Source organism: Grampus griseus (assembly GCF_964374135.1).
Source record: "Grampus griseus genome assembly, chromosome: 1".
NCBI lineage: Eukaryota > Metazoa > Chordata > Mammalia > Artiodactyla > Delphinidae > Grampus > Grampus griseus.
The window spans coordinates 178,610,113-178,728,488 of NC_139017.1; the positions used below are offsets into that span (position 1 = coordinate 178,610,113).

General features: G+C 49.0%; 5 protein-coding genes and 1 pseudogene across 7 annotated transcripts; 2 read left to right on the forward strand and 4 right to left on the reverse strand.

Moving 5' to 3' along the window:
• Positions 1-11,642: 11,642 nt before the first annotated feature.
• Positions 11,643-82,791, forward strand: DNAJC11 (DnaJ heat shock protein family (Hsp40) member C11). Its single transcript, XM_082660724.1, has 16 exons — positions 11,643-11,744; positions 36,273-36,402; positions 38,664-38,737; positions 46,951-47,052; positions 66,622-66,750; positions 67,669-67,791; positions 68,657-68,730; positions 71,648-71,837; positions 72,361-72,446; positions 72,751-72,867; positions 77,813-77,968; positions 79,048-79,117; positions 79,897-79,954; positions 80,085-80,227; positions 80,920-81,049; positions 81,463-82,791. The coding sequence occupies exons 1-16, from the start codon at positions 11,673-11,675 to the stop codon at positions 81,486-81,488; spliced, it is 1,680 nt and encodes a 559-aa protein (XP_082516850.1). The 5' UTR covers positions 11,643-11,672; the 3' UTR covers positions 81,489-82,791.
• LOC309829765 (protein tyrosine phosphatase type IVA 1-like) lies at positions 41,903-42,422 on the reverse strand (annotated as a pseudogene). The gene has a single exon. The product of its transcript is annotated as a protein tyrosine phosphatase type IVA 1-like (transcript).
• On the reverse strand, positions 42,676-43,060 carry LOC309838561 (uncharacterized protein). Its single transcript, XM_082679714.1, has one exon. It carries the CDS (start codon positions 42,905-42,907, stop codon positions 42,773-42,775), a length of 135 nt encoding a protein of 44 aa, XP_082535840.1. The 5' UTR covers positions 42,908-43,060; the 3' UTR covers positions 42,676-42,772.
• A 370-nt stretch (positions 82,792-83,161) lies between the features above and the next one.
• Positions 83,162-89,598, reverse strand: THAP3 (THAP domain containing 3). Of its 2 annotated transcripts, XM_082664672.1 has the most exons (6): positions 89,465-89,597; positions 88,990-89,055; positions 86,719-86,911; positions 84,542-84,604; positions 84,091-84,195; positions 83,162-83,856 (listed from the first exon to the last, which is right to left on the reverse strand). In XM_082664672.1, the coding sequence occupies exons 2-6, from the start codon at positions 89,004-89,006 to the stop codon at positions 83,596-83,598; spliced, it is 639 nt and encodes a 212-aa protein (XP_082520798.1). In that variant the 5' UTR covers positions 89,007-89,055; positions 89,465-89,597; the 3' UTR covers positions 83,162-83,595. The 2 variants fall into 2 exon arrangements, with proteins under 2 accessions (XP_082520798.1, XP_082520797.1); XM_082664671.1 differs by lacking the exon at positions 88,990-89,055 and having other exon boundaries at positions 89,465-89,598.
• A 2,907-nt stretch (positions 89,599-92,505) lies between these two features.
• On the reverse strand, positions 92,506-98,087 carry PHF13 (PHD finger protein 13; the record flags this gene model as incomplete). The annotated part of the gene is made up of 4 exons (XM_082647583.1): positions 92,506-93,184; positions 93,610-94,144; positions 95,556-95,657; positions 98,049-98,087. 4 exons carry the CDS (start codon positions 98,085-98,087, stop codon positions 92,958-92,960), a joined length of 903 nt encoding a protein of 300 aa, XP_082503709.1. The 3' UTR covers positions 92,506-92,957.
• Positions 98,088-104,838: 6,751 nt separating this feature from the next.
• On the forward strand, positions 104,839-117,465 carry KLHL21 (kelch like family member 21). Its single transcript, XM_082654968.1, has 4 exons — positions 104,839-105,911; positions 108,392-108,797; positions 112,133-112,205; positions 114,187-117,465. Exons 1-4 carry the CDS (start codon positions 104,891-104,893, stop codon positions 114,478-114,480), a joined length of 1,794 nt encoding a protein of 597 aa, XP_082511094.1. The 5' UTR covers positions 104,839-104,890; the 3' UTR covers positions 114,481-117,465.
• The last annotated feature ends 911 nt before the right edge of the window (positions 117,466-118,376 follow it).

Sequence of the window (118,376 nt, forward strand, 5' to 3'; positions counted from 1 at the left end):
AACCCCAGAGGTTTTGCTTTGAAGTTGGCACTTCATTTAAAAGGAGCCATTTCTGGGCTTCCCTGGTGGCGCAGCGGTTGAGAGCCCGCCTGCCGATGCAGGGGACACGGGTTCGTGCCCCGGTCCAGGAAGATCCCACATGCCGCGGAGCGGCTGGACCCGTGAGCCATGGCCGCTGAGCCTGCGCGTCCGGAGCCTGTGCTCCACAACGGGAGAGGCCACAGTAGTGAGAGGCCCGCGTACCGCAAAAAACAAAAAGGAGCCATTTCTTCAATCCTGACCTGACCCTGCGGTCAAGGCCGGTGCCCACTTAACCACCCTCGGTGACAAAGCCGCTCTGGCCTGTCTCTTCTTAGGATTCCCACTGGATGGGAAGGGAGATGGACAGCGACCGAATTGCAGAGCCATGCACTTCCTGAGATCAGGGATGCTGGGGAGAGGGCTGGTCTACCCCAACTGAGAGGGACTGAGGGCTTTCCTTGGCATAGTTCTGCTCCCAGGGGTCCTTGGCACTCCCACATGAACTCTGTTCCTCTGCCTCTCAGTGGATGAAAACATCGCTCTGCTTCTCCATCTCCATCACCTTTTGTTTCCAGCTCCTCCACTCCTCCTAGTTTTTTTTGTTTTTTTTGGGGGGTGGGGGTGGTTCACGGGCCTCTCACTGTTGTGGCCTCTTCCGTTGCCGAGCACAGGCTCCGGACGTGCAGGCTCAGCAGCCATGGCTCACTGGCCCAGCCGCTCCGTGGCACGTGGGATCTTCCTGGGCCGGGGCACGAACCTGTCTCCGCTACATCGTCAGGCGGACTCTCAACCACTGCGCCACCAGGGAAGCCCCCACTCCTCCTAGTTTTAGCAAACCTTAAATACATGCATGTGCCTGAAGCACTTTTTTTTTTGCCGTATGCGGGTCTTTCACTGCTGTGGCCTCTCCCGTTGCGGAGCACAGGCTCCAGACGCGCAGGCTCAGCGGCCATGGCTCACGGGCCCAGCCGCTCCGCGGCAGGTGGGATCTTCCTCGACCAGGGCATGAACCCGCGTCCCCTGAATCGTCAGGCGGACTCCCAACCACTGCGCCAGCAGGGAAGCCCCTGAAGCACTCCTTATATGCCAAGCACAGAATCCTGTTGGAGATGCAGACACAAAATACACTTGCCTTGAGGAGCTTAGAGTCTATAGAGGAAATAAATGTGCAAATAATGGAAATTTGTCAGTGGAATATAAGTGGTACACATGGGGAAGTACCATAACATTTTTTCGTACAAGGGGACTTAGATGAAAACTGACAGAACACATATAGAAGTCTGTCTTTGCTCCCTCCAGAAATCCCAGTAAAATGATAATAAAGGAATTTAACAGGTACAAATGCATATGGACAAAATGAATGGGAGAGGGGCTTCCCTGGTGGCGCAGTGGTTGAGAGTCCGCCTGCCGATGCAGGGGACACGGGTTCGTGCCCCGGTCCGGGAAGATCCCACATGCCGCAGAGCGGCTGGGCCTGTGAGCCATGGCCGCTGAGCCTGCGCGTGTGGAGCCTGTGCTCCACAACGGGAGAGGCCGCAACAGTGAGAGGCCAGCGTACAGCAAAAAAAAAAAAAAATGAATGGGAGAGAAGGTGACATCAGACAAAAGATGTCAACAAAATTTTGGAAAATGGAACCTGGAGGGACCCTTGGAAATGACTTCGGCTACAGCTGTCTCCACTCTGCTAAATGCCCATGGGGTATGGGAAGACAACGGGAAAGTGGGCTGGTTTGTGCTGGAAAGGATCCAGAAGTGGTTCAGGAATTGGAGACTGGACGGGGCTGTTGATAGTGTACATAAAGAATAGTTAATAACTCCAGATCCCCCTCCCCAATCTACCCAGCCAGGCAACGACAGCACCCCCACCCCTATTGGAGGTTTATTATCTGGTAAGAAAAGGCTTTGGAGTCTAGATACCGGAGCACAAGTAGACACCAGATTTTATACTAAAAAATGGAAATTTTGTGAATGTCTAGGTATTGAAATGCTATTCCTGGCCCCTTCCTCTGCAGGGCTTTTACTTACCCCAGGTAGGAGAAAGGAGGACTCCTCTCTGGGAAAACCAATCCACCTAAGACAGAAAGCCTACAGATCTGACATCTGGGGGACCTTACCTGACAACTCTCCAATAGGCCCACCAGAAGACTAGCCTTGAACATGTAAATGGAGCTCCCATCAATAGACAAGCAAGGATCATCAGAGCTATGAGGGAAACACCCCCTCCCCACCCCACTCCCCCCAAAAAACAGGAAAAAAATAACTGGGAGGAGATAGAAACAGTGAGGGAATGGAATAAAACTAGGTACATCCTCAGAGATAGGAGGAGACAACTATTGTATCCTATCCATGAAACTATTGTAAAGAAAAAAATCAGAGAACAAGAAAGAACTCTAGAAAATCAAAAAATGTTATTTCAGACATTTTAAAAAAATCAATGAAAGGAATGGTATTATTGAGATCTCCAATAAAGACTAAAAAGGGAAAGAATGGAGATTAGAAAAAGAAAAGTACATTAGGAAATCAGTCCAAGAGGTCCAACATCACAATAAACTGAGTTCCAGTAAGAACAAACCAAGAAAATCAATGGAATTAAGTTATCAAATAATCAAATAAAAATTTCCAGAAGTGATGGATAGACGTTTCCTGGTTAAAACAGCCCACTGAGTGTGTGGCACAACAATTTTTTAAAGACCCAGACAAGGTATATCATCATGGAATTTCAGAAGACCAGGAATAAAAACAATATATCCAAAGGAAAAAAAAGAGAGTTACAAAGCCTCAGGAATTAAAAAGAATCAGTCCTGTTGCTAGCAATACTGGGAACTGAAGATGGTATAACAATGCCTTCAAAATTCTGAGGAAACATTTTTACAACATAGATTTTTATACCCAGCCATGCTATCTGCCTATCAAATTAGCCATCAAATATAAAGGTAGGATAAGGGCATCCAAGTTCTCAAAAAAAAACTGTGGGAGCAAGATTTGCTGCATCAAAACAATGGAATAAAACAAAAATAGGAAAGAGGGCATTGGGAAACAGGGGTACCAACACTGAAGAGAGGAAAAGGGTCTTCCTGCAGTGATAGTATAGGGAAGATATAGGATGATAGCTTCGGAGCAGACTGTATGATTCCACATATAAAATTCTAGAAAATGCAAACTAATCTATAATGATAGATAGTGGATTTGTGTTTGCCTGGAGATAGGAGTAAAGAGAGGGATAGATTATAAAAGGGTATGAGGAAACTTTGGAGGTGATGAAAATATTCAGTATTTTAATTATAGTAATGGATTTATCTGTGTATATATGTGTAAAAACTCATTAAATTATTCATTTTAAATATATGCATTACATCTGCAACAACATGGATGAACCTAGAGATTATCATACTAAGTGAAGTAAGCCAGACAAAGAAAGACAAATATCATATGATATCATTTATATGTGGAATCTAAAAAAAAAAAACACAAAACGTGATACAAATGAACTTACATATGAAACAGAAGTAGACCCAGAGACATAGAAAACAAACTTATGGTTACCAAAGGGGAAAGGAGGGGAAGGGATAAATTAGGAGTTTGGGATTAACAGATACACACTACTATACATAAAATATATAACCAACAAGGACCTACTGTATAGCACAAGGAACTGTACTCAATATTTTGTAATAACCTATAAGGGAAAAGAATCTGAAAAAGAATAGATATATAACTGAATCACTTTGCTGAACACTTGAAACTAACACAACATTGTAAATCAACTATACTTTAATTTAAAAAGAATAAGTATATACATTATACTGGACCTAAACTATACTCAATAAAGTAGTTTTAAAAATTTAGGAAAAAAATTTAAGAAAATGAGAGAATTAGTGAAGTGGAAGATTGGTCAGAGGGAGCTATCCACAAAGAAACCATAGCGATAAAAAGAAGGAAGACAGGGCTTCCCTGGTGGCGCAGCGGTTGAGAGTCCGCCTGCCGATGCAGGGGACACGGGTTCGTGCCCCGGTCCGGGAAGATCCCACATGCCGCGGAGCGGCTGGGCCCGTGAGCCACGGCCACTGAGCCTGTGCGTCCGGAGCCTGTGCTCCGCAATGGGAGAGGCCACAACAGTGAGAGGTCCGCGTAATGCAAAAAAAAAAAAAAAAAAAGGAAGACAGAAAAGAAGGAATACACTGAGACGGTGTGATTGGAGTCCCCAAAAGAGAAAAGAGAAACACTTCACAACAGCACTAGCGAAAGCCTAAAGGAAGTGAAGTGGTATTGCCAAAGTGCTGGAAATCAAAATAACTACCAAACGAAACTCCTCTACCCTGAGAAAATATCCTTCAATATTAATGACGTCAGATAGAGATTTTCAGAAAAACAAACGCCAAGAGAGTTCTCAACAACAAACCCACACTAAAAGCAATTCCGCAGGGACTTCCCTGGTGGCGCAGTGGTTAAGCATCTGCCTGCCAATGCAGGAGACACAGGTTCGAGCCCTGGTCTGGGAGGGTCCCACATGTCGCGGAGCAACTAAGCCTGTGTGCCACAACTACTTAGCCCACGAGCCACAACTACTGAAGCCCACACGCCTAGAGCCCACATGCTCCACAACAAGAGAAGCCACCACAATGAGAAGCCGGCGCACCGCAATGAAGAGTAGCCCCCGCTTGCCACAACTAGAGAAAGCCCGCGTGCAGCAACGAAGACCCAACACAGCCAAAAATAAATTTTAAATAAATAAATAAATTTTAAAATTAAAAAAAAAAAAAAAGCTATTCCACAGGGTGTTTTTTAGACTGAGGGTCATTGACCCTACATGGAAGCTCAGAGATGCAGCAAAAGACAAAGCGCAAAGAAGTTCAATTTTTTTTTTTTTTTTCTGGCTAGAACCAAGGATCCATGAAGGAAAGTCAGGAGGTGAGAGGCTGAAAGATCCATGAACCCAGAACACAAAGGTCCTGAATCCCAGGCGGGAGGAAGAAGGGAGATCAACACAGAAATATGGAAGTTAAGCGAGAGGAAAAGGCAAGCCTTCAAGGACGGATGGAAAAGTTACAACGAAGGAGGTGAGTAACATTGAAATACTAGCTAGAGTCCAGACAGACGGTGATTCAACAAAAGCCATTGGGTTTGGGGTTCAAGAAGCCATAGGAATCTCTGAGAAGAGAATTTTAAGGAAATGATGGGGATGAGAGCCTGACGGCATAAATGAAAGAGTGAGCAGTAAAGGAAGCAGAAACGGCAGGCGCCACTTCCACGGGGAGACCTAACAAAGACCTACTTCTCCAACATAGAACGCCTGGTTACTCCCCTCCCAAGCCTGCCTCTTCCATAGTCTTCCATACATGGCCTTACTACCCAGTAGCTCAAGCCAAAATGCAGGCATAAACGTACACTCCTCTCTTTTCTCCATACCCCAGACCCAACCAATCAGCAATTCCTACTGACTGAAGTCCAACCTGCATTCTATACCTGACCATCCCATTGCTTAGTCCAAGTCCGAGTCTACCGTCCTCTCTTCCCGGAATAACCTTGAACAGGATAGGGGTGAGGGGATGCTTCCATTCCTGCCCCCTCTAACCCAGCCTCCCTGAAGTGACCCTTTGGGAGGAAAAATCAGACCATGTCTCTTCCCTGCTTAAAATCCTTCAATGCCCCCCACTGTGGTCAGAATAAAACTTAAATTCCTGACCACCGCCCTCCCATCAATGAGCCCCCCCCCCAACGCCGCCCGACTGAGCCTCTCCATCTCTTCCAACTGTCCTCCCCCACCTGCACCAGCTTCGTGCTCGCTGGCTCTCTCTCCCATCCCTGGAGCACACCAAACTTGTTCTTGTCTCCAGGCCTTTGCACTGGAAGTTTCTTCCTCTGGATATTGCAAAGCCAGATCCTCCTTGTCATTTGGTTCAAAATTACCTCCCCAGATAAATCTTCCATAACCAGCCCACTTCACATGACCTCCCTCCATCTGAGACGTTCCGGTATCACATCACTGTGTTTTATTTTACTCATAGTACTTAGCATCTGTAGTTATCTTGCTTATTAACTAACTTGTTTATTGTCTGCGCCCCTCCCCCACACATTGGAGTGTTAATTCCACTAGAACAGAAATCACTTCCCTCTTGCAAATTGCTGAAAGGCCAATGCCCATTCCTGCATATTATCTCAAACTTAAAGATAAGCTGAGGGCTTCCCTGGTGGCGCAGGGGTTGAGAGTCTGCCTGCCGATGCAGGGGACACGGGTTCGTGCCCCCGTCCGGGAGGATCCCACATGCCGCAGAGCGGCTGGCCCCGTGAGCCATGGCCGCTGAGCCAGTGCGTCCGGAGCCTGTACTCCGCAACGGGAGAGGCCACAACAGTGAGAGGCCCGTACCGGGGGGGAAAAAAAAAAAAAAAGATAAGCTGAATAGACACTGTGGGGGAATGTACAGGGTATAAGAGACGAGTATAATAGGACTGCCAAGTAACACTGGGGGCCAGTTAAAGTCAGATAATGAAACCGAGCAGGACCCCGCGGGGCTCCTGGGCACGGGAGCCTTTCTGTTCAGCCTCGATGACCTTCCCTGAGTTCCAAAAGGCAAATTGAGACAGTTGCTAATCAGGGAAGGGAGGGGATGCAGAGACAAGGGAGAGGCAGCCAAGAAACAATGGTGCAGCCTTGGGGCAGGTCCTGGTTCCACCTCAAGGGATGCACAAGACAATATCTTTGAACCCTTTTTTTGTTTGTTTGTTTGTTTTTGTGGTACGAGGGCCTCTCACTGTTGTGGCCTCTCCCGTTGCGGAGCACTGGCTCACCGGCCCAGCCGCTCCGCGGCATGTGGGATCTTCCCGGACCAGGGCACGAACCCGTGTCCCCTGCATCAGCAGGCGGACTCTCAACCACTGTGCCACCAGGGAAGCCCTCTTTGAACCCTTTATAGAACTAAAACCCCCAACAAATGGAAGATGTCTGCAATTCTTCATTCCAGAGTAGACCACCTGAGGCCAGATTAAAGGAACCAGAGAAGTTTATCAAGAGATTCCCTGAGGCCAGATTAAAGGAGTACAGGTCCTGCACACACCCTAATCCTTATCAGTAACCCCAGCCTTGAACCATTGCTATAAAACTTCACACCAAGAATGCTTTGAGGTCATTTAGATTGTTTTTAAAACTGCTTGGTCCTTACATGAAAAAAAACGTGTTTTGACTTTGTGGTGCTAAGGATTGATGTTGAAGGTTTATTCGGTCTACAGTCAGGTGATACTAAATTTTATTTTGGGATGTTGGCATTTTAGGAAGATCTAAAGTTGAGGTAAAAATCTTTAGGAGACAAAATAGCAAACCCTCCTTATTCATGTAAAATTGTGAATAGTTGTATCCTCTACTATTTTCTTTAATTATTGGTCAGAGTTAGGCCAGACTATTCCATTCTAAATGAAAATTAAGCACTTTGGCCATTTGTTTTCTTAACAAATGCTAATCAAGTGAAAGAATAAGTATGACTAATACTAGTGTATCTATCAAATGTTTATGCTGTTTTATACATTTTGTGAGAAATTTTTGTTAATACCGCAATTAGGGAAATAAAGATTTAGTAAATTCTTTAAAAAAAAAAAAACTCCTCACCAAATCCTCCCAGGTTGGGACACACAGTTTTGAGAGGCACAAGCCCGCTGTGTCCCCCTTTGCCTGGCAAAGCAATAAAGCTGTTCTTTGCTACTTCACCCAAAACTCTGTCTCCAAGATTTGATTCGACACCGGTGCACAGAGGTCGAGCTTTCGGCATCAATAAGCATCAACTTTGCACCTTCCAAGACTTTCCTCAGCTACTCTCCACAGCCTGGGAGGAGCGTGGAAAGGTAGATAAGAGAGACAAACCAAACTGGGAATGGATGTGATGGACAGAGCCAAAGGCCAAAGGATTATGACATCACTGAACTGCCGAGAAAGCAGATTGGAATGGGACCCCAGCTGGGAGCTGATGGATTAGGATAGATGAACACAGAGGGACCACGGACGTGAAGTTGCAAACAGCAGGGAAAACCAGTAAGTACCACGGGCACAACAGATGGATGACATTGACGTCGTAGGTGGAATGCTGAGCTCCAAAGGCAGAAGGTGTGACCTGAAGATTTTGGAGGCGCATACTTCGACAGAATGGCAAGGTTGAGTCCCGAGGCCTCCAGTCCATCCCTGAACTGCTGCCTGCGCCTCCTGCCACCGCTGCCAAGGCTGCCCTATGTCACTCAAGCAGGTGTGGCTCTTCCTCTGGGTGACTCGACCCTCCTGCAATTATCATCTTGGCTAAAGAGTACGACGACGAGTCACTGAAATGCTAAGGGAAGAGATAACATCAAGAAAATTTAATTCTTGAGTGCCTGCGGATTCTCCTTTCTTTTCTTTAGCTAAGGTTTTTTTTTTTTTTTTCTTAACTCCTCTTAACAGGGTTATCAGAGTTCACGAGGGGAGAGGGAGAGCAAGGCTATGAATGGCTGGCAGGCAAGCATGACAGTCCAATCTAGGCTCAGTGACAAGAGAATAAGAAAAAGATTATAGGTGACTTTTCCTCCTGAATTACAGAGAAGGGGGTGTGGATTCAGGCTGCTCACCTCATCTCTCCGTAGCATCACTCCAGAAAAGGGGAAGGATTGTAGGGTTTCTAGTTGAGGCTGCCAGACGCAGGACATATAAAAATGCAGGACACTCAGTTCAACTTGAACTTCAGATAAACAATGAATTTTTTTTTAGTATATGTGTACGCCCCATGCAATATTACTAGCAATTACTCATTGTTTATCTGGAATTCAAATTTAATGGGCATCCTGTATTTAATCTGGGAACCCTAACCCTACATGCTAGACGGGAGGGCCCAGGGTCGAGTCCTTAAACGAAGGAAACTTCTTGAGTGGCTATGCTGAGAGGCCAGATGTTCTGGGGTCATTCTGAACATGATGACGGTAGAGGTGAACGTCCTTACATTTACTGTTTAACAATGAGAGCATTCAATAACAATTATGAAACTGCACAACTCGGGTTGGGACTTGAAACCCAGGCAAAACTCAGATTTGGGACTTGAACCCACTGTCTTTCAAGTAAGATCACACACCTGGTGTCAGGACTTAATGAAGCTCAGGTTCTTTATGTCTCAGAGCAGAAGGAATTCAGTGAAAGGTAAAGTGGTCGGTAAGAAGTGGATTTATTTAGAGACATCCACATTCCAGAAACAATGCAGTCCATCTCAAAAGGCAAGAGCAGCCCTGAGAGAAACACGCTCTACAGAGTCTGAGCCATCTCAGAAGGCGAGAGTCCCCCAAATATGGGGTAGTTAGTTTTTATGAGCTGGGTAATTTCACAGGCTAATGAGTGGAAGGATTATTCCAACTATTTTGGGGAAGGGGTGGGGATTTCCAGGAATTGGGTATTGCCCACTTTTGGCCTTTTATGGTTGGCCTCGGAACTGTCATGGCACCTGTGGGTGTGTCATTTAGCATATGCTAAGGTATTATAATGAGCAGATAATGAGGCTCCAGGTCCACTGGAAGTTGAATCTTCCGCCATCTTGGACCTAATCGGTTCCAACCAATTTTTGTGATATCCTCAACGACTGTGTTATTCTTTTAAAGGTTGTGGCCTGCCCCCTTCCCTCCTGTTTCAATTATATATACATATATAATACAAACACACGTACATATACTTATATGAATGTATTCCATATTAGGCTTTGCAGCTAAGTGACAAATTGCTTTGCGGCTTTACCCAATAAAAAGAAAACAAAAGTGCAAGGAAGTGAGTGAACGTGGCTGAGTTTTGTCACTTGCTCTGGTGTGAGTAGTTTGTTGGACGTGTGTGTTAACTTCGAAATTTGTACTGCTCCTGGTTTTCATTATCTTGCCCACCATAGATTAGGGTTTTGGAAGGGAGAAACAAGAGAGCCAACCTCCAAAGTAAATATATTCTCAAGCCTGTGGTGTATCTAAGTTTATTTCCCATTTTTCACAACCACTTTCCAAGTAACCATAATACAAAATACTGTGGGCCCAAGAGAGGACAAAAACGCAGAGCATCCCTGAGTCACTATTTATTTTGTTAGAGTGGTGATGAAAACCAGGTCATTCTCAATCATAGCAACACAGACCTGGGCGTTCTGAGACATATGTTACGTTCCGTTCACGTAATTCCTAGAGGCAGTGTTTTCCAAAGCAGAGGGAAGATGGCAAAGGACTTCTCTACCCAGCTGAGCATTATGGCCCAATTAATGTCTACAAACCTGAGGAAAAAAGGAATATCATAACGTTGTAGCTTTCCCCCCAGCCTCTCGGTAAGAAATTCTTAAAAACCAGCAAATGTCAGCGTGCAGTTCAGCCCTCATCACTGCTCTGCAACGGAGAAAAAAGGAAAAACCATAAAAAATTGCTGGAATAGCTGATGGAATATGAGTGTCTGTGAAAGAAAGCTGTTGTGAGGAAACCTCATGCAGTTAAAGAAAAAGCTCTTAATTTACAACCTGGGCTGACAGTCTGTTCCACACTGACTCAACAGTCTTGAATAACCAGTCTCAGCACACCTAAGGGTCTCATGCCAGAAGATTCTTAACAGGGCTGGGCAACTTGGAAGGGACCATACACAGGCCCAGATGGTGCACATCTGGTCAAAAATTAGCAAGAGAAAGAAATCAACTTCTCAAATCCACAGACAGGTGTTTGGGGCTTCCCAGGAGGCCTGCTTAGGAAGGGCAGCAATGGATGGTTCTAAATCGATGGTTTACAAACCTTACTGAGAATTAATGAAGAATCGGTACAGGGCAGCAGGAACCAAACCGGTGACAAGATCATGGGAGCTCTCCTGTCCACCTCCTCTTGATAACTGCATCATGTAACCAAGACATCTTTAACAACGCACCGAGCAGCAGGCACCAGACTGAAACCAATCAGGCTCCGACGCTAAATTATGATACAAATTTCCAAGAGAACAGCTCTGTGATAGGGCCGGTAGGTATACAAGCAGGCCAGAGACAATTATAGCGGGAACCCAATGGCTACTGCCTCCTCATTTAGGCAGCAGAAAAATGGCCAGGTGCCCCTAAATATAGGGCAATAATAAAAAATGAAAATGAGGAGGCCCGTACTCTGGGCAGGGTTGCGGGTGGTCAAAAGAAAAGGCGAAGACCACTGAGGCAGGAACACATGACATTCTGGAAGTTTCCTGTGACAAGTCAGCAAGTGGGGCCTGGAGTAGCCTCCCGCGGGGGGTTGGGGGTCGGTGCTGGCGAAGCGGCCCAGGTGGGGCTATATTTGGGATCCGGATGCGCCCCGCCCTGGTGACCGGCGGGGGATACAGGGGGTGTAGCAGGGGCCTATCTCCCCAGTGCCCAGACAGTGACGACCCCCGGGTGTGACCGCAAAGTCGTCCTCCCCAGCCCGGGCACAGCCCCTGGGCGCCCTGGCTGGGCTTTAGGTCCGCGCGCAGCACGTGGAAGGGCCGGAAGCGCCGCGTCCCGCCCCCGGCCGCGCGGGGGAGCAGGGCGCAGGCGCGCTTCTTCAGGGCTGGGCGGCGGCGGCGCGACTCCGGGCCGCCAGGGGCCGCTGTGGAGCGACCTCACGGGCCCACGCCGTCTGGACCGCGAACGGCCGTCCCTCTTGAGCACGGCCTTGCCGGTTTGGCGGGGTGAAAGGTTGCGAAGATGGCGACGGCCTTGAGCGAGGAGGAGCTGGACAATGAAGACTATTACTCGTTGCTGAACGTGCGCAGGGAGGTGAGGCCTGCGATGGGCCGCTGTCGGGGCTGAGGCTAGGCCGGGGTCGCTCAGGGGGGACCGAGCTGGCGGCGACCGCCCCGTTCCCGCCTCGGGGCCGGAGCCTGGCGGGGAGGCCGCGTGACCCCGGCTGACGTGCGCGATCGCCGGCCGGCCGGACTGTCCCCACCGCCCCGACCCTTGCGCCGGGGATGTCCTGGCTGGCCTCTGCCCCAACTCTCCGCGGCCGGTGCGCCGCGTGCGCTGTGTCAGGGCAAGGCCAGAGGCCCCCGCGCCCCCAGGAGGGAACAGGGCCCCCGAGGTGGAGGTGGAGTGGGGGTCCAAGTCCTCCGGGACCCGGTGGCACGCTCGGCTCACACAGCCGCCCAGGGGCTGTGTCATCGCCCCCAGCCCGCAGGGTGGGAAACCGAGTCTTAGGCACCAAGGTCAAGGCTACCCGGGAACCTCCCCAGGACTCTGTCCGGTCCCTGCGTCTTCTATGGGGACATCCCGCCTCTGAAATGAGTCCAGGCTCAGAGGCAGGTGTCTTGTGTCCTCCTTTTGTGCAGCTGTCCAGAAATTCAAGGAAGAGTCTCCCGGACAAATAGCCTCATTTCGGAGGCCCAGATTAGGAATAAGCTAGGAAACAAGTGATGCCCCAAGCACGTCCTCGACATGTGCGCCCGTTTCCTCACCGGATGAAAGATAACACGAGAGTCTCACACTGTGTCTGGCACTTAGTAGGGGCCCAGTAACTTTCCTTTCTTGTTGATTCTACATTTGAGGTCAGCGTGAAGGTCAGGGAGGCTTCCAAGGTCAGGTCACGAGGTGGATTATTTCTTTCTAAACTGCTGGGTTGGGTCTTCCCAGCCCTGCCAGAGAACCTCTAATTTGGGCTTAGATTTTCCAGTGATCCGAAGTAGCCAAGTCTGGTCTAGTCAAGCTTGTGTTGACTAGACTAGGGCTGGTCAAGTCTGTGTTGTCAGTAGGTCTGCGTGATGTTAATAATAGCTAACGTTTTGTGAGGGCTTACTTTGTGCAGGGGCAGGGTGCTGAATGGACACTTTATGTTTTTGCACTTAATTCTCGTATCAGACCTTAAAGTAGGCATTCAGATAATTCTTGATTTAAAACCGAGGAAATGAAGCATAGAGGGATTAAGTAACTTGCCCAAAGCCACACCACTAGAAATCAAGAGAGTCTGGATTCAGCCCTGGGCAGTCTGATTCTGGAATCCCAGTTCTTGATCTCTGTGCTGTACTGTCACCCTAGCTTAGCAGTTCTCAGACTACAGAGCTGCCGGACTCCTTGGGCACCCCTCATAAGAATCCCTTAAGTGTGTTAGTCACTACTTACTATGGAAACGCCCAAAGAAATATTTTGGGGAATTGCAGATCTTGTTAGGCTGCCATAGGGCCACCTGGAGATTCTTGTAACTAATCAACGGTAACCTTTGGCCTTCATTTTTTCCCCTTTGAATGGAGCTATTGGGCTAGTTATTCTTTTTGTTTTGTGTTTTGTTTTGTTTTGTTTGGCCGTGCCGTGCGGCTTCTGGGATCTTAGTTCCCATACCAGGGATCAAACTCGTGCCCCCTGCGGTGGAAGCACAGAGTCCCAACCACTGGACTGCCAGGGAATCCCCTGGGCTGTTCTCTTTCTCCAGTTCTTAGAAGCAAAGCGGTAAATAAAACCGGCTTTTCTGAAACCAGCCTTTTTTTCCACGCATTTATAGTTAGTCTGGTTATCAGTAATTGAGCAGCCATTTATTCACCTGTTTACCAGGCTTACTGAGTCTTAGGCCGCTGCAAATGATATAAAATAATAGGCTTGGCCAGAGCCCTAGGTAAACATTTGTCAGAGGTATAAAACTACCAGAGTGTTAGGACCCGTCATTGTTATTGGACTGATGGGTGGAAGCCAAAGAAATATTTCTTTAAAAAAAAAAAAATTTTTACTTCTCGAGATGAGTGAAGGCACCTCCACATTTATGACTGTAGGTGAAATCCCTATGAAACACGTCCTCTTGCTCATCATCTTGTGTTGCCGTTGTCAACAAACAGTGTAAAACACCATCCCCTCTGGTGTGGAGATTTCCTCTCTCAGGGTTCCACTAGAAGAGAAGCTCTGAAGGTGATCTCTGGACTTGATATTTACTAGGATTTTTTGTGAAATTAGAAATCAGCCTGAAGTTGAAATACCATGATTTAGCTGAAGAATGAGAGAAAAAATAGAAGTAATCTTTATTTTTACCTGTGTGGTCAAAAGGAGGTAATAACCCCTGTTGATGTGTTCGCATTCGGGTCTGCGGCTTGATGACACTGAAGCGTAACTAGGAGGCGAGGTCCTCTTCCCACCAGCGCTCCAGAGCTCCTTCAGAACTCTCGTGTTAGAAAGTTCAGAGACTTTCCACCAGGAGTCTCAGATGGAAGCAAGCTGACACAAAACCAGGGAACTCTGTTTAAAAGGTTCAGATTTACAGGCATAATACATGATAATAACAATGGAGTGATACAGAAATGTCAAAAATCAGGTTAAGAATCTCCCATGCCCATGTTTCAAACTTTAAAATATCCCCTTAAATTGTATCCCAGGGAGTGAAGCAGGCAGCTAGACAGGAGTTCCATGACCTTTAATAATTCCCTTTCTCTTAAAAGAGAAAAAAAAAAAATTCCCTTTCTCTAGCGTTCTGGATTTCCTGTTTGCGGAATGGAGCCGTTGCCTGCCTGCCACACACTGAGGGGAAGGAATAGTTTATCATTAACTGGGCACATTGAAACCAGATTGGCATCTCTGGTTTAGGTAGTCAGATGCATCATCAGGGGCCTGAAATCTAACTGATTTGAGATTTCTGAGGTGATTTGCCAAAATTTATTTGGAGAAAGGATTCCTGAAGAGTAAGAGTGAAATTTTCGTGATCTCTATGCTCTTTGTAGACATTATGATTGACACATTTTAAACCTGATTTATTCCTAAATACTTGAGTTTAATTCCTACTTAACCATTGTTGTAGTTGAAAGAGTTTCATTTTTATGCATGTCTGCAATGTTTATAACCTGTTTTAAGATCTCCGGTCCCAGTGGATTGAGCCTTAAAGGAGCCAATCTCCTTTTCAGCTTTTAAACACTTTTGAAATAAAACAGTCGTTAAATAAAAAATGAACTTAAGTAAAAATGTATTTTCTTGTAGTCCACATATGGAGGTCAGTGTTCTGGGATCTTTATCCTTCCATGACAGCTGTGAAACTAGAAGCGTAAAATCAAAACCTAAATAAAAAATGCATTTTCATTCCTTCCCTGGTATAGGGTCTGTTGTTCTTTCCACAGTTTTTGGTTGCCTGGGTTTCTCTGGCTGTAGGTTACAGTCACACAGTGGGGCTAAAACTTCAAGTTTGGACTGCAGATGGGAGGAACAGGCTAGAGCACTAGAGGAAGGTCTGCTGGTCACAGCCAGGATTGACCTGGGGGACAGTCACCCAGCCCCCCAACCAGGATGGCGGGGCCATCCGCAGGAACTGAATGTAAAAGCGTTGGCTAAGCCAGGTGCACACTTAGGTGCCTAAGGCAGTGAGGTGCTGTGTGTTTGTTCTTTCGTTGCTATCTAACCTTATGGGCAGGTAATTTAGTCTTAATGAGGGATGTAAAGGTGGGTCTAAGAAGGTCATTCCTTCAATGAGTTTCCCATCTGCTGCATTAGGTTGGATGTTCACAACAGTGACCCTGCTTAAAACGAGGTGCTGGGCAAGTAGTGTGAGCCTTGGTTGTCCCAAAACCTGCCTCGTCCTGTCAGCGAGCATGCCTTAGGAGCAGGACCTCAGGCCGCCCTGCCACCCAGGTGAGCTTGAGCATGTCATTCAGCCTCAGAGTCTCCTGTGCTGACCTGCAGCTAAGTCACGGAGGAGGCTCACTGTGGGGCTCTGCAGCCAGAAGGCCCGTGTTCAAAGCCCAGTTTTACCCCTGGGAGGTTTGTGCCTCTAGGCTAGGAGCTGAACCTTTTTGCTCCCTGTTTCCCTGGATGTTGAAATGTAGGTAACAGGTGAAAATGTATTACGTACTCACTCTGAGCCAAGATGTTGGATAGTGGAGCATGAGGGTATGTATAGAGTACCTGGCGAAAGCAGGTATTCAGTTAATAATATTTATTGTTGCTACTTCTTGGATTTTGATAAACATGAGGTTTCGCTAATTTTAAAAAGACATACATGTACATGGAAGGCTTTGGTATGCCTCATCCTGGCTAAATCTGCTACTGTAATAATAAAAAATCATAGTGCCAGAATTTATGAATTAGGTTATGAATTCCCAAAGCTTTCTTCGTTCTTTCTGTTCAAAATTCTGAGTTTATTCTCTTCAAAAGACGATCTTCCCTCTGAACTCTTCCTGCAGGGTCATGAGTGTGACTTGGGTGGCGGGCGCGGTGGTTCCCGGAAGCTGGGGTTAAGCATGGGAGTGGAGTGCAGAGCCAAGGGATGATCCAGAAAGACAGTGTCTGGAGTAGAGGCAGAGTGGGACCCACAGATAAACTTGTTGTGAGCTATCAGCTTTGAAGAGGCCAGGCAGAGAGGGGAGGACCTGGCAGAGGCAGAGGTTCTGCTCCAGCGACAGCAAGACAGCACTGGCGGTCAGGAGGGTTCCTGGGTGGAGCTCAGAGAGGCTTCTGGGGGTCTCCCTGTGGGTGGGGAGGGGGCCGTCATGGTGTCCCGCTAGTTCCAGTGTCATCTCATAATGGGATTAGCAAACACCAGGAGGTTGAATTTTCAAATTGTTTTCTTCAGTAAACCGTAAGCTAGTTATTACCTTTCTGCTTTGGACGTTTCAAACAATTGCATCTTGAAATTTTAATACTCCAGTTCTGCATTATCTACCAAAATACCTCTTTCTTCTTCTTTTTCTTTCTTTCTTAAAGAGAATTCAATTGAAAGCTTTTATATTTGCTGTGAGTTCAGTAATAAAACCCTGGAGAAGAGAATATGGGATACGCAAGCCACACGTTTTGCTTGGCTGTGGAATTTTAGTGTTCACTTCTATTAAACTTTCATTTTAATTTTACTTATGTGTTTTATTTATACCCTACTTTGTTCAAGAGAGGATTTAAGACAGCTAACAGAGATGAAAAAATAAAATAGCATAAATGTTTAAAAGGGGGCACCAAAAACAAACAAACAAAAAGGCCATTGGGAATATTGCTGCTTTATTGCCACCATCTTGGCCCATGGGTTATACAGATCGCACTCCCTTGGAGAAACTCGTGGCCTGATGGCTGCATCCTGCTTGGCTCTTGGACATTTGGAACCACTTCTGCTTGCAGTGAGTGCACAGTGTTCCCTCCTGGGTTTGCTGGAGCCAGAACATTCTTCAGCAGTAAAATGCCAACAGACATCAAACCACAAGAATCCTGCACGAGTGGGCAGGATGTAACAGATGCAGACGGACGAGAAGGAAAAAATAAGCCAAACTCTGGATGTAAAGAGAGGATCCGAACCATCATTTTTGACCCAGAAAGGAACTTGAGTTCATGTCACTCAGATGCTGGCCTTTTTATTTACTGTCCTGTCTCAAAGGCCCCAAATAAACATGGACATGACTAGGAAGAGAAATGAAAAAGTTGTACAATGGTAGGAAAGTCTTTTCTAAGCCCTTGGAATGACCTCTAATCAGGAATCAGAATTTCTGCTCCTTTGGCCCGTTTGTTCTCGTGTGTTGTTGTCAGCAAGGGGTGTGCCTGGAGGATGGGACTCCCCATCGGCCCCGCAAACCTTAAAGGTGATGTGGGCCCTGCTTTTTTTCTTTTTTAGTATTTATAGAGTTCTGTCCTTACCGATTGCCTAGTCCTTTTTTTTTTTTTTTGGTATTTATTTATTTGGCTGCGCCTGGTCTTAGCTGTGGCATGCGGTATCTTTAGTTGCAGCCTGCAGGATCCAGCACCCTGACCAGGGATCGAACCCAGGCCCCCTGCATTGGGAGCGCAGAGTCCTAACCACTGGACCACCAGGGAAGTCCCACCTAGTTCTTTCTTGAACTTATAATGCCATTTGGGGATAATGCGTTCTATAAATTTTGTAAGTTTTTTTCCTTCTATGTTAAGTAGAACTTAAGTGTTCTAAGGTTATTCCTAGCTGTAGAAACTTGGAATTGTTTGATCAATCTCCTGTTTAGCTTTTCTGACATATTCACGATTTGATTGTTTCTCTCTTAAGCCCACCTTTTCAAAATGAAGAGTCCTAAAGTGGTGGTAGAAGGCCAACCTCCAAAGTCATGAGAAATATAGTGTGTGCATCTGACCTCTATACTTAACACAGGCGGGTTTTCGGGAAGGACAGCTGAGATCACTTAGCCCAGTACCTGGCATTTTGGGCACCTATGAGCGTGTTGATGATGGCGTAAAAAGCCCAAAGATGGAGGTGGAGCTTCAGAAGAGGTCAGTGGCTTAAAGAGCAAAGCCTTTGAAGTCAAGTCCAAGTTTGACTCTCTAGCCCCTGATACGGGGCAAGTTACTTAACCTCTCTGAGACTTTCTTCATTCATAAAATCCAGACAGTAATTTTACTGTCATAGGGCTGTTGGGAGAATTAAGCGAGAATGCACGTAAGTGCTTAGCACAGTAATGGGCATATTATTATGTAAAGTAAATGCCAGTATATTTTTATTAGTATCATGAGCATAAAAGTTAATAAGGAATGCTCTTACTGATTTGTAGGAGTTCTTTATAGAATTTGGGTGAGTCCTTTGTCTGATAGATTAGTATAAATATCCGTCCCCTCTCTGTAGTTTGCCTTTCACTCTCGTAAATGTTCATGAACTGAAGATCGGTTTGAGCCAGGCCACACAAGTTACAATTTCTAGCCAGCTTTTGGGTCAGGGGTACGTAATCAGATAAACTTCTCCATCTCAGACAAGTCATTTAGTTAACCTTTTTGATCTTCACTGTTTTTATCTGTAAAATGGGGGTTCTAATACCAATCTCAAGACATTTTATGAGTCTTCAAGTGTTAAATGAGGAAATATTGGTGAGAGTACTTTATTAGCTTTAAGTCTGTACAGATGCGTTTGTGACACCACGGACAGCCTCGAAATCCCCTTCAGCTTTTGCGATGCTCTCCTTGCCCTCCTTTCTCACGTTGCCAGTTGCTCATTTCCTGTCTTCCTTAGAATTTCCCCAGGTTCAGTCCTCACCAGCTCGGCTGGTTTAAAGTGCTCTGCTTGGGCCCCGCATCTCTGCCTTCTGCCCATTATTGCTTACGTGTTTTACCTGCCTCTCAAGCCTGTCTGCCTCCCAGGTTCTCCTGACCCATGCATCCCAGTCAAAGCCCCGGATGCGCTTTGGCTTTTCTTCGCCGCATAGTATTGAGCCCCTTCTCGACTGTCCTGTAAGCCACTCAGTCCATGAACCCCCTCGACTCCAGCCGACTTTGACCCCTTCATTTCTGTTTCAACTTCTAGGCTGCCAGCCAGCCAAGCAGCCCTCATAAGCTCAGCCTTACATTTCTGCTGTAGTTTTCTTCAGGTCTCTCTGGTTTGCCTTCTGTCAGCTTTAGTCAAGCCGTACAAGTTAATATTAACGCACGGCACTGATCACATTTCTCTAGCCAGAAACCTTTTGGCTTCCTATTGTTTATTGGGTAAGGAAGGGTCAAACTCTTGGCTCCCTTTTTAAAGCCCCTTACAAATTAGATGTTTTCTCTATTTTCTGCCTCCTTTGTGGTGATGTTCTGCTTTCTTCCACTGCAAAGCAAGCTCCATGTGGTCAGGGACCATTGTTGTCTGGTTCGCCATCAGGTCCCTAACAGTGTGGGCACATGACAGGTACTTACCAGATGTTTGCTGCATGAATGAGCAGGTGGGTGGATGTCCACATTGATTTGTTACCTACTTCCTGCCTTCTTCTGGCCTCTACTCTGGCCAGTTTGTCAGTGTTCTGTCTCTCCTGGTTCCTCAGGGCATTCTCTTCCCCTGAAATGCCCCAGCCTGTTGTTGGTACCAAAGCAAATTGAATCCACCTTTTGCATTCCCATTCAGACCCCACTGCCTCCACGAAGTTTTCTCTGCATTCTGACAGCCCTGAACTTATGTCTTTATCATTAATATTAGCATTTTTGTTATATATTGTTTAGTTAAATCCATGTGTCTGGGGTTTTAGGGAACACACACACACACACACACACACACACATACACCTCCCTCTAGTTTATAATCTCCTTGAGGGCTGGGATGACATATTTCTTTTGTACCTCCTGTGGTACTTAGAGTAGGGTTGACATTCTGGCTTGAAATGATGAATATTTGCTAACACCATACTCACCTGGTCCAGGTGCATTTTACTTTGTGGAATACCTGTATTGAGGAACACATTGCACTTTTGGCAATAAATCATTCTAGAGGAATTTACTGAAAGGAGTTTATCAACTATCAGTTTGGTAAATCTAAATTGTCACTTATGAAAATTGTTTAAAGTCAGGTACCAGAAGATGAGAGCAAATTCAGACGCATGCCTGTACGCTCGGGCCCCAGCGTAAGCCAAGGCCCGTGCAGACTAAGTTCCAGGCTGACTACCACGTGAGAAGAGGAAAGAACGCCCTTCCCTTGTCCTTTCTCATCTGGCAGATATTGATTATCTTCCTCTTATGTTTCTTTTTTGCAGTGAGAAAAGCTTACTTGTTTATCATGTTTTATACTAGCACCAATAATATTTGTAAAAGTAAGTAGCTTCAGATGGATTAGATTTATTTTGGTACAGTTCTTTTTCCTTTTGTCAGTTAAATGGAGCTGAATTTTTACAGTTGGCACAGGTTAGTTTCCGTTGAAATCCTGTTCCATTTGTGAAGCACCTTACAAAGATGAGTCAGGCAGAATGATTTAGTACAGTCTGCAGCATACTTGATGTTGAGGGTGAGTCCACACACGTTGTGGGGGTCTGTTATGTTTGTGCATGAACCCCATGTGCAGGAACTTATTTCCACATCCTCCAAAGATTTTTCCACACGTAAATGAAAAGGATAGAAGACTGTGTTGAGCAGGGAAAATGGCATCAGAAGAGGGTAGGGCTGTGTATGAGAGCAGCTTTATTGTCTGAAGCTTCAGACTGTGTAGCAGGAACCTTTACAAAAACTGGTCTCTTAGTATAATCAGTATCTACTCAGTGACACCGAGTAATCTGTGACACCCTTTCTCTTCATGAAGCAGCTCTTGCTCAGCACTAAGTACCCATGCTGTCTTGGTGTTAATTAGCTCTGAAATCTGCTTTTTCCTTTAAATCGTATGAGCACCAAGTATCATAAAAAATTACAGCCTTTTATTAGCTAATGCAGTTTATTTCAATCAGATTGTCGTGGAACATATGGACAGTCATGAATCTTCAATTGTGGTAATTAGGCAAACCCCCCCAAATCCAGTAGAATATAGTTTGTTGAGACTTTGTTGCTGAGATGCACCAATATATAGATACAGCCTGGAAGTTTGAACTTGAAACTTACAGGCTTCAGCAATAAAAAGCCTGTGGCTTTACTTTTCTTAAAGTGAAGGTATGTTATAATTTAGCTGTTATTTGCATACTCTTATTAGATCTTCAAAATACTGAATTAAATATCATTGTAGGGACTTCCCTGGTGGTCCAGTGGCTAAGACTCTGTGCTCCCAATGCAGGGGGCCCAGGTTCGATCCCTGCTCAGGGAACTAGATCCCGCATGCCACAACTAAAGATTCCGCATGCCACAACTAAGACCCCGGCGCAGCCAAATAAATAAATTTTAAATAAATAAATAAATAAATAAATAAATATCATTGTAGTAGTTAGATGTGCTCTACACCAAACATTATTGGCTCTTAACTAGCAAGGGGGCTGCACTTCCTAGTCCCCTAGCGGTTGGGTGGGATCACATGACCCTTTCTAACCAGTGGTGTAAGTGGAAGTGATATGTGTCCTGCTCAGGCTGAGGTACTTCAAGGCCAGGCCAGCCGGAGAGTCTCATGCTCTTCCCTCTGCCTCCATGACTGGCAGGGTTCCAAAGGGTGTCTGTTTAGTCCACCTGGGACCTGAGGACATCTCCAAGCAGAGAACTAGCTGACCTGAGATGGACATGTAATGTGAGGGAGAAGTAAACCTTTGGAATTTTTGGATGGTTTGTTACCACGGTATCACCAACCCAGCAGTTCTCAAACTTTTTGCTGTCAGGGCCTCTTTACATTCTTAAATTATTGAGGTTCCCAAAGAGCTTTTGTTTATGTGGGTTATAACTATCAATATTTAATAATAAGACACAGAGTGTACTTACTTCTTGTATTTCAGTACAGGCACAAGGAAGACTTAAGGATTTCAAAATAACTATGTATTCCACAACAATGAGGTTACGGATACACAGATAGCATAGCAGATATAACGAAAGATAGTAAGTGTGCAGCAAAAGAACTTAAAATCAGTTGAGTTAATCTCTGAAAACTCATGTGTTTATACCATAAAGTTACCACCTTAGAAATTTCTAGAAAACAGGAAAGTATACAAGTACACAATTCATTAACCATCAGAACAATGATATACATCATGTAGCCTCAAGAAAATCCCACTATACTCTCATGAGAGAATGAGAAAAAGGCAAATAAAATCTTAGTATTATTATGAAAATAGTTTTGACCTGTGGACCCCCGAAAGGGTCTCAGGGACTCCCAGGGGGCCCCACACCACACTTAAGAACCATTGACCCAGCCCATCCTGACGATACAGTCATGGTTCAGACATACTGATGTTCCTCACATGCTGTAGCTTACTTTGCTAAACGAAGGTAGAAAATAAAAGCAGAGTGGCTGTATACTCTGAATATGTGCACATTGATTGCAGAGATGGTCTCCATCAACTAGAAATTAAATAAGTGAAAATGTAGCAGTGTCTTCAATTGCCTAATTATCTAAGGGAAGCAAACACAATGAAATTGTCGTCAGGAGACTTTTCTAAGCATGATACCAGAGCAGAAATCAGAGAGAATTGATAGGTTTGATTTTGTAAAAATGAGAAATATCTGTGTTTATTAAAGGAAAATAAAGCCTAAAAACAATTATAAACCCAAAGACTCAAAAGGAATCTAATATATTTGATAAAAATTCATATTTTTAATATATATAAGGAACTCTTGGAATCAAAAAGAAAAAGATTAATACCCTAATAGAAAACAATACAAAGGAAACAAATAGAAGAAATCTAAAATGCAAATAAGGGACTTCCCTGGCGGTCCAGTGGTTAAGACTTCGCCTTCCAATACAGGGGGTGAGGGTTTGATCCCTGGTCAGGGAGCTAAGATCCCACATGCCTCGTGGCCAAAAAACCAAAGCAGAAGCAATATTGTAACAAATTCAATAAAGGCTTTAAAAATGGTCCACATCAGAAAAAAAAAATCTAAAAAAATAAAATGCAAATAAGTGTATGGAAAAAATGTCACCCTCACTAGTAAAACAACAAATGCAAGTTAAAACAAGGCTCTTTTTGTTTGTTTTGTTTTGTTTTTTCTCTACCAGACTGACAAAGTTTTTTTTTTTTCTTTTTAATGATAGTATTGAGCTCTGATAAGATGAAAATCTGTTAGCCAACCCAGCCAGGAGGCAGGAGGATTCTCCTCTGGAGAAGTTGAGCCAGAGGGACTCTGGAGCCTGGACATAGACAGTAAAGGGTGAGAGTGGCACGCTAACAAAGGCAGGGGGGTGCGTTAGTGTTTGCATGGCGAGACTTCTGGCTTTTCTTCCTTTATTCTCTGGTCTCTCCCCTGAAGGAGCTAGCCCATCAGAAAGAAAAGACTGCCAAATGAAACTTCTAGGTTCCCTCCCAGGCATTTCACAGAGAAGCTCATCAGTTGACAAGACCTGTTCACACATACAGAGCTTCCAAATAGCTTCTTATTATCTTACTATGAAGTGTAAGTCAATTGCCAAAGAATGTCAGATGTTTGAGGGAAGGCTCCAACGTGAAACTCTGATATCATGCAGACATCAAGGAGAAACTAGAAGGAAGCAGACAATGCAGGGAGTTTGGAAGCTAGATCATCTTCAGATAGATAAGATACTACATGTAAGAAATAAGAACAAGGTGATATATCAAAGAGCAATACTGTATAAAAAGAGGAGGAGCTCTTGGAAATTAAAAATAAGATAACAGAAATTCTGTGGAAGGGTTGGAAGATAAAGATGAGGAAATATGCACAAAAGTAAAACTTAAAAACTAGAAGATCAGTTCTTAGCCATGAAGTAAAGTAAAATGAGGGGAAGACATTATGAAACAATTAATATGAGAATATTTCTCAAAAGATAGGAGACTATAGGTTAAAAAGGGCCATTCAGATAACTAGCATAGTGGATGGGGGAGAAAAGGACCCCCATACTAAAGGAAATCATAGATTAAAGAGAGAGTCCTAAAAGTTTCCAAACAGGTCACAAACAGAGGGCTGGAATTGGAAAGACATTAGGTATCTCACCAGTAGTACTGTAAACTAGAAGACAGTGGAGCAATGTAATAAAAATCCTGAGGGAAAGTTATTTCCAAGCTAGAATTCTATACCCAGCCAACTATTCATTAAGTATAAAGGCAGATTATAAGAACATTTTGAGATATACAAAGCCTAAAAAATTTTTCCTCCCAACCAGTCTTATACTTCTGTTATCTAATTTTTGATTTCCGAGAGCTCCTCCTTCTTTTGAGAATATCTGTAAAGGAAACTACTGGGGATTGAGCTCCATCAAAATGAAGAAGAAAACCAAGAAAGAGAAAGGCATAGGATACAGAAAAGAGATACCAACCCAGCAAAGATACCCGGGAAGATGGTGACAGGAAATCCTAAGATGAAGTTTGTTTAGCAAGCCCAACAACAAGAACAGGGCAGAGAGCTCTTGGAGGAGTGCCTCTTAGAGGGAAAAAAAATGAAAGTGATGTGCTGTTTGATACTGAGAGGAATATTAGAAGTCTTTACTATAAGAAGTATACTGTGAAGAGTTGGAGAAGAATCGTAATAGAGCCATAGAAAGCTAAAGCAAATGAAAAAGACGAGGCAATTGTTAACTCCAGGAAAAATAAAAAGTAGTTCAAGAAAAGAAATGTAATCATAGTATACTGTTTGATTCAGCTTTGAACTATATTTACAGTCATAATTAAAACTAAACTAATTAAAAAGAAAAACTGCATTGATTTGAACGAAAGTTGTGATAATTACATAGAAAGGAGGGGAAAGATAAGCACAAGGAAGTGGAAAAGAACTAAATTCTCTTAAGTCTAAAATTTTACAATTAAGGATATGAGTATATTTAGAAATAAAATGAGAAAAATGCTAAAAGATTTAAAAGTGCTTGCATCTGAGGAGTGGGAGTGAATGCTGTTTGGGGTTATAAGTCTAGTAGTTTTATTTATAAACTGTTTATGTAGTCCTTGGATAAAATTAAATTTTTAAATTTAAAATAATTAAATGGTAAATACTTTCTGGAGATCAGTTCAGAAGACTAAAATGGAAGTCTTATACCCAACAATTTTAGAAACTTATTTTCAAAAAGATAATCATGCATACACACAAAGTTTTAGCTATAGGGATGTCCACTGCAGCCTTTTTAAAACAAATGAAAGTTATTAATAGAAGATTGTTATATAAACTGTAATAACGGCATTTAAAATGGTGTAGAAAACACTTAATGACCAATAATACCCGAAAAACCAAAACTCCACAAGACCTTTAACTGAAAAAACAAGTTATACAATTATATTGTAGAAGAAATACTTTTTTTTTTTTTTTTGTGGTACGCGGGCCTCTCACTGTTGTGGCCTCTCCCGTTGCGGAGCACAGGCTCCAGACGCGCAGGCTTAGTGGCCATGGCTCACAGGCCCAGCCGCTCTGCGGCATGTGGGATCTTCCCAGACCAGGGCACAAACCCGTGTGCCCTGCATCGGCAGGCGGACTCTCAACCACTGCGCCACCAGGAAAGCCCCAATTTTATTTATTTATTTATTTTTAAAAATTTTTTAAGGGAATTCCTTTATTTTTATTTTTTATTTATTTATTTTTGGCTGTGTTGGGTCTTCGTTTCTGTGCAAGGGCTTTCTCTAGTTGCGGCAAGCGGGGGCCACTCTTCATCGCGGTGCGCGGGCCTCTCACTATCGTGGCCTCTCCTGTTGCAGAGCAACAGGCTCCGGACGCGCAGGCTCAGCGGCCATGGCTCACGGGCCCAGCCGCCCCGCGGCATGTGGGATCCTCCCGGACCGGGGCACGAACCCGTGTCCCCTGCAACGGCAGGCGGACTCTCAAGCACTGCGCCACCAGGGAAGCCCCTGATGCCATTTTTATAATCTATGCTTACGACAAAGTTGCTCTTCATATTTTTGAAAATGAAGTTTATTTTTGCTCCACATCCTCACCCACACTTAATATTCTCAGTCTTTTTCATTTTAGTCATTCTAGTGGTTGTTAAGTGTTTTTAATTTGCATTTCCCTAATGACTAACAATGTTGAATGTCTTTTCGTGTACTTGTGCACCATTCCTGTATCATCTTTTGTTGACGTTTCTGTTTACATCTTTTAGTCGTTATCTTATCAGGTTGTTTATCTTCTTCAGTTGTGAGAGCTCATTGTATATTCCAAATACAAATCTATGAGACAGATATTTTGCAAATATTTTTCTTTTATTATCCTATATAGGAAATCTTTAACTCGAAGTTACAAAGATTATCTCCTGTGTTGTCTTTTAGAAGCTTTACGGTTTTAGCTTTCACATTTGTATCTTTTTTTCCATTCTCAGGTTTTGTTGGGTTTTTGGTTTTTTCAAATTTTTAACTTGTAAGATACATATAACATAAAATTTGCCATCTTAGCCATTTTAAAGTATACCGTTCAGTGATATTAAATGCTGCTTACATATTGTTGTGCCTCTGCCACCACCATTTATATCTCCTGAACTCGTTTCATTTTGTAAAACCCAAACTCTATACCTGTTAAACAGTGTATACCTGTTAAACAGTAAGTAAAATTATACGGTATTTCTCTTTTTATGACTGGCTTGTTTCACTTAATATAATGTTCTCAAGGCTCATCCATGTTGCAGCACATGTCAGAATTCCCTGCCTTTTTAAGACTGAATAATATTCATTTGTATTTATATACCATATTTTGCTTATCCATTCATCTGTTGATGGGTACTCGGGCTGCTTCCACATTTTAGCTGTTGTGAATAATGCTGCTCTGAATATGAGTGTACAAATATCTGTTCAAAACCCTGCTTTCAATTCTTTTGGGTATTTACCCAGAAGTGGAATTGCTGGATTGTATGGTAAATCTGTTTTTAATTTTTTTGAGGAACTGCCATACTATTTCCCATAAAAGCTCTACCATTTTACATTCCTACCAACAATGCACATGAGTTCCTCCACATCTTTGCCAACACTTGCTTGTTTTTTTGTTTATAGTAGCCAGCCTAATGGGTGTGGAGTGGTATCTCACTGTGGCTTTGACTTGTATTTCCCTAATGGTTAGTGATATGGAGCATCTTTCCATGTGCTTTTGGCCATTCGTATATGTTCTTTGATATATGAATGTCTGTTTAAGTCCTTTGCCATATTTGAATCAGATTGTTTTTGTTGAGTTTTAGGAATTCTTTATATATTCTAGATATTAATCTCTTGTCAGATATACTCTTTGCAAATATCTTCTCCCATTCTGTAGGTTGTTTTTTCACGTTCTTGATGGTATCCTTTGATTCATAAAAGTTCTTGATTTTGGTGAAGTCCAATTTGTCCATTTTTTCTTTTGTTGTATGTGCCTTTGGTGGTGTATCCAAGAAATCATTGCCAAATCCAATGTCATAAAGCTTTTGCTCTATATTTTCTTCTAAGAGTTTTATAGTTTTAGCTCTTATGTTTAGGTCTTTGATCCATTTTGGGTGGATAAACTAATAAACGGATTCAGCAAAAGTTGCAGGATACAAAGTCAACACACAAAAATCAGTCGCATTACTTTTTGTATATGGTGTTAGGTAAGGGTCTTCATTCTTTTCATGGGGATATTCAGTTATCCCAGTACCATTTGTTGAAAAGACTATCCCTTCCCTATTGAATAGTCTTGGCATGCTTGTCAAAAATAATTTAACAGTTTGTGTGAGGGTTTAATTCTGGGCTCTCTATTCTATTCCATTGGTCTATATGTCTGTATGCCGATATCAATCTGTTTTGATTACTGTAGCTTTGTTGTAAATTTTAAAATACAGAAGTGTGAGTCCCCCATCTTTGTCCTTTTTCAAGATTGTTTTGGCTTTTGGGATCCCTTGAGATTCCATGTGAATTTTAGAAGGGACTTTTCTATTTCTGTGAAAAATGTCATTGGGATTTTAATAGGGATTGAATTGATTCTGTTAGTTGCTTTGCATAGTAGTGACATTTTAATAATATTAAATCTTCCAATCCATTGATATAAAGTATCTTTCTGTTTATTTTTGTCATCTTAATTTCTTTATGTTAGTCTTTTAAGTTTAAGTTAATTCTTAAGTTTTTTGTTTCTTTGTTTTTGATGCTATTGGAAATGGAACTGTTTTCTTCATTTCCTTTTCAGATTGTTTATTGTTCATGTATAGAAATGCAGCTAATTTTTGTGTGTTGACTTTGTATCTTGCAACTTTGCTGAACTCATTTGTTAGTCCTAACAAGGTTTTGTGTACGTGTGGAATTTTTATAGAGTTTTCTACATATAAGATAGTATCATCTGCAAACAGAGATAATTTTATTTCTTTTCCAGTTTGGATACCTTTTATTTCTTTTTTTACCTAATTGCTCTGGCTAGGACTTCCAGTGCTATGTTGAATAGAAGTGGTGAGAACAGACATTCTTGCCTTGTTCCTGATCTTAGAGGAGAAGCTTTCAGTCTTTCACCCCTGAGTATGATGTTTGCTCTGAATTTGTCTTCTTCAGTTGTAAGAGCTCTTTATGGCTTTTAGTTTCTTTTAGTCTCCTTCTGTTGCTAGTTTGCTGAGTGTTTTTATGATGAAAGTGTGTTGAACTTTGTCAGTGCTTTTTCTGCAACAGTTGAGATGATCATGGTTTCTATGAACATGGTATATTATATTGATCAATTTTCATACATGGAACTATCGTTGCATTCCAAGAATAAATCCCGCTTGGTCGTAATGTGTATCCTTTTAATATGCTTCTGAACTCTGCTGATATTTTGTTGAGGATTTTTGCATCCATGTTCATAAGGGATATTGGTCTATAGTTTTCTTTTTTGTGTGGTGTCTTTGTCTGGCTTTGGCATCAGGGTAATAGTGGTCTCATAGGATGAGTTTGGAAATGTTCCCTCTTCAATATTTTGGAGAAGTTTGAGGATTGATATTAGTTCTTCTTTAAATGTCTGGAAGAATTCACCAGTGAATCTATCAGGTCCAGGGCATTTCTTTGTCAAGAGGTTTTTGATTACTAATTCAATCTCTTTACTAGTTATAGGTCTATTCAGATTTCCTATTAGATCATGATTCAGTCTTGGTAGATTTTGTCTTTCTAGTAATTTGTCCATTTCATCTAAGTTTTCCAATTTTTTATTTCTGTAGAATCAGTAGTAATATCTCCACTTCCATTTCTTTTTTTTTTTTTTTTTTTTTGCGGTACGCGGGCCTCTCACTGTTGTGGCCTCTCCCATTGCGGAGCACAGGCTCCGGATGCACAGGCTCAGCGGCCATGGCTCACGGACGCAGCCGCTCCGCGGCATGTGGGATCTTCCTGGACCAGGGTACGAACCCATGTCCCCTGCATCGGCAGGCAGACTCTCAACCACTGTGCCACCAGGGAAGCCCTTATTTCTGATTTTAGTAATTTGAGTCTTCTTTCTTTTTTTTCCATAGTTAGTCTAGCCAAAGGTTTGTCGATTGTGTTGTCTTTTTGAAGAGTCAACCTTTTTTTCAATAATTCCTTCTATTGTTTATCTGTTCTCTATTTATCTCTGCTCTAATCTTTATGATTTCCTTCTCCTGCCAGCTTCGAGTTTAGTTTTTCTTCTTTTTCTAGTTTCTTTTTTTTTCTTTTATTTATTTTTAAACTAATTTTTATTATAGTTGATTTACAATGTTGGATTAGTTTCTGCTGTACAGCAAAGTGAATCAGTCATGCATTTACATATATCCACACTTTTGTAGATTCTATTCTCATATAACTCATTACAGAATATTGAAGAGTTCCCTGTGATATACAGTAGGTTCTTGTTGACTATCTATTTTATATATAGTAGTGTGTATATGTCAATCCCAATCTCCCAATTTATCCCTCCCCCTCACCCCTTTGCCTCTTGGTAACCATAATTTTGTTCTCTACATCCGTGGCTCTATTTCTGTTTTGTAAATAGGTTCATTTGTACCATTTTTTTTAGATTCCACATATAAACAAAATATATTTGTCTTTCTCTGTCTGACTTACTTCACTCGGTATGACAATCTCTAGGTCCATCCATGTCGCTGCAAATGACATTATTTCGTTCTTTTCTAGTTTCTTAAAAGTTGTAAAGTTAGGGACTTCCCTGGTGGTGCAGTGGTTAAGAATCCACCTGCCAGTTCAGGGGATACGGGTTCAAGCCCTGGTCCAGAAAGATCCCACATGCCACAGAGCAGCTAAGCCCCTGCACCACAGCTACTGAGCCTGCGTTCTAGAGCCCGCGAGCCACAACTGCTGAGCCCACGTGCCACAACTACTGAAGCCTGTGCACCTAGAGCCCATGCTTCGCAACAAGAGAAGCCACCACAATGAAGAGTAGCCTCCGCTCGCCACAACTAGCGAAAGCCCGCACGCAGCAACAAAGACCCAACGTGGCAAAAAAAAAAAAAAAGTTGGAAAGTTAGTTGTTGATTTGTTATCTCCTTTTTCCATGCCACGCAGCTTGTGGGATTTTAGTTCCCCGACCAGGGGTTGAAACCGGGCCCTTGGCAGTGAGAGTGTAGAGTCCTAACCACTGGACTGCCAGGGAATTGAGATTTCCCATTTTTTAATGTAAACGTTTATAGCTATAAATTTCCCCCTTAGCACTGCATCCCATAAGTTTTGGTATGTTGTGTTTCGTTTTCATTCATCTCTAAGTATTTTCTAATTTCCCTTGTGATTTTTTTCTTTGATCTATTGGTCGTTTAAGAGTGTATTGTTTGTCACAAATTTGTGTCTTTTCCAGTTTTCCTTATGTAATTGATTTCTAATCTCATCCCTTTGTGGTTGGAGAGGATACTTCATATGATATCTTTTTTTTAAAATAAATTTATTTATTTTATTTATTTATATTTGGCTGCGTTGGGTCTTCGTTGCTGCACGCAGGCTTTCTCTAGTTGCGGTAAGCGGGGGCTACTCTTCGTTGCGGTGCGCGGGCTTCTCATTGCACTGGCTTCTCTTGTTGTGGAGCACGGGCTCTAGGCATGCGGGCTTCAGTAGTTGTGGCACACGGGCTCTAGAGCGGAGGCTCAGTAGTTGTGGCACACAGGCTTAGTTGCTCCGTGGCATGTGGGATCTTCCCGGACCAGGGCTCAAACCTGTGTCCCCTGCATTGGCAGGCGAATTCTTAACCACTGTGCCACCAGGGAAGCCCCTTTGTATGATATCTATCTTAAATTCTATTGAGACTTAAATTGTGGCCTACCAAATGGTCAGTCCTGGAAAATGTCCCATGTACACTTGAGAAGAATGTGTTTCTGTTGTTGTGTAGAATATTCTGTATGTGTCTGTTAGATCTAGTTGGTTCATTGTGTTGTTCAAGTCCTCTATTGCCTTACGTATCTTTTGTCTGGTTATTCATAGGATGTTGAAGTCTCCACCTATTACTGTGAAACTATTTCTCCCCCTTCAGTTCTGTCAATTTTTGCTTTATGTATTTGATGGTCTGTCATTAGGTATATAAGTTTATAGTTATTCTATCTTCTTGCTGTATGAACCTTTTATTAATATGTAATGTCTTTCTTTGTGTCTTATAACCTTTTTAAAATTTATTTATTTATTTTGGCTGCATTGGGTCTTTGTTGCTGCACTCAGGCTTTCTCTAGTTGCAGCGAGCAGGAGCTAGTCTTCGTTGCAGTGCGTGGGCTTCTCATTGTAGTGGCTTCTCTGTTGAGGAGCACGGGCTCTTCGCATGTGGGCTTCAGTACTTGTGGCACGCGGGCTCAGTAGTTGTGACTTGTGGGCTCTAGAGCACAGGCTCAGTAGTTGTGGTGCACGGGCTTAGTTGCTCTGCAGCATGTGGGATCTTCCTGGACCAGGACTCAAAGCCCTGTCCCTTGCATTGGCAGGCAAATTCTTAACCACTGCACCACCAGGGAGGCCCCCGTATGATAAATCTTAAAGTCCAGTAATGTGAGTCCTCCAGTTCTTTGAAGTTATTTTGGTTAGTAAAATAACTAAGAAAGTAAAATTTATTTTTGCTCCATATCATTTTTCCATATAAATTTTAGAATTAGCTTGTCAGTTTCTACCAAAAAAAAAACTAGGATTTTCACTGGATTGCATTGAATCTGAGGGTGCTTTGGGGCAATCTGACATCTGAACAATACTGAGTCTGCTGATGCCTGAAGGCAGCTTCTCTGTCCATTATTTTTGGTCTTCTTTAATTTCTTTCAGCAGTGCATTGTAGTTTTCAGTGTATGGGTCTTGCAGTTGTTAAATTCATCCCTAAGTAGTTCATGTTTGTTAATGATAGTTTAAATGGTATTGTCGTTTTAAGTTTCAGTTTTTAGTATATAGAAATAAATTGATGTTTGCCTGTTGATCCTGTATCCCATGACCTTGCTAAAATCACTTAGTACGTTTTTTTTGTAGATTCTTTATGATTTTCTACATAGACAACATCTGCATATACAGATATTTTTATTTTTTAAAATGTTTGCGTTGAATTTCTTTTTTGTGCTTTATTGTACTTTTGTATTGTATAGCATCTAATCCAACAGCTGTAACAGACCACTAAACTCTATAGGTCTCTAGGGACCTTTTCACTATGAATCTTATGATACATAAAGGTTGAATTTATAATAGATTTACTTGCCATTGAAATTATAACCAGATGATTGAGATGATGAAACTTTTCACACTTAAAGCACAATACATCTCTTAATTTTATAATGAATTTTAGAAATAAATACGTAACTTTAGGCATTGTTTTTAATGATATCACCTATTTTGAAATGATACCAGTGTTTTTACGATAGTGAAAGAGTTTATCATTTATGAAATATCGAACCAGTGACCTTAGCTATTCAGTTACGATAAAAGGCCCAATCTGACCTTTTATTGAATGTGATATTTATTAAAAATGAAACTTCTTGTTTCTGTTACTTAATCAGTAGCACGTTAAGCCATTTATTAATATGATTAAAGAAGGTATTGCAGACTAGGCACTGTACTCCCTTGTCATCTGGTTTACTTTTAACAACCAGGAAATAGCAGTCTAACCTAAAGTCAGTCAAGTCTATCTAATCCTTCACTTGTAATTTTTATGAGATGCTGGAAAGAGCAATTAAAATTTGCAGAAAGGGAATAATTTGTAATGGCTACTCAGGAAGGAACAACCCCCTTTTACATGGTTACATAAGTAAACCTATCTGGAGAAGACACATTTAATTTGCCATTAGTTAACTATTCTTTATTTGCTTAAACCAATGGGGTTTGGCACAGGCTGCATATTGGTAAGTGTGGCAGGGAATGCGTTGCATAATTGACGTGGACGTGGGACGAAGCCTGCGGTAGGAGAAGGAAAAGGGAACCACAGAGACCACAGAGATGGGAACGTTCGGTCTCGTGTTTTTATTGAAATAGCATACATGTATAGAAAAGTGCACGTCATAAGCATGCAGGTCAGTGAATTTTCACAAATGTGGGCCCCTGCATGAATGAATGTTCCTGTCATCCTCACACCAGGCCTGTGCCTTCTCTCTGAATTGTCCCAGTTTCAGTATTCATGCTGCCAGAAGGATATCAAAATTGAATTGTGACAGTAATGATAGCTACAGTGATTAAATTCCTCATGTGTGCAAGGCATTGTTAAGCGATTGTATGCGTATTAGCTCATTTACTCCTCAAAGTAAGTGTGATAGGGGTACTGTTGTCTACAGTTTCAAGATGAGAAAACAAAGAAAAGGTTTTAGAAGAGCAACAATGAGTAGGTTTTTGCTGTGTGCTGGGCGCTGTATGAAGCACTGTGTGGTCACTGTCTCATTTCATTTCTACGCCGCCCCTGAGCATACTTGTCATCCCCTTTAACAGCTGAGAAAGCTGAGGGTCAGAAAGCTCGTTAGCCCGAAGCCTGCGTTCTTCACCCCTGGAAGGCTGGTGTGTGACCCCAGAGGAAATCCCACGGACGGCAGAGGCAGAGAAAGGGGGAGGACGGCCATCTACAAATCGTTCAGGAGTGTGATTCCCAAAGGCTACACCAAAGAGGAGATGGAGAAAGAGAATAGTGCTGGCACGGGGCAGACGTCTGCCTAATCCTTGGAGGCAAAAGGATGCTCAGTCAGCAAGGTCCTTGACCATTTTCCAGTGAAGTAGTTAATGGAAACCGTCAAGAAGCTGCTGATTAAAAACACTGATGTGCCTGTGCCTATAGTCGAATAGTGAGGGTCCTGTCTGCATTAAAGGACAGCTGAGTGGCCCGGGTCTAGCAGAGCTTTTCTCATGACAGAACCACGTCCAGTTAGAGCTGGGATGGCCCACAGAGGTCATCCACCCAACCACCCACTCCTCGGACGGAGAAAGTGGCCCAAGAGTGGCACCTGGGTCCTCACAGCCTGTCCTCCCGGGCATGTGGGACTGACACGCGTACCGTTCCAGTAACGGTTATTGTCTTCCTGTCGGGAGTTCTGCAGAATTCCTTGTTTGAGATCTCTGGTAAACGTGCACAGATTTCCTGGCATCAGAATAACTTAGCCCTATAGAAAATATCTAAATTTCAAACCAAAAATTGTCACTGAAGTAAGGTTTTGCCTTTTTTCATTGGTAAAAGCATTCATTACTCCTGGAATTGGAAGATACTGAAAAACTGTGGACATTACAGAAAAATACAGTTTAACGTCTTCCCTCGTAACCTTGATGTCTTGAGTAATCGTGTCCCTGTGACCGCTCTCCTGTGTACCCGTGTTCCCGGACCTGATCCCAGAGCACCATCCATCCTCAGCTTCCTCAGTGGGGACCTGGTCCCATTCCTCTACCCAGGGAGCTGGCTTTTCAGGCCCCTCTAGCATGTTGTCAGTGACCCAGAATTTGCTTCTGTTGTCAAAACGGTGGGGTTGCCTCAGAAAATAAAATGTTATTTACTTGACAGATCATCTGGACAGAGCTGTCCATTTGGCATCACCTCTGACAGACCAAAATGGTCCCTGGGGTTGGTATAATATCAGACATAGTACTTCCCCAAAACACACCTGAGGGCCCTGCCAGAGAGATGGCACAGTGTTCCTAGAGCCTCTGACGAAGTCTGCTTCTGAGAACTTGGCCACTGAGAGGCAGGCAAAGTAGAAAGTGGATTTCTGTCATCCCTCTTCCTTCCTCCCTTCTGTGCAGTTAAAACACACCCAGAGCCCATTTCACTCTTTGTGTCATCTGTGCTCTTCTTATGGTGCATTTTCCCCTCAAATTGATTACTTACAAGAATTGGAGAGGTGTATGTGTTGGGTAGTGACCCTTTGGGTGCTGGGGGTGGGAAGGCTTTTTACTGTAGGATAGTAAAGCATTTTTGCCTCTTTATGTGCTACCTTTTAGTATTAGAGGTTGAATAGAAATGTGTGTTGATTTGACAATTTTATGTCTTTGATTTTTTTTTTTTTAAGAAGATGTTGGGGGTAGGAGTTTATTTATTTATTTTTGCTGTGTTGGGTCTTCGTTTCTGTGCGAGGGCTTTCTCTAGTTGTGGCAAGCGGGGGCCACTCTTCATCGCGGTGCGCAGGCCTCTCACTATCGTGGCCTCTCTTGTTGCGGAGCACAGGCTCCAGGCGCGCAGGCTCAGTAGTTGTGGCTCATGGGCCTAGTTGCTCCGCGGCATGTGGGATCCTCCCAGACCAGGGCTCGAACCCGTGTCCCCTGCATTAGCAGGCAGATTCTCAACCACTGCGCCACCAAGGAAGCCCATGTCTTTGATTTTTTAAGGGTGAATATTCATTGAGTTTCCTTTGTCAGAAAATGGATTAAATGCATGGCATTTCTGTCTAATGGTATATAGCTTTTTTCCTTTCTGAACAAATTCTGTGTTGAGAGTACCTTGGCAGGATTGACTTTAAATAACTCAGTTTAAAGAGCAAGCAGGTCTCTGTGACGTTTCTCATTTCCGCTCAGAGCACAGAGAACCAGGGTAGGGACACAAGCTTTCATTTCATCTGATAGCAGCATTTCCCAGCAAAACACAGTTGCTATCGATGTACATAATTGATCACTTTATTAACTGTGGAAAAAAGGGGCCTTATTGAAGTAATAAAGCATAACTTCATTATGTCCTATATGTAGAGAGCAAGCATGTTGGAAAGTGGCTGACAGCTTCCCATTTCAAGGCTGATTCTGATCATGATAATATTTAAGTAGCATTGATTGCTCTCTAATTGGATTTTTGCTTCTGTAGGCCTCTTCCGAAGAGCTGAAAGCGGCCTACCGCAGGCTGTGTATGCTTTACCATCCTGACAAGCACAGAGACCCGGAGCTCAAATTGCAGGCGGAGCGACTGTTTAACCTCGTTCACCAGGCTTATGAAGGTCAGAGCGGGGCTTGGCTCTATAGAAACACCCTGGTAGCAGACACTCAATTTTTAAGAGGCTTGATTTGTAGAGGATAGAAAAAGAGAGTCCTTAGAGGTGTATAAAAGAGGTGGTTAGTTTAGTGCTTTTTACTGACGGGGACCTTTGAAAGAGTAGTATTTTGCTTTGGAAATCAATACGTGTCCAGTAAGTAGAAAATGAGGCTGCAGGTGAAGTAATAGCCCATAGTCTGAATTGCAAGGGAATACTCCAGCTTTAAATCATTTACTAGTTTTCTTCTAAAGGGAACTCTTAGAGGTAAAAGGCTGATCACTACAGACAAGCTCTCTTTGTTCTCTTTTTTTTGTGAGAAGATGCAAAGAACATTTTTTCCATCTGAAAGTGATTTTATTGGTTCTGTAGCATTCAGTTAAGGAAAGGTACTAACAAAAGCAAGAAGATGGTGTTAAGGAGCCTAACAGGAAATAGAATCAAGTAATTCAGATTTTTATATTTATATCTTATGTATTTCAGAAAAAGTTTTGTAATATATTTGTTTATAAAATACTAAAATCACTAATAGGTACAGTTTCTGTTTGAGATGATGCAAAAGTTCTAGAAATAGATTGTGATGGTTACACAACATTGCAAATTTATTTAACACCACTGAATTGTACACTTAAACATGGTTAAAATGATCAATTTTATGTTGTGTGTATTATACCATGATTTTTAAAATTAAAATTAAAATTAAAAAAATATGAAATCACTCTTAGGATCTATGCCAAGTAAAGTAAGTTGTTCATTCCAGAGCCATTTGGTGATTTGCTCCTTAATTAGATTTTCTTTACAAAATAAAGACTTCTCATTGTGGACATAAAAGCGTATTGCTGTATTCACTATAGTTTTACCAGAAAGTTAGATTTCAAATGACCAGTAAAACTGAGACTGTGGCACATATGTGTATACGGTCAGCCTGTGTCTTCACCAAATGTAACTTTTCAGGCTACTTACCTGGTCTGAATAAAGCTTGACCAAAAACTCGTTCCTTTTATTGTATTTGGTTGTTTGAATTACCCACATACTGGATTGTATTGTTTTGGAGATTAGGGGAAGAGTTAACAGAAAATCCCTACCAGTGCTTGTGAAAATGCTGTAGCAGCAGACCTGGCCCCAGTGTTTGGCCTAAAGGGAGACTGAGATGGTGAATAAATAATTCCTTATTAAATCCTAGAGATCAGCTCAAGAAGTTTGGCTCCCAAGTTTTCCGGTGGTCCGCATTTCTTTCTTCCTCATTAGATTTGAGTATGGATAGAGTCATTTACATCATTTTTTAATTAGACCTAAAAATATATGGGAAATCTCAGGTGGGGAAAGATTCAAAGGTCTTGAACAGAAGTTGGCCCAGCAGGGGAGGGAGATAACGACTGTTTGCTGTACGGATGTTCAGGTTCGGTTTGGAGGTCCTTTGAACAGCTCTCACCCTCACTGAACAGTCTTTTTCTGATGTACTTTAGGTGCCATGGCCGACACCATAGTGAGAGGTGTTTGTGTCTTTTAAAAATGATTTACAAATAAAGAAGAGAGGCATCCAAAAGCAAAGAAACAAACCCCAACATAATAATAAGTCAGATTTTTCTGGTCAGAGCCTGTCCCTAGTTTTACATTAGGCTCTGTTAGAAACTGGAATTCACTCTCTCAAGCCAAAATACTTTATAGATTGTGGCAGAAGCTCACTAGGTGCTTTTAAAAAACAACTGTCCTTGGGCTTCCCTGGTGGCGCAGTGGTTGGGAGTCCGCCTGCCGATGCAGGGGACACGGGTTCGTGCCCTGGTCCGGGAAGATCCCACGTGCCGCGGAGCGTCTGGGCCCGTGAGCCATGGCCGCTGAGCCTGTGCGTCCGGAGCCTGTGCTCCGCAACGGGAAAGGCCACAGCAGTGAGAGGCCCGCGTACCGCAAAAAGAAAATAAAAACAAAAACAAAACAAAACAAAAAAATTGTCCTTTAGAGATGCAGGGTCAGTGCACCTCACAACGAAGCGAAGAGTAGCTTGGACATGAAAAATCCAGTGTTTCTCGTTGTAGCCACCTTTAAACATGTCCTCGCTTGGATCTAGGGAGCAATTAGGAGGAAAGACACATTGGGAATGATGGGGTCTCTGGGAAGATTGTGGCTGGAAAGAGAAGAACAAAAAGAGGTGGCCTTGCCTGGTGGTATTGTGGTCAGGACTGAAAGGTGAATTTTGTGCTTTGTAAACATGTTTGCTTTTTAACTTGCAGTGCTCAGTGACCCCCAAACCAGGGCCATCTACGATATCTATGGCAAGAGAGGACTGGAAATGGAAGGATGGGAGGTAAGAGAAGCTTTGTGTCTGGTGTCCCAGGAACGTCACTCAACAGCTACAGAACAACAACCCCCAAATCCCGCACCCTGACCCTGCAGTGATGCCTTTGAGAATATATGAAGACTTCAGAGTCCTCTTCTCGCCTTTATATCTTGGTTTAAGGAATTGGGTTCTACACTTGGCTTTGCCACTTTGTAACTCTGTGAACTTGGGACAGTTAGTCATCCAACTTGTCCTCTGTTTCCTAACCCCTCAGGTGAATAGTAAGAGGGATGGTCTAGGCCAGTAAGTTTTAACCCAGGGGAGGGAGCAGGCCGCTCAGGGGGTGATGGTAGATGGTTTCTGAAAGGGCACAGTTCCTACACTTACCCTCCTTTCACACATATACTTCCTTCCACCCTCCACGGCCCTGAGCCCCTCTTTCTACCCGAGGTTACAACTGAATCTAGGAAGTGTTTGTTGGTGCTGTGTTGTGCGTGTGAACAAAACGGAAGCATGGAAAAGTTGAGAACTACTGGATTAAATTGTCTATAATGACCCTTCCAGCTCTAATGGGCTGTACTATTAGAATGTTACAAATATAGTGAGTAAAACAAAATAAATAGCAAGTATCTATGAAATAGGTTACCTGGACAGCCATACCATGTGGGAACTATCACTAAAATTGGGAACGTTCCGTTTTCTTTCACTCTGCCACTGAGTAGTCTTAGAGCCTTGGGCAAGTCGTTTGACTGCTTTGTACTTCCGTGTTATAACCTAAAAAATAGTGATATGCGGATCAAGTAGAAAAATTAATATGAAAATTTGTTGTAAACTTCTGTATTGCTGTAAGAACATATAGGTGTTATTACTTAATTTCATTACAGAAACTCGGTTCTGATGCCCAAGAAATTCTGGTAGGCTGTTAACGTTAAATTAACTATCATTGAGTTATTTTTTCATCGTCATGTAAGCTTTCCCTTGAAGTTCTTTTGGTATTTGCTCTCACGCGTGCATGACTGTCTATTCTAATTTTAGGGTGAAAACCTTCTAAAGGCCTTTGGATACGGACTGGAAGAGAAGTGAAATGGGATTCTGTTGCCGTTTTCACCACTGCTTGATATTGGTGACTTATGGGCCATTTCCAACCTATAGCCATGTTCTGGTTGCCCACACAGTGAATTGTAGTTGCTGACATTTGAAACTTAGGAGGCTTTGCAGGAAAATCCAGTCTCTTATCTTCTTTGGAAAAATCAGAAGACCTGGTAACGCTGTGCCTAAATTCCCCTCTGAGGCAACAGTCACCCAGGTCTGAGGAGCCCCTGCTGTGGGACTGGACCGTGCTGCCCAGTTTGCCCCAGCCCCTGCCGCTCCCTCCACCCGTCCCACGCCCCGCCTGGCTCCCAGCGGGCGTTTGGCTTCTGGCCTTTGGCTCAGTGGAAATAGCAGTGCGTCATGTCACATTAGTTCATGGTAGCAAAGTGTTGGGTCTAGTGGCTTAGAATTTTTTTCATTAAAAAAAGAAAGTAGAATCCTGTTGAATTTACTAAGTTTCTCCTCATGCCCCAGGTTAAAGCGCCCTTGTGTTTTGAAGCCGTGGGTTGGTTGCAGTTCTTCACGGCAGCAGTCAGGGCCACTGAAAAGCTGCAGGCCTCTCTTGTGTATCTCCTCCTCAGAGTCTAGGGTTCATTCCCAGCAGCATTATTCCCACTCAGTGGAGCAGTGGGGTGACGTCTTCCTGGCAGAATATCGCGTGGTTTCCTATCACCAAACCAAATTATCTCCCCATTAGAAACAGAGAAAAACCATACACACTGTCGTGATTATAAAAGTATGCAGGCAGTCATAGACAGTGACTGGATACGCTTTTATATTCATATGTTTTAGTAGATAACTTTAAGGGAATCAAGTTCTCATCGATCAGAATTGGCTTTTTTTTTTTTTTGCCTCAATACTAAGCCTTCACTGATGATAAAAATGCCTTGAAGGAAAACTACAGGAAGGTACCTCCTCAGATACTTACTGAGAAGAGATGTATGGGTGCCTAACGTATAGTAGGAAAACTGAGCCCACTGTTCATACTGTGAAGGAAGAGTCTCGCTGAACTCGAGCGCTTTATGGAGCTGGCGTCACCGTTCCCTTGAGGAATTCTGCAGCTGGTGGCTTTCTCAGTATGAGGGTTCTCCCATTTCAGTCACAGCCTCCACCCCAGGGAGGAGGCTGTGTTCCCTTCACGCTGTTGCTAGTATTTTTAGACTACTGACCGGTGTCCGTCTGCCATGTGTCTGTCAGTCTAAACCCACGGGTAGTCAGGGAGGGATGGAGGACACGGGCAAAGCCCGTAGTGTTTGGGACGCCTTTAAGCCCAAAATGCCAAAGCAGCCACAGATGTGGCAGTCACTCCTGTCCCAGCTCTGGCATCATCCGCTTTCTGCTGGTGGAGGCTGGGGATGAAATTGAGCGTTTATAGGTTGCATCAAATGTTTACCCTGTTTTCAGGCACTAGGTAGGTTTTTAGTCTTTGTCTATTCTCTTTTTTTTAACCTTCAAGGGACTTCGTCATGCTGTGGCAGGATTCCAAAGGAGTGAGATGCAACCATTCCCAGCTCGTAACACCAGCCATTTTGAGTTCTTAAAGTCGCAGTGTTTGTGCAGATACCCATATTTCAAATGAAGTTGGCCTCTTCAGAATGGCAAAAATCCAGCTTTGAGTTGTGAATGTTCAGACAGTATTGAGTCTGGTAACAGCTGGCAAGTGGAGTGGAAAACCATACAAGTCGGAGGGGCCTTGCAGACGGCAGATTACATTTAGAGGAGCAGCCTTTGGCCCGGATCATCCACACTTTAGTTTTTGTCTGCAGTCCTTTACCTTTATCCATATCTCACTTTTCCCTGCCTCTTTGACATCATTCTTTTTTTTTTTTTTTCCCCCAGGAAAGGTCAGTCGGTACAAACGATAAGCACATTTTAAATGCTGCACAGCAAGAATCCTTTGCTAAGTGTCCAAGTAGGTTGATCATAACCCAAACATAGAGGTTGCAATTCTGCCAGCTTTGTGGCCTGGTAAAACTGCTTTTCATCACTCCTGTGGAAGCTTCATCAGACTTCACCAAGCCAACGTGCTGGCTGACATGTACAACAAATTCTGTCCTGTCTAGGTTCCACTTCCAAGCGCTGGCATCAGGCACCCCAGTTTTACAGAATGCAACAGCTGTTTCTATGACCATTGGAATCTTTAGAGTGCAGCCGCATTTTAGGACAATACTTCTCCAAATACAAAAGCTTGCTGTTAAAAGCTCTATGCCGCTTTTGTCTTATGAACTGTACTGCATCTTCATATTTTATTCCGCCTTCAATTAACGCTAGGGCGATAAGCACTGCAGGTCTCCCAAGGCCTGCAACACAATGAACAGCAATTGCAACAAGCAGGGTCTTCACAAAACTTAATTTTCACAAGACTTAACCAATCATCAACAATCTGGTTAGATGGTGGTGCGCCGTCATCAAAAGGCCAGTCGAGAACATGGATGCCTTCTTTCTCCACAAGAGTAGTGTCATAAGTTGCTTCACATACTCTTACTATTGTGATAACTCCATACTTCTTAAGTTCCTCTATAAATTTGTTTAAGGTCGCATTAGTTGGATTGTGTGTCATAAGAAATCTCATGTTCTCGTAAGTGATTTCCACAGGAGCTGGGCGGTTCATTTGATCCATGTTAATTTAGTTAAAAAACACTCAGTAGGGTTATGAAAGAATTTTTAAAATTGAATACAGAAATGGTGCAAAGAAACTGAGTCTACTTCAATATACTCCACTTGAAATTCTCAGTGGTTTTGAATATGAAGTTGGGAGTAATGGGAAATGAAATGAACCTCCTGACAAGAAGCAGCAATTCTTCAGTGCAGTAATACTGAGGCAAGAGAAAGGAAGTGCACTGAGGTTTACCCCATCCAGGTCAGAACTCTTGTAAAAAATGCTCAGTGGATTTCAATTCAACACTTCTGTGTCCAAGTTCACCACTCTTATGGGGGCTTCTTGGTGGAGTAGTAATGAAGTTCTACAGTTCACTTGTCTGCATAGAGGTCGTGCTGTGCCTGGCAGTAATCTCCACCGCCCTTCAGAAACTCCATAAATGTATGACCAAGAACACCACAGAACTGAGGAATATGTCTGCTCATTGAAGATTGTGGCCTAATCATACAGCCGGTCCCAAGGCGGCGGTGACATGGGCAGCGGCGGCAGGGCAGGGGCGGCAACTTTGCGGGCCGCGGCGGGGGAACCGGACTCTATCTGCCTGACATCATTCTTATAGTGTCTAGGAAAGTCACCCTGCATTAAGAGCTGTAATATGGTCAAGGTCGTGAAAACGAAGACAGAAACTCCCACAGCTGGGAGGAGACTAACAAGACATGTGACTAAATACAATCCTGGGTCCTGGGTCCTGGATCAGCTCCTAGGGCATAACAGCGACGTTCGCGGAAAGACTCGTGGAATCCCAGAAGTCTGGGTTTAGTTAGTGGTAATGTACTAATCTTGGTTTACTAGATTTGACGGATGTTTGTTCCATGGTTCTGTTAGACGTTAACATTTGAGGGAGGCTTGGTGAAGGGTAGTCGAGAACTTTCTGTACTATCTTTGTAACTTCTCTAAAGTTCTAAATAATTTTCTAAAATTATTCCAAAATAAAAAATTGACTCACTAGAATCATAGAATTTTCAAACCAGACAGCACCTCAGGAATCGTGTAGTTTTAATCCCCCTCATTTATAGGAGGAAACTGAAGCTTAGAGAGTGAAGTGACTCACCTGAGGTCTCCCAGGAGTTTCAGGTGGTATTGGAGAGCCTAGGTCTCTGTCCTCTTCCCACTGTGCCACCTGGTTTTACAGGTCTCTCTACAGAGGCCTCATCTACAGAATAAGTCACCCTGACTAGCACAGGGTAGACCTAGTTGGTAAATGATCAAGGTGCACAGTACAGGTATATGGATACATGGGTGGCATATGATACACTCTGTTGACGGAAAACATTGAAAATGTCTATGGTCAACTAATCTATGACAAAGGAGGCAAGGATATACAATGGAGAAAAGACGGTCTCTTCAATAAGTGGTGCTGGGAAAACTGGACAGCTACATGTAAAAGAATGAAATGAAAACACTCCCTAACACCATACACAAAAATAAACTCAAAGTGGATTAGAGACCTAAATGTAAGACCAGGCACTATAAAACTCTTAGAGGGAAACATAGGAAGAACACTCTTTGACATAAATCACAGCAAGATATTTTTTGATCCATCTCCTAGAGTAATGGAAATAAAAACAAACAAATGGGACCTCATGAAACTTAAAAGCTTTTGCACAGCAAAGGAAACCATAAACAAGACGAAAAGACAACCCTCAGAATGGGAGAAAATATTTGCAAACGAAGCAACGGACAAAGGATTAATGTCCAAAATATATAAACATCTCATGCAACTCAATATTAAGAAAACAAACAACCCAATCCAAAAATGGGCAGAAGACCTAAATAGACATTTCTCCAAAGAAGACATACAGATGGCCAAGAGGCACATGAAAAGCTGCTCAACATCACTAATTATTAGAGAAATGCAAATCAAAACTACAATGAGGTATCCCCTCACACCAGTTAGAATGGGCATCATCAGAAAATCTACAAACAATAAATGCTGGAGAGGGTGTGGAGAAAAGGGAACCCTCTTGCACTGTTGGTGGGAATGTAAATTGATACAGCCACAATGGAGAACAGTATGGAGGTTACTTAAAAAACTAAAAATAGAATTAACATATGACCCAGCAATCCCACTACTGGGCATATACCCAGAGAAAACCATAATTCAAAAAGACACATGCACCCCAATGTTCACTGCAGCACTATTTACAATAGCCAGGTCATAGAAGACACCTAAATGCCCATCAGCAGATGAATGGATAAAGAAGTTGTGGTGCATATATACAATGGAATATTACTCAGCCATAAAAAGGAATGAAATTGGGTCATTTGTAGAGACGTGGATGAATCTAGAGACTGTCATACAGAGTGAAGTAAGTCAGAAAGAGAAAAATAAATATCGTATATTAACGCATATATGTGGAACCTAGAAAATGGTACAGATGAACCGGTGTGCAGAGCAGAAATTGAGACACAGAAGTAGAGAAAAAACATATGGACACCAAGGGGGGAAAGCGGCAGGGGGATGGGGGTGGGGGTGTGATGAATTGGGAGATTGGGATTGACATACATACACTGATGTGTATAAAATGGATAACTAATAAGAACCTACTGTATAAAAAAATTAAATTAAAAAAAAAGAAAATGTCTAGTACTTTCCAACTGTAATGATGCAGTTTTGGGGTGCAAATGTCTGAGGGTTACCGAAGGGAGAAAAAGTGACTTGCAGCTGGCTTAGCTTTCTTCCATTCTCCACCGTGATGTACCCTGTGTAAAGGAAGTATAAATAGTAAAGGCCATCAGGGCCTGTGGGAGCTAGAATGAGATGCCTGGCCAAGTTCTTCACGGCTTCAGAGGGACCAGCCATTTTGACTTTACAGTTAGCTCTGATTATGTACCAGCTGTTTGCAGAACTTCTGTAAAATACGACTAGAAATGGGATGACTTAGCACCTTTGGAATATTTGCCTCTTCGTCTGTCACAGAGCGCGGCAGAGAGAAAGTCATTTGCAAAGGTCCAACAGCTAGAATTCCTGAAAGCAAATCTTGTTCTGCTCTGGGCCCCATGGAGGAAGCACGCCATCAGCCCAAGATGGGGTAACTTTGGGGAAGCGAAATAAGAACTAGGAGAGTGAGCGTGCCACATTGGTTAAATATAACTGAGAATGTTTTTGTGAGGTCACAGAGCAATCATTGTCGTGCCATTTGGATTTTCAGTTTGTTCTTGGATTATTTTGTGTTTTTATTTTAAAACTTCCTTTAAAAGAAACACCTCCCCCTTTTTGGTAATTAACAATTTATATGGGAGAGGAGAAAATGTTTTTGTTATTTTTTTCTGCGGACTTGCTAAAAGTGATAGTGAACAAATTTCTCAGTTCTTTTGGGTAGGCCAGTTCTTGTATTTATTTTTCTGTACTGCTGAATAATAAAATCAAGTTGCACAAAACCCCATTTATTGTAATATATATACATACATACATATGCTTTTAGGAAGACACATAAAAAATTAAATGTTAGCCTGTGAGGAGGAGGAGTGTGGGTGAGGGGGAATTGTACTTTTTGCTTCATATCTTTCTGTACTATTTTGACTTTTTGCTATAAGCATGCTTTTTTTTTGAATAATTTTTAAAACTTCTGATTTCCAAGATAGCTTTTTCTCACCTCACCTACCTTTGTAGGTGTTCTCTGAGCAGCCTCAGGACTCCGCGGTATTTCTGCCACTAATACAGGGTCAGTGCTGTTGGGCCTTTTCCCCCCGTCATGCGTCCAGTGACTTTGGTCATGTCTGTCCCGCTCCCGCTCTCTGTTTCTCACAGGCCATAGCGTTCGGGACCCTTGGAAATGACGTGGTCTGCTTTCCTCTCTCACGGGCATGGTACCCGAGGCCCCCGTGGCGCTTCCCTGCCTGTTTGAAACCTCAGCTGGGCTGTCTTGCTTTCGTGATGAGCTCAGAAAGGCTGATGTGGGATGCCTTACCTCCTCACAGATCTGACATCCCTGTGCATCCCCGAGGGCTAGCATGGTCTGCCGATTTGCACCTGAGTACTGGAAGAGTCCCCTGATTCTGAAACACCCAGACCTCATGGCTTAAGGTCCCTTGGTCCAGGATGCTCAAGGGGCACCTCTGGTGGTGGCCCCAGCACATGAGGGAGACGTGCCAGTGCCGTTGTGGATGGCCTTGCCTCCATCTTGACACTTTTCAGCATGTGTTACCTGGGGCTCATTAGGAAATCTAAACTGTGACACTTAAGGTGATGTTTTCTTTGTAAGATTCCTGCAGCCTTGGAGATAAGTGACTAAAATGAAGACAATAATGCTTCAGTCTCTGAAGAGCTGAGGGAAAGCACAACCTTGGGACTGAGCGGGTGTGACGGTGAACCTGGCTTCACCAGGGACCGGGCCGTCGGAAGGGAAAATCCCCACAGTCTCACTGGCGGCTCTTAACCATCCTGAGGGAAAGGAACGGCGGGACACGGTTAATGACGCCGTCTCTTGTGTGTTTTCCTCGCTTTCTGGGCCCTTTGCTGACTCTCCCCCCCCCATTCTGCCTGCAGGTTGTGGAAAGGAGGAGGACACCAGCCGAAATCAGAGAAGAGTTTGAGCGGCTGCAGAGAGAAAGGGAAGAGAGGCGGCTGCAGCAGCGAACCAACCCCAAGGTGAGCCGGGCCAGTTCTGGAGGGAAGGGTTGCAAGGCTCGATTACCAGATGGCAGATCTAAAATAGTCAGTGCTGGTGGCCTTTTATCGTAATAACGTACAGAATCGGGTGGGACAGCATTTTGCTTACTGCGTCTCAAGAGTAGGATCTGCCTGGAAAGCGCTCAGCAGAGCTGCTGGTGATGAGCCAGAGTGAAGGCAAAACCAATCCCCTGGTTTTCCCGGAAGCCAGGAGACTTCTTGAGCGGAAACGCAGGCTAGCTGTCTGAGACCTTTCCCTGTAATCCTGCTGCCCAAGCCCTTGACACGTGAAAATGAATCAGAGGTCTGTGTCAGGAAAGGACAGCCACCTACCCATGCATTGAGGCAACAGGATTCCTTGCAGACCAGTTACGAGACAGAGAGCCAGAGAACGCAGAGGGCTGGGGGTGTTTCCAGACTGCGTGAAGTGAGGGGCGTGCTTTCACCACCCCAGGGCGACGGTGCCGTGAATAGCAGTCACCAGGCTGTTTCCACAGCAACAGGGTGACCACCTTTAACCATCAGTCAAGCCCCCGATGAAGTTGGAGTCGTGTACCCCCGGGACACACCTGAGTCTGAAGGTTACTTTTCAGTCCTGTGTGATCTCCTTTTGCTTGGATGTGGTGGGGAGGCAAATTGTTCTGCGTGCATGCCACGGTCCTGTGGCAAAAGGAGAGCTCGGTCAGTTTGAGGTGCCTGTTACGCTGAAGGGCTAACTGCACGTGGCCCGGTGTTCCTGTTCCACGGTGTTTAACGAGGGGCGCAGCATCCAGACGCTGTCTTTGCAGCCGGGATAGCCCGGCAGGCAGCTGAAAATCTTCTAAGGAAAAAGAACCAATGCTAGCTTACAACTGGGAAGCGTGATGTTACGAGCTTCCGATCAAATATGTTCTAGAAAATGGAGTTTTCTAAGACCCCTACCGCATTTAAAGGTCCAGATACTCAGAAGACTCCCATCTCTTTGAATCCTACATTTCAAAGTATACTGGTAAACGCCAGCGCCTCTCCTTCCCTCCTGCCATCCCCTTTAGTGGAGGACAGCTTCAGGAATGTAGTTAACTTTGGGTCAGTGGAGGTAGAGACTTGAAACACCGGTTGAACCAAGTCGGGGTGTGAGATGCTGAGAGAGCTGAAAATCTTCGAGGTGCCCTGAAGTGTGCTAACGGGTTCCCTTCTCAGGTATCCCAGCCAGTGCACTGGAGGAGGTCTGCGTACAGGTCAGCCTTGGCATGTGGGGCTCAGGGTCGGGAGCCGGGGTGGAGCCTGGCAGGGGCAGTCTGATGCTGTGCTGCCTTTGATTTGCTGGCTGAAGTTTTGCTGCATTCGGAACAATGAGGGGGAAAGACCGCATCACAGTAGCCCGAGCCTCTGTGTCCCGTGATAAAATGGGCCACCTGGGTGTGCGCGGTGATTGCTCACTGGGATCGTACGGAAATGTGTCTCCAGGCCATGTTTCTGTGAAATGAGGGAGCACAGCTGTGACCATTTCACACATGCCTGCAAGATATTGTATGATTCCCAATACTTTGCTGCTTCTAGAAAGTGCTGCCAAAGAAATAAGACATTTTCTAACCGGAAATACTGAGCGGAAACCAGATGCCGGCTCTGGCATTCTGAAGAGAGGTTTAGCTGGATCTTTTATTCCACTTCTGAGTGTTGTTGCTTTGCAAGATGAGCAGAAAGATTTAGAATGTTCTCATCCTAAGACGAAAGGGGTGATCTCTTTTAAGAAGACCACAGGGAGGTCTTCCCTGGTGGCGCAGTGGTTAAGAATCCACCTGCCAATGCAGCAGACATGGGTTCGAGCCCTGGTCCAGGAAGATCCCACAGTCTGTGGAGCAACGAAGCCCGTGTGCCACAACTACTGAGCCTGCGCTCTAGAGCTCGTGGGCCACAACTACTGAGCCCACGTGCCTAGAGCCTGTGCTGTGCAACAAGAGAAGCCATCGCAGTGAGAAGCCCGCACACCACAACGAAGAGTAGCCCCCACTCGCCGCAACTAGAGAAAGCCTGCGCGCAGCAACGAAGACCCAACGCGGCCATAAATAAATAAATAAATAAGTTAATTAATTAATTTTTTAAAAAAGAAGAAGACCACAGGAGAAGGACACCTTTGATGACCTTGGGGCTTGGTACGGCCTGTCACCCAGACCTGCACTGAGGATCACAGCTTGTAGGGCATGGACAGACTGGGTGACGTTCGTGGTGCTGCTGTCTGAAACTTGCATGGGTATTTTTCCATTTTCACCAATAAGGGTTCATTGGGTAGGAATTTTCCAGGAGGAGTGTGTACCAAGAACAGACAAAAAGGTCAAGTGGGGAAACCCGTAGGTTGGAAATACTGGCTCTGACACAGTGATACAGGACGCAGAGCTCACCCTTTGACCTATGTGCAGTTTTCTTATTTGGAAAATGAGGATACGTCCCCTAACCACCACGCCAAGTTGTTAAATGATTGAAAAAATATGAAATAGATGTTAATTTATTAGGGAAAGACAAGCCTGCTATGTAAGTGCAAAGTGGCACGTGTACCAGGGTGAGGCACGTGTACCAAGGTGAGGCACGTGTACCAGGGTGAGGCACGTGTACCAAGGTGAGGCACGTGTACCAAGGTGAACTTAAGGACTAAATTTTGCTTCAGCACCTCATTCGGCACCGTGTGGGAAACACGGCTTGTTTGTTGGCTTGGTTGGGTAGTTCATTGCCTCTGGTGGCTGGCTGGGTTTGGGTGGGGTCTGTTAGTTGGATTCTGGAAATGGCCCTCTGCTGATACCATCCACCTGCTCCTGTGGCCGAGGCCCAGTGGCTTCAGTGTGGCCAGTCACCTGTGAGTCTTGGCTTGTGTGAAGGTGCCCTGGACAGCACTGCGGGGCCGGAAGGAGTGAGTGCCGTGCCCAGCTCCAGTGTGTATCCCCTTTCCCTCCCCACCCTCCAGCCAACAGGGCACGCGGGCTCCACGTATGCTGGGGGCAGCGTGGGAGAACCTTGCACTTGGCGTCAAGAGCTCTGGCTTCGGATTCCACCCCCAGCCCTAGTTCTGCACCCCGGGTCCAGCCACTTCTCCAGTCTTAGCTCAGTTTCTCCCTGTGTGAAATGAGAGGTTTGCCATGAGGCCCAGTGCTTGGGGTCAAATCCTCAGACCCCAGAGTCCTTAGCTTAATTGCTTGTTTTCTGTCTTTAGGGCCACGTGGGAATAAATTCCTCTGTCTGTATTTCCTGCTGGAAAACACCAAGCTCAGGTTGCTGGGGCCCTGGGGCCTCCAGGGCCCTGCACACTGAGCCGGGGTGAGGGGGGTTTATGACCAGACAGACGATGAGGTCCGTCTGCATCTCAAGGGCTGTGTGTGACTGGAGTCTTGACTGGACGCCCCTGGCCTTCCTCCCTGCGTCTTGAAGACCCCTGTTTTACTTGCATAATCCACCTCTATTTCTTGCCTTTTAGAGACTTAAGATCATACGATAGGCTCGTTCTGTGCCATGTTCACATCATATTGATTATTGTCATTCCTTTCTTTTAATACCCATAAATCTTCTCTCTCTGTGGACAGCAGCCAGTTTGGGAATCGGACTTTTCACTGCCTTCCTAATGAGCTTGTCCAGACCCCATAGGAAGCAAGGGCATTAAGTCAAGGATTGCTTAGGGGGCTTCATTGTCCGACTCTGAGAGTATCAACTCGTTTCTTTTGAACGCTGTTACATAAGAGTTTCGTGGAGATTGTTACTGTATTCCCTGGACCATTCATTTTCCTTTCTCCTTCTGCTATTACAGAGGTTGACATAAACTCCCTGGTAAGACCTTCTTTCTGGTTTTAGAAAGGCCATCTTATCAGTGGTTCCTATAATAGCTGAAAAACAAAATTTAGCTTTATCAGGAAAAAAAAGTTAAATAATATATCAAGGAAGACATGTAACCTTAATCCCAAAAAGATGTAAAGATATAGGAGTACATCTTTACATGAAGATGTATGAGTACAGGGCTTCCCTGGTGGTGTAGTGGTTAAGAATCCACCTGCCAGTGCAGGGGACACGGGTTCAAGCCCTGGTCCGGGAAGATCCCACATGCTGCGGAGCAACTAAGCCCATGCGCCACAACTACTGAACCTGCGCTCTAGAGCCCGCGAGCCACAGCTACTGAAGCCCACACACCTAGAGCCTGTGCTCCGCAACAAGAGAAGCCACCGCGATGAGAAGCCCACGCACCTCAACAAAGAGTAGCCCCCACTCAGCGCAACTAGAGAAAGCGCACGTACAGCAATGAAGACCCAACACAGCCGTAAATAAATAGAAAGATAGATAGGTAAATTTATTTTTTTTAAAAAAGATGTATGAGTACATTACTCAATTATTATTAAAGGATTTTTTTAAAAGGTTTGTTTTGGTTGCCATGGCTATGATCATAGCCGTCGGAATGAGCCCGTGGTTACGGCTTCAGTCTGTTCCGTGGAGGTGATTCTGATGTCATAAACTGAATCGGCTGGGCTGACAGGATAATCGTGCAGAAGAAAAGCTGTTGGAACCCATATGTTTGTCATGCTCGGTGGCAGAAAGGGGCTGCTATTGAAATTGAAGAAGTTGGACGTTGTCCCTTTTAAGGAGGAGGGACCAAGTCTGGGAAAGCGCTGAGCTAGAAAGCAGGTCTTTGGAGGAGAGGAGGGAGGCGGCCGACTGTGGCGAGGCATAGAGGAAGCTACTTGAGTGGGTCGCGGCTGCACCCGCATCCTGCCAGCATGACCACTTACATAAGCAGGGTGTCAGGATAAAGTCCATGGGGCAGAGGTCTGGGGCAGGGGGAGTGGCTGGGACCGAATCGCTCTTAGAAGCCCTGGTAAATTTGAGTTGGCTTCTCCGTAACAGTGGAGAGTACAGGCTCCAACTTCGATCTCAGACAAAACGGTCCCGTGGAGACAGTCTCACAAGAGCCACCACGGGTTCATCGGCAATAAAAAGGGCAAATTTCACCTCGCCTCTTACTGTGATAGCCTCTTCTGGTGGAATTTTCAATTAGTACATAGTTACTATCGAGACTGCATTTGACAGAAATTTCTCACATTATCCTTGTGGCCAGATAAAGAAATATAAACACAGAAATATTCAGAATGAACTACCATATGACCCAGCAATCCCACTCCTGGGCATATACCCAGAGAAAACCATAATTCAAAAAGATACATGCACTCCAATGTTCATTGCAGCACTATTTACAATAGCCAGGACATGGAAACAACCTGAATGTCCATCAATAGAGGAATGGATAAAGAAGATGTGGTACATATATACAATGGAATATTACTCAGCCATAAGAAGGAATGAAATTGTGCCATTTGCAGAGATGTGGATGGACGTAGAGACTGTCATACAGAGTGAAGCAAGTCAGAAAGAGAAAAATATCATATAGTAACGCATGTATGTGAGATCTAGAAAAATGGTACAGATGAATCTATTTACAAAGCAGAAACAGAGGCATATGCACTCTAGAGCCCGTGAGCCACAACTACTGAGCCCGTGTGCCACAGCTACTGAAACCCGTGTGCCTAGTGCCCGTGCTCTGCAATAACAAAACCACCACAGTGAGAAACCCGCACACCACAAGAAGAGTAGCCCCCACTCGCCACAACTAGAGATAGCCCGCGTGCAGCAACGAAGACCCAGCGTAGCCAAAAAGAAATATAAATAAATAAATTAATCAATTTTTAAAAATAGAGGCATAGACGTAGAGAACAAACATATGGACATCAAGGGGGGATGGGGGGATGGGATGAATTGGGAGATTGGGATTGACATATATACACTGTTGATACTATGTATAAAATAGATAACTAATGAGAACCAATTGTATAGCACAGGGAACTCTCCTTGTTGGTCTGTGGTGACCTAGATGGGAAGGAAATCCAAAAAGGAGAGGAGATATGTATACCTAGAGCTGATTCACTTTGCTGTACAGCAGAAACTAACACAACATTGTAAAGCAAGTATACTTCAATAAAAACTTTTTTTTTAATTAAAATAAATAAAAATATTCAGGATGGAACATTCCTGGCTGAATGAACAACTGATTCTACTCAGAGGGTTGATTAAGATATCGATTCCAACCTGGTGACAAGCTTCTCATTGTGGGAGAAAGGCTCTAACTTGACACACTCAGAATTTCTGGGAATGATGTCAGTGAGGATGTGTGTGTCACATTCACAGGTGACCCAAGGTGGAAGGACAAAGCCAAGATTCTAAAAGATCCCAGTAAACTAGAGTGGAAGGGATAAATGTGCTGGCTGAGAGAAGGGGAGACAGGGAAATGATGGTCTTTAATTGACTCCCTGGCTTAAGATCAGCAACAAGGAACAGAGCCGACAGCGGGAAGATGATTTGGGCTTGGTATAAGGAACATTGAACAAGGCAGCCTGCTGGGGATTAATGGAGACTGCACTTTTATCCACACAGTGTGCCAGTGGGCTGGGTGGGGTATATAATGAAGATAAAAATATTGGGTTGGCCAAAAAGTTCGTTTGGTGTTCTGTAAGATGGCTCTAGTAGCGCTTAGTTGTCTTTAACTTCATTCAAAACAATTTTGTTAGATTGTATTGTGACAGCTGTCATATCAGCATGCATTTTTTAAAAAACGTATCAAAATTGATGAATTTTTATGGAGCCATTTTAATATTTAAAAAAGTAACATTTTCAGCATATTATGCTTTATTATTTCAAGAAAGGTAAAAACACAACTGAAATGCAAAAAAAAAGATTTGTGCAGTGTATGGAGAAGGTGCTGTGACTGATCAAATGTGTCATAAGTGGTTTGCGAAGTTTTGTGCTGGAGATTTCTCGCTGGACAGTGCTCCACAGTCGCTAGACCAGTTGAAGTTGATAGCGATCAAATCGAGACATTAATTGAGAAGAATCAATGTCACACCACGTGAGAAATAGCCGACATACTCAAAATATCCCAATCAAGCGTTGAAAATCATTGGCACCAGCTTGGTTATGTTACTTGTTTTGATGTTTGGGTTCCATGTAAGTTAAGCAAAAAAAAACCTTGATTGGGCTTCCCTGGTGGCGCAGTGGTGGAGAGTCCGCCTGCCGATGCAGGGGAGACGGGTTCGTGCCCCAGTCCGGGAAGATCCCGCATGCCGTGGAGCGGCTGGGCCCGTGAGCCATGGCCGCTGAGCCTGCGGAGCCTGTGCTCCGCAAGGGGAGAGGCCACAACAGTGAGAGGCCCGCGTACTGCAAAAAAAAAAAAAAAAACCTTGATTGTATTTCCGCATGTGATTCTCTACTAAAACGTAACGAAAACATTGCATTTTTAAAACAAATTGTGACAGGTGGTGAAAAGTGGATACTGTGCAATAATGTGGAACAGAAGAGATCATGGGGCAAGCGAAATGGACCACCACCAACCACACCAAAGGTTGGTCTTCATCCAGAGAAGGTGATGTCATGTATATGGTGGGACTGGAAGGGAGTCCTCTTATTATGAACTCCTTCTGGAAAGCCAAACGATTAATTCCGACAAGCACTACTCCCAATTAGACCAACTGAAAGCAGCACTTGACAAAAAGCGTCCGGAATTAGTCAACAGAAAATGTATAATCTTCCATCAGGATAATGCAAGACTGCATGTTTCTTTGAGGACCAGGCAGAAAAGCTTGGCTGGGAAGTTCCGATTTCTCTGTCATATTCACCAGACACTGCAACTTCAGATGTCCATTTATTTTCGGATTTCCATTTATTTTGGTCTTTACAAAATTCCCTGGAAGACTGTAAAAGGCACCTGGAACACTTCTTTGTTCAAAAAGATAAAAAGTTTTGGGGAGATGGAATTATGAAGTTGCCTGAAAAATGGCAGAAGGTGGTGGAACAGAACGGTGAATACATTGTTCAATAACGTTCTTGGTGAAAATGAAAAATGTGTCTTATTTTTACTTGAAAACCGAAGGAACTTTTTGGTCAACCCAGTAAGTTATCCAGGCTGTTCACAGAGCTGGCGTGGGAGTGGATCCCGAGCCGGCAGGTAGTGCTCCCGTCTCGGCATGAGTTCCTCTGGGTCAGAAGTGGCTGAGCCTTTGATGCTGATGCCATCTGATGGCCTCTGGGAAAGGGCTGGGCCCCATCTCTCCAACTCCAGGCCCAGCCTGTGGGCAATGGTGTCATTTGGTTATGTTGGGCCCTCCTGATCAAGGAACATCTAAGACTTATGGGCACAAGAGGTCTATTAGGTTTTGGGGGGTTTTTTAAAATAATTTTTTAAATTTTTTTAAACTTTTTTTTTTTTTGGCTGCGTTGGGGCTTCATTGGTGCGCGCACGCTTTCTCCAGTTGCGGCAGTTGGGGGCTACTCTTCCTTGAGATGCGCGGGCTTCTCATTGCCGTGGCTTCTCTTGTGGCAGAGCACAGGCTCTAGGCGCTCAGGCTTCAGTAGTTGTGGCATGCGGGCTTAGTTGCTCCGCGGCATGTGGGATCTTCCCGGACCAGGGGTCAAATCCGTGTCCCCTGCATTGGCAGGCGGATTCTTAACCACTGCGCCACCAGGGAAGTCCTCTACTAGTTTTTAAATATGCATATCAGACCTTTGTGAGATATTAATCATTTTTAAGTAGCCCCTGGTTTCGAAGTCTAAAGTGTGGCAGTTTTTTTTTCGTGTGTGTGTGTGTGTGTGTGTGTGTGTATCTAAATAATATGTGTGTAAGTAGGTTAGAAAGTCAGATAGTTACTAGGCTTATTTTTTTTTTAATGTTGCCCCCACCTTGTGGGTTCCTGACTCCTGTTCTTCGCTCCTCCCTTCTGAGCTCGTTTCTCTGACATTTCCTACTACTTCTAAGTTGCATGTTTACTCTGTTCTGTTTTTTTCAATTTCAGTAATTATCTGTTGACCTCTTGCCGGAAAAGATAAGGATATAGTTCTCCCAAACAACACATTTGTTTCAGTTCATCCAGTGTAATTATAATACCCTTTAGGGTTAAATGAATATTCACTGTACGAATACTCAGTTGAGCCTGATAGTATACTATGATTACCTGACTTCTCTTAATATGCTTTTTACTCCATGGTGTTGGTAGTTGTCCCATTTGGTTCCTTTGATTAGTTTCCTATAAATCTGTCAGACACCTTGTGTGTTCTGTCTCTCTCCTTTTGCTCCTGGTAGCATCCCTCTGTAGCTCTCCTCCATCATCCCTCATCCCAGTCCAGACTAGACTCTGCTTTCTAGGCCTTCTGTCCAGCTGTGACCTCAGGACTTTCCTCGCCAACTTCCTAGGACTGCCTTTGTGTTCATTCGTTCAACAAATTGGCCTTGAGTGCCGGCCGAGAGAGGCACTGTTAGACACTCGGCAGAGCAGCCCCTTCCCTCGTGGAGTTTGGATTCCCTCCAACCCTTTCCTTGGTCGGCTCCCACACCTTCCCCTTTTTGGTTTATCTCTTTGTGGAGGAAGCACATTCTCCAGTTGCTCCTTTACACAAGATGCCTAAAAGTCGAATTTCTTTTCCGTTTCATTCCCATTCGAGTGTCTTTTAAAAAAAAAGATAATTTATATATAACCGTATTTATGTATGTAATTATATATACATACATACATAGAAAAGATATGTGTAATATTATAAACTATAACATAGTAATAAACGCCTAGTACCCACTGCCTGACCCAAAAACAAGAATATTGCCCATAACTTGCATTCACTTCCACATTTCTCTCCTTTTCCATCTCCCTGCCAGAAGGAAACACGATCCGAAAGGGTCCAATATGTGAATAAAAGGAATGTATCAATAGAAAGAAAGGGAGGACGAATATAAAAGAAATAATATGAGAAATTTCCCAGAATTGAACGACTCAACTTTCCAGGTGGGAAGGGTCCACTCCGCTCCCAGCACAAGCAAGAAACCCACACGGTCCTCATTCTGTTGCTTTTTAAATTTTGTTACAGATTGGAAGTATGCTTAAGCAATATAGTGTTTCATTTTTATTGTTTTTGAGCTTTGTAAAAATGGTACCATGCTATAGGCATTCTTTTGGGACTTGCTTTCTCCCCACCACTCATACTCTTCCAAAATTGTGTATGTTTCATGAAGCTGTGGCTTACTCGTTTTCATTGCTGGGTACCACGGCTTATCCGTTCTCCTGCTGGTGGAGATTTCAGTTGTTTCCAGGTTTTTGCTGTTATGAACGTTGCTGCTGTGAACATTCCTGTGCATGTTTCCTGGTGCACATGTGCAAGGCTGTCTCTTAAGTGTGTGTGTGTGCATGTGTTTGCACATATGCACGTACACCCATATACCACACATACCTAGATGTGAAATTTATGGGTCATAATATATGCAGATGTTGCCATATTATTTCTCAGAGGTAAAACATTGACTTTGCGTAACTCAAAATCAAGTTTATACTTGATGCTAAGTACTATAAAGCATATATCTTTATACTCTTTGTGATATATATGTGTGTGTAGATAGATACACTTGTAAAGTGTGTGTATCTGTAACTTAATATTTGGTTATTTCTCTATATTTAATAATAGGTATTGCTTATTTTTGTCTATTTAGTCCTAAAAATTGGCAGTTTTATATAATTTGACTGGATATTAAATTCCGGTTTGGAAATCATTTTTCCTCCGAGGCCTCAGAAGACCTTGTTCCAAGGCTTCTAGCTTACAGGGTTGCTGTTGAGAAGACTAGTTCTAATTCCTTATTCTTGAGTGTGATGTTCTTTTCCCCCTTTGATAACCCTTAGGGTCTTTCTCTCTGGGTTTTCACGACGGAGAATCTCGGGGTGACTTTCTCACTTGTGCTGATAGTTATAGCAGACCCTCCCACCTGGAAAATTGAGTGGTCTTCAGTTCGGAGACATTTTCTAGTATTTTTTTCCCCTCCTTTCTCTCTTTCCAGATTCCTTTTATTCACATATTGGATCCTTTGGACTAATAATTTCATCTTCTTTTTTCTCCGTCTCCATTTTGCATATTTTTCATTTAGTTCTACTTTTTTGGAGATTTTTTTTCCTAGATTATTTTCCAGCCTTTCTATTTAAGGAATGTAGAAAATTTTTTAATTTGTCTATAATGTTTTTAATATCTTAGACTTTCTTATTCTCAGATTTGTTCTTTTCATGGGAAGTAACGGGGTAGGAATTTGGCATTTGAAGGTGCCCCAGGTTCAAATCCTGTCTCTGACACTTATCACCTGTGACCTTGCGCAAGAGACTACAGCTCTGTGCTCCTCAGTTTCTTTATCTGAAATGGAGAAAATGGTGCCTACTCACTGTTGATAAGAAGGTTAAATGGAAGAGTTCCTGGCACATAGTAAGCGTTCATAAATGTTTTTTATTATCAGTGCAATACCTCTTATTTTTCTAAGGATATTACCTACAGATTTCTCGCCATTTTCTTTGGCATTTGTATTCCGTGCTTCTTTCTGGTTCTTTCTGATCTTTACTTGGTTTCAGACTTTGGTGTTGGAGGTTTCCCTCAAATGTCTGGTAGTCCTTGGCTGTCTGCCATGAAGAGTGAGGCGGTGAGGCTGAGTAGACACTGCATGTTACTTGGCCGGGCTCGTCCCCGATGGGCTTAACTCTGGGGTGTTTGGGTGGAGCACCCACGCACACACACCCCACCCAACCCCGCCAAAGGTTAGCGTCCAAAGGCTTCCTCTCATTAGCAGGTGGTTTTTCTCTTGAGAAGAAACCTCCAGTCTCCCGCCTGGCTGCCAGCAGTCTCATAGCTGAGTGGGGTAGGAAGTGGAGGCTGGGACCATTCAGCGTGTAGTCCACCTCAGCCTATATCCAGTACAGGCCCCACTCCCCCACTGCTGTGCCTGGAATCCCTTCATGTGACTTCTCCAAAGAACAAGCCTCTGTCACTTGGCTCCTTGGGGGAGTGGGCAGGGGTCCACGTTTCCGCGACTCCTGGGGTGCGTGGTCCCTCCACCTCCTGACCAGCAACACTTAGTTTTCAGTTTTCTCTGCAGAATCAGTTACCATCTCTTCGTCCTTTTCCAGTTTCTAAAATTTGGTTAACACCTCTTACCTGTCACCTTTAGTTATCCTATTCTTTTTGTCTTTGGCTTTGTCATTCCTTTATCGTTATTTTGGGAGGGAGGAGGGTTTCAGGAGGACACTGAGATAAACGTGTATGTGTTTTTAATCCCGTTGATCTAACCCATCCAAATTTATGTATTGGAGATAATTTCATTAGAAAAGACTGTGTTATTTATCCATAATCATGAATGAAATAGAGGAACAAAAATTCTGTCAGCTGCAGCTTCTTTATTTAAAAAAATGATCCGGTAGCCAGAGGTTGGGGTAAGGGGAGGGGGGTGGGGAGGAGGTAGGAGCCATTGCAGAAGGGCCACCAGAGGGATCCTTGTGGCAATGGGAGTGTTCTGTGTCTTGACTGTAGTGCTGGATACATGAACCCACATAGGCAATTAAGTGGTATAGAATTAAATATACAACCACAGATGAAAAAATAAAAATAAATAAAACTGAGGCGCTCCGAATTAGGTTGGTGGACTGTATCCATGTGACTCTCCGATTGGTGATAGTTTGCTGTAGTTTTGCAAGTTTACCGCTGTGGAAGGCAGTACTCAGGGTCTCTTATTATTTCTTATAACTGCATGTGAATCTACAATGATCTAAATAAAATATTCAGTCATAAATAAAGACCCCAAAGCTAGTAAGTTAACTCAGCTACATCCCAATATGTTCACCTACTAAAAATTCAGATTCTCAGGCTCTGCCTCAGAGCAAATAAATAGGAGTCTATCAGTCTGCTACCTGGGAATCTGCATTTATACAAGTCCCCACCCCAGGAATTCAGATGCGTGGCTGAATTTGAGAAGTATTGCAGTAGTCTGCAGATGAGAGAACAAACAGGTATCTTTTTTACATTGTTTTGTTATCAGTTAAAGAAAAAAAGGGTTGACTTATGAATGGAGTATTTGGTAGTCCGGGAAGATGGTGATCCAGTGGGGTTGTAATTTACAGGTTACAATGGGCTCTTACAGGTAGCATTCAGCTACTTCCTCTTGCGTTTAGCTCCTTAAACCTTTGAATCTTATCAGTTTGTGATTTTCATTGAGTAGCTGAAAACTTGAGAAACTAGTAGATTCTTTTTACAACCTGTGTTATACTCGAATGACTGTGACCTGATTGAAGATAGTATGAAACTGTGGGGTGTGTTCCCCGTGGAGTCTGTTAGCTCTGCTAATTGGTGGGAGGGGTGACTGTCCCATGCTATAGATTGAATCTTTGAGCTCCAAAAAAAGTCTCAAAGGTCTCAGTTGAAAATCTGCAGCTGCCGGCTGTCCCACTGACAGTTTTTCAGCAGTATCATCGTTGTGTGGAGCTAGATGATATGAAACTCAAATTTCAGTGTCCATAAATAAAGTTTTATCAGAACATAGCAAAGCTTATTCATTTACAGATTACCTGTGGCTGTTTTGCACTACAGCAGCAGAGTTGAGCAGTTTCCACAGCAGTTGCCCACAAAGCCTTAAGTACTACCTGGCTCTTTACAGAAAAAGTTCGACTACCCTGCTCTAGAAAAATAAGGTGAGATGTGCTTGTAGCAGGGGAAAAAAATAAACAAAATGCTTTAAAAGTTTTGTGATTTGCAATTAATAGCAAAGATTATCTAAAAGTATTTTCTCTGTAAACTCTTTATATGAAAAAATGTGATTTAATAACGATTTAATAATAAAAGGACATAAAGGGCTTCCCAGGTGGCGCAGTGGTTGAGAGTCCGCCTGCCGATGCAGGGGACGCAGGTTCGTGCCCCGGTCTGGGAAGATCCCGCGTGCCACGGAGCGGCTGGGCCCGTGAGCCATGGCCGCTGAGCCTGCGCATCTGGAGACTGTGCTCCGCAACAGGAGAGGCCATGGCAGTGAGAGGCCCGCGTACCGCAAAAAAAAAAAAAAAAAAAGACATAAACTTGCATATATTGAGCTAGAAGCTGTTGGAAGAAGTCTAACCCATTAATTTATCCAGAGTTAGAGTTTATCTTTTCTCTTTTTTCTTTTTCTCGATCCTTTTTGATCCTCTGTTAAAATTCAGATCCAACTCTCATTCCTAAGTCATGACATCTCATTGTATGAAAAGCATATTATGCTGAAACTGAAAATGAATTGTAAGTTGCAGCCAAACCCCTGTTTGGCTCATAGAGAAGAAGTCTATCTAGTTCTGGTGCTGTGACCAGTCCATTTTCAAAAGGTCGTTTCCTGGAATTGGTAAAAGAGCAGATGGCAGGCATCTGAACCACTCTCGGAAATAGTAGATGACAATCAGTCCCTCTCTGGGTGGCTCTTCAGGTGTGGCTGGCGTTTGAGCCTTACATTCTCTGGGTCATTCTCTTTCTTTTTGGGGGGCGGGGGGGTCATTTTCCATAGACTTGGATCAACACCAAAGGCCACTGAGTCACGGAAGTCACTGACTCATTGAGGTTTTCCACTGTTTTGGCCTTGTTTAAAGAAACAACAAAATAGCTGAGAAATAGTGCCTTCAGCACTATTTTTAAACCTCTAAAGTCTACTCTACCCTCTGGTGAATCGATTGATTGTCAGTGTGGAGTTAACACAAATGTTTATCATTTCAAAGGTTTTATTTGGGAAAGGAAAGAAAACCGTATTTAACGTTATTCTGGAAGTTTTAGCCAATACAATTAGACAAATAACAAGAGAGAGAAAAATATTGAAAGGGTTTTCATTGTTTGCATATGGTATCATTGCCTGTCTTTTAAAGAACCAACTGAAAACTGTCGGGGCTTGCGAGTTGAATGAGGTGGCTGAGGACGAAACCCACACACGTAAGTCAGTGGCTCGTGATACTGCTGCCATCGTGACCCTGCTTCCCTCCTCACCCAAGCACAGAGCCAGGGGGAGCCTGCAGGTCAGACCGGGTGTCTCTGCTCTGCTCTCTGGTGGCTTACGTCATTCATGGTCAGCCAGCATCCTTATGGTGACCTGTAGGCGGGGAGACCGTGTCATTCAACATCCAAATCAGGACATTTCTGAGAGTGAAAAGGGGTGTTCAGAAGAAAGTCGCAGAAGTGGAATCCTTATTTTTGGCATACACTTACATACTTTAATTGGTTTATATCCTTCTCTGATATTTTGTGTCTGGTTACATGCTGCTGCATGACGAACCTCTCCAAAGCTTAGCGGCTTGCGAGACGATTTGATTTTCTCACTCCTGTGGAGTGACTGGACTCGGCGGATGGTTCTTGCCTGGGGTCTCCCCATGCAGCCCAGTGGTAGCTAGGTCATGTTGAAGATGGCATCTGCACGCCTGTGCCTCTCCTACACTGCAGCTGTGGTGGCCAAGGGTGGCCTGCCATCTCTCGCAGGCGGCCTCTACCCCGGCTACCTTGAATCCCAGCCTGGCCGTCTCAGGGTAGTTGGGTTGTTTCACGGTAGCTAGCTTTCCCCGGGGCCTAGACGAAGCTGCAAGGTTCCTTGTGACCTAGCCTTGGAGTCTGCGCCATCCCATCCCCTGCATCCTCTTGGGCAAAAGCAAGTCCTGGGTCACTGCAAATCGAGGAGGGGGCTCTGTGCAGGCTGCGATCCCAGTAGGCATGCCTTTGTGGGAGGCCTTCCTGGGATTCTCGAGTCCACGCTCTGTCACCGCTGTTTTTCTTTTTTTTTAAATAAATTTATTTATTTTTGGCTGTGTTGGGTCTTTGCTGCTGCACACGGGCTTTCTCTAGTTGCAGCGAGCGGGGGCTACTCTTCATTGCAGTGTGCGGGCTTCTCATTGCGGTGGCTTCTCATTGCGGAGCACGGGCTCTAGGCGCGTGGACTCAGTAGTTGTGGCTCATGGGCTCTAGAGCGCAGGCTCGGTAGTTATGGCGCACAGGCTTAGTTGCCCCGCAGCATGTGGGATCTTCCCAGCCCAGGACTTGAACCTGTGTCCCCTGCTTTGGCAGGCGGATTCTCAACCACTGCGCCACCAGGGAAGTCCCCCACCGCTGTTTTTCTGAAGAATGTCCTTTCAGTGTCTCTGTTTTTTATTCCTTCATAACATTGCCTACCATATTCATACAAGGAGAAAATTTATTTAGTAAATTTGAAATTTTTGGCATATTTGATTCTTCTCTTTATACTGTAGTATTCTTTTTTTGTCTTTCTTTGACTTATTTCACTTAGCATCCTTTTTTTAATTTGAGGTATAATTAATTTACAATATTACATGAGCTTCAGGTGTACAACTTAATGATTCAAAATTTTTATAGACTGCTCTATTTATAGTTAGTATAAAATATTGGCTGTGTTTCCTGTGTGTCCTTGTAGCTTATTTATTTTATACATAGTAGTTTGTAACTCTTAATCCCCTACCCTTATCATTCCCCTTCCTCCTTCCCCCTCCCTACTGCTAACCACTAGTTTGTTCTCTATGAGTCTGTTTCTTTTTTGTTATATTCGCTAGATTGTTTGATTTTTTTATCCCACATATAAGTGATAACATACTGTATTTCTCTTTCTCTGAATTATTTCACTAGGGATAATACCCTCCAGGTCTATCTGTGTTGTTGCAAATGGCAAACTTTCATTCTTATTTTTTTTTTAACATTTATTTATTTATTTGGCTGTGCCAGGTCTTAGTTGCAGCATGTGGGATCTAGTTCTCTGACCAGGTATCGAACCTGGGCCACGTGAATGCTGCTATGAACATTGGGGTGCATGTATCTTTTTGAATTAGTGTTTTCGTTTTCTTTGGATATATAACGAAGAGTGGGATTGCTGGATCATATGGTAGCTCTATTTTTAGTTTTTTGAGGAGCCTCCATACTGTTCTCCACAGTGGCTGCACCGGTTTACATTCCCACCAACAGTGTACCAGGGTTCCCTTTTCTCCACATCCATTTATGATCTTCTGAATGCTTCAAGTTTAGATGTCACAAAACTATAGGAAGACCTTGTCAATTTCATTCCATTCCAGGAGAGGATATAAATTTAACCAATTAAAAATGACAGGGCTTCCCTGGTGACGCAGTGGTTGAGAGTCCGCCTGCCGATGCAGGGGACGCGGGTTCGTGCCCCGGTCCGGGAGGATCCCACATGCCGCAGAGCGGCTGGGCCCGTGAGCCATGGCCGCTGAGCCTGCGCGTCCGGAGCCTGTGCTCCGCAACGGGAGAGGCCACGACAGTGAGAGGCCCGTGTACCGCGCCAAAAAAAAGAAAAAAAAGTGGTATCATTAGTTGTGAGGTTCTTCTGCTAATAGAACTAACTTATAAATGGCTATTGCTTTGCCTTCGTGCGTGCGTTACAAACCTTAGAATGGAAAAATGAGTAAAATTAACATAGAGGAACTACCATTTGATCTAAATGAAAAGTCATTTTTCACAGCTATATGTAAGTACACCTGCCGCTACAGCCTCACTTTGGGTCACAGTCTTTAAAGAATGACTCACTGTTGAAGAAGATGCTAAGGCTTGATTTTCATATGGTTGGTGTGGATGGTCGTGTTCATTAACTTTCTGAGAAAGTGGAAATTTAGTCCTAATTTTTTTTTCATTGAACATACACTATGTTTAATCTCATTCCTGCTTGAAGCGTTTATCAAAAATGAAAGCATTACCCCTGTCCCACCCCCAGAAAAAAAAAAAGAAAAGAAAGAAACCTTGCAGATTTATATCAGAAGTTGCCAAGTTTGGCCCACTGCTTCTTTTTGTGTGACCTATGAGATAAGAATGGTTTTTATATTTTTAAATGGTCGGGGAAAAAAAATCAAAAGAAGAATAGTGTTTTGAGATGTGAAAATTATCTGAAATTCAGATGTCAGTGTCAATAAACAAAGTTTTACTGGAACACAGTCAGGCCCAGTGCTTTGCTGGATAGTCTGACTGCTTTCCCCACAGCAGACGTGAATTGCAGCAGAGACCGTGTGGCCCACGACGCCTGAAGTATGTCCTGTGGCCCTTCACAGCCAGCGTGCCGGCTTCTGGTTTACACCATTCAGGAGATGGGGAGAAACACCAGCAGCAGTGCTGACACTGCTCTCTGGTACCTTCTCTTGCAGGACTGGCCCACCTCTGTTTCCCACGCGTTCACATACACCTGGAGTTGCCCCTGGACATAGCCGACCGGGGGCTTGACAGCTTCACACATGTCACAGGCCCAGGCACTGGCCACCTGCCTGATGTGCCAAACGGGCAGCAGCTTCTAATAGTTCTGCCGCCGCCAGCTGCGGCCGCGAGGGCTGTGTCTAGCCACCGTCTCAGCGAGCACGTGCGTGCAGTCCTGGAGTGGGAGGTGCTGTTCACGCCTCCTGGAAGGAGACAGGAGCAGAGTGATGGGTTAGCCTTGTTACCTCCTAGATTCTCCCTGCATCCCACACACCTAGCTGAGACGGTGGCCAATGCTAGAAGCACAGAGTGAAGGCTGCCACCAAACCCACTCTGGCTGCGTAGATTCGGACAACTATTGATGATAATACTGTTGGTGATGAAAATACTATTGGTGGTGATGTCACTTTGTTTAAAAATGAACATCTGGGATAACTGCTAAACCAACCAAAACATCAAGGTTAAACCGGTATTATCCCAGATGAACCCCACCCATAATGTTCTGCTATGTGAACAGCCACACCCAGCACCCCCCAGTCCCGCCTCCCTCCCTCCGCTCCAGCCCCAGTGGCCTCCACGCTCCTCCACGGGAGTCCCGCAGGCTCATCCCTTGTTTCCCTCTCATACCCAGCTCACGTGTCCCCTTCTCGGGGAGGGAACACGTTCTCCCAAGCTCCTTTTGGGGTGATAGAAGTGTCCTGTATCGTGATTTTGGATGTGGTTTCACAAGTGGACACACCTGTCAAAACTCATTAAATTGTACACTTCAAACGGGAGTGGTTTATATTGTTACATGTAAATTAAACCTCAATGAAGTTTGTTTTTTTTTTTAATGGGCTGCAGAGAATTTAATAAAAATGTGTGTGGGGTCATGTCTTTATATGTTAGATTAAGGTATCTGCCCATTTGTAAGGTCTTACAACGGTAAAAAAATAATAATAAACATTGATTTTCTGAGTAAAGAGCATTTTTATCAGCAAAATTTTAGCTTATTATTTCTTGAGAGAATAGGATTCTGTTTCTCATAATTTAAGTCTCAAATTAATTTTAGGAGGTGGAACAATTTTTAAATCTGCCATTCTTTATTTGGTTTGCACTTCTTTGTCTTTGAAGGTATTTCTATATTTTAAAGACTCTTAAGGTACTTTGGTGACATAGAGTGTTTAGAATTGAACGTTAAAAGTTTTTAATCCATGTAGCTAGTTTCTAGCTGGTTTTCTGCGTTTGTGGGTTACATCCGGAGAGGAGCAATTCAGAGCCATGATAGAGGTCAATCTTCTTTTCCTACCACTTGTCCTTGGGGAGTCATCCGCCTGTGGACATGCCTGGCTTTCTGACGCTACGAGTCAGTGGTGCTCGACCATTGTTCGGGTTTGAACCGTGACATTTGTGCTCCGTGGGCTCGTGGAGTCCCGCGCACCCAGTGAACCACGCGGCTGCTGAAATACAGAGTGTTGTCTTTCATCCCACAAATCCCAAGCCTGGTGCTGACTGCTTGTTTTTCTGCCCCAGGGGACCATCAGCGTTGGCATCGACGCCACTGACCTTTTTGATCGCTACGAGGAGGAGTACGAAGATGTGTCTGGAAGTGGCTTTCCGCAGATTGAAATTAACAAGATGCACATATCCCAGTCCATTGAGGTAAAGCACACAGATGCCTCCCCCAGGGCAAGGGGGCTCAGCGAGGGCACTCGGATTCACGAGATGTGCAGCTGGGATGAGAGAGTCTGCTCAGGGTTTTCTCATCTTTATTTATGAAAGGATGCAGTTAGCCGCTTAAAAAAAGAAGAGCTCCAGTCACGACCTTGTTCATACTGCTTTGCCAGCATGTCAGCAGCAAGAGTGCCAGGGGTGCGTAGCTTCAGAGTCTCAGGGCTCACCAGCAGGAAACTTTCGCTCATGCTCTAGAAGGGGGAGCCAAGGTCGTGACGATTTTAGGAGAGAAAGCAGCCCTCCGTGGGAAATTCCAAGAACCGGCCTTAGTTTTAAGGCACACTCTCCTGTGTGCTGAGCCCTGGGGTCACTAAATGTCATCTTTCTGCCCACTGTTCGGGTGTGGCAGTGTGAGGCCATCCTGCTGACAGGGTGGGTCTCTGCCCCCCAGACTCATGCACTTATTCTCCAGTGCATCAGCCTAGAGCGTGAAGTCCTAACTCAGGGAAACCTGCCCCCTCTTGGGGCTTCCAGAGTCAGTCACTGCAGCCATGGCAAGGACTGGGAAGTCCCAGATGTCCTGCGTGGGGAGGCACGGGGTGAAGTTACCGTGCAGTCTGATGGCACTGGGACACCGAGAACCAGCATCTAGCCCTGCGTCTCCCCTGGATTTTTGAAATTTGCCCATTAAAGCTTTTGCAAAACCTGACCTTGGTGGCCACGTGCAGTTCAGATGCCAGGGTGAGAGAGAAGTGAGGCAGGTGAGGCAGTTCTGCATCCCTGCATGCTTGAACCGTGGACTCACCTATACTTGTGGCCTTGCACTTGGGGTGTATTCGTCAGGCTCTGTCCTTGGCGCTTCCTGTTGCTTTGATTAATTTATTACCAGCAGGTGTCATTTCCTAGGCACCCTTGACAGCTTCAGACACAGCCATCCTCTCTGGAAGCCTCTCAACCCAGAATGGGAACGGAGGGGGTTCCATTAACTTCGCGCTCAGACGAGTCACTTCTGCGAAGGGCTGGGGAGAGGTAAGAATGCCAACGGGGGAGATCATGTTGTCCACTGCAACAGAATGACCTCAGTTGGCCACATCACTGTGTGAGAGTGCCAGCTGTCACACTTGCATAAGTTGGCTGTCCCCAAGAGAAAACTGTGTCTCATATCTGAGGATTGCTCTCAGTCTGCCGGGCAGCTCAAAGTTAGGATAGAACAAGAAGATATCCCCCTGATGCCAGCCTCCGGAAATCCCACGTCTAGAAACTCAGCATCTCTGTTCCCTTAAGCAAACACCTGTAGGCTGTTCGCTCCTCCTGCACAGTGCAGAAGGCCGGCGCCTCCGTCTCAGCGCTCCGGTCCACTGCTTGGCAGTCATTAAGCAGCCAGCTCTGCCGAGCAAATTGAACTGCATCAAATTAACATTGAAGAGTTGCCTTGAAAGTCACCCAAAATAGTAATGAGGCAGCCAGAGCGGCTGGGCTTCACGACTGCGAGTGCAGAACTGCTGGTGGGTTTAACATCAGCCCCCTGAGAGCCATCGCCGCTCACCTGTGGGACCTGCAGGCGGTGCAGCGGAGCAGGTGGAAGTGCGCCTGTGCAGCACGAGGGCGGCCACCCCTGACTGCAGCGGGCACCGTGTGGATGGCCTGAGCTAGGGAGACAGGGACCCGGGGCCAGCAGCGCTCTCTTTGGAGGGGCTCAGGCCTCCTTGGGTCGTGGAGACAGTAATCTCCCTTTCGCAAATGTTAAGATGAGATATTAAGACTCTTCCACCCCTACTTTTAGAGCCCTGAGGGCCGATGGCATTGAATTAAATGAGGGAATTATAACCAGAGGAGCTTACTGTGCTGTGAGATAAAACACCATTAATTCTTTTTCTTTTTCTTTTTTGAACAGTTAGAATTTGGAGCTGGGGACCTGCAGGGGCCTTTATTTGGCCTAAAGTTGTTCCGTAATCTCACACCAAGATGGTAAATATAAAGAGATAAATGCCCTTTGGTGGTCCTTGTGGATTTAGGAGACCAGAACCTGTGTATTCTTTTTGTCAGAATCATCTGCAGTTACGTCGTCTGTCCTGCAAGGTCACTGAGGGCAGACCCTGCAGCTGGCCTGGGGCCTAGGCCCTGTGCTCGTTGCAGAGAGCACTGGATCGGGGGTGAGGGAGGTCTGCTTCTCGTCCCAGCCCAGGGCCAGGCTCCTGCCCTGCCTGGTCACCGTGGGCTGTGAAGACCATGATACACGGGAGGGGAAGCACTTCATAGGGAAGTGGGTCAGGGTCTGAAATACTTACGGGTTGCGGCTCATTTCTTTGTCACAGAGAATGCGTTTTAGGTTCGAGAGGGGCTTTAGTAAGCAGTGAGGCAGCCTGATTATTGGGCACATTCGTGTTATGCCAGAGCTGTAAACCCCACCCCCTCTGCTCTCCTTCGTCTTTGCTTTGGCAGTGCTGAAGGACTGTCCCTTCTAGAAAACAGAGGTGAGGGCTTCCCTGGTGGCGCAGTGGTTGAGAGTCCGCCTGCCAATGCAGGGATCATGGGTTCGTGCCCCGGTCCGGGAAGATCCCACATGCCGCGGAGCGGCTGGGCCCGTGAGCCGTGGCCGCTGAGCCTGCGCGTCTGGAGCCTGTGCTCCGCAACGGGAGAGGCCACAACAGTGAGAGGTCCGCGTACCGCAAAAAATATATATATATATAGGAAACAGAGGTGTCCTTATTCCCCACTGAGCTCAGATGAAAGAATTGGGTGGAAGGTAAACAACTCTTTCCTCTGGGGGATAAAATACAGCTAAAGGAATTCTGGAACGGAGCACACGTTTGCAAAGAAAGGTGTTTCGCCTCCAGCTCGATGTGCGTCTGCATGCCTGCAGGGCAAGACTGGTAAAGGCCAGTGTGCAGGGCCGTCCCACGCAGAGTAAGAAGTGCCGTGAGAGAGAGAAGAAGCTGTGGCTTCTCGACGGGTGCAGATGAGCACAGCCCGAGCAGAACTCCGAGAGCGGGGCTTCCAGGCAGAGAGCGAGGGGTAGACTAGACACCCCAGCACGGGGGTCACCCACGTGCTGGTTAGAACACGGCTTCTCGGGCCTCTGCTCTGGGACTCGGACCCGACAGTTCTGGGAGAGGGGCAAGGGGTAAGGCTTTTAACCAGAACTCGAGGTGGGCAGTACATGTACGTGTCGGCATTGTCCTAAGCTTGTCTGCTTGGGATCGTCCCCTCCGATGCTGCCGACGGAAAGCACGGGTTCCTGCCCCCACCCCAGACCTCTCGCAGGTCCTCTGAGACGGGGGCCGGAATCCGTAGTTTTATCAAGCGCCCCAGGTCATTCTGAAGACTAGACACATTTAGGAGGCACTCACTGAGGAAGATCTGTGGGCTGTTCGTTCTGGTCGGGCCTCCAAGTGTCTGTCCGTTAAGCGGTCGCCCGAGTCTGGGTGCGGCTGGTCCTCAGCTTTCGCAGGTCTGGAGATTGAATTTCTTCGTAGTACCCGGCTTATCAGACTTGAGAATGCAGATTATAGAAGGGCGCCAGCTTGGTAATGTGCAGTGTCTCCTCCTCCGGGTGCCCTAGGCCCTGGGTCAAGTTACTTTCAAGTCCAAACTGGTGACGAGAAGGATATTAGTTGGTGGGTGTGGGTGAGCCTGGAGAAAGGCAGGCGGCCGGTGGGAAGTTCTCTGTCTCCCAGGGCAGTGCCTGACTTGCTGCTCTGGCCCCAGAGTCTGTCTGTCTGTCTGTCTGTCTGTCTGTCTGTCTGTCTGTCTGTCTGTCTGTCTGTCTGTCTCTCTCTCTCTCTCTAGACACGCTCCAGAAAAATACGAAATCGTATTACTTTGATTAAACAGAGATCTCATTGTTTATGTTTTGATTGCTTTAAAAGTCACAGGGTGACTTTTATCTCTCCTCTCCCTGCTTGCCTCCCCTGAATGACCCAAGTGTGGCTAGAGGGGAAGAATGTGGCTGCTGTCCGGTGTGGCTGGAGTGTCAGATAAAGGGGGCAAGGTTGGGTTGGGGGCCTTTGCAGAGCAAGGAGTTGATTCCTCATTCGTGTGGCCTTGGGAAGAGGTCTGTGAGCACAGGAGCAAATGTCATCAGAGTTACCACGTGTATTATTATTTTAGGGGCACAAGCGAGGCCTCCAGAGCATAGGAAGGAAACAGGCATCTAGTGTATGACGGCTGTTCGCTGGAGGCAAGCTGCTTGCTCGTCTTTGAGCGGCTTGAGTGAAGTGCTGTGAGTTCCTTTGCTGTTGAAGTGAAATACCCCTTTTTATCCAGAAGATGGGGCTGACTCCCTCGGAAATCAACTTCAGAGACCTTTCGGGGGATGGTTTGCTAGCTTCTCAAGTAGCTTTTGGTCAATACTTTGCAGCCCTGGGTGCACATCAGGATGGAAGGGCAGCTTTGAAAACTGCACTGATGCCTGGGCCCCCACCCAAAAAGAATGACTTCATTGGTCTGGGGTGGGCCCTGGATAAGGGCTTCTCAAGACTGGCTGCACGTTTGCGTCACCTGGCTAGCTTTTCCCACACCAGGTCTATAAATCAGCACACCTGGGGGCAGGAGCCGACCATCGGTGTTTTCAGAGTCACCAGGTGAGTCCAGCGTGCAGCCAAGCTTGGGAACCTCCGCAGGTGGCTCTGACTTGCGACAGGATTGGATCTGCTGGTTTAGGAGCGCAGACATGCAGGTGCCTCTTTGGCTGTAGCTGAAGTTGGAATGGGATGGAGGTGGGGAGTGCCATTTGGCGGGTGGGTAACTGGAGAGATTCCCTGGATCGCGGGCGGGGAGCCGTGGGAGTGATGGCGAGCAGGGTGTGGGCTGGCGGAGAGGACGGGGCCTAGCACGGCTGTGGCCACTGTCATCCAGGACCGTTTCTTTCTGTGTGTCCCCCCAGCTTTGTGACGACAAACTGTGCTCTACAGTTTTCATCCCGTGGCATCCGGCCTGGCCTCACCACTGTCCTGGCCCGGAACCTGGACAAGAACACGGTGGGCTACCTGCAGTGGCGCTGGGGCATCCAGTCGGCCATGAACACCAGCATCGTCCGGGACACCAAGACCAGCCACTTCACCGTGGCCCTGCAGGTGAGGACACCTCCAGGGGGACCCTCCTCCAGCCCCTCTGTGGGCCCCTGACCACCCTCCCCCTGCTCACCCCCAAATCCAGCGCCCACATGGCCGAAGGGCGAGTTCTGTCCACCCACACTCAGGAGTTGAACGCTGTTGTTCTCAGGCCCCCACGGGAGCTGTGTTCCAACTGCCCTAAAGCAAAAGGCCTTTTTCACCTTTCTGGTGAGAGAAGCCCACAGAATCGGGGTGGGAGAGAGCCGTGGTCAGCAAGTGGCGCCCCAGCAGAGTCGTGCGCGCAGGGGCCACGGTGGCCGGGCAGGAGCGCGGGGAGTCAGCAGCCACCCTTTGGCGGGCAGCCACTACCCTTGTGAGAGCACAGGCTCGGTGTGCAGGAGTTTCTGTTTTTCATGGGAAGTCTTTGAAATCTCCCAGTTTTTAAATATTGGCTCCTGGCAAATTTTCACACACTTTGTGGGACGGGGCGACCCTGCTTACTTCAGTCTCAACTGCCTTCCTTCTTCCCTCTGTGTCTCCCCAGCTTGGAATCCCTCACTCCTTCGCGCTGATCAGCTATCAGCACAAATTCCAGGATGACGATCAGACTCGCGTGAAAGGATCCCTCAAGTGAGTCCTGGCCGGGCTGACGCGGGAGCACGCTTGATCTGTGTAGGGGTTTCTGGCAGTGGCGCTGGTTGCAGTAAGCTGCCTGCGGTCGCGCCCAGGGTCCGGTGTCCTGACTCTTCCTTTCATTGACCAGGGGTCAATGGTGAACGTCCTCCCTGTGGGTGGTTGGCAGGGCAAGAGAGAATTGGGGGTAGGGGCCCCGGCCTCTGGCCCGAGTGACAGTTGCCCGTGGTGACTGGGAGGGACCCAGGAGGGATCAGAAGCGGAGGGGCCCTTGCTCGCTCACTGGGGTCTGCTCCTGCAGGGCAGGCTTCTTCGGGACGGTGGTGGAGTACGGAGCAGAGAGGAAGATCTCCAGGCACAGCGTTTTGGGTGCAGCTGTCAGCGTTGGAGTCCCGCAGGGAGTTTCTCTCAAAGTCAAGTATGTTGAACTCGTCCTTCTGGCCAGGGATTATCTGGTACCTTGTAACTCACCTGGGCTTTACCTACATTAAGGAAGGAGGAGACTTTGCTTTGTGATTCTGTTCTTAGAGATGCGGTTGCTTCTGTCTGGGTGTGTAAGCAAATGTCAAGGAGTCCAGAAGCCCGACGTTCACTCAGTGAGGTCTGAGTCTCTGCCTCAGAGAACCTCCCTGTGCCCCCCGGCCCGTCTTCCGCCCCGCCTGTCTCTTACCACCCTCTGCCTCCCCGCTGGCCCGGGTGCGGGCCCCGCACGCCCGCTCTCCCACCCGGCTGCGGCCCTCACAGTGTGACGTGTACTGCGTGGTCATCGGCGCAGCAGCTTCGGGTTCTCTCTACCAGATCCTTCCCGCCTGCACACGGACCCTGTCTCCCCCGCCTGCCGGCCTCACCGAGCTGCCTCTGGCTTCACCTGACTGGCTGGTTGCCTCTAAGCGGAGGCCCCACTGTCGGGCCCTAGTCGGCCTAGACTTACCCCCCGGCGGTCTGATCCGGCATCCTGGCTTCAGTAGCAACGGGCTCCGGGGACGCTCACAGTTCTAGCTCCAGCTTGGCGCTCCCCACAGGCCTCCAGCTCATAGATCCCTCGTCCTTTCCCGAATCTCTCCTCAGATACCTCACAGCATCCCCATGTCACATCTGCAGCCCCGGTCCTCCCCCTGCCCTCGGTCACATGTGCCCTTCAAAGCCTGCCGTGTCTGGAGTCTCCCCATCTCAGTGCTCAGTGCTCCATCTTTCCGTGGGTTCTGTCCAGAACCCTGGAGCTCACCTTCACCACCCTTTCCCCCCGCACACTCTGAACTGAGTGTATCTCGGAATCCTCTTGGCTCTCGTCTGAAAGCACATCCTCAATCTGACCATTTCTCACAACCTCTGCGGCCACCGTCTCATGGAATTACTAGTGTCCTCCTGACCGATCTCCTTCACCCTTGGGACACTTTTCTCCACACAGACAGTCTTTTAAAATCTAAGCCAGTGTATGTCAGCCTTCTGCTTAAAGCCCTCAGCGACTCCCTCGACTCAGGGCAAAAGCCAGAGTCCTCAGGACCCTCTGCGACCTGGCCTCTCACTGTCCTCTCTGCCCCCTGGTCGCCCCACTCCAGCCACACTGGCTGCCCTGGGACCACACCGAGCCTGCTTCTGCTTCTGGGCTTAACATGTGCCGTTCCTCAGTCCCCGGTAACCACGTGGCTGGTTCCTTCAGTGCCCTCCGGTCTCTGCGCGTGTCACCCGATTGCCCTCATTGCCCTGTGAAAACTTAGCGGCCCTCACCTCACCCCAGACAGGCCATCCATCCCCCGCTGCCCCTCATCAGAAGCGCTTTAACTTAGTCTGTTTAGTTATTCTCTGTACTCCTGCCACCTGGAACACAACCTGGCACTGAAGAGGGACTCGGTGAGCGAGAGGAAGCAGACCATGTCTCAACCGTGGAGCCGAGGCCAGAGCTGGCATCAGGCACCTCTCCTCTCAGATGAGATTTGAGGACGCCCGAGATTTAATGAAGGGTGCAGGGAGCCGTCTGGTCCCCTGCGTCCCAGTCCCTTCTCCTCCCCACCCCCACATCGGGACCACCGACGAGGCACAGTTCTCTGCGACTCTGTATCTGCCTTAAACACTCCTCCACTGCAGATGTTACGTGACATGATCTGAATTGAATTCTTATCCCAAGGATGCCACCCTGCCTCTTTGGAAAGAAACATTTTCACTTCAGCCAAGTTTCCTGTTATCAACAGGCTGAATTGTCCAAATTGTATTGGTAAATAAATGAAAGTTTTACTAGAAGGCACCTCAGGTCAGCAATTGCTAACTTTTATGTTCTGTTTATTTGATGAATCACGGTAATTGCTGAACGTTCAACCAACCTTACAGGAAAATTGTGGAGGAAAATTCCACTGGATCGTGACATATAATACTTTTTATATGTTGCTTGATTTGCTTTGCTGTTCTCTTACTAAGAATTTTTGAATCTATATTTTTAAGGGATGCTGATTATAATTTTCTTTTTATCGTATATTTGTCAGGTTTTGGACTGAATTATGCCAGCCTGATAAAATGAGTTAGGAATTGTTCCCTCCTCTATTTTCTGAAAGAATTTGTGTAAGAATGGTTTTTTTTTCCCTATGTTTCATAGAATTTACCAATGAAATCAACTGAGCCTGAATTTTCTTTGTAGGAGTATTTTTGATAATGAATTCAATTTATTTTATAAATATAGGGCTCTTCTAATTTTCTGTTTCATCTTTTTTCTTCCAGTTTATTGAGATATAACTGACAATACAGCATTATATAAATTTAAGGTGCACAGTATAATGATTTGACTTACATACGTCATGAAATGATTATCACAGTACGTTTAGTGAACATTTACCATCTCATATAGATACAGAATTAAATAGAAAAAACAATTATTTTTCCTTGTGATGAGAACTCTTAGGATTTACTCTCTCTGTTTCATCCTATGTCAGTGTTGTTAATTTGTGTTTTTCAAGGGATTTGTCCATTTCATCTGTGTCAAATTTGTTAGCATGAAGTTGCTCTTATACCCCCTTATCCTTTTGATGTCAGTAGTTATTTATAGATGATGTCTCTTCATTCCTAACGTTGCTAATTTGTGTTCTTTCTACGTTTTTCTTAATCAGTTTAGCTAAGGCACTTCACGTGTCAAAGAACCAGCTTTTGGTTTCTTTCATTTTCTCTGTTTTCTTTTTTTAAATAAATAAATGATTTATTTATTTGGGTCTTCGTTGCTGTGCAGGCTTTCCCTAGTCACGGCGAGCGGGGGCTTCTCTTCATTGCGGTGTGCAGGCTTCTCATTGCGGTGGCTTCTCTTGTTGCAGAACACAGGCTCTAGGTTCGTAGGCTTCAGTAGTTGTGGCACGTGGGCTCAGTAGTTGTGGCGCGCAGGCTTCGTAGCTGTGGCACACGGGCTTAGTTGCTCCGTGGCGTGTGGGATCTTCCCAGACCAGGGCTCGAACCCGTGTCACCTGCATTGGCATGTGGATTCTCCACCACTGTGCCGCCAGGGAAGCCCTTGTTTATCTGTTTTCTATTTCATTGATTCATGATCTTTATAAGAAAGCACCAAGCTGTGTTCCAGAGTAGCAGCTTCATCTCACTTTCCCACCAGCAGCTCCGAGAATTCGTTGCTTCACATCCTCCCCAGCCCTTGGTAGGGTCGTTTTTTTTAGTGTCGGCTGTTTTAGCAGATCATTGTGGTCTTGATTTGTATTTCCCTCATGTCTAAGATACTGAGCATCTTTTCATGTGCTTATTTGACATCCATATCTTTTTTTTAGTGACATCTCTTTTCACATCTTTTGTCTGTTTTATTATTGGGTTGTTTGATTTCTTGTTTTAGTTTTGAGTGTCTATCAGTTCTGGAGTTGCTTTCATTATTATTGAAGTGTCCCATCCCTGGGTATAGAATTCAGGGTTAACAGAGTTCTCTCTCAGTACTCTCAAGGTGTTCTGCTGTCTTCTGGTTCCCTTTGTTCCTTACAAGTTGTTGGTCATTTGAAACATACCCTGCATGTAATGTGTGTGGTTTTTTTGGTTTTTTCCTGGCTACTCAACTTTTGCACTTCTGTTTCTCAGCACTTTGACTGCTGACCTACATGTGGTTTTGTTGTATTTATGCTGCTTGGGGTTTGCTAAATTTCTTGCATCTGTAAATCTATGTATGTATTTTTGTAAAATTATCAAATTTGCACCTTTTAGGCCATTTAATTCTTTAAATATTTAATATTAAATATCTGCCCCATCCTCTTCTCTCTGGGCCCTAATTACTCGTGTGCTAACCCTCTGGATGTCGTCCCACGTTTCTGAGGCTCTGCCCATTTGCTGTCAGTCCTTTTTCTCTTTGTTCTTCACATTGGATCGTTTATATTAATCTATAAATTCACTGACTCTTCTCTCATATCCAGTCTGCTGTTAAATCATCAGTGAATACTTTATGTCTTCGAGCAGAGTTAAAATAGTTGCTTTAAAATCCTATCTGCTGGTTCCAACATCTGGGTCACCTGGGGTCGGTCTCTGTTCGTTTTCTTTTTCTCTCGTCGTATCTGGGTACGTAGAGTAGTCGGTATTGTATTCTGGGTATTGCAAACAATATATTGTAGAAATTCTATTTTCTGTTATGTTTTCCCAAAAAGCATTGTCTTTTTTTCCTTTTAGAAGGTCGTTAACTTGACTGAAGTCAGACTGCAAACTCGGACTCACCTGTGCGGCGGCCACTGGCAGACCAGGGGTCAGCTGGAGACCTGTGGCACATTTATACACAGAACCTGGGACTCCCCACCTGGGACTTTCCTTTTGGGGGACCCCCTCTTCCCAGCTGCAATGGTTGCCCCAAACTCTGAGGTCTGGTTCTTCAGTCCAATAGGACTGCAGATTTCTTTCCAGTTTTAATCATCCATATGGTACAGACTGAGAATTGCCCTCAGGCTAAAAGCTGTTTTTAAAAAAATATCAGGAAATTCCCCAGTGCCGTTCCGTTCTTCTGCCCTTGGTTGCTATCCAGTCCCTGAAGGTGTTTGTTATGTGTGATGCAGAGTTTACAGTTGATGTCTGTGGGATGATTGGTCCAGTAGGAACTACTCAGCCATCACTGAAAGCAGAGAGGACCCCTGGAGGAGCGGCCACTCCTGTCTCCTCAGGCCACGGTTACTTTGGTCGGGCGTTAGTCTGTTGCTTGTGGTCAGCAAGTCGTGACACCTTTCTTCCGTCACTTACACAGATCCAGCGGCTAAACCTTGGGACAGGGGACCACCCGGGAGTGGACTTCGAAGCCTCAGGCTCTCCTGCTCCTGGAGTCCCGTGTATGAAGAGGTTCTCTTCCTGGGGCTGAGACCCCTCCCCTTCCCTGCGAACCTGGCTCATGTGGGCGCTCGGCTTTGTTCTGTTTTCAGGTTAAACAGGGCCAGTCAGACCTACTTCTTCCCCATCCACCTGACGGACCAGCTGCTCCCCAGCGCCGTGTTCTATGCCACCGTGGGGCCCCTCGTGCTCTACTTCGCTCTGCACCGCCTGGTCATCAGACCCTACCTCAGGGCTCAGAAGGAGAAGTGAGTTCACAGCACGGGGCGGGGCACCACTGAACCGCACTGTGCTCAGCTTCCTCATCTGTAACTGGAGGTGACGGAAGCTACCCCGCAGGGCTGTTAGGGAAACTACACGCGTTGGTCCGTGTACAGTGCTTATTACCACGGTGTCTGGTCCACAACACGTCCTCGATAAATGTTAACTAGTTCTTGTCGTTAGTTCATAGTAGTACTACTGTTAACCCACATTTCCTACTTTCAGAAAGAATTGGAGTTAGTTTACAAAACTGTTGGGACTATAAACCATGACCACAGAAATGACAAGTTTTCCTTTTTCTCATTCTAACCATTTCTTTTCCTGGCACTGAATTCAGGAGGATTGGGTTCTGAGTTCTTACATACAAGGCATGCGTTAACTATAGTCTTAGAAGTCATCGAGATAAAAATTATTTTGCAGTTTCTTATAGATAAGCCATTAGCATAACATTAAATCTGAGAGGTGGTTTAGATTTGTTACTTTATAATGATCTAATTTAATAACTCGTTGAGCTTAGAGAATCTGGGAGAAAGGCATGACTCTCCTCTTGGGGCCCCTCTAGCCTTTGACTCATTAGAGCTCAGGGTCCTAATGCCTCAGGAGACTTCAGGCTTGGAGCAGAGAATGTGCTGGGTCAAGTCTGATGGGACAGGCGTGTGCTTCCCTGGCAAAGTACATGGATGTGTCTAAGGTAGTATGCAGTGTCCCTGTCAAAAGGGTCATGTGATGATGCCAGGTTGGTGGCATCTCCTGTGATTCTCACCTTCTCCGCTGACCCCTTTCCTGCGATTCTTGCCGTGTGGAGCCCTCCTCCCACAGTGCTGGGTTTCCCATGTGCTCTGCGGAAGAGGTCGGGGAGAGCCATCTGGGGACAACAGGGAAGCCACACAGGTCTGGGATGAACAGATTTACTTGAGCTCGCCTTGGAAATACTGTTTAAAGTTCTAGAACGGGGAGCTCAGTAAGATCACAGGCTGTTTGCAGGCGCAGGCCCAGCCAGGGGCCCTGTTGTCTCCCTGCCGCTAACGCCGCGCTCCTCACGTGCAGCTTCTTTTTCTCGCATTAGGGAGCTGGAGAAGCAAAGAGAAAGCACAGCCACCGACATCCTGCAGAAGAAACAAGAGGCAGAAGCTGCTGTAAGTGCTGCATCACTGTCACCCTGCAGGTCCTTTGCTCCGTGGCTTCTGGGACTGTTCTGCCTGTCGTGCAGGGCACAGGCCGCTCTTTTCGAGCCCATGCTTCTTAAGCCAGGGCTGTGGGGGGAAGTGCTTCACACCCTGTATGCTGGTTTCAGGGGCCTCAGGTCTCAGGCTTTTCTTCCCCAGCAACTTCCTTGGTCATTTCATCTTTTTTTTTGGCTGCATTGGGTCTTGGTTGCTGCGCGCCGGCTTTCTCTAGTTGCAGAGAGCGAGGGCTGCTCTTCCTTGTGGTGCACGAGCTTCTCATTGCCGTGGCTTCTCTTGTTGCAGAGCACGGGCTCTAGGCACGCAGGCTTCAGTAGTTGTGGCTCGTGGGCTCAGCAGTTGTGGTGCACGGGCTTCAGTAGTTGTGGCTCGCGGGCTCAGTAGTTGTGGTGCACGGGCTTCAGTAGTTGTGGCGCACGGGCTTAGTTGCTCCATGGCGTGTGGGATCTTCCCGGACCAGGGCTGGAACCCGTGTCCCCTGCATTGGCAGGCGGGTTCTTCACCACTGCCCCACCAGGGAAGTCCCATAAGAGGGTTTTTTTAAGTGGTGGGGATTGTCCTCTTCCTTCCCTTTGAGTGAATTGTTTTTCCATGACCAATGATAGCAGTGATGTCCAGGAGAAACGGACAGTGGATGGGGCAGGGCTGACAGGCACTGGGCACGCAGCCGTGGCTCTCCACAGAGGTGGAGCCCAGGGAGGCCCTGAGGGTGGCATCCTTGTTCTTTGCAGGTTCAGCTGATGCAGGAATCTGTCCGAAGAATAATCGAGGCCGAAGAGTCCAGAATGGGTAAGGAGGCCTGGCCTCTTTGGGGACGGGGTGGGTGCTGGGGTCTCACAGGAGCGTGTGGTCCCTGCAGCCCGGCTGCACAGGGGGCCGCCCGCCACGGCCGCCCCACCCTGACCGGGCCCATCCTCAGGGCTCATCATCGTCAACGCCTGGTACGGGAAATTCGTCAACGACAAGAGCAAGAAGAGCGAGAAGGTGAAGGTGATTGATGTGACTGTGCCCCTGCAGTGCCTGGTGAAGGACTCCAAGCTCATCCTCACGGAGGCCTCCAAGGTGGGCGCTCGGGGGCCCCGGGGTTCAGACAGGAAGGGCGTCTGGGGAAGAGGGACGGACGGCGGCCCCTCGAAGGGGCCGTTTCACTGCAGCGGAACCTCGCGTGCTGCCACACTCACTGCTGGGTGCTGCCCAGCACCCAGGTTACAGCCACACTGGAGCCGTTGACTTCATCTGTTCATCTGTTCGTTGCCAGGTATCACTGAGCCCCTACCGTGGGCCAGGTACACCAGCAAGCAAAGCATACCTCCTGCCCCCAGGAGCACACACTCTGCTTATGCCTTGCCTCGTTCCAGAAGGAGCATGAGGTCGCCCGTAGCACGTTTGAGGCTCGCGGTGGGGCCCGGGGCGTGGGTGATGGAGGCGAGTTACAGCGCAGAGGAGCTCAGGCCAAAGAGCCCTCATTCCCTGAACAGGCTGCTAGCCCCCCACCTCGGCATGGCTTCTGTGAAGACAGAGGTGCTGTTAGTGTGGCAGAAGGGGCCTATTGGGAGGGCAACGTCTAGGACTCAACAGGCAGCTTTTTGAAATTCTCGTTTCTTTTCCTCAAGCTCCCAAGTTTGCATCTTCTGTGGGCCGCTCCCTAGGGCAAGTCCAGGCCCTTCCACGCTGCTCCTCCAGGTGGCGGCAGACGGCAGTGCTGCTGGGCTTTAAACCACCACCTCGAGTGAGAATCTGTCTGCTTGTTACAGGCCGGGCTGCCTGGGTTCTATGACCCGTGTGTGGGCGAAGAGAAGAACCTGAAAGTGCTTTACCAGTTCCGAGGTGTCCTGCATCAGGTGATGGCGCTCGACAGCGAGACGCTCCGGATACCAAAGCAGTGTGAGTAGCTGCCCCTGGCCGTCACCCGCCCTGTGCCCGGGCCTCGGGAGGCCCTCGGGGAGCTCCGAGTGAGGGGCGACAAGCGCCTTCCCCCTGTCCTCTGCCGGGGAGCAGCAGACTTGGGCCTCGCGACCTGCTCGGAGCCGGGAAGCGACGCCCCGAGGGAGGGGTCAGCCCTCTCCCAGGTGGAATTAGAGTGAGCTCTGTGCTTGGAAACTGCAGCTCGGGCGGCTGCGTGGGAAGCAGACGCAGCTGCTCGTTTGTGTGCTGAACCAGACGATTGTCAGCAGCTTGTGCTCTGCTCAGCTGCAGGCCAGCAGCCTCTGGTCTGGTGATGGCCAAACCCCCGAAGTGGAAAGAAGGCGTGGAAGCAGTTGCCTTTGGACGCCCTGAGTTTGTCTTTTCTTTTACAGCTCACAGAATTGATACCGATGGATAAACTGCTTGAGAAACCAGATTTAAACGAGGCTACAAAAAAACCTTTCCCTGGGAGTCTACAAATTTGGAAACAGGAAAAAACTCCAGACGTCAGATGTGTTTATTTTATATTTCTGTAGAAGGTGGCACTGTATCAATTATGTGAAGGGACCCGCAGGCACCCCGCTTTCCGGGTGCTGTAGGTAGGACTGAGGCAGCCCCACCTGGACCGGAACCACAGCACGGCCCGTGTCTGTTCCCAAGGATCATGTCCTGCCAGGAAGGGCCCTGGGCCCCTGGAGCCTCCAGGTCCCTCCCCAGGTTCCTCAGCACGTCTGCCGGCTGCAACCCCCCAGTAGCTCTTGGTCTGCCGTGAGGTACTTATGAACACCTTGCCCTCACGCATAGGACTGTGAACTACTCTTCCTGAAATCCACACTGAACGTGGAAAATGAAATGGAAGGAAGGAGTCCCCACGAGCAGAATCTCCAAATCAAGTGAGCATCTGTTCGGTCAACTTCCTGAAAACCACCTTTTCCTGCTGAAATATCACTAAGTGAATCTGGAGAGGATTGTGTGGGTTTATAAATCGGCTTTTTATCTGAGAACAAATGGTTTTGGAAATTAGTCTCTTTTTTTCCCCTCCCAGAACTCAAGCCATTCCACTGGCACCTGGCTTGGGACAGAGGGTGGAACTCCGGGTCCCAGGAGCCACCCGTGTCCTCGCGGGAAAACGCGATGCCTCCCGCCCCGCCCCACACAGCTCAGCCCCACTAGAGCGCGGGGTTCAGGAGAAGGGGACGCAGGGCTCCGGCGGGCGCCGCTCCCGCTCGCCGCCACGAGGCGGCGCAGCTGCTCCCACGCCTGGCCAGTCCAGCTCTTCCTCACCGGGACCCCTTTTTGGGTGTCTGCTCCCAGGACCCCCCTCCTTCACTTGCCTCTTTTGTGGATGCATAATATTTCAGGACCAGGAGCCTCCTGCACAGCCTGGCCTGTGAACAGTTACCGGAGGAGCAGAGGCCTGGCTGGTGGTGGTTCTGACAGCCTCTCCGCAGCTACTGTCAAAATCAGGCTTCATTCCTGACGTTGGTACCGGAGAAATCACTCATAACCCCCTTCCTCCACTTTTAAAACTCAGTTCAGGTTGTCCAGTTCTGTACTATTTATCTCCACTTTAAAAAGGTTTCCTGCGAGCTGCCGCTCTGAATGTACATCATGCAATAACCGTCGCGTTAGCGGAGTGCGACCTCGGCCGCAGCCTGTGTCCCTGCCCGGCGGGCGGGTCACTGTACAGGGGACACTCTCTTACCACAATAAACCTTTCCTGAAAGCCAGGGGCAGTGTTTCGGTGCGTCTGTGTTCGCTTCAGGAGTGAGCGAAATGAGGGATGTGCCCCCCTCCTCACGAGCCTCGTGCCGCCCTTTATGCCTACGTTCAAACCATGGTTTGAACCACGGGGATCAGTTGTCTGTGTCACACATTTGCCTGAGAAACAGAGTCCAAGTTAGGAGATCACATAGGCCAGGATTCCTGTTTTCTTTAAAGGCACCTTTTTTTTGGTAGTCAGAGCTGGTCACGCCCTGCTGGCTCTTCAACAGGAAACGGGCAGGCAGTGTCAGAAGCAGCCAGGCGCGGCAGGAGAGGGAACCTCAAGCCAGCGCTCCCTTGTTTTTAAATAAAGGAGGAGACGCGCAGCGCGGTGTAGGAAGACACTTTATTACGTTGCTCACTCACACCTGGCCGGGCAGGGAGGCGCTCCCAGGACAGAAGCCAGCCTCAGCCACTTAGAGAGCCGCCGTCCAGGCGACAGGGGGCCACTCGCTGCCTTGGAGAGTGCCAGCGCCCTACGGCCCCCCTGGGCCCAGCTGCCCCTCAAGGAAACGTGTGTCCTCCCCTTCGGGGAGGGTCAGCCACACTGGCCCAGATGGCTCCTCGGGCTGTTGGTTCCAGGGATGCTCGCCCAGCTTGTGCTCACGGCCCCGCCCCTCCCAGCCTGAGGCCACTACAGTTCACAATAGGTGGAGCCCAGCGAATGTCAGGGCAGGACTGAAAGGTCCGCCCACGGCCAGAGCCCCGAGACCACTGCCCCTCCTCCCGGCGGCTCCGCGGAGAAGGCCCATCTGGCGGGCTCAGCTCTGCTGCCCCGGCCACAGCCTGGCCTGGAGTCCCGGCTGCCCCACGCCGCAGGCACGCAGGCGACTGGACATCTTCCTCATCACCAGCCTCTGGGCCTTCAGGCGCCTGCGGAGCTTTTCATTTTCCTTTAGCGTCAGGAAGAGTTTTTTTTTCAGAGCGTCTAAGTCCAAAAGGGCGTAGCTGTGATCGGACGGCTGCGTGGGGCTGGCCGGCTGACCAGGGACCCCAGTGGCTTCCGGTCTGTGTAGCGGGACCTGAGGACAGAGGTCAGTGAGAGACAAGCAGTGGCCAGGGCGGCAGGACGCACTTCCCCAAGCCCTCCCGAAGCCCAGAGCTGCCCAGTCGCGGCTAAGTTCACGGGTGAGGTCTGAATCCAGGCTACACGTCGTGGTGCTCTGGTTCAGGCACGTTTTCTTCCTTCTGTTTGAAGCAAATCCCCTCGAGCTGAGACCAGCCACGCGCTGCCTTCGCACCTGGCCCGGCCTCACCTGTGCTCCGGGGCCTCCAGCGTCCGGGGGCAGCTGCGGCGCTTCGAGCGTCGTGTCCACCTTCCTCCCTGGGCCACCCTCCCCGGCCCCCGTCTCAGGGAGGACCTGGGAATGACAGGGCAGAGGAGGCCACTGACTGACACAGAAGCGGATCCTCCCCAGCTGTTACTTGTCTGTCCCGCCAGTGGTCCCCGCACACCACCCGGGGGCAGCCGGGGCGCCTGCAGAACAGCCAGCCTCCTCCACGGCCTGGGGTCAGACCCTTAGACACGGAGCAGAAGCCAGACGTGACCAGCTGCCACTGCTTGATACTGAACAGGAGGAAGGCGGCACGGAAGGCTTTGGCTTTCCCTCTTCTAGGAAACGAGAGAATCCAAACCCAGCAGGCCAGCCTGGAGGGCAGCTGCAGCGGCTCAGTCCGAGCGCTCGGTGACCAGCAGGGCAGACTCACCTTTCCCTTCTCAGAGGCAGCATCTCCACTCGGGCCGGCAGGGTCTGTGTTCTCCCTCACCAGCTGCAAAAGACACGGAGCTGCTGCAGACGGGCCCTGGGGTACGGGCAGGAGGTCCGCGCCCCGAGAGCCCGCGCCAGGCCTCGTGCGTCTTTGTCCTCACGCTCCGCCGGCTGAGGCTCAAGTAAACTGCACCCAGAACCCAGCCCAGCTCTCCTCTCACCATCCCCGGCTCCCTTCCTTCTCCGAAGGTGTTCCCAATCTCGGGTCAGAGGCCCGGTGAAGCCAGGGACCTGTCTGATTTGTACGTGTTGCCCCAGGGCCTGGCACTCTTCAAGGTGCACAGTAGGTGACTCAGAGTGGCAGCCACATAGTGGGAAACATCCAGCTCAGAGCCTGCAGCCCCCAGACCTCATCAGAGCTGAGCTGGGGCCGCGGGCGCCAGAAACAACTCTCCCCACCCCTAGGCACCGGAGCCGCCAAGGAGCAGGGCCACCGACGCCCCCCCAGCTGTTAACCTGTAATGGCTGACTTCAGGGCGAGCAGTTTACCACAGATGCGTGACAGTAACCACACTGATTGAATGGGATGGGGTGTGGGGTTCCTAAACAGCGGACATAAGTTTCAGGTCAGCAAAATGAGTAAGTCCTAGAGCCCCGTGGTACGACATCTGTGCCTACAGTCAACGATACTGTAGTGCACTGTGTTGTGCACTTCAAAGTGTGTTAAGAGAACAGATCTCATGTTAAGTGTTCTTACCACAATGAAATGTGTGTATAAAATGAAAGGCCTTCCATGTTTAAAAGAAAAAACCAAAAACTCCTGCATTAAGCACCTAGTCGGTGCCAGGCAACGTTCTGGACGTTGGCAATAAAAGCAGCGGAGCAGAGCCCGGCCCGCACGGAGCCTCCACTGGGGCAGGTGCTCACAGGGGCCAGAGAGAGCGAGGGGCACGACAGGAAGGACGGCAGCGGGGGCTCCTGCAGGCACTGGGAGCCTGGACTTGGGGAGGGGGAGGCCGAGAGACCGGGCAAAGGGAAGATCGAGGGCAGGGCGCTCCGGGCGTGTTTGCTGGCAAGTGGCAGACGGCCGCGCCTGCCCTTCCCTGCACCCTAGAACTCAGGGTTCCCATCAGCCCCCTCCCTCTCGTTCCCAATAAAAACAAACCAGCACGGGTGCGTGTGTGTTCTACTGCTACTCTGCCTCCCCGGCTCCAGTGGGCGCCCGGCTCGGGCCCTCCCTCTGAGACTGGGTGCACGGCAAGGGTTTACTATGATTCGCTATGATCCCCTCACAGCTTCGAGCCCCAACTGTCCTGCCGTGAGCCCTCCTGAGCCAAACCCGCACATCCGGCCCCACCAGACACGTCCTCCTCGGCGTCCCATCGGGAAGCCAAACTCAACGTGCACAGGACCGTTTCCTCAGGGAATCTGGGACCCCCGGTCCCCGCTCCATCCCCCTCTCATCGCAGCACCCACCTTTGGCTCAGGCCACTGTGACTGCCCTCACCTGCGAGGCCACAGTGAACTCCGAACCAGCTGCCAGCCAGAGGGACCTTCCAAAGCCATGTCCCTGCCCACGGGCCTCGCCCAAAAACCTACCACCTGTCCGCGCCCGTCACCAACTGGCCCCAGCGCCCTCCAACCAGCCTGAGCCGCTGCTGCTGCTGCTGCGTGCACCCAAATCCCCGCCACCGCCAAGCCTCTGCCCCGCTGTCCCCGTCCCCACCAGCGCTCCGCCTGCATCGTCCTCCTGCGCCCCGGACAGGGCTCCGAGCCGGCGCGGAGCAGCCACAGGAGGACCTTAACGGGGACCTGGCGGGTGGCAGGTCCTCGGCCACAGGCCCCCGAGCCCGGGCTGGCAACGAGCAAGAGGCGGACGAGGTCTGAGTGTGGTGCGGCCAGGAAGGCCTCCGCCGCCCTCAAGCCCACGGAAGGACGGAGCTCTCGGCACCCTCGCCCGTCAGCTGCCTCCACGGCATCTGTCGTGAAGCGTGACTTATTTTTAAAGCAGCTTTAAATTGCGAATTCCCTAAAGCGCAGGGCAGGGCCTGCTGGGCTCCAGACGCCGAGGCCTGCCCGCGCTGCCCTGGCTGCAGTCCTCGGCCTCTGCAGTCCCCGCAAGCGCCACCGTGCCCTGCGCCCAACCCGCCGCCGGGGCCCCGCGGCCGCGCGCACCTGCGGGGGGCCCCGGAAGGCGAACACCGTGGGCACCGCGTTGTGCTTCAGGTTCCTGCGGTTCCCGAAGGCGCTGAAGCACTCGGGCCGGAAGTGCTCGGAGCAGATGACCGTGTGCTGCTTGGGCTCGAAGCCGCCCCGGCCGATGTTCAGCACCCATTCCTTCAGCAGCTCTGGGCGGCTGAACGGGAACCTGGGGGCACAGCAAGGAGGCGCGAGGGAGTCGCGGCACCGACCGCAGCAGCATTTCAGGGTCCCAGGGGCCTTTCACATCCCCACACGGCAGTTTACTGGACAGCCTGCAAACTTCAGTAGCCTCGTGCTGTTAAACCACATCTACTTCGCCGTCGTGGCTGCAGGCGGCATCCTGAGACCGTGAACGTGGCCAAAGAGCCCAAGCAACCTGCTCCCCGAGCCACATCTGCCAGGCAGGCCACCAGGTGGGCCTCCATTCCGGCTCCGGTGCTGGGGAAGCAGGAGTGGGAGAGACAGCCCCGCCCTCACGGAGCCTACATTCTAGAACAGGGAGACGGCCGGTCCACCAGACAGACACGGACCGTGCAGGAAGAAAGAGCAGGACGTGGGGAAGGCCACCTGAGAGGTGACATCGGAGCAGAGGCTGCAGGAAGTGGGACAGAGAGCCGTGCGGTATCAGGAGGAGAAGCAAGCACGAAGGCCCCGCAGGCGCGAGGGGGTTGCGGGCCTCGCCTCGGGCAGGAGGGCTTTCCCAGAGGCTCTGGCAGAGGGTGGCTGGTGAGTCCGCCTTGGCTGTTGCAGGAGGGCCCCTGGTGGCTGGGATCAGGGTGTCAGCAGGAGGGGGTGATGAGCGGGCAGATCTGGGATGTACTGTGAAAACCAGGCAGTAAGGTTTGCCTGTGGGCCGTGCAGCAGAGGAGGGAGTTTCATGTACTAAGACTGCGGGGGAGTGCGAGGGGCAGCTCTGGGGGGTCAGCAGCTTGGTTTTCTATGTCAGATGTTAAATTTGAGGTGCATTTTACATGTCTGAGTGCTGAACGAGTGGCAGGTGGACATGCGTGTCTGGAGATGTCACTGTGGGCCCGTGCCCAGGTAAGGGTGGCAGAGCCATGAGCCTGACTGAGATGGGCACCCTGGGAAGCGAGCATGGACAGGGACAAGGCAGGGGCATGGCCCGAGCCCTGAAGTGCTCCAGCGTCTGTCTGGTGTTGGAAATGAGCAGGATCCAGCCAAGGGGACTCAGAAGGGACACTGTGACAAAGGAAGAGGCCGAGAGGTGTCCTAGAAGCCAGGTGGGAGGAGGTCTCAAGGCGTCAGCAGTCAGTTGTGTCACAGGCTGCAGAGAGATCAGTTCAGATGAGGATGCACCACTGCACGTGGCATCATAAGGGCCACTGGGGACATGACAGAGCTCATTTGTGGGAATGGTGGGGGTGAGAGTCTGACTGGAACGGGAGAAAACCAGAGGCAACGCCACCCCCAGGTACATACCCGACTGACACCTATGGATACAGGTGCTGCAAGGCAAGACCCAGCAACAATGCGCAGAGCCATGTGCCCGTAATGGCCAAAGGAGAGAGGCACCCAAATGCCCTTCAACCGTAGAACAAGTCAATTCTGGTAAACACCTTCCTAAAACACTATGCAGCAATGAAAAGGATGAGCTGCTGCTGCCAGCAACATGGAGGGCTCACAGGCACAATGTAAGCAAAGCACAGGAAAAAGTACCGCCTGTGGTTCCATTCAGTGAGGTTCCAGACAGGCCAAAGCAGTCCGCCTTACCCTTGGGCACTGGGAGGATGAGGGGCTGGAAGGGGGAGCGGTCGGGGTCTCCTGGGGGCTGTGATGTTCTAAGTTCACGGCAGTCACACGGGCTGTTCGCTTTGTTAAACTGGTTGGGCTGTGTGCTCATGATTTGTGCACTTTTCTGTCTGTCTGTTACATCTCAAGAGACACATTCACTTCGGAAAAGAAAACCCTTAATAGGAGGAGAGGAAGTGGAGACAGGAGAGCGGCAGCACTTTGGAGTCCCGCTCTGAACAGGGCAGAGGAAGGCGCCCTGGCTGGAACCTAAAAGAAAGCGTGCGACACTCGACCGATGGGCAGGCGGCCGTTCACTCGGCCGGTCCGGCATGCGGGGCGCGCAGGGACTGACTCCAAAAGCTCCGCCGTCCTCCCGAGGCTCCCGCAGAGCCCTAGGTCCCGGCCCCGCGCGCCCACCCGCCGGAACGTACTCATTCCTCCTCCCCACCCTTCCTTCCCGGCATGAGGCCCGGAGATGTGAGCTCCGCACACCTGAGAGACGTCAGCATCGCTCATCACGCAGCAGATACTGAACACCTACTACGTTCCGGGCAGCATCTGAGAACGAGATACAGTCCCCGGGCCGCGGAGGGGACGCACACCAAGTAACCGCAAGGGCGCAGCGCTGAGCGCGCCCCAGGCCCGCCACGGCCTCCCCCGCGCGCGGCTCCCCGGACCGGCGGGAGGCTGTGCGCCGGAGGGCAGGTTACTCAGCCTCTCCGACCGTCTCCCCGCGCGCCCAGGCGGCCGAGGCGGCGCCGGGCTTCCCGGGCTGGGACCTCGCCGGTCCCCGGGCCGCCGCCCCTCCGCGAAGGGCTTGGCCGCACGCCCTCGGGCCTCCCAGGGACCGGGCAGCGGCCCCGGCGTCCCCACCCCCCGCGCGCCAGGCCTGGGGCTCCGGCGGGGGCCGCGGCCGCCGGCCCGGGCGAGGCGAGCCCTCGCGCCCCCCGGCGCCCCCACCCCTCACCGGTGGAAGGTGAGCTGCTTCCTGCGATTGCTGTAGCGGTTGCAGCACTGCCGGGCCGCGCACGACTTTGGCATCTCCAGACACCAGGCCCGGCTACCCCTAATAAAGATGGCGGCGGCGGGGCTTGAGGGCGGGGCAGGGACACCAGGAGGGGCGGGGTCATGGGACGGGGCGGGGTCATGGGACGGGGCGGGACTGGCGGGTGGAGGAGGAGCGAATGGGGCGCGGCCAGTAGGAGAGGAGGGGCCTGCGGGAGGGGCGGGAGGGGCGGGGAGGGGCGGGGCCAGCAAGGAGGTTGGCAAGTGAAGGCGAGCCGGGCTCTGCTCCGCGGCCAGCATCTCGCGCAGTGTCCGCGACCCGCATCAAGGGGTGCTTCTGAGCCCAACTCAGGCCCAACACCCCCAACTGGGCTGGCCGGTGCAGGTTTCACCCCGGTTCGCTGAAGCCCGTCACCTTCACCTCCTTGCTTTGGAGCCTCACACCCACCCACAGTCTTGGACGAGGCTCACCACCCACTTGGGCCACTATTTTCAAGATTTTAAGAGGTTGATTCACACATTTTGGCAGCTCCAACGCCACAGGAGGAAGTACTGGCTGACCACTAGCTGGCACCATATCAGTTAGGCAGACACAGCTGACTGACAGAACAGGCTCAGCCACTTGGGACCCCCAAATGTAAAGGGCAGGAGGAGCACCCGGGGCGGGGGGCGGGGGACACGCTAATCCCGCTTGCAGAACCTGAGGAGGCGGCAGCTTTTACAATGCAGGGTAACCACTCGCTGGGATTTAAGCTAATGCACAATGGGATGAAGAAACTGTGAAAGCTATTCCTGTCATTCCTACTGCGGTTTGTTTCTGGAGAATTTACTAGAAAAGTATATTAAGGGCTGTGAGCATTTTCCATCCTATTAGCTAAACCAAACTCAGACTCTGACTTCCCAAGTCTTCACTTCACTAATCATGGTTTGGGGGTGGTGATGAGCAGTCTTTCAACAGAAACACCTGAAGCTAGACATGAACCTCAAAGTAGCAATATATTTATTTACAAAATATACAGTTTCACAGAAACAGCTTCGCTTTATACACATAAGCTTTATAATTACGCAGAACCATGTAAACGATGTTAAGTGTCTGGCCTGGCCAAAGCCAACGGGAGGGGCCTACTTTTGGGGTGACAACTTTCCCTCCCCCTACTCCATTAGCCTCCAACCAGGAGCCCCTAGATGGGCCGTATCTAATTTGCATAATGCTGATTGCAGCTGCCCAGCTCACTCTAACAGAAAAACCAAGGTGTCTTGACTTCTTAGACACCAGCCACAGGGGTAAACATGTCAAAAGAACAAAAAGGAAATGAAGGAAACAGAAACGGAGATGAATATTAAATGCCTTCCAGAGGCGTCACCAGGAATTGAATCTTCTAAGAGCAATACAGCAATTGCCAGGGCTGGCAGTTCCACTCTAAAATCACACCTATTCTTAAACACACTTTCAAAACTTTGCGGAGTTTTGTTTTTTTCTTTAAAGAGAAACACTTTGAAACTTTGGCTACTCTCATGGTGAAGACACGGGACAGGCAATGTCATGGGGCAGATCTTTGGCAAATTCCTCTCCAGCTTTTCCTGGACGTTTGCCCTAGTCAGAGCCAGACAGTTTGTCTGAGGAGAAGGATGTTTCTAAGCCACCTTCTTACTATTTTTCTCTACAGCAGAACTTCTCCCTTGGGGATCTACACAATAAAATGGGTTTCAGAAACTATCTCTCTCTATTTTTGTGTTAATAGAAGCAACAGAATTAAAAATAAAACAAAAAGGCAGTTGGCTGGTCAACCATGAAAGATACTAGGACAAAATATAGGCTCTGATTAGCCAGTTACAGTTCAACCCCCCTGGTGCTTCAGTGTGAGAATGTGGACCAAGTTCACCTGGTGGCCCTGCACAAGGGGACCACGTGGAGAAGCCCCCAGCAGAGAGGCTGAGGGTCCATCTTTTTTTTTTTTCTTTTTTTTTTTTTCCTACTTCTTTTTTTTGAGAGTCCATCTAGATGTAAATAAATATGACTGACTTGGGCATCCTTCCCTTTTCACGCTTTATAGGAAACAATGTTTATGAAAACATACCGATCGATTTATAAAAAAACTTTTTTTTTTTAACAAAAAAAACCATTTTTGAGAACAAGTATTTGAACTGCTAAAGAGCAATGTCAACTTCAGAGAAAGCTGAAGCCCCCCTCTCCCTCGAGCCCCAGAACCACCAGTGTCCCGGACCACACTGCCCTCAAGCAAAGGCCTGCAGGGGCTCCAAACTCCCAGGCTTCTCCAGAGCTGGCCTGCACAGGGGTCCCCCCAGTCCAGGGTCCTAGTTTAGACCTAAGGAACTCTGCACAGTTCAGTGGTACATTCCTGGAGACTGATGTTACCATATCACTCACTCACCACTTCAAACCAAAAGAAAGGCTTCGAAGTCCAAACCTTGCCCCATGCAACCAACAGGCCAGCCTGTGCGAGGGGCATACTAAGAAAAACCCGTGGGACAGGCCTTCCCCCCAATTTTCCCTAACCCCTCTACGTAGAAGAACACGGTCCCCAGTGACTGCCTAACCTTTAATGCTGCTACTAGAAAAAAGTGAGGGAGAGACAAGGAGAGAATCCGAGTGCCCCCTCTTGAACACAGCTTGCTGGGCACCCCCAAGGCCCTCAGAAGCCAACTGGAGAGAAAGGGAACCCAGGCAGAAGTATACCAATACTTTTGGCTATTTCGTGCAAAAAGACAGGTTTTTTTTACATCGTGCAAAACAGGAAACTGAGTTATGAACACGGGCCACCTTGACCGCCCCCCGAACCGACCCCCCTTTCCACAGAGAAGCAGCTGCATACTGTCCCTTTTAATAAACAGAAGGAAACCTGGGGGTCACTAGCTAGCCCACCCCCCGGCTCCTCTCAGGGTGAGACCAGAGGACTCCAGCGGGCAGCGCCCAAGGCAGGGGAGAGGGCGGACCACTATGGGAGGGGCAGCTTTGATGGTTGCTGTACAGACGCCTATGATAAAAGACTTACACTCGAGAAGAAGCTTACAGGTATGGCTGTTCATAAACAGGCCAGGGAAACTGAACATTTCCTCTCGCCAACACAGCGGAAGCAGGAGTAACAGCTAGCACTTGTTCCAATTGGCGGGAGTTTGTTAACAATGAGAGTAAGAATTCACAACTACCACGTACCCTCATCTTCAGCTGGACCAAACCCACTGCGCTTGGGTGTGTAGTCCACCTCCACTGCAGAGAACACAGCTCTGGCAGCAGCTTTGGCCAACGAGGATTTTATTCAGTCACTGGCTATGTACAGTTTATACCTTGGACAGCTGGTCCTTTCGCTTAGGCACCTGAATGGCAGGGGTCTGCCCGCACCAGAGCTGAGAGTTCTGTGCTCAACTAAGACCAGGGCCAGCAGGCCCATCGTCCCTTCCGATTCCTCGCCCACAGTCTGCTTGCTCTCCAGCAGTCAGTCCAGAAACAGCTTCCGGGAGCCCATTCGGGACCGGTTGGAACGGCGGATGTCAAACTTGGAGTCCCGGCACTTTTGGCAGACAAACACTTCCGGAACGTTGGACTTCCGGATTTTCGCACAGGACAGGTGAATCCAGGTATGGCACTCATTACACTCTATCATGGGGCGGCCAGCAAATGGCTTCATGCAGAAGCAGGTGACGAGGTCCCAGGAGTCGTCGTCTGAAAGGAGAGAACCACATAAGAGGAGGGAGAAAACTTCTCACAACCCCTCTCCGTCAGGAAAGCCGCTCTCCAATAGGACAGAGCAGCTGAGCTGCGGTGAAACCGATACTTCCCTCTTAAAATGCAGCAAATGCACAAAAAGCGCACTGAAACACGTGGCACCAGGAATTACCTGCGAGGTGTTTACTTACGAGCTGCGTTATTTTTACATTTCGAGGTCTGTTCTGGAATCTCAGCTGTCCTCAGCTGCGATCACCCCTTCCTAAACATCTCGGCATCCACTTTCTTGCACCTTTTCCCCTGGAGGTAGTAGGGCACGCTCCACTGTCACACTCCAAGGAAGGGACTGCGCTGAGACCCCTCTTACCATCCCCTCGTCTGACCACCCGCCCGTGGCACGCCGTCCTTCAGGGGCCACTCACCTGAATCCACCATGATGTCCTCATCGTTGCCGGTGCTGTCCTCGTCCCGGAACACCACCTGCTTGCCCTGCCGGACGATAGTCCGTTTGCCTTCAGTTTTTATCTCTTTGACCTGATCCGGTGACACCGTGGCACAAGACCCACTGGAAGGAGTGTCGGAGTCCCAGCCCGAACAAGGGTCGCCGGGGGCCTGGGGGATATCCTGCAGGGTAGGGCTCGTGGGGGTCTCTGCATATGGGTCGGCGGCTTCCAGCTGCAGCAAACCTCCCATGTAGCCCTCCTTCCCGGGCACGTCACTGTCCCTTCGCTTCCTCTTCTTCTTCTTCTTCAGCTTGTCGGTCTTCTTTCTGTCCAGCAGGAAATTACTGGGCTTGGCTCGCTGCAGGAGGGTGGGCTGCAGGTGGCCAAAGCAGCGGTCAGAGACTGGCAAGGGCACGGTGGACGAGATGTCGCTGAAACCAGCCTCCCAGCCATCACTGTCAATGGTACCAGCAGTGCTATTAGCAGGGCTGGGGCTGCTCCTCAAAGGGAGTTCCTGAAAGGACAGAGACAAAGGTGGCGGGTTCTGATTATCCCAAACAGCCCCCAGCACAAAGAGCTGGCCCAGAGCAGAGCTCCCCAGGGCCCCCGGCCAGGTCGGGCTGCAAACGTGGGAGATGCACAAGCTGGAGCTTCCCGGCTCTCACCAGCATTATTCTTTAGGAACAGTGTCATTAGTTCTTTAGTGTGACCTTCCAGCTAGAACATGAACCCACACAGAGGGCCCTCCAGCCCTTGCTCAACCCTCCCCCCTGCCCGAGTCAGGAACTTAGTTGATACTCAATACGTATCTGTGAAAGGAGTGCTGAAGATGCCCTCACACTCTTATCTTTCCTGATTGTACAATCTCCCCTCAATCTGTCCTCCCAAAGGATGTACGTTTTAAATTAAGTGAATGTAAAATAATTGTGAGGATTTTCTGACGTCTCAAAATATTGCAAAGTCAAAGTAGGTAATTACTGCCCCAAAGCAGTGAGTTCAACTCTATGGTTCCTTCAGATCAGTCAAGCACTTTTATTTGCAAATAGTGGCAACGTTCTGCATGGCACGATGCAAGCATTATCCACCTAGCTGGTGGCAGAAACAAGCCAGTGCTGGATCTGGCCTCCTAGAAATACTGGATTCCTTTCTCTTTAGCCTTACATAACATGACGAAGCCCCTGAAGTTTGCGCACCATGGCAGCGCTGGTCCACAGTTCTGCCCATTTCTCAGCAAGAAAAGAAAAATGCCTTCATTTACATGGGATTTTGGCCACGAGTCCCGGAAGATTCTGCAATGTGGTGTGCATAGCAACCAGGAAGCCACCCACCAGGCAGGGCAGGGTGGACTGGGCCTGACCATCTGATCAGCTTGAACCCCAGGCTCCACCACCGATTAGCCTGTGACCCAGGATAAGGAGTTCCCTCTCTGTGCCCCAGTGTCCTCATCTTTAAAATGGAGATACATAGAGAATTCCCTGGCGGTCCAGTGGTTAGCACTCGGCACTTTCATTGCCGGGGCCCGGGTTCGATCCTGGGTCGGGGGAACTATGATCCCGCAAGCCACACAGCACAGTGCAGCCAAAATAAACAAACAACAAATAAAATAAAATGGAGATAAATAATAGCTCCCACCGCGTATCACTGTAACGGCCAAAAATGAGCGCCTGGCCGTAGGAAGCCCCTGATAAGTATGGGCCGTTAAGAGCAAGCAGATATCAAAAACATTATTTGTAAGCAAACTTTGAAAGTTTATCAAACTGTTTCGAGACAAGCCTGCACCACTTCCCAGGCTGGTCCAATTTTGTAAGATAGAGTTCTGCCCGACTATTGACTCAAGTCGTCCCAGGGAACCCCTTCCAGAGCCACCACCGTGTCAAACACTCTGGTTTTGCTGCCGGCAAGAAGTCAAAAGTGCTGAAAATTACCTCCTTCGGATAAGGGATGTAGCCTGCGTAGGCCAAGACAAAGGTGCAGAACTTGTTGAAATCCTCCACGGTCCTGCGCCTCTTGGAACTGGGGGAGTACTCCTGTTAACAAGCGAGGAAAGGGAGGGCGTTTGAAAGCAGACTCGTACGGGGGGGGTCGCAGAAACAAAACTAGGCAAGCTGGGGCTTTTAGGAGCTGCCAGTCACAAATACACCCTAGATTTACAGACACTCTAGAACAAGATAAGGGAAGTTTGGGTCAAGAAATAACACTGTGTTCAGAAGTTGAAAGGGGGGGTATTATGATGTTATGCCAAGAATACTGGGAAACTGGTTAGGAGATAAAAGCTTGCACAAAAGTCTATTTCTTAGCAGTCATGTGGCTCTTTTTTTGACATTATCTGTTAGTTTCTACAGGCCTATCAAGAGCCTTTTTTGCCACAAATTTTCCACTTTGAAAATAAGCTCCTGCTGCAGCTGTAACTAAAGTCTTTTAAGTGACTTCAAAAGTCAACTACTCCGTAACATTCAGAACTCAGACCTGGGACCCTGGACCTGAATCTCGCCTGACCCCCCCCCCCCCCCACCGAGCCAGGGCTGCGTGAGGACCCCTTCCTCCTACCAGGCTCTCTCCTCCAGACGAGACACTTCCCCGGATGGTCCCTCCACTGCTTCAACATCCGGGGGCCAGGCACCCAAATAAATATTCCCCAACTCAGAGGATAAACCAGAAACAATCCTGCTACTACCATTTGCACGCTAAAGATGAAATACTAAAAGTTTTGGCTTGTGTGTCCCATCCCCATTCAATCAAGAAACGCCCTCGACAAGAACAGATTTCCTCCAGAGGAAGAGAGGAGCTCCAGATGAAAAAGCTCTTATTTGCTCCTAAGCAAAGCAACTGTGTTTCACTTAGGTTCATTCGACTAGCGCACTTAGGTTTTCTGCAAGCATTTCATCACCCACCCCAAGCCCATCCTTAGGAGCTCGGCTAACACCTCCAGAGCCTAAGGGCCCGCTCCACGATAGAGTGAAAGTGGGGGAGGAAACGAGGCGGTGGGCTCCTGGACCCGCCCCAGCCCAGCGCGCCCGGAAAACTGCGCGGCCCAGGCCTGCCACCCGCAGGTCTCCTTCCAAGGGCTACACTTCTTTTGATTTTCTCAACTCGGTGCTAGCAAACCGCTTCTGACCCCACCCCTCGGCCGCCCGGACCCTGAGGGCCGCGCAGGTCAGCGGAGCGCCGGAGTCCGCGCGGTGCCCAGCCCTTCCTGCGAGGGGGAGAGCCTGCCCCCTCCCCGGGAAGAACTGACCGCCCTCCCTCCGGCCGGGTGGGAGGGCCGCGGCCCTCAAACTCTCGGGGAGAAGTTTTATTTCGGCGGGGAACGTGCAGAAGTGGGTCAGCAGCCGGGACGGACGCAGAGTGGGAGGCGGCGGGGGCCTCGGGCCCGGGGCGGGGAAGCCGCGCCGCCCCTTACCGCGCCCGCCGCCCTGGCCCCGCCGCCTGTAGGAAAAGCAGATGGCGGTGCGGCCCCCTCCCCGCCCTCCCGCGGAAGCCGCCCCCCGCCGACACTCGGCCCCGGAAAGTGCGGGGCCCATCCCTCGGGGGAGGGGGCGCGAGTAGCCGGGCACGATTCGGGCTCCGGTACTGGCAGGCCCCGCGAGCCCCCGAGGCGGCAGCGCGGCAGACGAGCCCGACCGGCGCCGCCTCCCCTCCCCCACCCGCCCGCGGCCAGACCCGCACCCCGGACTCGGCGGGCCTCGGGAGGGGGAAGGGGAGGGGACCGCGGCGGGGCGGGGGTCGGCCGGGAGAACCGAGGGCCGATCCCCGGAAGGAGGGGGAGCTGGGGCGGGGCGAGTCAAGCTCGGGGGAGGGGGCCCCGGAGGGGGACTCGAGCGTGCCCGGGGTGGGAGCAAGGCTCGGGCCGCCGCGGGGGTGGGGACCCCGAAGGACGAGCCTCCCCCACCCCAGCCGGAGGGGGCGGGGGCCGAGCGGGAATTAGGGGGCGGGGCGCGGGCTACCGGGCCCGGGGGATTAGGGGAGAAGGCGGGGGCGCGAGGAACGGAGTCCCCGTCCGAGGGGGCCGCGAGCCCCTCCGGGAGGGGGTGGGGGATTCCTCCGAGAAGCGGAAGCGCGGGGCGGAGGCAGCTCGGACTGACTCCCCGGGGGCGGGGAAAGGGTAAGCCAGGCCGGCGGGGAGGGGCCGGGGGCGCAGACAGGTCCCCGGGCTACGCGAGGCCGGGAGGGGTGATCGCGGCAACCCGAGAGAAGCGGCGCCGGGAGGACGCGGACACCCGCGGAAGGGACACCAAGGAGAGAGCGGGCGGGGAAGACTGGGCGCGGGCCCGAGTGGGGGGCGGGGTTGGGCACCCGGGGGGCGACGAAGGATAGCTGGGGGAGGGGAGGGCGGCGCTCGGCCGGCGGGGGTCCGGCTCCGGAAGCATAGGATCGGGGTGGAGGCGGTTAGGGGCTATCGGGACGCAGCTCTCACTCACCTCCGGGTGGAAAGCAGCGGCGCAGGAGTCGGAGTCCATGTTCAGGGTGGGGGGCGGCGACAGCGGGAGTGCTGGGGCCGAGCTGCGGGCGCCGGGCCGCGGGGCCGCTCGGGGCCGGGGGCTCCGGCGGCCGCGTAGGGCGAGGGCGGACCCGGGAGGGGTCGCCCCGACTGGAGATGATGAGGGGCTCGGTGTGTCGCGTCCCGGGCACTGTACTCTCGGGCCGGCGGCTCCACAGCCGAGCAGAGTTGTCGCTGCAGCTCCCGCGACCAGCGCGACTGGAGAGGCGGGAGAGTCGCTGCGGAGGGGGCGGCGGCGGCGGCGGCGGCGGCGAGCGGGAACCCGACCGGCTCCCCGACCTGACGCCCAGTTCGGCTCGTGTCTCCGGAGGGAGGGCGGGAGAGCCGCGAGGGCTGTCGGGAAATGTAGTCTGGGGTGACGTGAAACCGACGGTGAGGGGGCGTGGCGCGGGAGTGGGAGCAGGGCATTGTGGGAGTCGTAGTCCCCCGTTCCGCGGCTGAGGCGCACAAAGGTCCCCTCGAGGACTCCAACCCCCAGGGAGCCCCGCGGCGGCTGCCCGGTCTACGGAGGCGGTGGCTCCGGGACCTGAGACCTCCGGAGCGGGGGAGGTGCGGGGGCTCGGGCCGGCTCGGCGATGGGGGAGGGGCGGCGCGAGCGGTAGCGCCTCGGTCTCCGCGGGGGCGGGGGAGGTCAGGGGTCGCCCCGGCGAATGGGGGAGGGGCTGACGGCCTTGGTAGCGACGGGAGGCGGCGGCTGGCGCCTCCTCTTTCGCCTTCGGGATTTGAGGTCTGTGCACCTTTGTGGGGCTGGGGTCCCCACGGCCCATGCCGGGGCGCTGGGCGCTGACGTCGCAGCCGCCCCACGGCTGAATCCCCGCGCCCTGGACCGGGCGGAGCGAACTTGTTTTCGCGGCTGTGGCTTTTCTGGCCGGCTCCTCCTTGCCCTGGGGGTCCGGGACGGCGGTCCGAGACCAGGCGGGGTGGGACCGCCCTAGTCTCCCCAGTAGGAAACACTGCGAGGTGTCGGGTTACCACCGCATTTTTAAAAACTACACCAGTGTTGCTGGTGTTTGAGAAGATGTTTGCTTTTAAATACGTTTTTCCCCTCTTCGCCTGACCTTGAGACCACTCCTGTTTTCTCACTTTGCCTTGAATTATTTCCTGAATATATTCCTCACAGGATTACAACAGTGGGTGAGGCGAAAACCTGATAGAGATATTGGGTGTTGACATTGACTTTGTTTACTGATATTTAATTGAGGAGTTGGCAGTGTTGAAATGCTGCGCCGCAGAGTATTTTACAACTTTATATGTTGAAGGTTGATTGACTCTGAACACTTAGTTGAAAATTAACTGTTCTGATAAACTTCCCATGGGGAGGCCTCACGTACTTAAATTATTTTTAATAACCATTTGAAAGGAAAAAAAATTCTGTATACGAAATGCAAATGATTCAATCACATATTTGGTAGCTTCGAAGACAAAGAAACTGTTAAAGAGGAGTGACATAAAATTTTAAATTCAAATCAGAAAAGTGACTCATCTGCATATACATCAGAGCGATGACCGGAAGAACCCCTAAAAGATGAGATTCTTTCAGCGGTAGTGAGTGCTACATTGGTTGGCTCTTGCTATTTCTGCGGTTAAGATAATTCTGATGGAAACACTTAGTGGTTACGAGACTGACTTATCTTAGAAATACTTCTCTAAGCCTCAGTTACCTTAGCTATAAAATGTGTAACTTGCCTCAATAAGTAGTAGTTTACTGTTATGACTGTTGCCACTTTTTTCAAAATATTATTTTAGCAAGATCTTCAAAGATTGGAGGGCTCCCCAGAAGTGACAGCAAATTGAGGTGCTTTACAAAGCTGGTAAGATAAAAACAGACATTGGATTTAGCCTGTGGAAACATCATTAACATCTTCTTGCAGACTTGTCACATTCAGATGCTTTAGTCAGATTTGGGATGTTATCTGATCGGTGAGGCCAGAGCAAATGTCCTGAGGTAAGCCAATGCTGCCCAGGGTCAGACTCACCCAGGGCAGCTTGTTTCGCCTGAATACCGAAAGGGCCAAGAAGGACATTATCCTATTGGTAGTTTAAAGGTGTAAATACCAAAAAAAACAATAATTATTGGAGGCAAAGTCCAAATGAATAAAGAGGAATTTTTTTAAATTGATCATTATTCCCTCTGGTATAATTTTGCATGTAGTAAACATTAAATTCCCCCACCCACCCACCCAATTAAGAAACTGAAATAAAGAACTTGTTCATAGTCATAATGGGCTTGATGACAAAAGAGCCTAGAATTCAGGGACCTATATTGGACCACTCAGTCACACTAAGAAAATACCAAACTTGGATTCTGTCATGTGACAGTGATAACTCTTGCTCAGAATAGGTATCCAATAGTTATCTCTTGAATAAGTTCTTAGTACACAGAGGCGACCAATACACCCGGTGTACTCTGCTTGTCTCCCTGCCTGCCACTCAGGTGAAATAGAAAACTTCACGGAGGAAGCCCTTTGTCTCTCCTTCCTTTGATTTCCCTTAGAAATTTGGCCCTTTGGTTTAGATGTTAATATCTATCATCCCTTCCCTAGCCTGAGAAAGGACTGTAACACCAATAATTGAACCAAATTCAACAGCATAATGTGTAGCTGTGGGGATAATAAAGCTAGTTTTCTCTGTATGACAGGCTTAGGTTTCTTCAACATACCTAGTTTATTTCTCAGGTATACTGTACCACTCCTGGGCTCCAGGGGGCAAATCTAGAATCCCAAGACCAATGCAAGAGCATTAGCCGCAGTAGCCAGATCCTTGTTTTCTGCTTTAAAAAGCAAAAAACAAAAAACACCTGCTGCTGAATGCTAACTGTCAGATGATTATAGTTACTCAGGAAAGAGGAAGACAAAAGCCAACATTAGCACAGGTTATGACAAGTTTCAAAATACTAAGAATGGTTTCCCAGTAAGTAGCTTGAGAATGTAGTTCTTTTAATTGGGTTACCAAATATAGTTTCACCTTCCTAAATCTCACCAGCTACACTGCAGTCACTTGGGGAAAATTCAGGAATGCCTTCTGCCTCCGTTTTAACTCTCTGTGCTCGAGTGTAGTTATAAACATAACCAAAGGTTTACTTCTCCTGGGATTATTTTTTAGTGCTTCAGCTTTTTGTTCGGCTTAATAGGATATTCTTATGGATTTTTCCTATCTTCAGGTTTCTGCCTTTCTCACTCCCATTTCCAGGAGAGGAAAATAAGTGAAAATTCCTCAAAACTGTATTGTTTTTAATTTTTAGTACCTTGACTGCTGTATGAATATACATATGTGTGAATAAAAAAATTTTTTTAATAAAAAATAACAAAAAAAAGAATATATGTGTGAATAATTTTAAATCATTAATAAATTTCTAAACTAAGTATTGTCAACTTTTCATATAGTGAGGAAAATTACCTGTGCATAGAAGAGTCAAATGAATTTCTCGTGTTATGGTTTATACAGGTAAAATATAAAGATTAATAGCTAACCCTATGCGCCAAACTATTTAAATGTGTTTACTTGCAATATATCATTTACATATAATAATGCTCTTAATAGAGAATACTGTAACATTCCTTAAAGGAAGAAGTTTATATGTAGTAAGCGCATTACAAACCACACCTTAGGCAGCCCAGAATCAGAAAAAAGCAGTGTGTAATATGAAAAAGATGCAATCTCTTTTTGACTCTATAAATGCTATGGTATGTGTTCCTATATGCTCTCAAAGAAAGGAAAAAGGATGTAACAGCAGCTTTTAAAATTATCTCAGTTACCTCTTGTCCTGTCTGCCTAAAATCAGAATTCAAATATCAAAATTAAGTAGTCTTCATTTTTTTAATGAAACAGTACCATTATTTGTTAATTCACGTTGTATTACATTATCATAAAGTTACTTAGACAAAGACCATTTTCATGATTTTAGAAGAGGTACACTTCTAAAACTGTCATGGCTCAAGTTTAGTCTTTAAATCCATTTTCTCACAAACTTGCTTGTTGGCCAGAGTTAACACCTTCCTCACCAAACAATGGTGTTTCCACCATGCCAGGGTGTTGGATGATATTTGAGAAGTTTAAATCCCCTTAGTTAATACAGTTTGCTGACTGTATCCATCACATTGTCATACCGCAGTGAATGAATTTTGCACATTCCCATTTTGAACACATGAGATCAATGAGCAAAAAAAAAAAGGGGGGAACTAAATAGCATGCTTGGGTTAGCAGGTTATTCAAAATTCCAAACACAGCTGATAAGTCTAAATCTGTTCCTTTCTTTTCTAACCACATTCCTTTATTGACTTAGATATATACACATGGCTTCAAATAATCTGTTAGGTCTGGGTTATTAATAATGTGCTTTTTTTCCTCAAGAACTGAACTTTTTATTTTGAACTTTTAATATTTCTTTAATACACAGGGTATATATGTTTAGTACAGAAAGACAGAAAATGCAGGCAAGAAAAAACAACAAAACAAACCTAGCCACCTAGAGAAAATGTTACCTTCACAGTTTTTTGGTAGGCATACGAACACGTATAACAAATGGGGCACGGGTTCGATCCCTGGTCAGGAAACTAAGATCCCGCATGCTAAGATCCTGCATGCACCGCGTGGCCAAAATAAAAACAAATTAATTAACAAATGGGGTCATACTATGGGTAATCAGATTGTTTGCTGGACATTATAACATGAACATCTTTCCATTTCAATCAATATTGCATCATTATTCTTCAGAGTAAGGCTGAAACATGAGTTAAATAACCCCCTGTTGTTAGGAATACATAAAACTGGACTCGGTTCTTAACTACAGAAACATTTAAAAGATTTGATTTAAAAGATTTGATTTATACCAGGTGGATGAGTTCTGACCCAGAGGGACTGTAGTACTTTTCCCTACAAACATCCCACTTCCTGGCTACTTAGACTTTCTTGTCACAAAGCCTGAGCAAGTAAGCTTATTGGCCGGGCTCCTGGGCCCAGGAATGCTGCTGCTGCCGTTAATAGCTGTGTGAACAGTCCATCTATGGGCAACAGGCAGCCCGCCTGGGTACCTGAATGCTTTCTGACTTAGGCCTGTGCTTCCCATACTGACATTTAGAGTAGATACCTTTTCACGGCAAGATGATGAGAGATTCACAAGTAGAAGAGAAAGCCTACAGTTTGCATGTCAGAGATGGAATAAAACCAAGATGTCTTCTCCAAAGGCTGTGCCGACTGAGCTGGAACCAAGAAATGACAGCAACTCCTGGTGCGCCTGGCCTGCCCTGGGACACACGTGGGCGGAATGAGGCTGCTGTCTGGAATGTCTTTGCCAAGCCCACGGGGCATGGGGGTTGCTATCCAATAACAGAAACTCAGGTTTCATCTGCAACACAAGAAGTGGAATAAAGGTCTTTTCTTTCTTTCTTTTTTTTTTTTAGACAGTTAGATATAACTTTATTTTTATCATTACAAACAATACATTTAAGGGTCTTTTCTAAAACTGAGCAAAACATACATTAAACTAAAGAAAAAAATGGCTTTCAAGTGAGGGAACTTTTTCATATGGTTTCAGTGAAAACACAGTCCTGGCATTGTATCTATTGGAACCAAAGTAAGGAAGATTTCTTTCTTCACGGTCACCCCACACCTGACTGTGACATCTCTGAACAGCCACATCCCCTGGTTTTTAAGGCAGTCCCCTGTCTGACCTTGAGCTGAGGGCCCTGACCCCCAGGTACCTAGTGCCCCTCTCATGGAATAGGAAAAACTATTTTTTCCCTGGAATTATTTTCTGATGCTTCAGCTTTTTGTTCAGCTTAACAGTATATTCTTACGAATTCTCATGGATTTTTCCTACCCTGATTTCTGCCTTTCCCACTTCCATTTCCAGGAGAGGAAGGGCGAGGAGGCCAGGATGACCCCTTCAGAGGGTAGCTCAGGAGCCTGAAAGAGTCTCTATGACTCGGAAACTAAAATTGCGCCTTCTGCGCTGACGAAAGTTAACGACCGCGTTAGTCAAGTTTGAAACTCCTGCAGGAACACAGTGGAGCAGATTCCTGGCATCTGGCCCCGTGTCCCTTACGGATGCGCCAAGAAAAAAAGTCACCTAAAAAACTTATAATTGTTCCTGCTCTGTTCCTGAATTGTAAAAAAAGAAAAAAAGAAAAAAGAAAAGAAAGAAATTCTGTCGTTTGAAACCTGTCCCGAGATAGGGTTAACTAGCAACCCTTGGAACTAGTGGAATTCAAAAAAAAAAAAAAAAGCCATTGTACCGAGTCGCCCGGGAGCAGTTGGGAAGTCTGGCGCGAAAGGGGTGGCTTCCTCCGCCACCACCGGGTTTTGTTCAGCAGCCGGGCCCGAGTAGGTGGTGGGCAGGCCCTGGAGGCCCCCGATCCCAGCGCACGGCAGGGCCGCCCCTCGGAGAGGACCCTTGTCACCCGGTGTCCCCGTCTCGGGCGTCGGCGGGAGGCTGCAGGAAGCCCCGGAAGGGCGGAGAGAGGGAACGGGCGCGGGCGGCGGTGACTCAGCCTGGAGCGCGGGGGCGGGAGCACGCGAGGGGAGGCGAGTCAGCGAGCTCAGCCGGGTGGCAGGACGGGCGGCGGCGCCGGGCCCGGAGGGGTTAAGTGGGCGGTGCCGGTGACGCCCCGCCCCCGCCCGGCCCCCGCCCCCCCGGAGGCCGAGGCGCCCGGCCCTATTTATAGCCGGGGCGACCAGCTCCTAGTGTCTCTCCCGCTGGCCCTGGCGGCGGATTTTCCGAGTAGAGCGCGCGCGCAGCGGCCCCGCGCCCCCAGCCAAGGCGCCATGGAGCGGCCGGCGCCCCTAGCCGTGCTACCCTTCTCGGACCCTGCGCACGCGCTAAGCCTGCTGCGCGGCCTGAGCCAGCTCCGCGCCGAGCGCAAGTTCCTGGACGTGACCCTGGAGGCAGCGGGAGGGCGCGACTTCCCGGCGCACCGCGCCGTGCTGGCGGCCGCCAGCCCCTACTTCCGCGCCATGTTCGCCGGGCAGCTGCGCGAGAGCCGCGCCGAGCGGGTGCGCCTGCATGGCGTGCCGCCCGACATGCTGCAGCTGCTGCTCGACTTCAGCTACACGGGCCGCGTGGCGGTGAGCGGCGACAACGCCGAGCCGCTGCTGCGCGCCGCCGACCTGCTGCAGTTCCCGGCCGTGAAGGAGGCGTGCGGCGCCTTCCTACAGCAGCAGCTCGACCTGACCAACTGCCTGGACATGCAGGACTTCGCCGAGGCCTTCAGCTGCGCGGGGCTGGCGAGCGCGGCGCAGCGCTTCATCCTGCGCCACGTGGGCGAGCTGGGCGCCGAGCAGCTGGAGCGGCTGCCCCTGGCGCGGCTGCTGCGCTACCTGCGCGACGACGGGCTGTGCGTGCCCAAGGAGGAGGCCGCCTACCAGCTGGCGCTGCGCTGGGTGCGCGCCGACCCGCCGCGGCGCGCCGCGCACTGGCCGCAGCTGCTCGAGGCCGTGCGCCTGCCTTTCGTGCGCCGCTTCTACCTGCTGGCGCACGTCGAGGCCGAGCCGCTGGTGGCCCGCTGCCCGCCCTGCCTGCGCCTACTGCGCGAGGCGCGCGACTTCCAGGCAGCGCGTTACGACCGCCACGACCGCGGGCCCTGTCCCCGGATGCGCCCGCGCCCCTCAACCGGCCTCGCGGAGATCCTCGTGCTGGTGGGCGGTTGCGACCAGGACTGCGACGAGCTGGTCACCGTCGACTGCTACAATCCACAGACGGGCCAGTGGCGCTACTTGGCCGAGTTCCCCGACCACCTGGGCGGGGGCTACAGCATCGTGGCGCTGGGCAACGACATCTACGTGACGGGTGAGTGAGTGGGCTGGGGGCTGGTCAGGAGGACCCTGGGCCGCCTGGACCCCCGCCCCGCTGGGGGAATACATCCACCTGCAGGAGAACCCGCAATACCTGGAATGCCGGGACCGCCCCTGGGTGCAAGTGGCCACTTCCCTTTCCCCTCCTTCTCCCCCAGGCTGGCACGCACGTACGTTTCTAGGGTTGATACTTAAGATCTAGAAGAAGAATCCCTTGTGTGAGTGGGACAAGTAGCTGTTTGTGGGTCTCTTCCCAGCACGCAGGACCTGCCTGGGCAGCCTCCTCCTTGCCCGGGTGATGCCCCCATTAGGTTGCAAGATACTGGGGCAGTCACCCCGCACAATCAGTGCTTTCTTTTTCTCCCTAAGGAATCTGGGGACGGGCCAGGGACTGACGCCCTGTGATACATCCATTCTCCCCCCCCACCCCCCCACGGGGGATTTCTCCCTCATGGCTGAGCAGCACACTTGGTCACCAGTGACAGGGCTTGGACCTAGGCCCTGCGCTTGGGTCACGTGGTGTTTAGGCTGCTCCCTGCCCAGCGACTGTAAACAGAGTCACATGCTAAGAGGTTTTCTTCCAGTTACTTGGCTCAAACCCCAAAACACTGCCGAGTCATGCTGGGCGTGTCCCAGCCCGCCCTCGTCCTGGGCATCTCCCACATTTTTCGTTAAAGATAAATCCCAGTTCAAACATGAGTCTACCTCCTTGAGTGGGGTGAGGAGGGGCGGTCTGTGTGACGGCTATATAAGGAAAGAACCGACCAGGCCTGCACTTGGAGCCAGCAGAGGGCTGGATCAGGCTGGGAGGCCCCGGCTGTGCCATCACGGCGCTGTGTCCAGCCTGGCACGGTCCGGAGAAAGCCGGCCCTGAGCTGACAAGTGGGGCACATCCCGGCGTAAGGACCGGCTCGGCCCTGTGGCCACAGCTTCCTTGGCCTGCAGCTCCAGGTCCAGCCTCTGCGGGAATCTGCCAGAATCAGTCCCTTTCCAACCTGAGGTTGGCCCTGTGTTGTTTGGGGACCACCATTCCCACTCCCCCACCACAGAAGTCTGGCCGGTGAATTCCCAGAACTGGTGAGACTCGCCCCAACTTTGCACACCTTCCATAAATGTCTCAGCTGAGCAGCTAATCCTTTGGGTTTAGACAGGTGGCTGAGTGGGTCCCTACAGCTGCCTCTAGGGAATTTCACGGGGCGGGGGGATGAGAAAGCGACTTCAGCTGCCTTTGACACGGTTCTCCTTTAGAAGGAAGGAGGCAGAGAGGACTTTACAAGGACCCTGCCTTCTCCTTCTAAAAGCTCAGGGCTATGAGCCGGATAGAATGTCAGGCCGGCTCTGCTCTGCCCTGTGGCCCCAGCCTTGGGGCAATAGAGGAACGCAACCCCCAGGCTTCTTGGGGTCCCTTCATACTGTGGGAATTCTGATGTCTTAGGTGAACCTGGTTTAATTTGTGGCTATAGCCAGTACCACTGGACTTTGGTTGGTTGGTTTTAAGCCTTTTTTTTTTAAATATAGACGGAAAAGTATACATCATACTTGTACAGCTCGATGAGTTTTTTCCAAACAAAACATGTCAGTAACTTGCATATAAATCAAGAAATACAACCCCAGAAGTCCACTCATAGCATCACTTTCTTTTTTTCTTGGCCTCAGCCTGCAGGGTCTTAGTTCCCAACCAGGGACTGAACCTGGGCCCCCTGCAGTGAAGTGCGGGTCTTGACCGCTGGGCCGCCAGGGAGGTCCGCGTGGCATCACTTTCTGTGTTAGGTTTCTGTAGATTTCCGCTCAACTCATCCTGGCACAGCCCTGGTTAGGGGCCGCCCGGGAAGCCTAGAATTTGGTGGACAAGACCCTGGGCCCCCCACCCACATGCTTTGTGGCTCCCCAGGAGCGTGGACTCCGCGGCCTGAGCCCCAGTCCGCTGAGGTGTTTGACTGCTTGTGCGGGGAGTCCAGACTGAGATTGCTGTTTACTTAGAATTGCGGCCCCTGAGCCTTGGCTTGGCCCGCAGAGATTTGGTGGTGTTTTTTGTTTGTTTGTTTTTTGCGGTACGCGGGCCTCTCACTGCTGTGGCCTCTCCCGTTGCGGAGCCCAGGCTCCGGACGCGCAGGCTCAGCGGCCGTGGCTCACGGGCCCAGCCGCTCCGCGGCATGTGGGATCCTCCCGGACCGGGACACGAACCCGTGTCCGCTGCATCGGCAGGCGGACTCCCAACCACTGCGCCACCAGGGAGGCCCTGGTGGCGACTTCACGGCCATCCTCCTGGGCAGCGGTCAGCCTACGCATTGCTGGGGCCCCTGGCCCGGCCTTGGTGAGAGAGGATGTGTGTTTACCTGGAGGCAGGTGAGGGTTATCCCTCCCCCAAGATGAGAGGGTTGTCCTTCCCCCTCTGAGAAATTCAGGGAGTCGCGGGTGGGTGAATCACCCTGAGTCAGTGTGGGCTGACCATCTGCACGTTGTCTGCCCCGGCAGGCGGGTCCGATGGCTCCCGGCTCTACGACTGCGTGTGGAGGTACAACTCAAGCGTGAACGAGTGGACGGAGGTGGCGCCCATGCTGAAGGCCCGGGAGTACCACAGCTCCTCCGTGCTGGATGGGCTGCTGTACGTGGTGGCCGCAGACAGCACGGAGCGCTACGACCACACCACTGACTCCTGGGAGGCCTTGCAGCCCATGACCTACCCCATGGACAATTGTTCCACCACGGCCTGCCGAGGCCGGCTCTACGCCATCGGCTCCCTGGCTGGCAAAGAGACCATGGTGATGCAGTGCTACAACCCAGACATGGACCTATGGTCACTGGTGGACTGCGGCCAGCTCCCACCCTGGTCCTTTGCACCCAAGACAGTGACTCTGAATGGACTCATGTACTTCATCAGGTGAGTCCCTAGGGGCCAAGGCCACTGCGTGATCTTTTTTACCAGGTCCTATGCTAAGCTCATCTTTACTGTTCTCCCCATTTCACAGATGAGGAAACTGAGGCCACACTGGGCTCTGGGGCTGGGTCTTTCTGACCTGGTGCCTTTGTTCTGCCCCCATTCTTTAGAACGGTTTCTGTGGCCTCTGAGGATCCCAAGTGGGATGGAGCTAGGTCCTCGCAGAGAACTTTTTGAGATTCATAGAAGCTAAATCAGTTGTGTCTCTTTGGCTGGACTTTGCCTGGTGGGTCCCACTAAAAGCCCTTGTTGGTCTCATGTGGCCTTTACTAAAAGGAACCACCTGTCCTACCTGAGAGGGACTTTGCATCTTAAAAAGACCAGAGGAGAGCTTTCTGGACACTTGAGTCTTTGGGGTGGGGTGGCCTTGATAGAGGGACCCTTTGCTCACCAGCGGGCTGGTGCCAGGCGGAGGGATCAGCCCTGCCCCCTCTGCGGAAAGCAGCACTTGTGTGTTCAGTGCGTTTCCGCACGTTCTGTCTATCCCTTCCCGCCTGGCCTGGCACAGGGAGGGCTGGTGAGTCTTGCTGAAAGAATGCTGTTCTCCAAAGATCCCGCAGCCACCCAGGACCAGGGAGGAGCCTGATACTGACCAGGCCCAGAGCTGCCTGTGGGAACGATGACAGTAGTTAGCATGTTGGGGTCCGAGCTCCGGTTGCCTGTTTCATGGGCATTTTCACAGCTGATCCCCATGACTGTCTGCTGAGATGGGCACCACTGTCATCCCCATTTCACAGGTGGCAAAACAGAGACTTAGAGGGGTAAGGGACTTGCTTACAACCACAGGCTTTACGTGGTGGCACAGGGTTAGGACCAAGGACATCCAGCGCAGGTCCCGTGTACCGTCACCACATCACAGCCTCCCTGGGCCAGGCTGTGGCCTCGGCAGCCTGCAGCGGAGCTGGGCAGCCGGTGGGTCACCATGCATCTGTGAGTCTTGATGACTTGGCACAGCGACATGCCCCCTCCTGATGGGCCAGTAGGCGTCCAAGGAACTAGGAGCTCACAGCTTCTGCGTACATGTGCACGTACATACGTGCTGCAGGTGTGTGTACCTGCCGCTCCCCTCCCTGGCCTAGAGCCTGCCTGAAGGTACGAGATCAGAAGGAAAGGGTAAGGTGTGAACGGCCATCCCCTCTGTCCCCTTTCTGCCTGCGACTTTGAATTGGGAGCCTCTGGGGACAGGGACACTGTGCTTCTCGGCCCACACCCCCTCATGGTCTGAGCTGCCCCTCCCCCAGACTCCAGGTGCCTTCCCAGGCTTTCAGGGAGAACACATCTGGAACCGAGGTGGTGTTGCTTGTCACGCAGGTGGCCAAGGGGCCAGGCCTCCCCGTATCCTAGGAAGTGAAGATCTGCTCTGAGAAAGCCCCAGAATCCCAGCCAGCTCCCGGTCCTGTTACAAAACATCATCTGACCCTTCGCCCAGCTCTCCCTCCCCCAAGTCATGTCTTCAAAGATGGGGGTGGAGATGGCTATAAATACAACTCATGAGGGTGCCAGAACCTTGGCTTCAGCCCCTCGTGGCAGTTCCAGGCTGCGCAACTTTGAGAATGTCCTCCCCTCATCCCCCACCCCCTCCGCCGTGGTCCTAGAACGAGAGGTGCCCAAGGACCGGTCTTCGGAGGGAAGGCCCCTGTGCCTGCCTCCTCCTGGTCGGGGTCACTGGTCAGCTGCTAAACTGCCCCACGTGTGAGCATTAGGGTGCCCCCCAGGTCCTCTGTTAGCCTTTGTACGGGGTCGCCTGAGCCATGGGGGGCCCGGGAGGTGGGCTCAACTCTGCTCACTGCACACTGCACACCGCCAAACCGGCCAAGAGGGTGAGTGGTCTAGAAGGGCAGCCTGTCGAGTAGTGCGGGCCTGGCCTCACCTGAGAGTGTGGGCGAGGCCAGGGGCCAGGGTCTCGTGTGCTCGAGCGTTCCTGCGCTGTGTCCATGCACTTCGGTGCCTCAGCCGCATCTCACTGCTCAGAATGCCACCTGTCGGGGTAGCTCCGGTCCACAGGAAGGGTCCACGCTGCGTGGAGGCCGCAGCCTGTGGGCTGCTGCTGCCCTGGGCTCTGAGCAGTGGCCGGTGGCCCCCTCCCGCGCCTCCAGCAGTGCTCTGCCTCAGTCCCCACTTAACGTGGCTCCCGGGCTGGGCTGTCCCAGCGCCCACAGAGGCAGAAGCCGAGAGCGTTGTCCAGCCTGGCACCTTCTGGCTGCAGCTCCTGTGTCTCTGCAGGGGTCGGGGGGCAGCCCAGCAGGTTCCCATATCAATTATCATCATCTTATGTGCCACAAACTAAGGGTGGTTTTTACATTCTGTGGCTGGAGGAAAAAATCAAAGTGAGTAATAATACTTTGTGAGTAATACTTCGTGACGTGTGAAAAGTTATGTGAAATTCAAATTTGTGTCCATAAATAAGGTTTTATGGGAATGCAGCCAGCCCCTTTGTTTATACGACTGTGGCTGCATTTGTTCTCAGCTGCAGCGCTGGGGACCTGCTACAGAGACTGTCTGCTTGGCAAGCCCTGAAGTATTTACTCTCTGGCCTTTCTGCTGATCCCTGACCTGTGACCGTCGTTACCGTCAATACTCCTATTTGGGGGGTAGTGTCTGTTTTTCGAGGCTATGCCTTTGAGCCTTGTATTGCAGGTATCAGGAGCCTGTCAGACAGGATTGAAGGAGCCTGAGCCCAAAGGGGAGGGCAGTGCCGGTGTCCTTATTCCTGGGACTCTGGTCACCCTGCCGGGCACTTAGGATGCAGCAGTGAAAGGGGTGGGATCGAGGGACTGACAGCGGTGGGAGGGCAGTGGCCGAGCAGTGGTCCAGGGCACGGGGGCTGTGCAGTGGGCCGGGAGGCCTGGCCTAGACTGGTCAGCCACGGAAGGCTGTCCTGAGAGGTGGCCCAAGTGAGCTGAGGAAGGGTGAGTGGAGACTGGCGGGAAGGGCCACTACCAGTTCAAGATCTGAGGCCAGGCTGGGTGACCGCAGCGAAGGGGAGGGGCAGCTGTGTTGGTGCTGGGCTGCGGGGAAGCATTGTAGCACCCGAGAGCACGATCTTTGGGTTTGTGGAGTGTGGCTGGGTTCCGGCCTCAGAGCCCAGGCCAGATAGGTGAAGTCAGCCCCTGCGAACCAGGGATAGGGCCCCACTGGCCGGTGGGCTGCCAAATAGCATCACAGAGGTCCCCAAAGGAGATGGGCCCGGAGGACCCTCCTCTCCAGCCCTTCACACTCAGGCGCTGCCTAGTCACTCTGACCCGTTCTTCCTCCTCCTTCCCCCCTCCACTCCCCAGGGACGACTCTGCTGAGGTGGACGTCTATAACCCCACCAAGAACGAGTGGGATAAGATCCCATCGATGAATCAGGTAAGTTTGCAGACACGCCAGCAGTGGGAGCACAAGCTGGTTCTGGTTTCCAACCGAAGTGTCAACGTAAGTTTGGGATGCAGTCCTGGTGGGCAGGGCCCTGTGTTGGGCCCTTTCCTGGTGTTACCTTCATGAACAGAGGGCTGCCGTTGTCCTCGACTTGTACTCGAGGGTCACTGAAACAGAGACCTTAAATAAGATGCCATGGTCACACAGCTTAGTGAGTTCATCCATTCGGACCAGTGTTCATTGAGTACCTGCCATGAGCCAGAGAGCACGCTGGGGAAGTGTTCCACAGAGGGACAGCAAGTGCAAAGGCCCTGGGGTAGAGCATGCCTGATGTGTTCATGGAACAAGCCCTCAGCCTGGTGTGGCTGGAGAAGAGTGAACAAGGGGGCAACAGGGGGGTGAGGTCAAACAAGGAGGTCTTTGGGGATTGACCTTGGGAGTGCACTTATTGAGCACTTGCTGTGTACCCACACTTTTGCTGCCTAATGGGGTCTCACCTCTCTTTGCTTATTGAGAAGAGGGTGCTGAGTTTCACAATGTGATAGAGCCAGGAAGGCTGGGTGGCTTTTGGCTACACGAGCAATCTCCTTAGTCTCAGATACACATCTACACCCACCTATATCTTTTACTTTTTTTTTTGCAGTACGCAGGCCTCTCACTGTTGTGGCCTCTCCCGTTGCGGAGCACAGGCTCTGGACACGCAGGCTCAGTGGCCATGGATTACGGGCCCAGCCGCTCCACGGCATGTGGGATCTTCCCGGACCGGGGCACGAACCCATGTCCCCTGCATCGGCAGGCAGACCCTCAACCACTGCGCCACCAGGGAAGCCCCCACCTATATCTTTATTTTCTGTCTTCCTTAAAATTTCCAAACTTGGGAGTTCTCTGGCGGTCCAGTGGTTAGCACGTCCACCGCAGGGGGCATGGGTTTGACCTCTGGTCGGGGAACTAAGATCCTGCAAGCAAGCTGTGCAGCGTGACCAAAAAAAAAAAAAAAATTTCCAAACTTGCTCTCCTGATACCTCTACAGCTTATTTAACATCTTTAGGGGAATTCCCTGGCAGTCCAGTGGTTAGGACTCCTCACTTTCACTGCCGAGGGCCCAGGTTCAATTCCTAGTCAGGGGACTAAGATCCCACAAGCCATGCAGCACAGCCACCAAAAATATATATATATATTTTTTTAAATAAATAAATAAATAACATCTTTACAGTTAGGAAATATAACTTTGGTTTTCCCCATAGTGAGCTACACGTACTCATTATAGCAGGTCTTGGGCAAGATGGGATAGTCCAGCCTCGTGGTTCAAAGCTCAGACTTTGGATCAAGTCCCAGCTCTGCTGCTGTCGGCTGTATGAGGCTCAGTTTTCCCATCTGTAAGATGGGGGAGAACAGGGCTTCCCTGCTGGCGCAGTGGTTAAGAATCCGCCTGCATTGGCAGGGGAAACGGGTTCGATCCCTGGTCCGGGAAGATCTCACATGCCGTGGAACAACTAAGCCCGTGCGCCACAACTACTGAGCCTGCGCTCTAGAGCCCGCAAGCCACAACTACTGAAGCCCTCAGGCCTAGAGCCCGTGCTCCGCAATGAGAGAAGCCACCGCAATGAGAAGCCGGCGCACCGCAAGGAAGAGTAGCCCCCGCTCGCCGCAACTAAAGAAAGCCCATGTGCAGCAACAAAGACCCAGCGCAGCCATAAATAAACAGATCAATAATTGTGGTGGGGGGAGGTGGGGAGAACAGTCACGCCTGCTTTGCAGGGCTGATGCTGCTCACGGGGACAGTGCCTCCATGGCCCCTTGACCACCATAGGGACCCGCTGTGGCATGGAGCCCCTGTGGCCTAGCTGGGGTGTAGGAAGTGCCAAGGCTGCCCCTCCCAAGGGCCCCAGGCACCTTCCCCATGGAGAGGCGCTCTGGGGCTCGCCCCTGCCCTGACTGCCAGCCTCCACTCACCGCCCCCCTTGGCCCACAGGTGCATGTAGGGGGCAGCCTGGCCGTCCTTGGAGGGAAGCTCTACGTCTCTGGGGGCTACGACAATACCTTTGAACTCTCCGACGTGGTGGAGGCCTACGACCCAGAGACCCGGGCATGGAGCGTGGTGGGACGGCTCCCAGAGCCCACTTTCTGGCACGGCAGCGTCAGCATTTTCCGACAGTTCATGCCCCAGACGCCCTTGGGGGGCCGTGGCTTTGAGCTGGACAGTGGCAGCAGTGACATGGGTGTGGGCCGGCCCCGGCCGCCACAGAACCCTGCCGAGCTGCACTAGCCCCGGCCCGGCCCGGGGAGGGCCTTGGTGCAGGTAACCCAGCACCTCAGGGGGTAGCACCCCCATCCTTCGTGCACCGGGACAGGTTGGCTGGAGCGTGGGCTCAGGGGCTGCCGAGCGAGCGAGCGAGCGAGCAAGCCTCAGGATCTGACAGCTGGAGAGTCTCCGTGCGTGCGAGTCACAGCTGCTGGGGCCAAGGCCCGTTGTGAATGCCGCTCCCTTGGTCCAGGAAGAGCTGCCTCCGCCACCACATCTCTGGTTCCAGTAAGTCACCCCCGCTGCAGGCCCACCTCACCAATGAAGGCACGTGCACCTCCTGCAGCCACCACCTGTGCCTACTTGCTCCCCCCTTGGGAGAGGAGGGCCACTTCTGGGTATGAGTGGAGGGGCAGGGGTCCTTCCAGGAGAGTGTGAGAGTGGCCTCCCTGCAGGCCCTGCTGTCCCAGAGCATCGAGAATCAGGCAGACGATGGCTGCAGTGGGGTCCCACCCTCCATGGCCAGTGCTGGACACCCAGCGAGCCAGCTCCCCAGATGCAGGGGGTCTGCCTGACCAGCTCCTCGGCCCTGCTGGGGTCTTGCACCAAAACACCCCTCGTGGGTGCGCCTCCTGGAGGTGAGCTCAGACCTAGGGGCACAGGGCAGTGGGAATGGACTGGCGTGTGGCCTTGAAGGGGGCCCAGAGAGACCTGCTGAGTTTCTGTCTCCAGTGGACCTGGGCCGACGCAGGTGCTGGGGGTCCCTGTCCACACACCCACCAGTTGGTGTAGCCCCACCTGGCTTGGGGGCCTCCGGGCCCTTCGTCCCAGGCCAGTTCGGCAGAGGACGAAAGTGCAAGGTCATAGCTCCTCACTGGGAGGCCCTGGGACTTTGTCGCTGAAGCCCAGCCAGGCAGACAGCTGCAGGCGCCCTTGCCCTTGCGGCCTGTGAGCGGAGGATCCTGTTGCTTCTCAAGGAAGCCCGGGGTGGGGCAGCCTCAGCAGGTGGTCACAAGCTTTCAAACACAGTTGGCCCTTCCTTAGAAGGGGGGCAGGCAGCTAGAAACGGGGTCCGGTTGGTTTGATCTTTAACCTCTCCCCGTCCCATTGCCGAAGCTTTCTGCAGGGTGGGAGGGTGCCTTAAGCCCCTCAGAAGCCCAGGCTTCTCCAGGAGGGTGGCAGAAGCAGCTCCTGGGAACCCCCGTAGCTGGTGTCACGTCCCTGGTTTTCTGAGGAGTGCGAACGGTGGATTGGTGGTCTTGTACTCTCATGGTTTCCAAAGTAGCCTTTGCTTGAATCTGTCCTCCTTCCCTTCCAGAGGGGAGGGCGGTTACGTTTTCCTCGTTAGGTAAATGTTCAACAGTGTGTTCTTAACAAGAAAAAAAAGTTTTCTCACCATCGCTTCACAAGTGACACTTAAAGCCCTTTTGTTGGCCAGAAGCTTTGGGGCTGTTGGGTGGGACCCTGCCTTCCCTCCTGCGTCCCTCGTCCCTCGAGGAGCCCTGGTGGGGGGCCACCGCTGTCAGATCAGCCGTCTTGCTCTGGAACCCCTGCTGGAGTGGCCACGGCTCCCAGCCAGCCCTTCCATTCGCCTTGCGCTGTGGCTCAGCTGGCCGCTCCAAGCCCCCGGTGTGGCAGGCACGGTGGGAAGGCAGGGGATGTGGGCTTGGTTGGTACTTCCTGCCTCAGGCCTTAGCCAGGGTGGATGCTTGGCCCTCTGCTCCCTTGGGGACCCTCCCCCAGGTCACCCATCCTGGTCTGAGTGTCCTCCCTTGGTGAGTTGGGGCTCGCCTGCCCCTCCCCCCAGGGTGGTCGCAGCCCTAGTTGCTCCCTCTCCACAGCCCTCACTTCACTTCCCAGGGGTTACTGAGACCTTTTTTCTAGCCCAGGTGCCTGCCTGGCGAGCTGAGCCCACGCAGAGGCGCCAGGCTCCGTGGGGTGGCCGACTCGGGTTCCCTGCAGCCAGGTGCTGCCCAGGCGTGATGGCTTGTCTCCTATCCGTGGTAGGGGGACGACAAGGCAGGGCTGCACAGGACTGATGGAGCCCCGATTATATGCCAGTCACCAAGCTCGGTGTCAGACTGTGCCCTGCCCAGTGGGTGTGACAGGCCACGCAGAGAGATGTGGTGACATCTCTCTGGGCAGGGGTGGGGGGAGCTCGATCTCACGGGAGACTCCCTCCTGGTGCCTTTCCTGGGGCTGGCTCTGTAAAGGGCCCTGGCAGCCCCAGAAGGCAGGGCAGGCAGTGGGGGGCAGGCTTTTGCTGGGACCGGGGGGCTGCAGACGCTCATGTTCTCATAGAAACCAGCCTTTGTCACCCGCCGCAGCACTTCTGGTCAGCAGTGAGGGCCGGTGCCTGGGCCCGGGCCTTTGTCTGGTCTTTCCTGCATTTTTGGTACTTCACTGTGTGACCGACCACCCCACTCTCTGGCGGCTGCTCAGATGATGGTTTGGGGGGGCAGGGGGCCAGTGATGTTCACTCTAGAACTACCCAGGTCCCCACCCCCCAGACCCGGTGTTTGGGTTAAAAGACCAAAGACGGGAAGGGGACGCAGCAGCCTAGGCAACAGCAGGCTCCTGCTGGGGGTCCGGGATTGGGGATGACCCTTGAGAAACGTCTCCTCCCTTCCCTGCCCTGCCCGCTCCTGTAGGCACGGGTTCCCATCACGCACACAGGTCTGCACTGACGGCCTGGGCCAGCCTGGGAGGGACTGTCTCTACACGTCAGATGTACACAACTTTTTCAGCCTATGAGACGAGTTATGAAAGTTCAGTGACTTGTATTTAATGGTGACCTACTGCTATAAAGTATTCTATATTTATATGACCTCAGAGACTCTTCTGGACTAGGACAGTCTCCCTCCAGCGTCCGACATCCAGTGCCAGCCCCAGAGCGTGGGGCAGATTTGTGTATTTATTTGTCCGTTCGGTAGGCTTACGTGTCCAGGATCCTCTTTAAGGTTTTAGGATGCCTTCAGTACACTTTTTGAAATAAAAATATTTCCTATATATTTGGTGTCATTGCCTCTGTCCTGCTGCTGCCGGGTCTTGGAACCTTTGGGCTGAGGCCAAGCGCGTGGGCCAAGGGAGGCAAAGTAGTATTGAGGAGCGTACTTGATGTCACTTAACTAATGGGGAAAGGGGCGGGCTTCAGAGCGTCCAGGGCTCACGCTAAATGGCTTTGGGGGCAAACCCTTTGAGGCCCTTTCTTGTCTCAGTCATTACAAGGCATGACGTAGTGGAAAGAGGAGGCCGGAGGTGGGAGAAACGTGGGTGGCTGAGGCCATGGCTCACCTGCCCAAAAGCTGCTTCAACCTCCTGAGACTCCACCCCTGGGCACTGTGCCCAATACCTTGCTCCCCCCCCCACCTCCTGAAGGTGTGGTGCTAAAAGGTGATGAGATCCCCGTCTCTTGGACCTGGCAGGAGGGGCTGAACCCTTAAAATAGAGCAGTGTCCCTCCCGGAAGAGGTCGTGAAGTGCAGAACATTCCTCACATCTGCGAGCCCACAGAACCCGAGGAAGCGGCCAATGCCGGGAAGGGGGCATCGGGAGGCCATGGTTTACCTTGGTCGCCTTACCAGATCTGAGGTGGCTCATGACCTGGCTGGCAGTTACCACACTAGGATACTTAACTGTCTTTACGTCTGAGCTCCCTAGTGGGCAAGGAGTAAAAGGAAAGATGGTTGGAGGGCTTCTGGGTCTAAAGTGGAGTTTTCCTCCTCAAACCCTGGGAAGTATTTAGCATAGCGTGGGGCCGGTGCCTCTGGAATCCTCCAGTGATGAGGCGTTAAGTGATGGCTGACGTGAGCTCTTGGGGTCACAACTGTCACCACCCCTGATTCTGTGCTCACCCCGTGCCAAGCGCTGAGCAGAAGCATAAGCACTTACTGTCTGGGGCGGGGGGCAGCCATAAACGTG

Bases quoted from the DNA above. Each gene is read 5' to 3' on its own strand.
- DNAJC11 (XM_082660724.1), top strand. From the start codon at position 11,673: ATGGCGACGGCCTTGAGCGAGGAGGAGCTGGACAATGAAGACTATTAC. The intron at 71,838-72,360 runs GTGAGGACACCT...GTGTCTCCCCAG, and splicing joins ACTTCACCGTGGCCCTGCAG to CTTGGAATCCCTCACTCCTT. The intron at 80,228-80,919 runs GTGGGCGCTCGG...TGCTTGTTACAG, and splicing joins TCCTCACGGAGGCCTCCAAG to GCCGGGCTGCCTGGGTTCTA.
- LOC309838561 (XM_082679714.1), bottom strand. From the start codon at position 42,907: ATGATTAGGCCACAATCTTCAATGAGCAGACATATTCCTCAGTTCTGT.
- THAP3 (XM_082664671.1), bottom strand. From the start codon at position 89,538: ATGCCAAAGTCGTGCGCGGCCCGGCAGTGCTGCAACCGCTACAGCAAT. The intron at 86,912-89,464 runs GTGAGGGGTGGG...CTGTGCCCCCAG, and splicing joins AAGCAGCTCACCTTCCACCG to GTTCCCGTTCAGCCGCCCAG. The intron at 83,857-84,090 runs GTGAGGCCGGGC...CTCTGTCCTCAG, and splicing joins CTGGAGGCCCCGGAGCACAG to GTCCCGCTACACAGACCGGA.
- KLHL21 (XM_082654968.1), top strand. From the start codon at position 104,891: ATGGAGCGGCCGGCGCCCCTAGCCGTGCTACCCTTCTCGGACCCTGCG. The intron at 105,912-108,391 runs GTGAGTGAGTGG...CTGCCCCGGCAG, and splicing joins CAACGACATCTACGTGACGG to GCGGGTCCGATGGCTCCCGG. The intron at 112,206-114,186 runs GTAAGTTTGCAG...CTTGGCCCACAG, and splicing joins AGATCCCATCGATGAATCAG to GTGCATGTAGGGGGCAGCCT.